Raw genomic sequence first — 108,052 nt, 5'->3', positions numbered from 1 at the left:
TTTGTCACATACACATGGTTAGCAGATGTTAATGCGAGTGTAGCGGAATGCTTGTGCTTCTAGTTCCGACAATGCAGTAATAACCAACGAGTAATCTAGCTAACAATTCCAAAACTACTACCTTATACACACAAGTGTAAAGGGATAAAGAATATGTACATAAAGATACATGAATGAGTGATGGTACAGAGCGGCATAGGCAAGATGCAGTAGATGGTATCGAGTACAGTATATACGTATACATATGAGATAAATAATGTAGGGTATGTAAACATTATATTAAGTAGCATTGTTTAAAGTGGCTAGTGATATATTTTACATCATTCCCATTATTAAAGTGGCTGGAGTTGAGTCAGTGTGTTGGCAGCAGCCACTCAATATTAGTGGTGGCTGTTTAACAGTCTGATGGCCTTGAGATAGAAGCTCTTTTTCAGTCTCTCGGTCCCAGCTTTGATGCACCTGTACTGACCTCGCCTTCTGGATGATAGCGGGGTGAACAGGCAGTGGCTCGCGGGGTTGTTGTCCTTGATGATCTTTATGGCCTTCCTGTGACATCGGGTGGTGTAGGTGTCCTGGAGGGCAGGTAGTTTGCCCCCGGTGATGCGTTGTGCAGACCTTACTACCCTCTGGAGAGCCTTACGGTTGTGGGTGGAGCAGTTGCCGTACCAGGCGGTGATACAGCCCGACAGGATGCTCTCGATTGTGCATCTGTAGAAGTTTGTGAGTGCTTTTGGTGACAAGCCTAATTTTTCTTCAGCCTCCTGAGGTTGAAGAGGCGCTGCTGCGCCTTCTTCACGATGCTGTCTGTGTGGGTGGACCAATTCAGTTTTTCTGTGATGTGTACGCCGAGGAACTTAAAACTTACTACCCTCTCCACTACTGTTCCATCGATGTGGATAGGGGGTGTTCCCTCTGCTGTTTCCTGAAGTCCACAATCATCTCCTTAGTTTTGTTGACGTTGAGTGTGAGGTTATTTTCCAGACACCACACTCCGAGGGCCCTCACCTCCTCCCTGTAGGCCGTCTCGTCGTTGTTGGTAGTCAAGCCTACCAATGTTGTGTCGTCCGCAAACTTGATGATTGAGTTGGAGGCGTGCGTGGCCACGCAGTCGTGGGTGAACAGGGAGTACAGGAGAGGGCTCAGAACGCACCCTTGTTGGGCTCCAGTGTATTGGTATTCCTCTTGTCCAGATGGGTTCGGGCAGTGTGCAGTGTGGTTGAGATTGCATCGTCTGTGGACCTATTTGGGCGGTAAGCAAATTGGAGTGGGTCTAGGGTGTCAGGTAGGGTGGAGGTGATAGGGTCCTTGACTAGTCTCTCAAAGCATTTCATGATGACGGAAGTGAGTGCTACGGGGCGGTAGTCGTTTAGCTCAGTTACCTTAGCTTTCTTGGGAACAGGAACAATGGTGGCCTTCTTGAAGCATGTGGGAACAGCAGACTGGGATAGGGATTGATTGAATATGTCCGTAAACACACCAGCCAGCTGGTCGGCGCGGCTGGGGATGCCGTCTGGGCCTGCGGCCTTGCGAGGGTTAACACGTTTAAATGTTTTACTCACCTCGGCTGCAGTGAAGGAGAGTCCGCATGTTTTGGTTGCGGGCCGTGTCAGTGGCACTGTATTGTCCTCAAAGCGGGCAAAAAAGTTATTTAGTCTGCCTGGTAGCAAGACATCCTGGTCCATGACTGGGCTGGTTTTCTTTTTGTAATCGTGATTGACTGTAGACCCTGCCACATACCTCTTTTGTCTGAGCCGTTGAATTGCGATTCTACTTTGTCTCTATACTGACGCTTAGCTTGTTTGATTGCCTTGCGGAGGGAATAGCTACACTGTATTCGGTCATTTTTCCTGTCACCTTGCCCTGATTAAAAGCAGTGGTTGGTGCTTTCAGTTTCACGCGAATGCTGCCATCAATCCACGGTTTCTGGTTTGGGAATGTTTTAATCGTTGCTATGGGAACGACATCTTCAACGCACATTCTAATGAACTCGCTCACCGAATCAGCGTATTCGTCAATGTTGTTGTTTGACGCAATACGAAACATATCCCAGTCCACGTGATGGAAGCAGTCTTGGAGCGTGGAATCAGATTGGTCGGACCAGCGTTGAACAGACCTCAGCGTGGGAGCTTCTTGTTTTAGCTTCTGCCTGTAGGCAGGGAGCAACAAAATGGAGTCGTGGTCAGCTTTTCCGAAAGGAGGGCGGGGGAGGGCCTTATATGCATCGTGGAAGTTAGAATAGCAATTATCCAAGGTTTAACCAGCCCTGGTTGCGCAATCGATATGCTGATACAATTTAGGAGTCTTGTTTTCAGATTAGCCTTGTTAAAATCCCCAGCTACAATGAATGCAGCCTCAGGATATGTGTATTCCAGTTTGCAAAGAGTCAAATAAAGTTTGTTCAGAGCCATCGATGTGTCTGCTTGGGGGGGGGAATATATACGGCTGTGATTATAATCGAAGAGAATTCCCTTGGTAGATAATGCGGTCGACATTTGATTGTGAGGAATTCTAAATCAGGTGAACAGAAGGACTTGAGTTCCTGTATGTTGTTGTGACCACACCACGTCTCGTTAACCATAAAGCATACGCCCCCGCCCCTCTTCTTACCAGAAAGATGTATGTTTCTGTCGGCGCGATGCGTGGAGAAACCAGCTGGCTGCACCGACTCCGATAGCGTCTCTCGAGTGAGCCATGTTTCCGTGAAGCAAAGAACGTTACAGTCCCTGATGTCCCTCTGGAATGCTACCCTTGCTCGGATTTCATCAACCTTGCTGTCAAGAGACTGGACATTGGCGAGAAATATGCTAGGGAGTGGTGCGCGATGTGCCCGTCTCCGGAGTCTGACCAGAAGACCGCTACGTTTCCCTCTTTTACGAAGTCGTTTTTTTGGGTCACCGGCTGGGATCCATTCCGTTGTCCTGGGTGAAAGGCAGAACGCAGGATCCGCTTCGCGATGTTATTGTGGGTGTAGTGAAATGGTTGTGTTTCTAGCTCCAACAGTGCAGTAGTATCTAACAATTCACAACAACACACACAAATCTCAAAGTAAAAATGTTTAATTAAGAAATATATAAATATTAGGATGAGCAATGTTGGAGTGGCATTGACTAGAATACAGTAGAGTACAGTATATAAATATGAAATTAGTATAACAGTATGTAAACATTATTAAAGTGACCAGTGTTCCATTATTAAAGAGACTGGATATTCCATGTCTATGTACATAGGGCAGCAACCTCTCAGCTGCAGGGTTGAGTAACCGGGTGGTAGCCGGCTGGTGACAGTGACTAAGTTTAGGGCGGGGTACTGGGTGGAGGCCAGCTAGTGATGTCTATTTAACAGTCTACTGGCCTTGAAAGATAAGCTGTTTTTCAGTCTCTCGGCCCCAGATTTGACGCACCTGTACTGACATCGCCTTCTGGATGATAGCAGGGTGAACAGGCCGGATGCTGACATCAGGTGCTGTAAGTGTCCCGGTGATACTTTGGGCAAACTGCACCAACCTCTGGAGAGCCCTACGATTGTGGGCTCTCCAGACGGTGATACAGCCCGACAGGAGTCTCTCAATGGTGTATCTGTAAAAGTTTGTGAGGGTCTTAGGGGCCAAGCCGAATGTCTGCAGCCTCCTGAGGACATAGCTTTGCAGCCTAGAGAAGGACTTGATGCACACCTCAAAGACCTCCATGGCTCTGAGTCTCAGTTACAATGGGAACCACACAAGTCCCAAAAAAAGTACAGCCTGCACACATGCACATGCATGCACTTGGACACACAGTCCTCACATTGTAGACTTCACTAAGACTTTAGGATTGTTGAACAGCGCCATCTATCGTCTTGGGTTCTGACTCACTTAATTCAATGAAACCCACGTTGTTGTATTTACACAGTATTGTAGGTTTTCCCCCCATGGTGAAATAAAATCACAGATGTTTTAAGAATTGTGATACCCATGGTTATATAGATCAATTACATATATAATACAAATGATAGAAAATATAATATTGATTATCAAATGTATTATCTATCCATTTTTATCTTTTGTTATTCTATAACCTTTTATTTCACACATTTGGCAGAATAAATCGGAAAGATTATCTGTAATGTCCAAATACTATAAGTGGAAATTCTATTTCTCTAATGGCCAAAAGAAACTGGAGAATCTCAATGCAGGTGTTATTGGCTGAGTGTTTGCTGCATGGGTATAAATAGAATGACTGTATGTGTTTGTGGGTTTTATCAGTTTGAAAAGTGTAGCTCTTCCAATTCAACAGCCTATGACACCTATTGCTTACTCCTTTCTCTCTTCTCCACAAAGTGCTTCCTGCGTATTAATACCGTGTGGTTTCCAACTGAAGATTCTTCTGTAGTCTATAGAGCAAAGCTAAGGCCCCCTCTTTGTGTTATCAGCCTCTCTCTGGGAGTGCAATTAGAGTTGAGTAAACAGACCCAGAGTTAATCAGCCTATAAGAGTCTCTTAAACAATCAGAGCCCAGCCCATAAACAGCTGCAATGGGGTTGGGGGAGAAATAATTGGCCTGCAGTATATGCTCTAGCTCTTTGTCTTTGTGACACACACACACACACACACACACATGCACACGCAAGAACAAGCACACACACACACACACACAAACAATTACCAGACTATGCTCAAAGGTATTCAATATTTAATTTTGTTCTAAAGCATGAAAAGAAATATGCAAGTATAATTGTCTATATCTCCCTCTCTCCCATACCTCTTTTCCCTCCATGATTAACCAGGCCTATCGGCCTCTATGGTCTGTCATTTCCTGTTACTTAGTTACCAGTTGCCATGATTTGCCTGGGCCGTTTGTGTTTCCATGGTAACTGTGCCCATTCTGTTGTCTCCAGTCTGCATACTGACTTTGCTGTCCCAATGGTTTGGGATGAGTTGGATGCAGAGTGAAGCATATGTAGGAACTCCTTCAGGACTGTTGGATAAGCATTCCAGGTGAAGCTGGTTGAGAGAATGCCAAGAGTGTGCAAAGCTATCATCAAGGCAAAGGGTGGCTACTTTGAAGAATCTCAGATATATAATAGATTTTTATTTGTTTAACACTTTTTTGTTTACTACATGATTCCATATGTGTTATTTCCTAGTTTTGATGTCTTCACTATTATTCTACAATGTAGAAAATAGTCAAATATAGAAAACCCCGTGAATGAGGAGGCGTGTCCAAACTTTTGACTCATACTGTATATTTTATAGAAATAAGTACATTTAAAAACATAATTAGATGAACTGAGATTGTTTGTTTGATTTCGCAACCCTGAGCTCGCCACCATTCCAGATCAGTAATCTAAATTCTGGTGGTCCAGAAGTTAGATTACTAATTTCTGGTCCATGATACCATGTCTGAATAAACAGGTAACCCAATCTCCCCCACCAAATTGATAGCAGGAGTTCTAAAGAATGACCTCCAGGTGGCAGCAGTCAACAGATCATCTCTCTGAGAGTGGAGTATCATATGGAGAAGATCAGCACAGAAAGAAGAAGGTGCAGTTACCAGTATGTTTGGGATCAGCACGCAGAGCAAGGTTAACTTGTCATTCTAACTGAGACTGATTCAGCAGCCTCTTATTCTCTCATTCAGTCTCACACTGTCTGTCTCCATCCATCTCAGCCACACTCTCTCTCCTCTCTCATTCTTGTTCTCTCTCTCTCTCTCTCTCTCTCTCTCTCTCTCTCTCTCTCTCTCTCTCTTTCTCTTTTGTTCTCTCTCTGTGTCTTTCTCTCTTTCTCTCCCCATCGCTCTCGCTCTGTCTCTCTCTCTCTCTCTCTGTCTCTATGTTTCTCTGTTTCTCTCTTTTTCTCTCTCTCTGTCTCTCTCTCTCTCCCTCACTGCCTGACACACTGTAAGCTCAGCCTGTCAGTACCAGAGTCACCCCTGGCCACCCCTGGGGTGGAGAATTGTAGTGGGGGATAGTGGCAATAATTCCAGCACTATATCGCCTCATTAGGAGTGAGAAAGTGTGACTTCCCACCAGCTGAACCTCATTTGATTGTGGAATGGGGTGCTGGATCAGGTTAAAGGTCCTCTCAGTCAGAGGTCTTGTCTTGTGTGCGCACGTGCGTGTGTGTTTGTGTCATGTATGCTCGCCCATGTCTGTGCTCAGTGATGGCGTGTCTATGTTTAATCCAAATTCCTTTCAGGTTCAAGTATACCAAACCCACACACACGTGCCTTTGGTTATGTGATTTATCAGATTGAGCAGCCTACATCAGTGTTCCTGTGACATCAAGAGTTAACAAACAAGAAAAACTGTGAAACAACTTAACATTCCTACTCCGGTGGCATCTCAAACCAGGTCCCTAGCAGATGCTGGGACTTATGCAGCCTTGAGCCGGGCCATTCAGCTGGCTGGCTAATCCACTCAACCTTTACTAATGCAGGCCAGTCCAGCCAGTGAGATATGTATCAAAATAATACCACATGAAGAAACTAAAAGAAATAGTCTCATCTGTGTGTGGCTCATCTGTGTGTGGCTGGGTCTCTCTCTCTCTCTCTCTCTCTCTCTCTCTCTCTCTCTCTCTCTCTCTCTCTCTCTCTCTCTCTCTCTCTCTCTCTCTCTCTCTCTCTCTCTCTCTCTCTCTCTCTCTCTCTCTCTCTCTCTCTCTCTCTCTCTCTCTCTCTCTCTCTCTCTCTCTCTCTCTCTCTCTCTCTCTCTCTCACACACACACACACACACATTGTTATTTGGTCAGGGACCTATTGATTGAGTTGAAGCTGTTCATTATTCAGTGTTAGGATATGGAGGCGAGAGCAGAGGGGTGGTATTATTGTCCAGAATTCCGTTGTGTGTTGGTGTGAGTCATGGAGGGAGGATGGAGAGATGAGGATGGGGCATCCCACCTCTGCTGCCCTGCTGTCATGGCAACAGGAGCAGTCACCACCAGCAGCAGTCCCAGCATGGTTCTACAGAGGCCTCACACACATATGGACACAGAGAACACACTGGAACATTATAGGACACTAGCCAGGCAAATGCCAAAACATAGAGAGCATTAAGAGCATTTTTACCTCAGATCGGAGTCTATTGAACTCCATGGATTTTCTTCTGGTCAATGTGTGTGGAATAACACATAGACAGATAGAGTTAATACTTTACATACTCGTGAATCTCTCACTGTAGGCTATGTGCAATAGTTATAATTTTTGGGTGGGACAGATGCACAATTTATATTTCCTATAGGTCTATAATTCAATCTTCTGTCCGGACCAGATCTGATATCAGTCTATTTTTGTGAGTGAAGATAAGAGACCGTTTTCTCATGACCACCAAATTAACAGTGTATATTTAAGATGTCTTATTCATATTTGAGGAAATTCCTCAAAGAATCATAGGTCTTCATTGATGCAGAGGCGCCGTCGGTGTATCGGACATTCTACGATTAGGCTGCTGCCTATAATGCGCCTTGTAATTCCTTTACAGATAACGCCTTTAAATTAACCTAAAATGCTTGGTTTTACAGGTTGCCTTTATATCCTATTGCTTCTTTGAGAATATAATTTCTACGGAACGTCCTATAGGCGGTTCGGGATGGTGCACGCGCAGGTCCCATTCAAACAGGTGGGAAGCAGGGAAACATCCCCGGTGCGCGTGACTGGTTGTGATGATAGGATAGCCTACATGGCTCAATACCGAGTAGCCTAAATGTTTGAGAATTGTCACGGTTTTCACTTGAGTCTGCATCAGCTCGGATGCCGAATATATGTCAATAGAAAACCACAGTTCAAGGTTTTCCCTCATCCTTTGTTCTTTATTGTTTAGTGAGCACTGTGTTTTTTTATCCATATCTCAGCTTCTAGTCAAGAGACCGTTTACGCACAGGTGGGAAATACCCGTACTATAGGACAGCCCCCTCCCTCAATTCCTCATCGGAATATGTGAGCAAGTGACATTTTGCCGTTGCGGTTCGGGACAGCAGGCAAAGCGTCTCTGCAAACAGGTGTGCAGCTGCTGCCCGAATCAGTTTCCTACGCCTTTAATCCAGTTTAAGGAAAGGCAGAAAGCCATCCCATTTGCGGAACCATCCTCCTCGACGCGGGACGGGCAGAGGAGGAGTAATTCTGCATTTTAGTAGCCTAGCTATTATAGCCTATTATTTGAAGGGACAAACGTGTTACAAGAGCGAACGCTATGGCAACAAAAAAATCATCATGCACTGATATAACGAAAAGGAGCCAGAGTCCCGTCGTTTTAGAGGCTGAGATGTTCCGTGAATTTCAGGACTGGTGCCTCCGGACATATGGGGACTCGGGTAAAACAAAGACCGTCACCCGGCGAAAATACAACAAAATCATGCAGACATTGTTGCAAAACGAAGAGTCGGACAGCATGTATGTCGACAATAGTCACATCAATGCTAAATTCAAATTCTGGGTGAAGTCGAAAGGGTTTCAGGTCGGGAGCAACATCCTCGGGGAGCACAAGAAAGGAGCGTCAGGGAAGCCGGTCCTATATGTCCCGGTCAAGTCAACGGTAAAGTGTGCGTGTTTGTGTGTGTATGCGTGCGGTCGCATGACACGTCCCATGCCATCAGTTAAACCTAGGCTATTTGATTTCACCACAACCACATGTACCTGTCATAGGCTATTTGATTACAACTTTTCAGTGTTTGGTTTTCCCTCCTCACCCTAACCTATTCACAGACTCTAACCTATTCCGACTCTCATCCTCTGAACAGAGCAGTCATACTCCCATCCCCATCAGCTGCCATAGCAACGCCGGTGCATAAAGAGGCAAAATCGCCAGTGTGGGGTATCTTTCTGTGCTCGTCTCGCGAATGACTTGGTTAATGTTCTGTTAACGAATCGTTATCATTATTTTTTTTATAATTAAATGTAACCTTTATTTAACTAGGCAAGTCAGTTAAGAACAAATTCTTATTTACAATGGCGGCCTACACCGGCCAAACCCGGACGACGCTGGACCAATTGTGCGCCGCCCTATGGGACTCCCAATCACGGCCGGTTGTGATACAGCCTGGATTCGAATCAGGGTGTATATAGCACTGACATGCAGTGCGTTATGCTACTAAGCAGTATTTATGAGTTAATAGCCCATTCACAAAACAATGATAAAAAGTAGGCATATGCCTAGTAGCCTATGTCTGGTCCAGACTCCTGCCGTGTAGGACAATTGAGTGAATGCGCATACATTGAGTGCCAGCAGCGTGCCCAAATGGGGGATGTGTGTGTGTGTGGGGGGTGTTTATAGATTATCCAAATATTTGATCATGTTCACCTTTACCTCGTATGATAGCATACATTCACAAAAGCCATCCTATTTTCAATGGGGATGGCTAATTGTGCACCACAAGCCTTGAACATCCGAACCTAAATGTATTGTAAACATTAGCATATTTTTTTTGTTTGAATGTCTTGAACTAATTGACAAACATTAATTTGAGGGATGAATGAGCCAATTGTAAACTGGGGATTATTAGGTGCCCATGATGGTTTGAGGGCCATATTGGGAATTTTATCCAGACACTGGGGTCTTTAATGACCTAAGAGAGTCAGGATACCCATTTAACAGCCCATCCGAAAGACAGCACCCTACACAGGGCAGTGTCCCCAATCACTGCCCTGGGGAATTGGGATTTTTTTGTCTTTTTTTTTAGACCAGAGGAAAGAGTGCCTCCTACTGGCCCTCCAACACCACTTCCAGCAGCATCTGGCCTCCCATCCAGGAACTGACCAGGGCCAACCCTGCTTAGCTTCAGAAGCAAGCCAGCCGTGATGTATTGATGTATGCAGGGTGGTATGCTGCTGGCGTACCTCCATCGTTACCTTTTGATGATGGAGCGTCACATTACCTTTTTCTTTTGTGTTTGTTATCGATGACATGATAGATTTTTGAGCAACAACATTTATTACCCACAGGAATCAGTCTTTACGTGTCATTATGTCACATTATAGTTATTAAATGTCCCTTTTTTCAACACTTTATCAATCTTACATTGCTTGTGGGCCACAGCCTTTTATTTTGACACAGATTGATGTCCAAGGAACAAACCCAGAAATGGCTAAACTGAAGTCAATCTGTAAGGGCCAAGTTTGTAAATGTACAGTAACTTGATCTAGAGGAATACAAGGTTGGAGCCTGGGCAGGGAACAATTTTTTACTCCATGCATGAGTGAGAAGAGCATACAAATTATGTTATAGAGGACTATGTGGGATTTCCAGTCCTACTAAATGAGAGTATTCCTGAATATCACATATGTAATTCTTGATGGGAAAAAGCAGTGGACTCCCCCATGTCCAGCCCCCACCTGTGCAAAACTCCACAACAAAGAGAAAAACATAAGCAAACACAAGGCAGTAATTACAGCATTAATTAAAGTGGGAAGTAGAAGGTCAAATAGTGAAATTGAGGTGCAATTAGACATGAGAAAGGTCCATGTGTATCAATGTGAGTGTGGAGGCGGTTTGTGTGTCTGTTCTCTTGTCTGTCAGCCAGTGGTATGTCATCCTGGACTGTTCCCTTACTGAGTGGTAGATAGTGTATCAGTCGATTTAACGGTCATGTGCTATCAGTCCTCAGATCTCCTTCTCTTCTTCATTCTCTCGCTCTGTCTGCTTCAGGCCTACGCCATGTGCCAACCAAATAAATACATACAAGATACAGAAAAAAGGTACGCCTAGACCTGCCCTCCCTCTCTCTCTCTCTCTCTCTGCCTCTATCTGTCTCTCTCTCTCTCTCTCTCTCTCTCTCTCTCTCTCTCTCTCTCTCTCTCACACACACACACACACACACAGACAGAGAGTACAAAACCACAATGCCCAATGCCCCCCGGGACCACTCCTGTGTGGTGGGGGTGTGTTTCCACAGCATGTGCGTTGGTGGCCTCTCTGCAGCTGCTCCTGGGGTCTGCCAAGTTTCACTGTGGGGTCTAAACGAGGGGGTGTGGGTGGGGATGGCATGGTGGTTGATGGGCAGAAAGGAACCTGTTTTCAGTTGGTGTAAACACAGAGATAGTTATACAGGATTGCCCAGGAGTGGAAGGAAGGAGACAGATACTGACTAAAGGGAATTGTGGATTTAAACAGTTTTGCAGCATGGACCTAGTGTAATCTTAATTTCAGACAGTTGATGGGATTGTATGGAATCTCTATCTCTCTTTCACACTCTCTGTCTCTGCCTATATCCCAGTCCTCTCTCTTGCTCTCCTTCTGTATGACTAATGCTGCATTCAAGTCATGTCGGAAACTGAGACATCTCCGCATTGGTTACTAATTATAGAACGATGATACCCGAGTTTCCAACTTGGGAAGTTTTAGAATCAACCAATAAGAATCTCTAGCAAATAAGTTACGTTCGCTTTAACTCGGTAGTTCCGAGTTTCCAAAATATGTAGTGTTGTGTTGGCTCTCGTGTCCTGATGTGTGTTTTGTCCTATATTTTTATTTCATTTATTTTATTTTTAATCCCAGTCCCTGTCCCCATAGGAGGCCTTTTGCCTTTTGGTAGGCCGTCATTGTAAATAAGAATTTGTTCTTAACTGACTTGCCTAGTTAAATAAAGTTTAAATAAAAAACTAAAATGTTGTGAACGCAGCAGAACAGCCCGTGCTTAGAGAATCCAGCAGGACTCAGTGTGGGGATGCAACTTTGTTTAACTCTCATTATGTCGTGATTAGAGCCCAAGCAGAGAGGAGGTGAATATAACCATAGATAGACCATGGCACGGTGAGACGCTCTGCAGTCATACACTACCGTAGACATGCACACTGTAGTGGTACATTCACACACCACTATTACTTCATTAATTCATACCAGCCTGTTATTTTTAGTTATACAGTATTATTAGCAGATATAAAATACTCTGCCACCATATATAGTATAGTCTAACACTAATCTGGTTTGCACATATAATCATTTATTCAGCAATAGGTGTGTGCCCTCCATTTCAAAGAGGAATGTTGTGTTAATTTCTCTTTTGTTGCTCAGAGTATGGCAGTGAATTTTTTTTTAATGGATGAGAGCTGTTGCTTTTTGTTGCCATGCCAACAGCAACCTGTAAATATCTCTATCCCTCATTCACAGTCTGGGTTTGGTAGGACTTTCTCACCACACACAGCACAGCCTTAGGCATGGGACTCCATATGTAAGCTACCCTTGTTGAGACTAAGGTTGTAGGAAGTGCTGTCATAAAGGACATAAAGGGTTAATTGAGGTCTTAAACGCTCTGTAATCCTGTAACCTGCTGTAAACCAGTGAATATATTATTGTAACTTAATGAAAGACAGCAGAAAGAAAAGGCTGAGCGGTGTTGGAGTAGTTGAGTATGTCCCCCCCTCTGAGGCAGACATGGAACGGAAATTAAGTACGAAATATTTGTGTTCTGCCATCAAAATGGAGCATGAACATCATCATTATTATCTGATTAATTTTTCCACTTCTCCTGAGAGCTCCCCTCTGTTAGAAGGGCACGGAGTCAAAAGAATAGTGCTCCTTTCATTCAACAACATTTGCATTAATGCTAACAGTTTTGCATGGCACAACTCCAGCATAATCTAGCCATTGTTTTATCCCTCCTGTTTAGTCTCTATGGGTTGGCACATGGGTTATTAAGTCTACACCAAATGCTGAATACTTTACCCAAAAACACCACTTCACCACACCTGGCGAGACGGGGGAGAATTGACCTTAAAGCGGCAATCGGCAGTTGAAACAATAATAAAGTGTTCTCCCCACCCCTGTTTCTGTAAAAAGCTGAGGGACGGAGCTGGAGAAATGTAACCACTCTCAAATGCATAGACTTAACTATGGGTGCAAGGATTGGCTATCCATGATATACTGTATATCAAAATTATAGCTTTAACCATGTTTTGAGGCTATATAATGTTTGTTTGCATTTGCTTTGTATCAAACCTTGGAGTGAAATAAGTTTATTTTTTGGGTTCTGATGGGGAACGACAGTTGAACTAAGCTCATGAAACATTTATAGGTTAATATCATGGGGTGGCAGGTAGCCTAGTGGTTAGAGCGTTGGACTAGTAACCGAAAGGTTGCAAGATCCCCAAGCTGACAATGTAAAAATCTGTCGTTCTGCCCCTGAACAAGGCAGTTAACCCACTGTTCCTAGGCTGTCATTGAAAATAAGAATTTGTTCTTAACTGACTAGCCTAGTTAAATAAAGGTAAAACAAATATTCTTCAAGAATAAATGGATACATTTAATTAATTCAGATGTCCAAAAATGGATGAAGCAGATTGCCCCCTTATTATAAAAAGGACAAGGCATTATAATAAAGACTGCTTTTGATGTTGATGTTTCTGCAACAAGGCCTCTCTCAAACCATATCTCCAATTTACCTACTTTTTTAGTAGTGATTGTGTGCTGTGGTTATTTTAGTGCTTCTTTGGCCATGGGGGAGTGCCTCTAGTGCCTCCTCAATCTGATCCCTATACAGTTAATTTTACACATAATAAAATATATTGAATTTGGGCCCTCAGTGTCCCCTAATAAATTATGTGCAAGGTTCCTCTGCTTTGGATGTAGATGACACACATAGACACACAATTTAACCACTTTTTTGTGTGAATGAGGCCTCTTCTAGGACCAGGGAATTCGATAGGTCTACATATTTGAAGCCAATGTGTTCCTAGCCTTTTGATAATATTTTTGTAATTAATCTCTAGTAAGCTGTGCATGGAGTGTGATATCACAGTGGGTTCATATTTGAGTGTGTGTGTTTTTGTGTAAAAATATGTATGTTACTGTGTGTGTGTGTGTGTGTGTGTGTGTGTGTGTGTGTGCCTCTGTACAAAAGGGGGTCGTTGATCGCCCTGCTTGGTTTTCCTCCTCTAAGCACCCTCTCTGTTGCCATGGAGAGACAGTTCTTTGCTCCCATAGGAGGAGAAATTAACACAATTTTTAACTGGTCTGGAGGCCTCGCCCCTGTGTGGGAGAGAGTTTGAGCTCTGCTCCAGATCGTAGCACACACACACACACACACACACACACACACACACACACACACACACACACACACACACACACACACACACACACACACACACACACACACACACACAGCCTTACGACTCAGTGTTGAATCTTACTACTACACTCTGTAGTGCTACTGTAATTTTCTTATGCAGTAGTAGGACCAATATTTAACAAACTACATCAGAGTAACATAAATAGAGAATATATAGTATTATGTAGTAATAACACAATGATAAAAGGAATGTGTTAGGCCCAGATTGCAGAACAAATGTGTAGTACATCAGAATGTTCCGTTTGGGGGTGGTGACTGGAACATCAACAGAGTCTGGAGAACAGAGTGAGCAAAGGAACAGGGAGAAAAAAAGAGAAAGGGAGGAAATAAAGGAGGGTGGCTGACAGAAAGAGGAGAGGGTGAAGGTACGTATTAAAAAGAGGGTCAAGGAGATTATGTTTTATATCTTTTTCACCCTATTAGGTTGTCCTAGTCCCTTAGCCCCTTCCTCACTGTGGTACCCCCCTTCTACCCCCTCCCCACTGAGGACACTAGGGCTTTCCTATTTATGCGTCTATTACCTCGCTGATGGGTTTACCACGATGAGATGGGACTTTAAAAGGTGACCTGTTGTCACATCTGCAATGAGATAATCTGAGTCATTGGCGCTGTTGAAACAGCCATCCTTTACCCCAACTGTCCTTCTTTATTTCTTTGGAGCGCCGTCTCTCTGCCACAGCCACCCATAATAATATTTATAGGTTAATATCATGGGGCGGCAGGTAGCCTAGTGGTTAGAGTGTTGGACTAGTAACTGAAAGGTTGCAAGATCAAATCACTGAGCTGACAAGGTAAAACTATGTCGTTCTGCCCCTGAACAAGGCAGTTAACCTATTGTTCCTAGGCCGTTGTTGAAAATAAGAATTCATTTGTTCCTGTCTGACTTGCCTAGTTAAATAAAGGTAAAAAATATGATTACAGCTATCTTTTCATGTACTGTAGCTTATTATATCTCATAATTATTCATTCGTTTACACATAAACTACCAGTCAAAAGTTTTAGAACACCTACTCATTCAAAGGATTTTCTTTATTTTTACTATTTTCTACATTGTAGAATAATATTGAAGACATCAGAACTATGAAATAACACATATGGAATCATGTAGTAACTGTCCAGGCTCAGGAGAAGACCCAGATGCAGACTGTTTCGAAGTAACAAACGTTTATTACAAAAAGAGGGCAAACGACAGGTCAAGGGCAGGCAGAGGTCAGTAAATCCAGAGCAGTGTCCAAAAGGTACAGAATGGCAGGCTCAAGGTTAGGGCAGGCAAAGGTCAGTAATCCAGGGAGGTGTGACAAGGTACAGAATGGCAGGTGGGCTCAGGGTCAGGGCAGGCAGAATGGTAAAAAAATGGGAAAACTAGAGAAAGACAGGAGCAAGGGAAGATCGCTGGTAGGCTCGACGAAACAAAACGAACTGCCAACAGACAAACAGAGGTATAAATGCACTGGGGAAAATGGGGAAGATGGGCAACACCCGGAGGGGGTGGAGACAATCACTAAGACAGGTGAAACAGATCAAGGTGTGACAGTAACCAAAAAAGTCTTAAACAAATCCAAATATAGCAAGGGCTATTTGACCAAGAAGGAGAGTGATGGCATGCTGTATCAGAAGACCTGGCCTCCACAATCCCCCGACTTCAACCAATTTGAGATGGTTTGGGATGAGTCAGACAGGAGAGTGAAGGATAAGCAGCCAACAAGTGCTCATCATATGTGGGAACTCCTTCAAGACTGTTGGAAAAGCATTCCAGGTGAAGCTGGTTGAGAAAATGCCAAGAGTGTGCAAAGCTGTCATCAAGGCAAAGGGTGGCTATTTGAAGAATCTCTAATATAAAATATGAAACACTTTTTTGGTTACTACATGATTCCATATGTGTTATTTCCAAGTGTTGATGTCTTCACTATTATTCTAAAACTTTTGACTGGTAGTGTAGCTATACTGTACCTGTAGTATTGCTGCTGGCGGTATTTGAGACAACATATAACTGTAAATCCTATGATGTATGTGCTGTGATGGCTGTAGGGATTTATAGTGTTTGCTCTCCCTACTCCATTGAGGATAAAGTGCCCTTTCCATTTTAAATGTTTGCTGTGTTTTTCTCCCTTCCTCTCTCCACTGGCCTGTCTGTGTGACCCAGCTGCCTCCAGCCCCCCCCGACTCGTCTGTGTGCAGGACTGCTCTCTCCTCTTCTCCGCTCTCTCCTCACCTCCTGTTCTCCCCTCCTCCGATTCAACCCCTCCAGTCTCCTAGCAACAGAGCTGTTTGGAGCGGGACAGGGAGAGGAGAGAGAGAGCGAGATAGGAGGGGATGGGGAGAGCAAAGTCCTATGGGATTAGAAAGATGGGGAGAAAGAGAGAGGGGAAGAATGAGAGAGAGAGAGAGTTGGGGTGTTGATAGGTTTATGTGGTGATGGTGATTAGGGCTGCTGACATGTCTTCCTCCTGTAAAACGCTGTGATGCTGATGAGAACACATAGTTACACAATCATTCAACAGCTGGTCTCCTCCAGCAACGCAACATACACCTTGTGAACTATGCTGAATAAACAGACAGAGGAGCATTTAAACACAGAAACATGAGCGTGCACATACGCACACAGACACTGACACACACACACACACACACACACACACACATGCAACCCTTCAAAGGGATCCAAAATCTTTTAGCAAAATGGATGGCTGTATTGACTCTGGGTTGATTCCTGCCAAGGGTGATGGAATCTTTGCTGTACCACAGTTCACTCAAAAACGAGGAGGCATAAGAGGCAACAACAGCTATTGGAATCTTACTTAGTGAGATATAAAGTGTTGCTGTGTTAGAGGACAATAGTAGATCTAACACTGGTAGATGTCCAAGTATGTGCAGTACAAAAGCATCCTAGGTTGGATTACTATTTTTTAGAGAATGCAAAAAAAAATTAGCTCATTCACTATTTCTGTCCTGAATAATGATGATGTCATCAGGAAAATGAGACAGGAGTGATGATGATCCGAATTGTTAGCATTATCAGTAGGCTATTACATTTAGAACATGCTGACAGGGAAGGAGAGTGGTGAGTGAGAGAGAGAGAGAGAGAGAGGAGTGGGGCCGGATTAAAACAAACCTGCTCTGGGAGCTGGTTTTAGTTGCCATGGCAACGATCATTACCTTGCACTTGGGAGAGCAGGAGGAAGGAGAAGGGGAAGAAAGAATGAACGGGACAGAGGGAGCGAGGAGGAGAAGGACACCGTTGGAGGAAGAAGAGAGAAAGAAACGTCAGATAGCAGGAACAGGATAAAAATGTTAAAGGAGAGAAAAATAGTGAGATTCCTCAGTGATGCCAGAGGAGAACTTTCTGAACTCTGGACCCTCCTCCGGGAACACTAGAACACATCCCCTGACATCTCACAGCTAGTCACAAAGCACAGCTTTTGGAACCTACATCTGTGCTGTCTACCAGGAACTCAACTAGATACATATAATATTCCATTATTTTGTTTCACTGACCTCAGCTTCTATTCAGAGCTATAAACCATGCACATAAGCCTCAGTTCACATGTTCTTTTGTTTACATATAACTCATTTCTCAAGGAAATAATACACCAGATAAACCTACACAAGGAAGTTATAAAGAATAGAGACAAATGTAACAAGGAGATACAGAAAAGTTGAGGGAGAAAAGGAGAGAGAGAAAACCCAGCGGTGACCACGTGAAAGAAAGACCATGTGGTAGGTGGGCTATTAAGCAGAGAGGCCACTGTCGTAGGGATGTGAGTTCCAACCACACCTGCCGGAGAGAGAGATTGTGGTAGTTTCTATGGTTACAGGGTCAGCTACATGGGAAGCAGGGTAGCTGGCTGTAGGAGTAGCTTTCTGCATTGGACAGGACTAGAGGTGGTGTTATTTTTAAACACTGACTGCAGGGGTGAGGTGGTGCCCATCAAATGAAGCCAAGGGACGTGTATGTATCTCTCTCTCTCCCCGCCCGCCGCCCGCCCGCCCGCCCGCCCGCCCGCCCGCCCGCCCGCCCGCCCTGCCTGCCTGCCTGCCTGCCTGCCTGCCTGCCTGCCTGCCTGCCTGCAGTGGCGCAATCTCCAAGTGTGTGTAACAGAGAAAGAGACCGACTCTGCAGGGGTGAAGAAGCTCTGCTAAGGGGAAGCTAATCTGGCAGCTAATTCCCTAAACACAAAATGAATCAGTGCCCACCGCAGTACACTAGACCCAGTGCTATCCCCAGTCTCAGCAGTGCTCTGGACAGTGAGTGGGTGATGATACCAAGAGCCAGAAGCAGCAGCCTGGATCAGTGACAACTGTCAGGAGACACTCTGTTAGGCTAGCCCCAGACACAGACAGGCACCCAGCCTGTAGAGCTGGGATCTACATAGACACAGACAGGCACCCAGCCTGTAGAGCTGGGATCTACATAGACACAGACAGGCACCCAGCCTGTAGAGCTGGGATCTACATAGACACAGACAGGCAGCCAGCCTGTAGAGCTGGGATCTACATAGACACAGACAGGCACCCAGCCTGTAGAGCTGGGATCTACATAGACACAGACAGGCAGCCAGCCTGTAGAGCTGGGATCTACATAGACACAGACAGGCAGCCAGCCTGTAGAGCTGGGATCTACATAGACACAGACAGGCAGACAGCCTGTAGTGCTGGGATCTGCATCGACACAGACAGGCAGACAGCCTGTAGAGCTGGGATCTACATAGACACAGACAGGCACCCAGCCTGTAGAGCTGGGATCTACATAGACACAGACAGGCAGCCAGCCTGTAGAGCTGGGATCTACATAGACACAGACAGGCAGCCAGCCTGTAGAGCTGGGATCTGCTTAGACACAGACAGGCACCCAGCCTGTAGAGCTGGGATCTACATAGACACAGACAGGCAGCCAGCCTGTAGAGCTGGGATCTACACAGACACAGAGAGGCAGCCAGCCTGTAGAGCTGGGATCTACATAGACACAGACAGGCAGCCAGTCTGTAGAGCTGGGATCTACATAGACACAGACAGGCAGACAGCCTGTAGAGCTGGGATCTACATAGACACAGACAGGCACCCAGCCTGTAGAGCTGGGATCTACATAGACACAGACAGGCACCCAGCCTGTAGAGCTGGGATCTACATAGACACAGACAGGCAGCCAGCCTGTAGAGCTGGGATCTACATAAACACAGACAGGCAGCCAGCCTGTAGAGCTGGGATCTACATAAACACAGACAGGCAGCCAGCCTGCAGAGCTGGGATCTACATAGACACAGACAGGCAGCCAGCCTGTAGAGCTGGGATCTACATAGAGCTGGGATCTACATAAACACAGACAGGCAGCCAGCCAGAGCAGACAGCCAGACAGCCAGCCCAGCCTGGGATCTACATAAAACACAGACAGGCAGCCAGCCTGTAGAGCTGGGATCTACATAGACACAGACAGGCACCCAGCCTGTAGAGCTGGGATCTACATAAACACAGACAGGCACCCAGCCTGTAGAGCTGGGATCTACATAGACACAGACAGGCAGCCAGCCTGTAGAGCTGGGATCTACATAGACACAGACAGGCAGCCAGCCTGTAGAGCTGGGATCTACATAGACACAGACAGGCAGCCAGCCTGTAGAGCTGGGATCTACATAAACACAGACAGGCAGCCAGCCTGTAGAGCTGGGATCTACATAGACACAGACAGTAGCACTGGACATCTCAGGAGAGCTGACCCAGTGGTGATTTTTCCTGCACCCTGTTTGAGTTGCTCCATATTCTTTTCTCCTGTGTGCTGATCCATATTACTCTGCTGAATCATACTCACTGTTCTCAATGCTTGAATAAGAAAGCCATCTTGTTAACATTCACACTACGACCCCTGCATCACCTAATAGGGGGTTAGGATATTTTCAGATTTTCATGACTATTATGTTCCAGATATATCTTTCCATATAGAACTGATACACACACGTGCATGTGTAAAGGACGTCACGCTGCTTGCTTAGTGAGTACACTCCCTCCCGAATTGGGCTCACAGTTGGTGCGAACTCGGGACCTCTGCTTTGCTAGCACACTTGACCGCCCTCCTGAAGTATCTTACCAGTCGGCGCCACACTAAAAGCTAGCTATTTGCTGTCGATAGGGGGGACATTTCAGGCTGAGGAGTGTGTTTCACACATCCCCATGTGCTCCATTCACCCCTTAAACTTACTCAGTAGCGACACCATCGTTGAGCTGAAAGCAACTGTAGATCTGGGTCACGGCACCATCTGTAACGGAAGACAAGCTGCGAGTACCATTTCGTCCCAAGTTGGACGTACCTGATGCGACATTGTGACCTCTGCCTTGCTAGCACACGTGACCACCCTCCTAAAGTCTCTTACCAGTTGGCGCCACACTAAAAGCTAGCTATTTGCTGTCGCTAGGGGGGACACACATCCCCATGTGGTATACATGCATGTGCTCACACACACCCTTACAAAAAAACACATGAAACAAATCACGTGAAAAATAAAAAATACATCTATATCATATGAGTGAGACGTGGTTCTGGGACAAGTGTGAAGTTCCCACCTTTTACTTTTTTTTCACTGGTTTCTTTTTTTACCACATCCAGCTACATCTGGTCTCCCATCCAGGAACCCTGCTTACCTTCAGAGGCAAACTAGTAGTGGGATGCAGGATACTATGTTTCTGGAATAAATTTGCCAAAACGTGCAACTGGAAAAAAGGCAGCGAAAGCAAAGGCCAGTGTAACATAACCAAAGATGGGGAAAATTGCAGGAAAGAGGGAGACGTTTTATTTAATCATGTTATCATTTTAAAAAATCACTGATTACATTTTTTAGGGCAACCATTTATATTTTATTTGTTCTCACATTTCAAAATTATTTCCTTGAAATGTTTTGTTTTTGCTATCAATATTTTGGGTTTTATGTTTTGCTTTCAATATCATTATTTTTGTTTGCAATAGTAAGAATTTTGTTCTCGACTTCAGAAGTTTGCTTGATATTAATGGCACAAAAGTAACTCACTCACTAGAAGATTGCACCATATAATAACACTATTACGGCAATCCTTAATTGAAACAATAACAAAGTGTTTTCCCCACCACAGTTTCAGTAACAATCTGAGGGATGAGACTGGAGAAATGTCCTTCTCTCAACCAGTACACTACACTATCGATGTCCATGATAACAAAATTATACTTTTAAGCATGTTTTTAGGCTATGCAGTGGTTGTTTACATCTATTTTGTTTCAAACATTGGAGTAAAACATTTTATATTTTGGGTTCTGATGGGATGTAACAGTTGAATTAAGCTCAAGAGGCATTTATACATTATATTCTTCAAGAATCAACGGGTACATATCATTCATTTATATGGATGTAGCAATTAAGGATGACCCCTTTGACAGGCAGTGACCTTCATACAGCAGAACTATGTCGCCATTTGCACATGATCCATTAACCTGCCCCCCCAAACATGTATTCTGTCGACTGTTCCGCAAAATCGTTGCCTTGGCCCACATTTGGGCTTTTTAGATGTGGTCACCCTAATTCCACCAGTGGAAACATTGCTACTGTTAACACCATCTTTTCACATGTATGGAGAATAACATTATTTCAACCAAACATGTGAATCTGTAATTCCACATGTCAAAGTGAGATTTGTTACACAGTTGGAGTTCTTACATGTAAAACGGAAAATGTGATTTTCACATGTGAGGTGAAAACATGTTATTCTCCTCACGTGAAAAAGTGGTGTTAACATGTGAACTCTAAATTTAATACATGTGAAAATGCAATTTGTAAAGACACACACACACACAGAGACACACACACACACACAGAGACACACACACACAGAGACACACACAGACACACACACACACACAGGCCTCAGCTTCCTCAGGCAGGGTACTGAATGTTTCACTCTCTGTCTTCCAGTGTGCAGATGCAGGCTCGGCCCAGGACAGCTTGTCCCTGAAGAGGGTGGCAGTGGTGGAGGACTTCTTCGACATCATCTATGCCATGCATGTGGAGATGGGTGCTGACCTTGGTAGAGCACCTAAACACGCTGGCCAGAAGAAGACCTACAAAGCTGTAAGAAGCCATCCCGCAAGTGATTTATTTTGTCCCTCCAAAGTATTTAGAAGGAAAAAAATCTATATATGTTTTGGGGGGGGGGGTTTAGTTGTTGCAAAAAACTATGAAAATCAACCAGTATTCTGCTAAGAATGAGTTTCATTTAGGAAATCTGTTCACCAAGTATTCACACAAATGAAAAAAGAGACATATGTGATTGTGTCTCAATGTAATCAAGGTATGAAATTATTGTTATTTTCAAATACAATCTGTTTGGGGCTTAGTTGTGGTCAATTTGCAGTGTACAAATTATTATAATTATGATACAGCTCCCTCCTCATCCGCACCGACAAAAATCGGCCCTTGGTTGAATCTAGTTGCCTACCCCTGCTAAAGACTGTACTAAAACATATTCTTCCAATTCTCTTAGAGACTGCCACATAAAATAGACATTTTATAGACTGGCTATTTCTTATTCATAGCATCAGTAGCTACTAAGGAAAAAAGGCATCCTCAACTGGAGGCAAAAGTAAAATCCATATATACCACATAATCAACAGCATATGCATTCCTAGATTAAATTGTTCTATGGTGTATCTGTATTCACCCAGTGCTAGTGTATTCACCCAGTGCTAGTGTATTCACCCAGTGCTAGTGTATTCACCCAGTGTATTCAGCATCTAGTTAGGTCTGAGATGCCATGTCTGTGTCTGCAGCTGGGGGGTCTTTGTCTGTGTTGTGAGATAGTTTTTTGGAAGCATGGCTGTTACACCCCCCAGGGACCAGGGCCTTTTCTCCCTCGCGCCTCTCGCCCCTGCCCCGTAGAGAGGTCCTGTCATGTCTCATAGTACGTACCCTTTTGAGAAGGCACTGAGCGCCATTGGGGCATAATATGAAGCTGTCACTGTGGCCTTCTGGGAAGTGCAGATTCCTCTGGGTGGCCTTTCCTTCTCCTCTGCCTCTGGGGGAAGGAGAGAGGGGGGTGAGCTGGGCACCCCTGCTGCCTCGCCATGGTCACATGAAGGTCGCCTTGTTTAGCAGGGAAATGCCAGGGGGGCAGAGAAGCAGAGATAAACAGGGAAGGGAGCTAGAGCGTGAGAGAGGGAAATATACAGCCAGGTCTGAAATGATTGGCACCCTTGATAAAGATGAGCAAAAAACACTGTATAATATAAATAATACAAATACTGAGCTATGTTGTATGATACAAAAAGTGGAAAATTATATTATTTTATACTAATACAATTGCTCAGAGAAAGAGACTTAGTTAAACAAGTAATAAGAACAATCACAAAAATGTGTTATGAGATTGGGAGAACACATTGGGAGGGATCTTAGACCATTCCTCCATATAGAATCTTCCCAAATCCTTGATATCCTTTGTCTGCGCTTATGGACTGCCGGCCTCTTCAATTCAAACCACAGGTTTTCAAGTCTGGACACTGAGATGGCCATTGAAAAATGTTGATTTTGTGGTCTATTAATAATTTCTTTGTGGATTTTGATGTGTCTTTGGGGTTATTGTTTTTCTGGAAGATCCACCTGTGGCGAATTTTCAGCATCCTGGCAGAAGCAACCAGGTTTTTGGCTAAAATGTCCTGGCACATCACCATATTTTACAGTAGTTACGAGGTACTTTTCTGCATATGCTTCTGTTTTTCAATGCCAAACCCACCATTGATGTGCGTGGCCAAAGAGGTCTATTTTCATGTCATCTGACCGTAGCATCGCCTGGATTTTGCTAAACGGCATTGGCACTTGGTGTGCTATGGTCAGATTACATGAAAATATAGCTCTTTGGCCACACACACCAGTATCTCATACCTACACTGTACTGTAAAATGTGGTGTTGGGTCTTTGGGGCTATTTTGTTTCCACTCGTCTCGAGGCCCTTGTTTTTTTATTACTTGTTAAACAAAACCTCTTTATCTGAGCAATTGCAATAGTATAAAATAAATCATGTTGCCAATCATTTTGAACCTGACTGTATATGAGTCACCTACACCTGAGAGAGAAAATGAGGAGGAGAAAGGCCCCAGCTCTGACCATTCGGAAAGTATTCAGACCCCTTCCCCTTTTCCACATTTTGTTACGGTTCAGCCTTATTCTAAAATGGATCAATTAAAACATTTTCCTCATCATTCTACTCGCAATACCCCATAATGACAAAGCGAAAACAGGTTTTTCGAAAAACATAAATACTTTATTTACATAAGTATTCAGACCCTTTGCTATGAGACTCGAAATTGAGCTCAGGTGCATCCTTGAGATGTTTCTACAACTTGATTGGATTCCACCTGTGGTAAATTCAATTGATTGGACATTATTTGGAAGGGCACATACCTGTCTATATAAGGTGAGTTTGAATCCCCGAGCTGACAAGGTACAAATCTGTTGTTCTGCCCCTGAACAGGCAGTTAACCCACTGTTCCTAGGCCGTCATTGAAAATAAGAATTTGTTCTTAACTGACTTGCCTGGTTAAATAAAGGTTAAAAAGAAAATCTTAAAGTTTGGAATCACCAAGACTCTTTCTAGAACTGGCCTCCCAGCCAAACTGAGCAATCGGGCGAGAAAGGCCTTGTTCAGGGAAGTGACCAAGAACCTGATGTTCACTCTGACAGAGCTCCAGAGTTCTTCTGTGGAGATGGGAGAACAATCTCTGCAGTACTCCACCAATCAGGCCTTTATGATATCGTGGCTAGACGGAATCCACTCCTCAGTAAAAGGCCCATTTGGAGTTTGGCAAAAGGCACCCAGACCATGACTCTCAACATTCTCTTGTCTGATGAAACCAGGATTGAACTCTTTGGCCTGAATGCCTTGCTTCACGTCTGGATGAAACCTGGCACCATCCCCATGGTGAAGCATGGTGGTGGCAGCATTATGCTGTCAGAATGTTTTTCATCGGCAGGGACTAGGAGACTAGTCAGGATCGGGGGAAAGATGAACGGAGTACAGAGAGATCCTTAATGAAAACCTGCTCCAGAGCACTCAGGACCTGACTGTGGTGAAGGTTCACCTTCCAACAGGACAAGGACCCTAAGCACATAGCAAAGACAACATAGGAATGTCCTTGAGTGGCCCAGCCAGAGCCCGGACTTGAACCCGATCAAACATCTTTGGAGAGACCTGAAAATATCTGTGCAGCAACGCTCCCCATCCAACATGACAGAGCTTGAGAGGATCTGCAGAGAAGAATGGAGAAACTCCCCAAATACAGGTGTGCCAAGCTTGTAGCGTCATACCCAAGAAGATTTGAGGCTGTCATCACTGCGAAAGGCGCTTCAACAAAGTACTGAGTAAAGGGTCTGAATACTTATGTAAATGTAATATTTGCAACAATAAAAAATGTATCCTGTTTTTGCTTTGTCATAATGGGGTATTGTGTGTAGATTGATGGGGAGGAGAGGGGGCAATGTAATCCATTTTAGAATAAGACTGTAACGTAACAAAATGTGGAAAAAGTCAAGGGGTCTGAATACTCCAAATGCACTGTAAATAGATGGTAGAGTCAAACGGTCAGGGCTTCGGCAGTAGACAAGAGAGAGAGAGAGGTTGTTGCAGTCCTTGAGGGAGGATTCCTTCCTCATTCCTCACCATGCCACATAACACAGCATTAACATAATCATTGATCCCAGGCTTTAATAACAGTTCATGCCTCCTTTGCTCCTGTCCTTCCTGACCTGTGCTTTGTCCTCTGACCTTTCCCCTGGCACAGATAGCGGAGACATATGCCTTCCTGCCCAGGGAGGCAGTGACACGCTTCCTAATGAGCTGTGGAGAGTGTCAGAAAAGGATGCACATCAATCCCAACACTGCAGAGTTTAAAGGTAACTAACTTCCCAGTCAGTCAACTGGTTCCTTTTTATTAATTTACTGTCTATATTTATTCAGTCATTAAATCCTTGTTTGAAAAGAAAGGCCTCTTTCAATTTGATATCTATCTGAATAGCAACAATGCCAAATACTTTTAATGCATCATTATAACAGGTATCACCTTCTTACTGCCTTTGTTTAAATTATTAATTGCAATGCTACCACAAATAATGAAATATTAAATTGACTGCTAGTACATTTATAGCTCCATATTCGTTGTGTTTCACACCCTCAACTCAATGTCCAATATGTCGTTTAAATATATCTTAGGTCTCTGTGTATGTTTCGTCAGCCAATTAAAGGTGTGGACTTTGGTTGAAAGCAGAGGCCATCAAGTGATGCAAGAAAGACCCAAGAGGTCCTAAATTATGAAAGAGATGTTCCAAAAGAAGTAGCACGGGGTCCCTCTAGTGGCCATGGTGGGGAACACAGACGGCTTCCTATTTAGTTTACAGCATAGTTGTCAAACTCATTCCACGGAGGGCCGAGTGTCTGTGGGTTTTCACTCCTTCCTTGTACTTAATTGATTAATTAAGGTCACTAATTAGTAAGGAACTCCCCTCACCTGGTTGTCAAAAACCTGCAGACACTAGGCCCTCCATGGAATGAGTTTAATGCCCCTGGTTTACAGCATTAGAACAGCAGTCCATGATTCCAGATCAAATTAAATCAAAGTTTATTGTCACGTACACAAATTTGCAGGTGTTATAGCAGGCGCTGCGAAATGCTTATGTTTATTGGCTCCAACAGTGCAGTAGATTGTATCTCAAATAGAATACAAAATAAAAAAGAGAAATCAAACAAAAAAATCAAGAAATATAGAGTCCAATTAACAATCCAGAGTAGATATATTAGAGTGAGCATATGTCAGAATCCAGAATATAAATATGTGTTGTGTATAGACAGTATACCATTTGTAAAGGAAATATTAGGATATGCTATTTTGAGAATACAGTATATACTGTACATACACAGTGAGAAAACAACAGTATATAACAGAATATGAAAAAAAGGGCCACAGTGCCTACTGGTTGTCATTATTGCCTTTTAATCAGAGACTGCTTCTACTTAAGATCAGAGAAACCAGATCAGATGAATGAACTCTCTGGTCAAAGAAAACCAATAGACAGTGAAGGGGAGTATCAGAGCCCAAAGAGCATGTGGGAGAAGTCAAAAAGCTCTAATGGCATGTCTGTTTGGTTTGAGCCATGAGAGTTTTGTTCAGTTAAAGTGGTACAAAAGAGATCATACCTGGCTTGCTTTACTTGATTGTTTGTTTTGAAAAACATCTTACTGTATCCATCTCTATGTCAGTGAAGGCTGCTGAGTGGAGGACGGCTAATAATAATGGCTGGAATGGAGCAAATGGAATGGCATCAAACCATGTGTTTGATTTATTTGATACCATTCCACTTATTCCGCTCCAGCCATTCCCACGATCCCGTAATCCCCATTAAGGTGCCACCAACCTCCTGTGCTCTATGTTATGGACAGAAAATGATCGACCAGCATCCCTGGTCCCGGACCTCATTGACTACAACATGCCCCTGACGGCCACCTACCTGAAACAGATGAAACTACAGTGCATGACTGCCAATGAGCGGGTAAGGCATAGTGTGTGTGCGCGTGTGTGTGCTTGCATGTGTGTGAATGCTGAGCTGTGTGTGTGTGAGAAAGAGAGAGGGGGAGAGAGAGAAAAAGAAGAGAGAGTGACAGTGGTGTGTGTGTGTGTGGGGGCTGATTGAGAGAAATCATCAACATGTTTCACATATCCACAACTTTCTATTGCTTTGTGAGTTGGAGAGACACTGAGAGGTTTACATCCTCTGGAACCAGAGGACCCACTCAACTCTAATCGTTTGCAAAAATAGAATCACAGATTGACTCAGTTCATCATCTTTGTCTAGAATTTCCCATTCAGCACAAGGCATAGGCCTACTAGAAATTATCAAAAAGTGTGATTTATTTTTTTAAAGATGCAGAGGTGGGAATCAACAAATTAACCAAACAAAGCATAGGAGGCAGCAGCAGATTTACCATCAGAGGCAAAGCTCCGCCTTGTTCTCCTCCAACACTGGACTTCAATGCACACCCGTGCAGTAGGATTTTTGTGAAATCACCGGAAGGATAGAAGTGTTGTTGACAAAGAGAGGAAGCATGTATTATACAACTTGCTGTTTTTATTTAGGTGAAAATCAGGACCCTATCTAGGTAAGAGCTATTCCCTGTGCTTAAAACCATGTTTAGTAATGTGTATTTTACACATTTATATTTATTTACAATATTGACAATAATTTGATCCATTGGCTAGTAGCAATATTATGCCTACTAAACATATTTTTCAGATATTGTAGTGATACAGTTCACTGTCAGTTCCATTTTGAATGAATCTCGCCTTTGCATGCCCAGATGACATTATGACCGCAGGGAATGTTAGCCTATGTCATCATGATGTCACTTTTCACAGCTTTTGTTTGGAGATTGTGCATGTTGTTTAGACATGCATAAGTGGCTAAATTCATCTCGATATCTCTCTGCCACTCTCTCAATCTCTCTCTCTACCCTCTCTTCCCCTCCTCTCCCTCTCTTTATTATGTCATGCATCACTAATAGAGCCTTCGGTAAATGCCTCAGTCCTCTACAGAACCCTCAGAGGGGTGTGTTGTGTTTCCTCAGGAGGATAGCAGTGTGTGCTTAGTGCTTATTGTACTGTACTGTATGTGTGGGGTTCTGCCAAACGCGTTCTCTTGCATTCATGATATATGCAAGGTTTTTATTCAGAGGCATTAGCAAGTGTATTCATAAATTAGCTAACCCCATCGGCAAAACCCCTGGCCTGGAAAGAGCAGATTTTGTTTTCATCATGCATATAAACCAGGGCTGCTTGTAAATTGCCTAAATTACCAGATTAAGTTAGCAAGATCAGGCGGAGTAACCACTTTACCAAAGTATTGGTCATTCATTCTACAAGAGGACCAAAAGCATGTTGATTGGTGGCAACAAGACAACACTGAGATGTTGACAGAGACAATATCAAATATGTAGGTATTGTGGAGGTTGTTTCTCTGTGTTGCGTTGCTTCTCTGTGACTAGGTACTCCAGTGTATTGCAGAATGTTACATTCAGAGTTGTTGTCCTCCCTGTTGGTAGAGGTTCAGTAGCAGGTAGCCTGGTGGGTAGGAAGGAGCGTTGGGTCAGTAACCCAAAGGTTGCTGGATTAAATCGCTGAGCCGACAAGGTAAAAATCAGTCTTTCTCTTTCTGAGCAAGGCAGTTTACCCCCAACGACAACTGCCCCCTGGGCGCTGATGAGGTGAATGCTAATTAAGGCAGCCCCCCACACCTCTCTGATTCAGAGGTGTGGAAGATACTTTTCAGTTGAATGCGTTGTTGTACAACTGACTAAGGACCCTTTCTCCCGCTATATAATTAAACAATGTTCAGCACCACCATCGTCGTAGTCTGTGTGTTTGTTTTTTATTTTCCTCAAGCTCTGGCAACTAACCCACTCTGGTCCACTCCTGTCTATGTTCTGCTATAGTGAGCATGTTTGAGGTTTCTTCTTTCCACAGTTAAAAATAGCAGTACTGCAAGACACATTATTTAACAGGGAGATTTTTTCCGTCATTCTTACCCTTTTGCTGTCAAAGTTCCACAGTGGTGTTGGCAGTGTCGGGAGAAAATGGCGTTGGCTAAACTGTGACTGTGTACAGTGCTTTCTATTGACATTTGTAATAATGCATATTATTATGTGTGTTTGACATGTGTACTGAATGCTCGCTCACATGAAAATAGTGTATGTGATTTTACTCCTGTAGTCTGCTGCTCTCTACAAGTTAGTGTGGGAGAGGTGGGAAAATGATTGTTATCGATCAATAATGACAAACTTCCTGGCATTGACAACTTAGATGGAAAGCTAATGAGGATGGTAGCTGACTCCATTACCACTCCTATCCGTCGTCTTTAATGTGAGTCTAGAGGAAAGCCTTTGTCGACAGGCCTGGAGGGAAGTCAAAGTCATTCCGCTATCCAGTGGCGTTTTTAGCTTGTATGGCTCCCTGGGTGGAACCCCCCCCGCCAACCAAAAAAAAGAGCACCATTCTGCACTAACTATTATTTTTATTCAGACATTTGGAACAACACAAATCAATAACCATAATATTTAAAACAATATAAATATTTAAAAAATATATACAAAAATAAGACTCATAAATATGAAAAAGAAGTAACAAATAGAAACACGTTTGTGTTGATTTGGCACTCGAGAATCAATACATTACCCATCCTTCAACACTCTCAATCAAGAGTCAAGACTAAACCAATTCACCTTGGTGGTGTGCGGACTGGCTTTATATTATTCTTAACGATTTCGCTCAAACCATAAAAATGATGCAACAATATGTCTGTGAATGTCACAATCGCCTGGAGTGGTGAGTGCTGTCAATTGCAGAGAGCAGAGGAACTGGGGAAACCATCTTTATTGGATTCCCAAACGAATGCCCAAAACAATAGGCGATAAATAGACAGAAAAATAGTCCGACCCAACACAGGGCACAAACGGACAGGAACACAAACACGCACACCATGACTAACAGGCTTAAATAGACATGAATCAAGAAATAAAATAAGAGACAGGTTCAACCAATAAGACCAAATGAACAGAAAAGGAAAAAGGGATCTGTGGCGGCCATCTTCTTTAGGCAGCCATCTTCTTTGGGTATTTATTGGGTTATTGTCTATGTTATGTTGCATGTTAGCACAGTGTTTATATAGCGGTCACGTTCGTCTTAATCATTTTGTTGTTTTTTGTTTAAGTGTTCTTCGTGTTCTTCATTCAATAAAGAAGAATGTATTCACACCACGCTGCGCTTTGGTCCCCTCCATACGACGATCGTGACAGAATAACCCACCAACAATGGACCAAGCAGCGTGGTAACGGACAGCAGCAGCAATCAAAGGACTTCTGCACTTGGGAGGAGATTCTGGACAGCAAAGGACCCTGGGCACAGCCAGGGGAATATCGCCGTCCCAAAGCAGAGCTGGAGGCAGCGAAAGCAGAGAGGCGTCGGTATGAGGAGGCAGCACGGCGGCGTGGCTGGAAGCCCGTGTGGCAGCCCCAAAAATGTATTGGGGGAGGGCACACGGGGAGTGTGGCGAAGTCAGGTAGGAGACCTGCACCAGCTCCCCGTGCTTACCGTGGAGAGAGAGGGCGTTGTACCGGGCAGGCACCGTGTTATGCGGTGGAGCGCATGGTGTCCCCAGTGCGTGTGCATAGCCCGGTGCAATACATTCCAGCTCCTCGTATCGGCCGGGCTAGAGTGGGCATCGAGCCAGGCACCATGAAGCCGGCTTTACGCATCTGGTCTTCAGTGCGTCTCCTCGGGCCGGCATACATGGCACCAGCCTTACGCATGGTGTCCCCGGTTCACCTGCACAGCCCAGTGCGGGCTATTCCACCTCGCCGCACTGGCCTGGCTACGGGGATCATTCAACCAGGTAAGGTTGGGCAGGCTCGGTGCTCCAGATCTCCAGTGCGCCTTCTTGGTCCGGTCTATCCGGTGCCATCTCCACGCACCAGCCCTCCGGTGGCAGCCCCCCCTGGGCTTCCTGTGCGTCGCCAGAGCCCAGTTCTCCCTGTTCCTCCTCCCCGCACTCGCCCTGAGGTGCGTGTCCTCGGCCCAGTACCACCAGTGCCGGCACCACGCACCAGGCCTACAGTGCACCTCGTCTGTCCCGAGCCGAGCCGCCAGAGTCTCCCATCTGTCCCGAGCCGCCAGAGTCTCCAGTCTGTCCCGAGCCGCCAGAGTCTCCAGTCTGTCCCAAGCCGCCAGAGTCTCCCGTCTGTCTCGAGCCGCCAGAGTCTCCCGTCTGTCCCGAGCCGCCAGTGTCGCCCGTCTGTCCCGAGCCGCCAGTGTCGCCCGTCTGTCCCGAGCCGCCAGAGTCGCCCGTCTGTCCCGAGCCGCCAGAGTCGCCCGTCTGTCCCGAGCCGCCAGAGTCGCCCGTCTGTCCCGACCACCAGAGTCGCCTGTCTGTCCCGAGCCGTGAGCCAGCCAGGAGCTGCCCGAGCCGCCAGCCAGCCAGGAGCTGCCGGAGCAGTCAGCCAGCCAGGAGCTGCCGGAGCCGTCAGCCAGCCAGGACCTGCCGGAGCCATCAGCCAGCCAGGAGCTGCAGGAGCCGTCAGCCAGCCAGGAGCTACCCTTCAGTCCTGAGCTACCCTTCAGTCCTGAGCTGCCCTTCAGTCCGGAGCTGCCCCTCAGTCCGGAGCTGCCCCTCAGTCCGGAGCTGCCCCTCAGTCCGGAGCTGCCCCTCAGTCCGGAGCTGCCCCTCAGTCCGGAGCTGCCCCTCAGTCCGGAGCTGCCCCTCAGTCCAGTGGGGCCCTTTAGTAGGGTTGCCAGTCCTAGGTTGGCTGCGAGGGTCGCCGTTCCTAGGAGGCCACAAAAGCGGACTAAGACTATGGTGGAGTGGGGTCCACGTCCAGCACCCGAGCCGCCGCCGTGAAAGATGCCCACCCGGACCCTCCCCTTTAGATTATGTTTTTGCGGCCGGAGTCCGCACCTTTGTGGGGGGGGTACTGTCACGCCCTGACCTAAGTATTCTTTGTTTTCTTTATTATTTTGGTTAGGTCAGGGTGTGACATGGGTGATCATCTAGGGTGTTTGTACTGTCTAGGGACTTTGTAGATTTATGGGGTTGTTTCCATCTAGGTGTTTATGTAGGTCTATGGTTTATCGTTGTCTCTGATTGGGAACCATATTTAGGCAGCCATCTTCTTTGGGTATTTCTTGGGTTATTGTCTATGTTATGTTGCATGTTAGCACAGTGTTTATATAGCGGTCACGGTCGTTTTAATCGTTTTGTTGTTTTTTGTTTAAGTGTTCTTCGTGTTCTTCATTCAATAAAGAAGAATGTATTCACACGACGCTGCGCTTTGGTCCCCTCCATACGACGACCGTGACAATAATAATAAGATTGTGGGAGCTGTACTGTGAGATTTCAGTGCAGCCTTTGATAATATTGACCATAATCTGTTGTTGCTTTTTTTATGTAAGCTTCTCAAACATGTAAAGTGTGTACTGCAGGACAGCTCTCTAGACCCTCTACTCTTTTCTATTTTACCAATGACTGGCCACTGGCATTAAACAAAGCATGTGTGTCCATGTATGCTGATGATTCAACCATGTACGCTGTCACGCCCTGACCTTAGTATTCTTTGTTTTCTTTATTATTTTGGTTAGGTCAGAGTGTGACAAGGGGTGGTTTGTTGTGTTTTGTCCTGTCTAGGGTTTTTGTATGTTTATGGGGTTGTTTACTAGTCTAGGTGTTTAGTATGTCTATGGTTGCCTGATTGGTTCTCAATTAGAGGCAGCTGTTTATTGTTGTCTCTGATTGGGAACCATATTTAGGCAGCAATATTCCTTGGGTAATTCGTGGGTGATTATCTATACTACGAGGAGAAGTACCGAGGGGAAAGGACTCTGCAATGGAAGCAGGTGGAGAATGCACAGGAGGAACGGCGACGTTATGAGGGTACAAGGCTAGCACGGAAGCCAGAGGCCCCTCAAGATTTTTGGGAGGGGGCACACGAGAAGATTGGCTGAGTCAGGTAGGAGACCTAAGCCAACTCCTTGTGCTTACCGTGGGGAGCGTGTAACTGGTCAGGCACCGTGTTATGCAGAGATGCGCACGTTGTCTCCAGTGCGCTATTCTAGCCCGGTGCGCTCTATTCCAGCTCCTCGCATTTGCCGGGCTAGAATGGTCATCCAGCCACGACGTATTGAGCCATTTCTGGATGTCCAATGCGTCTCCACGGTCCAGTGTATCCAGTGCCTCTTCCACGCACTCGCCCTGAGGTGCGTGTCACCAGCCCAGTACCACCAGTGCCAACACCACGCACCAGGCCTATAGTGCGCCTCGGCAGTCCAGTACGCCCTGTTCCTCCTCCCCGCACTTGCCCTGAGGTGCATGTCTCCAGCCTGGTACCACCTGTGCCGGCACCACGCACCAGGCCACCAGTGCGCCTCCAGGGTCCAGTACTCCCTAATCCTGCTCCTCGCACTTGCCCTGAGGTGCGTGTCTCCAGCTCGGTACCACCAGTGCTGGCACCACACACCAGGCCTATAGTGCTCCTCGGCAGTCCAGTACGCCCTGTTCCTCCTCCCCGCACTCGCCATGAGGTGCGTGTCCCCAGCCCGCTACCACCAGTGCCGGCACCACGCACCAGGCCTACAGTGCACCTCGCCAGTCCAGAGCGTCCGGCTACAGTACCCGGTCCAGAGCGTCCTGCGACAGTAACCAGTCCAGAGCGTCCGGCGACAGTAACCAGTCCAGAGCGTCCGGCGACAGTAACCAGTCCAGAGCGTCCGGCGACAGTAACCAGTCCAGAGCGTCCGGCGACAGTACCCAGTCCAGAGCATCCGGCGATAGTTTACAGACCGGAACCTCCTACGACGGGCCACAGACCGGAACCTCCCACGATGGGTGACAGTCCGGATCCCTCCAGTCCGTCGCCGCCAGAGTCTCCCTCCAGTCCGTCGCCGCCAGAGTCTCCCTCCAGTCCGGCGCCGCCAGAGTCTCCCGCCTGTCCGGCGCCGCCAGAGTCTCCCGCCTGTCCGGCGCCGCCAGAGTCTCCCGCCTGTCCGGCGCCGCCAGAGTCTCCCGCCTGTCCGGCGCCGCCAGAGTCTCCCGCCTGTCCGGCGCAGCCACTCACTCCAGACTCGACCATCAGTCCAGTGGCATCCTCTAGTCCGGGGTCGGTGGTGAGGGTTCCCGCTCCAGGGACATTACGTAAGTGGGCCGAGTCAGAAGTGGAGCGGGGTCCACGTCCCTCACCAGAACCGCCACCTCGGAGTAATGCCCCCCCAGACCCTCCCATATAGGCTTAGGTGTGCTGTTGAACACGTTGAAGAGACTAAATCACCTGGTGTTACCTTAGATTGTAAACTGTCATGGTCAAAACATAGAGATTCATAGAGCTGTTGCCATTGGCGTCGGCTAATTCGGATCGTAATAAATTAAATACAATCAAATCTTCAGCAGCCTATTCAATCGTCCTCAGGGACGAAATCGTAATTTGAGAAATGTCTCAATTCTCTCCTCTTTCTCTCTCTCTCTCTTCTCAGGATGAAAGTTCGGTGAGCAGTGAGGACATGGATATGGCTGAGCCCACGTGGGTCTCTGCTGAGCGTCCCCCTGTCCCTGAGCTCAGTCCCCCCAATGGAGGGATGGTACACAGCCCACAAGCCGCATTGAAAGAGGAAGACGGTACGCCTTTCCGTGTGTTTGTGCGTACTGTATGTTTGTTTGTTTACAGTATGTCCCTGTTTTCATTGGTTGAGCGTGATTTGGGATGTACAGTCGTGGCCAAACGTTTTGAGAACGACACAAAGATACATTTTCACAAAGTCTGCTGCCTCAGTTTGTATGATGTCAATTTGCATATACTCCAGAATGTTATGAAGAGTGATCAGATGAATTGCAAAGTCCCTCTTTGCCATGCAAATGAACCGAATCCCACAAAAACATTTCCACTGCATTTCAGCCCTGCCACAAAAGGACCAGCTGACATCATGTCAGTGATTCTCTTGTTAACACAGGTGTGAGTGTCATGCTGATTGAGTTCGAATAACAGACTGGAAGCTTCAAAAGGAGGGTGGTGTTTGGAATCATTGTTCTTCCTCTGTCAGCCATGGTTACCTGCAAGGAAACACGTGCCGTCATCATTGCTTTGCCCAAAAAGGGCTTCACAGGCAAGGATATTGCTGCCAGTAAGATTGCACCTAAATCAACCATTTATCAGATCTTCAAGGAGAGCGGTTCAATTGTTTTGAAGAAGGCTTCAGGGAGCCCAAGGATGTCCAGCAAGTGCCAGGACCATCTCCTAAAGTTTATTCAGCTGTGGGATCAGGGCACCATCAGTACAGAGCTTGCTCAGGAATGGCAGCAGGCAGGTGTGAGTGCATCTGCACGCACAGTGAGGCAAAGACTTTTGGAGGATGGCCTGGTGTCAACAAGGGCCGCAAAGAAGCCACTTCTCTTCAGGAAAAACATCAGGGACAGACTGATATTATGCAAAAGGTACATGGATTGGACTGCTGAGGACTGGGGTAAAATCATTTTCTCTGATGAATCCCTTTTCCGATTGTTTGGGGCATCCGGAAAAAAGCTTGTCCGGAGAAGACAAGGTGAGCGCTACCATCGGACCTGTGTCATGCCAATAGTAAAGCATCCTGAGACCATTCATGTGTGGGGTTGCTTCTCAGCCAAGGGAAGGGGTCACTTACAATTTTGCCTAAGAACACAACAAGAAGTTTCTTCCAGTTTGGTGACGAACAATGCCTTTTCCAGCATGACGATAACTAAGTGCCTCGGGGAACAAAACATCGATATTTTGTGTCCATGTCCAGGAAACTCCCCAGATCTTAATCCCATTGAGAACTTGTGGTCAGTCCTCAAGAGGTGGGTGGACAAACAAAAATCCACAAATTCAGAAAACTCCAAGCATTGATTATGCAAGAATGGGCTGCCATCAGTCAGGATGTGGCTCAGATGTTAATTGACAGCATGCCAGGGCGGATTGCAGAGGTCTTGAAAAAGAAGGGTCTCAAACCCAGGCTCTGTTGCAGCCGGCTGTGACCGGGAGGTCCATGGGGCGACGCACAATTGGCCTAGCGTTGTCCGGGTTAGGGAGGGTTTGGCCGTTAGGGATATCCTTGTCTCATCGCGCACTAGCGACTCCTGTGGCGGGCCGGGCGCAGTGCGCTCTGACCAGGTTGCTAGGTGCACAGTGTTTCCTCCGACACATTGGTGCGGCTGGCTTCCGGGTTGGATGCGCGCTGTGTTAAGAAGCAGTGCGGCTTGGTTGGGTTGTGTTTCGGAGGATGCATGGTTCTCGACCTTAGTCTCTGCCGAGCCCGTACGGGAGTTGTAGCGATGAGACAAGATTGTAACTACTAACAATTGGATACGACGAAATTGGGGAGAAAAAGGGGGATTTTGTTTTTAAATAAATAAAAAGAAGGGTCAACACTGCAAATATTGACTGCATCAACTTCATGTAATTGTCAATAAAAGCCTTTGACACTTATGAAATGCTTGTAATTATACTTCAGTATTCCATAGTAACGTCTGACAAATATCTGAAGACACTGAAGCAGCAAACCTTGTGAAAATTAATATTTATGTCATTCTTAACTTTTGGCCACGACTGTACGTTAAGCAGGTGTGGGAGAACCATGTACTGGTAGTATAGGATAGGGAGCACTTTGTGCTTCTATTAATGTACTAATCCAACCAAATCCATCATTATGTGTAGTGTTTCACTACCCCAACCCAACCTCAATCATCCCTAATGTCTGAGGGGCCTCCAGCCACCCCCACCTCTTTCCATGACTAACTCATGATGGGAAAGTGGACATCCACTAAGAAACTACAGATATTAAAAGCTCTAGACAACCAGACACTCTGGTTACCAGTTTGTATTGAATAGTGTATTCAAAGATTAAGTCACAGATTTAGCATTGGCTGGATTCTAGCTAGTCAACACAATAGGAAAAAGCCATATCAGCACAACAATGGAAATGCCTGTGAGAGGGGCCTTTTAGATTTGGATGGGGGAAAGTGTGACTTTGATGGCTGCCCTGCCTCAAGGAAAAGGTGATGGTAGAAATGCGTCGTCTTCGTGGTTTAACAGCATAACCCCACATTAGTGTTGTTTTGACAGATTATTACTGTTCACTTGTACTTTGCATGGCACCGGTGAGGGTCTGTTCCCCCCTTAGCTTCTCTGCCATTACATCCTCCCCTACCATCCCATAATGTCCTCTTCCTCCCTTCCTCTTTCCTCATCTCCATCCCTCCATCCCCCATTAGAAACACAGCCCTCTACTGTGGCAGCACCCTCTATTTATTTTGACAGTTGACCCCAATACCCTCCTCTTCCTATACAAACACTGAGAGCACAACATATAGCATGTAAATCCACCCCAGCCCTCAACACACACACACACACACAAATAGAGTGATTGCTAAGGATAGAAATAGAGTAAATGTGTGTTTATTTATTTACTCAACTATCAAAAACAACTACATTGCACATCCTCACAACACACCAGGTCATCTTACTTATATGACAGTTAGCAAAAACCTCCATTTGTAGGATTTGGCAATTCACATTTTCAAATGGGGGCCGGGAAAAGGAACATTTTATGAATGATAATATCTGGATTTATTGAATCAAATCAAATCAAATTTATTTATATAGCCCTTCGTACATCAGCTGATATCTCAAAGTGCTGTACAGAAACCCAGCCTAAAACCCCAAACAGCAAGCAATGCAGGTGTAGAAGCACGGTGGCTAGGAAAAACTCCCTAGAAAGGCCAAAACCTAGGAAGAAACCTAGAGAGGAACCAGGTTATGTGGGGTGGCCAGCCCTCTTCTGGCTGTGCCGGGTGGAGATTATAACAGAACATGGCCAAGATGTTCAAATGTTCATAAATGACCAGCATGGTCGAATAATAATAAGGCAGAACAGTTGAAACTGGAGCAGCAGCACAGTCAGGTGGAAGTTGAAACTGGAGCAGCAGCATGGCCAGGTGGACTGGGGACAGCAAGGAGTCATCATGTCAGGTAGTCCTGGGGCATGGTCCTAGGGCTCAGGTCAGTTGAAACTGGAACAGCAGCATGGCCAGGTGGACTGGGGACAGCAAGGAGTCATCATGTCAGGTAGTCCTGGGGCATGGTCCTAGGGCTCAGGTCCTCCGAGAGAGAGAAGGAGAGAATTAGAGAACGCACACTTAGATTCACACAGGACACCGAATAGGACAGGAGAAGTACTCCAGATATAACAAACTGACCCTAGCCCCCTGACACATAAACTACTGCAGCATAAATACTGGAGGCTGAGACAGGAGGGGTCAGGAGAGACTAATTGAGACTAATTAATTTATTATATCATGCCTCAATTTCTCTCTCGCTCACTCTCTCTCTCTCTCTTTCAGATGACGACTCTGAGAGTGCCAACGGACTGCCATCCCTGGCCCCCCTGGAGGCGATGGTTGTGGGCAGTGTCCCTTCAGATGGTGTGGCTCCATACAGGGAGGTGACTGAGAATGGGGTGAGTGCTCCCCTGGACTTTAGCACCACCACCTCCTCCTCTTCCTCCTCAGAGGACCAGCAACCAGTCAATCTGACTGACAGACTGCTACCTGTGGGGAGCCCTGTTGGGACGCCCTACTCAGCTGACGCTATGAAGAAGTCCCCTGGGAAACCAGACTACGGCAACAGGGTAAGGACAGAAAATCCATTTGAATATGGTGTTGTGGTGATAGCCACACCAGATGTTTTATTACAACTTGAATGCTGTTTTGTGTCCTTATCTGTGGCAATAGTAACAGTGTTTGTTTCTTTGTGGGTGTTTACAGTCTCCTCAGCACAGCCCCGGAAGCTATGACTCGTTGAAGACAGAACTGAGCATGAGTGCTGAGGACCTGACCTCTGGGCGTGCTCAGATCATCGATGATGATGATGACGATCATGACGACCACGATGACAGTGACAAGATCACTGATGCTGAGGGAATGGACCCAGAGAGGCTGAAAGCATTTAATGTAAGAGTATCATCGCAGCTGTCACAACTAAATATATACTTCAAGAAATTGAAGAAATTGGCCTTTATGCAACACAATTTGTCTTCATGCAACCCAAATATCTACAAAGAAGTTAAGTTCGCACTTTTTCAAAATAATATAAATGTCAGAGGGAAAATGTAAAATGGCACTCCTCAACCTTAAGACAATTGTCATGTTATTGTGCATTTTGAATGTTTTTTTGCATTCACTATATCTTCTCTCCTCTCATCTCTCCACCCTCTTTATTTAATCCCTCTCCTTTTCTTTGCACCCTCTTTCATGCTCTACCTCCATGTTTACTCCCCCACTTCTGCTGTTGCTCTTTTTGTCTGTTTACACATACCCCTCCTGCTTCACCCTACTCTACACCCCCTCCTCCTCTCTACACCTCCCATCATCTCGTCTCCCTTCTAAACCTATCTTCCCCCTCTCCTCCCTTATACACCCAATCCTCCTCGCTCTCCTCCCTTCCCCCCTCTATCTCTACCCTCTCAGATGTTTGTTCGTCTGTTTGTGGATGAGAACCTGGACCGCATGGTGCCCATCTCCAAGCAGCCCAAGGAGAAGATCCAGGCCATCATCGAGTCATGCAGCCGACAGTTCCCTGAGTTCCAGGAGCGCTCCCGCAAGCGCATCCGCACCTACCTCAAGTCCTGCCGCCGTATGAAGAAGGTTGGTTTTGAGGTAGGCACTGTTCCCCTCAGTATCCTCCCCATAGTCCCTAGCCCCCCTCCCCCTATTTAGTAGATGGTAGTCTTATGATCTTACGAAGGGGGGTTGATTGTAGAGTGGACTTTATTAGTTGCCATTTATGACAATGACTTCAAGTGAAATCCCAAGTTCAAGAACATTGGAAAACAGCAGCACACGAACATGCCCAGACCATAATTTCTAGCTCAGAAGCCCGAAAAGGACAGCACGTCATGGCTGTGATTTGTAACAGACTTCAAACATTGGCCTATTCTACAAACAGAGCTGATGCTCCAGCCTGGTGTGTTCTCATACAGACGATCAGAGACACGCTGGTCCATTCTTTCCAAATGCCTTACTGTTCAAACTGGGAACTATAAGTGTGGAAGATGTGCTCAATGCAGTGGCGATTTTAGCATGTAAATCTTGGTGGGGCAAACAAAATTAAAAAAATTGGGGATGCATGCCTCCAAAGCCACTACACAACACTGAAACAATAGATTAATTGCACTATAACGGTGACAAACTCTGCCCACAAACTGTTAGGGCCTACATAAAGCTGTCCTAACAGTAGAGTCCCAACAGCAGTCCCAACACCTTACTTACCACTGTTACATCTGGCTATCTTGTCTGGCAGTGAAACAGTTCATTCAGCCTAATTTACTACCTTTTAAAAAAACAGCTGATATGGCTGACTTGCTTAAACAAATGTGGTTCCTACTGACAATTGAGATATACAAACTATGGCATAAGGGGACGAAAAGCGGATAAGAGGCAATCCGTAATTTCGATTAAGACATTAATGAGCGAGTTAGGACGGACATAGTCAATACAACTATTTGTTCAACACTTTTGTAATGTACAGCTACAGAATTCAGAACATGGCCATTCTTTTCTTACAGTGTTCTCCCTGTACACCAAGTCAGAACCATAGGATAAATAAAAGGGGGCATATAAGCAGACAATGAAAGCTCTAACAATATTCAATGATTACATTTCTCTAAAACAGGTTATAGGTTAGCTAGTTTTTTTCCCAAGTTCCCAGTTGTCTTGAACTCACTGAAGTCAGATTTCCCAGTTACAAGTTAACAGTTGTTTTGGGTGTGGCAGAAATCATGCTGGATTGACAGCATGGCCAATGTTGAATGTTTATCATTTTAATCTTGGAAAGAGACCCTTAGACTCAGAATTAGAACCACATACCCACTCCACTGAATAGCAGTTTGTATGCAGCTTTATTAACTTAATGATTTAGATTTTTTTTTTTACATTGTTTGCAAAGTGATATGTGACACGTATTAATGCCAAAATAACATGCAAAGCAGGCAAACCCCCCCCCCCCAACATATATATATTATTGTTTTTTGGGGGGTTGGGTTTGCCTGTTTTGCATGTTATTTTGGCATTAATACGTGTATACATATTTTCAGTTTGTTTTAGTTTTTTGTAGCTAAAAATGTGGTGCACAAAACAAAATGATGCGTCGCCAATGGTTCAATGTAACAACACTGCAACCTGTAAATACTTCCCACACCCTCCCACATGCTCTTGATTCTCTGATTTTAGAAACATTTTGGAGTGCTGCAGTTTCCCAGCGTTCTTGAACTTGGAATTTCATTTGAAGGGGGTTGATTGTTTGTAGAGACTGGCATGGCCAGGATTTGTAGAAAGCTATCATTTTGTATCTGCCAATGTAAAATTTCAGAATCAAGTTTCATGAACATGCATAAATATTCACTCATTCACACATGAATATTATACTGCACACCCTTAACACTATTGTCTGTGCTGTCAGACACGGCCCACACCCCCACACCTCACCTCTGTCATGGCTGAGAACATTCTCGCTGCTGCTTGTGAAAGTGAGACACGCAACGCTGCCAAGAGGATGCGACTAGATGTCTATCAAGGCCCTGTGAGTGTACATGTATTTATGTGTTCACAGAATGTTTGTATTGTATTTGTTAATTCATGTTATTTTGGAGTGTGTTTGTTTATACATGACAGTAAATGAAGTCCATGTTCTTCTGTCGGTAACATCATTACCAGTATGTACATACAGTAGATTCAAATACTGTATATCTTGCTAAAAATGTACATGTTCTTATTACTATGTTATTTTTCCTATTACAGTGTAATAACTATTGTAGCTACTCCTGTAGGAGGAACCTGCTACTGCTGATAAGAACGGCTCCAGGGACCCGGCCTCAGTTGCCCCCTCAGGCTTCTCCCTGGCTGCCTCAGCCTACTCCCAGTCCCAGGACCCAGTATACACCAACGGCACCAACAGGGGCCTCAACTACAGCTTCCGCAGTTACGGAGCAATGAGCAACAACCTGCCGACCACCTGTGCCACCACCACACAGACCAATGGTAATTAGCTTCTACCCAAGTCCTAGACTGAGATTCAGTTAGAATGTGTTTTTGTACTGTATGTACCTGTATCTATATTAGTGTGATTATTGATTGCCTATATTGTATATAAATAATTGGTAACACTATTTGGATAGTCCATCTGTAGATGCTCAACAGGGTATCTACAGACTATCAGTAATTTTTTAACGAACTATCTACTAGCCCCAACCTTAACCCTTACCCTAGCCCTAACTCTAACTCTAACCTTAACCCTTGCCCTAATGTTTTTCTAAACCTTACCCTAACCCTAACCTTAGGAAGCAGTTGCATAGCAACAGCTAGTTTGTTGACAGTATGACCATCTGTAGAGCATCTACAGATGGACTAATCTAATAAATTGTGACCCAGTAATCTTGTGCTTTCTTTACTGTATGGGGTTATCACACTTAAAGTACATTATCATTTCTCTCTTCAGGTCCCACTGATCTCAGTATGAAGTCTGTGGCTCCCACATCCTCTTCCTCCAGTTCTAACAGTCACAGTGGTCAGGGTGGAGGTGGGGGAGGTGCCTCGGCTCAGCTCAGCCCCCCTGAGGTCACAGCGGTGAGGCAGCTCATCGCCGGGTACCGAGAGTCTGCCGCTTTCCTGCTCCGATCTGCAGACGAGCTGGAGAACCTGATCCTGCAGCAGAACTGAACCATAAACAGGCCAGACCGGACAAACTATGCCTTGCCATGACCCGTCTCCCCAGGCTGTCTGTCTGTACTATCACCCTCAGTCAAACACATTCAGACAGACAGACACTTAATTAAGAGTTTAACCGAGTAAAGTGTCAAAGTAAAGACTAGGAGTAAAACTGCATTGCACAATTGGGCCATACAGATAGTAGATACTGTATATGGTCACAGGAACGCAAAGAATTTACACAAATATAAAATCCATACATTCAAACTAATCTTAGTGCCCAGTTAGCTTTTTACATTCCCATAACAAACCTACTCCTCACCCACTTCATTCATACCCCAGAAACACTGCAAAGTCACCTCCTTCCATGGATTTTCTTTCTAAACTGAGGAGGTATTTGTCAAACATGAATTGTTGCTTCATATTTGGCATTATGACACTGCTCTGTTAACCTCAACAGTAGTTTTTAAAGTTTGAAGGTTTAGGTATGCAAAGTGTGATCATAGAAAAGGGGGATGTTAAACCTGGAGGGTAAAGTACTGTAATGTGTCTAAACCTACAGGCTTTGGATTGTAGGCAAAAGGTTAATGCTTCTGGGAAAAGTGTGTAACAGGGTGCAATATGGAAGATAATCAGTAAATGCAAGCCAATTTCCACTTAATCAGTCTTTTTGTGGGACTTTGTGCAAAGGGAGGTCTTCTTAGTGTACCTCTACCTCCTCCTCGTGCTTTTAGTCTCAGCATGATGAGCTAACCTGTAAAACATTCCCCAGAGATAGCAGATTTACCACAAACATCCCATAATATTTTGTAAGGCTCCGCTGGGAGCAGTAATGTAATTTGCCCATCAGGAATGCTGTGTAAAAAGAAAGTATGTCTCATGGCAGCACTGTAGCTTCATTGTTGTCTGTTCTGAAAGATGCTCTTCTTTATCTGGAACCTCATAACTGAGGCCTTTCATTGACTGGCACCAATCAGACAGATGTGAATAGGACAGAACCTGATATACAATGATAGTAGACTTGAGGTCAATGAACCTTTGTTCAGTAATTTGAGTTTATTTCAGAGACTAACAGTTTGGGTTGGTTTAAGTCAGTCAGATATGAACAGCATATGGTTGTGTCATAAACTTTGTCTCGTGAACGTCACATGGTCGTCTCATGGAAATGTATGGTGAATGCATTGTGCTCCTTGTAACGGCTGTTGGTCTGCTATAGAGAAAGATTTCCCTCAAAATCCCACCATATTCTCTCCACCTCAACTCCTTTTTCTTACCGGTCTTTGCATTTCTCATTAGCATTTTAAACACACGGTTTAAAAAAGAAGCAAAAGACAATCTTGATCATGTGTGATGGCATCACAGTTTACTCAACAGTTCCTTGCTATGGTGTGTGTACTGTATGTGAGAGCAGCACAGAGTACTGTAGCCGTAACATCCTCTCTATCAACATACTTTGACAGGCCAGTCATTTGAGCACTTTGTCCTAAGTGGTCGTTTTATTGTTGGTAAACGTTGGCATTATTTCAGTTTTTTGTGTAAGTGAAGTGGAGTTGCCCTTTCAAAGCTCTTTAGTAAAAAAAAAATGCTCTGTACACTTAAATTATTTTAAGTAGTCAACCTGGTCAGCACCTTAAACAGTGCATTAGGAAAGTATTTGGACACTTTGACTTTTCCACATTTTGTTACGTTACAGCTGTTACGGCTTTCTTCCGTCGAAGGAGAGGCGGACCAAAATGCAGCGTGGTTATTTCGATACATCTTTAATGAAGATGATACACGAACAATACAAAACAATAAACGTGAAAACCTAAACAGCCTTATCTGGTGCAAACTAACACAGAGACAGGAACAATCACCCACCAAACACTCAAAGAATATGGCTGCCTAAATATGGTTCCCAATCAGAGACAACGATAAACACCTGCCTCTGATTGAGAACCACTCCAGACAGCCATAGACTATACTAGACAACCCCACTAACCACAATCCCATGACCTACAAAAAAAAACAAAGACAAAACACACCACATAAATAACCCATGTCACACCCTGGCCTGACTAAAATAATAAAGAAAACACAAAATACTAAGACCAGGGCGTAACAACAGCCTTATTCTAAAATTGATTACATCGTTTTTTCCCCTCATCAATCTACACTCAATACCGCATAATAGCAAAGTAAAAAATGTGTAATTTATTACATATTAAAAACTGAAATATACATTTACATAAGTATTCAGACCCTTTACTCTACTTTGTACTTTGTTGAAGTACCTTTGGCAGCGATTACAGCCTCAAGTCTTCTTGGGTATGACGCTACAAGCTTGGCACACCTGTATTTGGGGAGTTCCTCCCATTCTTTTCTGCAGAGCCTCTCAAGCTCTGTCAGGTTGGATGGGTAGCGTCGCTGTACAGTTTTTTTCAGGTCTCTCCAGAGATGTTCAATCGGGTTCAAGTCCGGGCTCTGGCTAGGCCACTCAAGGACATTCAGAGACTTGTCTCGAAGCCACTCCTGTGTTGTCTTGGCTGTGTGCTGAAGGTCGTTGTTCTGTTGGAAGGTGAAACGTCGCCCCAGTCTGAGGTCCTGAGCGTTCTAGAGCAGGTTTTCATCAAGGATCTCTGTGTATTTTTCTTAGTTTTTCTCTGTTTATCCTTCCTTCGATCCTGACTAGTCTCCCAGTCCCTGCCGCTAAAAACATCCCCACAGCATGATGCTGCCACCACCATGCTTCACCGGAGGGATTGTGCCAGGTTTCATCCAGATGTGATGCTTGGAATACAGGCCAAAGAGTTAACTCTAGGTTTCATCAGACCAGAGAATCTTGTTTCTAATGGTCAGAGTCCTTTAGGTGCCTTTTGGCAAACTCCAAGTGGGCTGTCATGTGCCTTTTATTGATGAGTGGTTACCATAAAGGCTTGATTGGTGGAGTGTTGCAGAGATGGCTATCCTTCTGGAAGGTTCTCCCATCTCCACAGATGAACTCTGGAGCTCTGTCAGAGTGATCGAGTTCTTGGTCACCTACCTGACCAAGGCCTTTCTCCTCCGATTCCTCAGTTTGGCTGGGCGGCCAGCTTTAGGAAGAGTCTTGATGGTTTCAAACTTCTTCCATTTAAGAATGATGGAGGCCACTATGTTCTTGGGGACCTTCAATGCTGTAGAGATTTTTTGGTAGATCTGTGCCTCCACACATGCACTGTCAACTGTGGGACCTTATATAGACAGGTGTGTGCCTTTCCAAATCATGTCCAATCAATTGAATTTACCACAGGTGGACTCCAATCAATCTCAAGGATGATCAATGGAAACAGGATGCACCTGAGCTCAATTTCTAGTCTCATAGCAAAGGGCCTGAATACTTATGTAAATAAGGTGTTTCTGTTTTTTTTTTTATGTGCTAAAATGTCAAAATACCTGTTTTCGCTTTGTCATTATTTAGTATTATGTATAGACTGACGAGGAACATGTTTTATTTAATCCATTTTAGAATAAGGCTGTAACGTAGCAAAATGTGGAGAAAGGGTCTGAATACTTTCTGAATGTACTGTAGATTTGTCAGATAATTCATATAAGAGATGACTGTATTTCAGTGTAATTTATAATAAATGATGTCAGCAGCACATATCTACTACATTGCTGTGACGATGATCATTCCAAGAACAGGACAGTCTAAAATGACATGCACAAAATAATCTGTAATTTATTTATTGTCACCATCCATGACATAATTTGACTTCTTTATTATATTTCAAATGTATAATCTATTGCAAGTTTGGAAGCACTTTACAGCTCAGGATAAAATAACATGGTATATATTTGTAACCGGACATTGTTACAGAACAATCATACTTGATTCACATGTTCAATTTACACATTTAAGATACACATGCCTGACAATGGGTTGATCATGGTGGTCTATGATGAGAGCTGATATGAGTGTGTGTTTTACTTTTTAGTTTGGACGTCTGTATTGATTTAAATGTAGATGATTTTTGTCCACTAAACTGATCATCTTATGGATAACATATTGTGGTAATCATTATTAAAATGCACAATATTGGGTTTTAAAGTACATGGCAAGGCTCATGCAAGAATCAGCCAATCTCACAGTCTTAGCGAAATCACTTCAATCTGAATTTTTACTAGCAAGCACAAGAAAAGTGCTGTTTTAAAAGAGAATTATATTTTGCACGCATCAGACTTCAGAAATTTTATTTTAGCTAGACTAGTCAGGCTTTAGAAACTGTTATTTTGAGCTCAGGTGTGTGTACACATTTGAATGCAGGTAAAAAAAATATTTGTATAGACTCATTTGGATGAATCAACTTGATAGCACCTTTTTTTCAAAGAGTGTAGGTATAGCTATCTAGAACATACTGTACGAGAATCCTTTGAATAATAATTTGTGGTTCCAGGATAGAACCCTATTGGGTTCTATGTAGAACCTTTTCCCCAGAGGGTTCTACATGGAACCCCAAAAAGTTCTACCTGGAACAAAAAACCTGGAATCAAAAAGGTTTCTCCTATGGGGACAGCCAAAGAACCATTTTGGAACCCTTTTTTCAAAGAGTGTACCCACTGGGGCACACACTGGCTGAATCAATGTTGTTTCCATGTCATTTCAAGGAAATTACATTGAACCGACGTGGAATAGATGTTGAATTGACGTCTGTGCCCAGTGGGTTGGGTTCTGTCCTGATACACTCAAATGTCTTCCATGTCTCCTTCACCTTGCCCCTATTTTACTTTTGGCCAGCCATAAGTTCCAACAGCCACCAGTAAACTGCCATCATCACTTAAATTGACATTTTAGTCATTTAGCAGACGCTCTTATCCAGAACGACTTACAATTAGTGCATTCATCTTAAGATGGCTAGGTTAGACAACAACATATCACAATGCAGACACACATTATGTTATTGATGCCGGGTTGATCTAAATTCACGTTTCTAACTAACGCATCACTTTTCTTTGTGTGTCCAGAAAAGAGTCTCTTCTTAAATGTGTCTTAAGACTACGAGCTACATTTTCATGTGTGTGCTGCAGTTACTGTGACTGACCAATGAAACACAACCATTTGTAGACATATTTCGTTCCAGTGGATTTCTCGTTGCATTGGCAGGACAATTTAATGTATAGATGTTTTATAAAAATGTAGCGTAAAAGCCCTAGTAACTTGTGGATTGCTGATGTGGTCAGATATAGGTATAGCTGTACAAAAGGTTGTAAAAGAAACATTTTAAACCTAAATAATTTTTCTGTGGTGTACAGCACGGTTCCAGAAAATGTATGTGGTTTCAAGTTCAACCCTTGCCTGTTTTAACAGTTGGTGGTGCTCTGTAAAACTTCTATTGTTCTTGATATTATTTTATTTGTTACTTCTCCTGCATTGGCCAGAGACTGTAGTTCTGTGCAGGGGGTTGTAATGTACTGTATACCAATGTGAAGCTTTGTATTTTTTCTTTCTGTTTTTTTGGACTCAGTGAAAGTGTGATGTTTACATGTACAGATTTTTCCAAATACTTTACATTTTTGTCCATGATATTTTCTCACCTACCCTTCCTGTTTATATTTGCTCAGACATTTATTTAGTGCATTATATCAAATGCAGACAGATGTGACTGCTTTGAAAGGTGGTCAGATGACATTCACATGGTCGAAGTGAGGCTAGACTAAGACAACCAGGTTGGGGTTGGTAGCATCAGGCTGATAGCATCAGGCTGATAGCATCAGACTCTTTAGGGATTGAGGAGTGAGAGTGAGCGTCATGCCAGTTCAAAGTGCACCATGAATAGCCTACCTCTGTCTGAGATGTATCAGTAGCATAATGATACACATATTCCTATTGAACGATTGCAGATAACCCAGCCACCTTTTCCCTTCTGAATGGCCGTGTTTTAACAAGCTCCTGGCGGGTGGAGTCAAATGGATTCATTAGCATGTAACTCAATCACTGAGCAACATAATATAATGGTAGGAGGATCACAGTAGTTAAAACGCAATGGTAGCCAGTCATTCTATGATGGTTCTATTGTGATCACATTCCCTGGTTGTTATAAGGTACACTTTGACCTCTCGTAACAGCTCCTCAATGATGTGATGTAAAAGCCATTCCCCTCTCCTGGTCCTCAAGGGGGAACACAAGAACCTCAGGAAACGCTGAATCTCTGAGTTTATTTTTGTTCCATTATGATATTTAATGATGAAAGTAAAGTCTCTCTACCTGTTACCATAACATTTATATGAAACGTTTATCATTGTTTTGTACATTTATCATTGTGATTTAAAAGTGGAGCTTTTTCCAGTACATGTGACTGAATATTTAGATTTTTTTTGAAAAGTGTTTATAGGTATAAATATTAATTAATATATGTGAAGCGACTAAAAAGACAAAAGAAAACATTCATCTGTCTGTTTCATGCAAAGCCGCCCAGGCGGGATATTCTCTGCCTCTTACATATCCACTAATGATGAGGGACTTGTTCTTGTTTTGAAATAGCGCTTTTTCAGTGTAACGTCAACGCTACGGTAAAACATGTTGGTTACCAACAGCAGGATTGCAAGCTTCTCTTCAGAGATGTCAGTAACTGAATAAAACCGAAACTTGGCTACTTTGATTAATTTATTGGATTGGGAATGTAGTGCAGACAATGTTTGAGAGAGATGGAGAGATGGATATGGAGAGATAAAGTTGGAAAGATGGAGTAACCTTGTGGATAGATGTGCTCTGTTGCCATGGTGAGGCCTTCGTTCTCTTTATATAGATACTGTATATAATAACCACAGAATGACCAGGTTAGGATGCAGCTGTACATAATAATTTTCAATGTCACTATCTGAGCTGCTGCACCTGCTGAATGTGCCTATATCCACTGACTCCAACACAGTTATAAAGATTTGTCCATACTCATACTCACATTTACCTTTGCCTTGCCAATCACTTTTTTTAAATGAGTTGAAGTACATAACTATTCACTGTCTCCTACCAAGGCCTCAAATACGTTTAAAATGTGTATATTTAATCTGTCATGTAGAGATAATTATGCAGCATTTCCAGTCCATCCGGCTCTGGAAGCCAGTAGAATGATGAGGTCATAACATGCAAAACATCAAACAACACCTGAGAACGAGGGAACAGAGTAAATGTCTCTCTGCTTCGGGGAATGTCTTCTAACCGTGTACCACTATGCAAAGAACCGTAGTGACAGCCTAAGTCCACAGGAGTTCAGCAACGGGTCAGAAAGCAGCAGCAGGGAGACTGAAAGTCCAGTCCATTTAAACTTCAGCAAACCAATAACAGCCACGAGGGCGCAGCATAGAACAATGGCCAACTGACAGTAACAGCACTGACTGCAGATTTGTGGGATTTTTTATGAGCTTCACAGATGCTTTAAGTGTGCCCATACATACAGCATCTGCTAATAGCCTGTGTGTTTGAGTGAATTACCTCAGTCCAATCTCTTTGCAATTGACTAAGTTAGTGTGTGTAAAGTTATTATCAGGTGTATCCATTCCAAAGAACTGAGAGTATTCTGCATCATGTGAAGAAATAATGTCAATACTATTTCCCCAAAAATGCAATCCTTCATTGAAATTAGAAAATTACTTCATTTCACAGGCCTCTTCAGTTCAAATGGGGTCCTGAGCAATGGCCTAATTAAAGAAGTATTTACATTTAATGGCGACTGAGTAGAGGTTTTGAACGAATAGGTTACATGTTTCTGGCTGCCTACGGTTACATGTCTGGCTAGGATGAAAATGCAAAAGCTATTTCACAATCAGGGCACAGAAATTGACCAAGCATCCAGTTGGAGGGAGAACTTAGTCCTGTCTTGACCTGGCGAGAAGGTACCAGAAGTATGGGCTGGATTTCCCTCTACCATGTTTCACATGCAGCAATGTATCAGACCTCTGATGCTGATTGGGGTTGCGTTATAACTGAATCATAATAACTTGCTTATTCTTAGAAACATATTATTATAGCGCTATAACACTAACTTACTATTTGTATTACACAACTTATTCTCCAGAGTTCAGAAACATGTGGATGTGACCTAAGTGGTACTTCACTGCCAGGAGTCCTCTGTTGTTGTTGCGTAAAGACGTAACTGAGCTTATCAATCAACAATCACTTCAGGAATCTCTGTGTTTATGTTGAAATTTCACATTGGGACACGTGTAAATACTCAATACATGATCCCAGTGTGTACACATTCTCCCTGCGTTCAGAGATTGGTGGCCCTAGCCACAAACCAACTGAGACAGTGATACAAAAAATGTGTTCTTTCCCACTCATAATACTTATAGGTTACGGATTTACTCTTTTTAAAGGGTTAAATGGAAGAACATCCTGACCTTGGCCTTGGCTTTAGCCTTAAACCTAACCCTAACTCTAACCCTAGCTTCGTGTCCACATCCCAGTTCAACCTAACACTAATCTCAACCCTAACTCTAACCCTAGCTTCATGTCAACATCCCAGTTAAACCTAACACTAATCTCAACCCTAACTCTAACCCTAGCTTCATGTCTACATCCCAGTTCAACCTTAACCCTCAACCTTAAACCTAACCCTAACAAATCATATTATCATGTATTTGTTACATACACAGTTTAGCAGATGTTATAGCGGGTGTAGCAAAATGCTTATGTTACTAGCTTCTATATATGCAGTAAAATGTCAAACAAGTACACAAATAATTAATTTAAAAAATACAAAAAACACCCAACCAGAGTAATATTAATGCTGTGTCCCACTCCTAATAGACCATGTTACTGTGACATTGTTTGATGTGGAGAACCCCATCATCCCACATCCCCTCCATTCCTCCACCTCCCAACTCTACTGTGAAAGTTTGGAGGCTGCACTCTAGCTCAGTAGATCTAGTGGGTCACAGCTCAGACTCGGCCAGGCAGCTATAGGTTTGCCCCAGATTCCCCTTATATCACTGAGCCCATGATGAGGGACTGTCTATCCGGGACTACCGTGCCTGCTGCCACACAAGGCCCAACCTGATACCACATATAACAATTACATCTGAACCCACTCACCTCTTACCCACTTTACGTAATGTCTGTTTCTCTGTCTGTTTGTCTTTACCTCTCGCCCTTTCATACGGTAGTGAAAGTGATATTTGTGTCTCTCTCTCAATCCCCCCCCTCTCTTTCTCACCTACTGTGCTCCCTTAAACTTTGAGCAGGGTAACCTACAATATCCTCTGTCCTCTGAGGTAAAATAAGAAGTGCCAGTCACAGCGTATGCTCGGACCATGCGTGTGCTGGATGCGAGATTCCCATGTCTGTAGGTGTGACAGATTTAGAGACTGGAATATAATTAGAAAGGCTAAATCCGGAATAGCAACAGGGAGCGCAGGGGGGGTGCGTTGAGTGTATTTGTTGAAGGTTATGGTGTTTGTTGAGGCAATGGTATTTAGGTGCTTAGTCTTTAAATCACACATTGACACAGGTCAGGTGCTCTGAACAATCTTTGTCAGTCACATGTTTAGTTATGTTCCAGGTTATTGTTTTGTTTGAACCCATTTTAAACTGTTAATAAGGATTGCTCCTACCGTTTTTCTGGCCAGTAATGTTCATTTCCTGTGTTCCAGTGGCTGAGTAAGATAAGTTCAAGATTATTTTCTTAAAGCTCTCCCGGTTGTACAATGGCTTCTCAAACTGTAACGGATTTCTTCCGTCGAAGGAGAGGAGGACCACAATGCAGCGTGGTTGGAGTTCATGTTTTTTAATAAGAGAAACTAAACATGAACACAAATTACAAAACAACAAACATGGCACAAACCCAAAACAGTCCTATCTGGTGCAGAGAACACAAAGACAGGAAACAACCACCCACAAACCCCAACACAAAACAAGCTACCTAAATATGGTTCCCAATCAGAGACAATGACTAACACCTGCCTCTGATTGAGAACCATATCAGGCCATACATAGAAACGGACAAACTAGACACACAACAAAGAATGCCCACCCAGCTCACGTCCTGACCAACACTAAAACAAGGAAAACACAAAAGAACTATGGTCAGAACGTGACACAAACCTTATTTTCTTCTGTTTAGTTTCACTGTCAGTCTGCAAGACAAAACAACTACTGTTTTTTGGAGATTGTATATGTTTTTACACCTTTTTGGTGTTTGGTTAATCTGGTTCAAGACAAGTGCACTATCAACTTCGATGTCACAACATGAAACATGTATGTACAGTTGAAGTCCGAAGTTTACATACACTTAGGTTGGAGTCGTTAAAACTCGTTTTTCAACCACTCCACAAATTTCTTGTTAACAAACTATAGTTTTGGCAAGTCGGTTAGGACATCTACTTTGTGCATGACACAAGTCATTTTTCCAACAATTGGTTACAGAGTGGATGTATTTCAAGGCCTACCTTCAAACTCAGTGTCTCTTTGCTTGACAACATGGGAAAATCAAAAGAAATCAGCCAAGACCTCAGAAAAAAATGTGTAGACCTTCATGAGTCTGGTTCATCCTTGGGAGCAATTTCCAAACACCTGAAGGTATCACGTTCATCTGTACAAACAATAGTACGCAAGTATAATCACCATGGGACCACGCAGCCATCATACTGCTCAGGAAGGAGACGCATTTTGTCTCCTAGAGATGAACGTACTTTGGTGCGAAAGTGCAAATCAATCCCAGAACAACAGCAAAGGACCTTGTGAAGATGCTGGAGGAAACAGGTACAAATGTATCTATATCCACAGTAAAACGAGTCCTATATCGACATAACCTGAAAGGCCGCTCAGCAAGGAAGAAGCCACTGCTCCATAACCACCATAAAAACTACGTTTTGCAACTGCACATGGGGACAAAGATCATACTTTTTGGTGAAATGTCCTCTGGTCTCATGAAACAAAAATAGAACTGTTTGGCCATAATGACCATTGTGATGTTTGGAGGAGAAAAGGGGAGGCTTGCAAGCCGAAGAACACCATCCCAACCGTGAAGCATGGGGGTGGTAGAATTATGTTGTGGGGGTGCTTTGCTGCAGGAGGGACTTGTACACTTCACAAAATAGATGGCATCGTGAGGGGAAAAGATTATGTGGATATATTGAAACAACATCTCAAGACATCAGTCAGGAAGTTCAAGCTTGGTTGCAAATGGGTCTTCCAAACTGACCCCAAGCATACTTCAAAAGTTGTGGCAAAATGTCTTAAGGACAACAAAGTCCAGGTATTGGAGTGGCCGTCACAAAACCCTGACCTCAATCCTATAAAGAATTTGTGGGCAGAACTGAGAAAGTGTGTGCGAGCAAGGAGGCCTACAAACCTGACTCAGTTACACCAGCTCTGTCAGGAGGAATGGGCCAAAATTCACCCAACTTATTGTGGGAAGCTTGTGGAAGCCTACCCGAAACATTTGATCCAAGTTAAACTATGTAAAGGCAATGCTACCAAATACTAATTGAATGTATGTAAACTTCTGACCCACTGGGAATGTGATGAAAGAAATAAAAGCTGAAATAAATCATTCTCTCTACTATTATTCTGACATTTCACATTCTTAAAATAAAGTGGTGATCCTAACTGACCTAAGACAGGGAATGTTTACTAGGATTAAATGTCATTAACTGTAAAAATAAATATAAAAAAATTAAATAAAGAGTTTAAATGTATTTGGCTAAGGTGTATGTAAACTTCTGACTTCAACTATATGTAGCCTGTATGTAAGAGCCATGTCTAGAGGTCTCTTTTGCTAAATAGATTTTTATCTCAATGAGAATAACTTGTATAACTATACAGTAGGTTCAATTAAATGGTTAACTACAGTAACTGGAGTAAACATTGTTGATGACTTCAGTCAGTGTAAAACTAGTGAACTCTTCCCATTAACTCCATGCTTTAATGAACAATCCTGAAAGTGTATTTTATTGGATCCTTGTTGATTTAACTAGGTGTTGACTCCACCATGCCAATATGTTGAGATCATAGAAAGACCGTATCAAAAATATATTTGACATTCACTTTTATCCCCAAGAGATTGTGCGAAACAATATGAATGACTGGAGTAATGCAGAATGTTCCACAGGTGGTTGATCTATATTTCAGAACAGAAGTAATGTATTATATAAGCCATCGTCTTTATAAATTAGCTGTTGCTAATCACATTGCAGCCTAACCGGGTTAATTCCATTCAGCAAGTACATCAACACTGGCTGGCAGCATGTTGTAATACAGATTCTACACATCAGTAATGACATGACCAAACCTGACAATGGAGATCTCAGGATTGTTATCGGGTTACATATTGTGGATGCCAGAACTGCTCCTTCTAAAGTCTGTCTATCCCCTTTCATCAGAGCCATGGACACCTCACATGTTCAATATAGTGGCTATTAGTTATAGGAATATTCACTCTTGTTATAGAAAGTAAGTTATTATAAACTACACTTTCTCACTAACTAGGCTAATCAGGTGAAATAACTAGAGAGCAATTTCTGCCCTAATCTTTTCTGTGTGTAAACTTTATATAGACTAAAATATTAACAAAAACATATATTTAGGGACTTATTAAATACAATTCAAGAAAAATGTATTAAATACTTTGATTTATTTAACAGCAAAAAGCATGATATCAGACAGACATTTGGGGAAAAAAACTTTGGCTTTTTTAGTGTTTAATTATAAAAAGATAGAATATATTATTTATAAACAAAGAGGGAGGAAAAGCAGCCTCCATCACTAAAAGGTAAAAAAAAAAGTAGTCTCCGCTGCCTCCATCTCCATGGGGTGGTGAGGAGTGGGATGTTGGGTGTTGAGGAGAAGGAGTTAGGAGGGTGGTGGGCTCCCATGTTCCATCTTCCCAGAGTCGCTGCTTTCACTGAGCTGCCTCTTCAACACCATCTCCCTGGCAATACAAGTCACCTGACCGTTGTTCACCGTGTATGTTCCACTCCTGCAACAAGAGGGAAATATTGTTTAGACAGAGGTACATGGCTACAATTAGTAACAACTGGTTACTCAAAATTAGACATACAAAGAAAGGAGAAATCAAGCACAACATTTAAACCATGCATGGATTTGATCCATTTATGTGACTCTTAGGTTAGTGAACTCACTTCTGTTCAGATCCAACCATACTGCCAGGCTGGTTCTGTTTGTTTGCAAAGAAGAAAGAAGACCACCAGTGACCAGAGTCCTGTCTCTGCAGACCTAAGAAAAATAATACAAAAGGAAGATTAGGAACCTGGTCAGATCAAGTTGCACAGAGAGATAGAGGATATGTTCCTAAATAAAGGCATTTGTCAGAGAGAGTGAGTTGAAATGCACCCCTTTCCTTACATACTGCACTACATTTGACCAGAGCCCCAAGGGCCCTGGTCGAAAGTAGTGCACTATGTAGAGAATATGGTGCCATTTCAGAGGCACCGTTGCAGTTATCTGATCATCTCTACCTGGGGGGTGTGGAATGACTTCGCCAGCATACTCAGAACTGCCACAAGAGCTGTTGCTAGAGGTGGATCCTATGCGCCTTCTGTAGTAATCATGGGTGGCGATGAGAGAGCCTGTAGATGGAATTGCTGCCATTTTCTTCGACCTTTCCTTCAAAAACGCTCAAAGATGGATGATGGGAAACCTTAGGGAGAGAGAGGAAAGGAGAGAGAGAAGAATGGATTATTACGAGTGTGGAAACAAGAACCTTGCAAGCAGAGGCAAGTGATACTGGGATGAGCCAAATAATATTGTCTATGAATGCTGCATGCTAGATCTCACTGAATGTGCCATAACACAACATCCTGAACAAAGACAAAAAGTTGTGCAAAAGCCTTGGTGCAAATTGACAACCTATTTCATGATTACTAGCATCATCCATTAACAGAAGCCTATCATTAGCCTATTATAGGCAGGTCTCAATGTTGGCTTAGAGAGGTGATAGAGGTCAACAGTTGAGAGTCTGATTTCAACACCATGTTCTGAAAATAACTGGACAGTGCGGGGCCCGGGTTTGCTGGTATAATGTCCCAACTTCCGGGAACCTAGCCAGGTAACAGAGTGCTGTGCACCAGCTAGGTGCATGGCAGGCCTCAACACTGGGGCTAACCGCTACAGGACCTCTAAGGTACTGACTAAGCCACTCGAAAAACAGAATATAGCAGTAAGCAGGACTATACAGGAATCAAAAACCTTTTTCTAAGAGAAAGGTTGCCAACAGTTCAACTGTGGTAAACACTCACACTGACATCTCAAACACTGCAGTGGAATGAAACATGCCAAAAATGTGATTTTACTCCCCAACCAAACTACATTACTATGAGCAAAAGTAAATAGTTTACTGAGAAGCAACCTCATGATTACATGTTCGATGCTAAGTCAGTTCTATCATGTCCAAACCGGTCCAAACAGGACAGAAGCTCTTATCCAGATGGCTGGGGATTGCCAGCCTAATTCTCATCTGTGCTACATAGGCAGTTGCAAAAAAAACATCTCAAGGATAAACCAATTCCCTTCGCACAGTGGAAAAAGAAAGTTTAAATAAATGTTTACTGCTGTGGGGCACATTAGATGTGTGAATGTGCATCCGCATTACATATTATATTCATACTGTTTTACTGTATTCTAGTCAAGGCTCAATCTTTATAACTACTGCTGTACACACCTTTAATATTCATATACTGTCCAAACTGTATATACTGTCCAAACTGTATATACTGTCCATACTGTATATACATATATATTGCGGACTCTGACATTGCTCATTCTGATATTTTTTGTATGTGTGTATATTGTTAGGTATTAGTGTACTGTTGAAGATAGAAGCATAAGCGTGTCGCTGTACCTGTGATTACATCCACAATGTATATGTACAGACCAATAAAATTAGATTTGATTTATGCCAACAGGATCTGTGCTATCCCAGGTTCCTTGGGATGTCCCTACCCTATTGAAGTTTAAATGTAAAATGGTTAAGGTAAGGGTTAAGATTAGGTTATGGTTAAGGTTAGGGTTAGGGTTTAGAGTAGGTAGGTCCCAAGGATCCTAGGGAGCAAAGACAATGCCAGCAGGGGACCAATACAATATAACCTCACATGCAGCACAATAAATGACAGTGACACTGGCAGGTGCATAATAAACAGACCATCCAGATAAAATATAGATGCAAAGAGACTAAAACATCAGCAGTCAAAATCCACATACCACATACTTATTACATTATTAAAGACAATGTGAAATGTGCATTTGTAATGATTAGTGCCAGGACAATAAATACAATATTATTTAGTACCATAGCTCTTTCTTTAATAGGTCAATATATAGGATTGGAAACACATTGTCCATTATTAGACAATATAGGTTATACAATTGACATTGAAGATGGCATAGTCAGAGGCCCATATTGTTTGCCTTAATCTAAAAGCAATCAAATCAATCTTACCTTTTTGTTTGGTGATGCTGCAAAACAACAAAGAATTGAGGATGAGGGTCGGTTGGCAAAGATCAGTGAATTACACTAAAGGACTCTTATTGCCCATTTGTGGGTATATTCTCTGAAAGGACCCTTAAAGGTCTTTATGGTGTCGTCAGTGTAGGAATAGGCAGGCTACTGAAGAGCGAAAGGCAGGTAGCTTTATACAGTGCAGGATATGACGCCTACTGGACGAGCTGCTCATGGGCGTGGACAGGGCCCTTTTATACAGCGTTTGCACCAGGCAAGGCAAAGCACTCAATGAAATCGCAATCATTGGTTGCAATGCCCTTGCCACGTTAATTCTGTGGAAACAATAAAAAACACGAAGAACTGAGCATAAGTCAGCGAACTTTAACCCAGTGAATGTTCTGATTCACTGTTTTCATTTGTTTTTCTAGCTATGGCGTGGAATTTCGCATTTAGGAATTAATCATAACTCTAGCAGAGCATATGCCATGATGTCATTATCAACATTTTTATTTTCAGTATTTGTAAGATGTTTGAAATCAGACTAGTGTAACAATTGTCCCTATAAACGGTATAATATCTTGTTCAAGCTTAAAAACTGTGTTTGTTTCTCTCAAATTTCCCTGGTGGTCTAGTGGTTAGGATTTCCGCGCTCTCACCGCCGCGGCCCGGGTTCGATTCCCGGTCAGGGAATAATTTTTGACAAAAATGACTGTTACTGTGAAACAGCAATAATCACGTTTATGTATCTCGCTAGGCTAACCGTTATGTTATCCAAAATCATTACACATGAGACCAGACCACATATAATACGTTTTAATTAAAAATTCTCAAAGTACAAAAATACTTCACTGTACATTTGGGATTGTTATGTTCTTAGAATGCAGTAGCAGGATATAAGCCAACAGTAATAGGAAAACAGTAATATTTTCCTTCAATCAACAGGACAATATAAATAGCTGGATATTGGAAATACTATTTAAACATTTTAAATGAATGAATGGTTGGAACCAACACTGACAAAGCTATACAAAATGCATTACTCCTATCTCACAACTGAAGCTACATTCTATAAAATTGTAGAAAAACATTTGCACCTTGATGACATTCAATTCACAGTATGACATTTTAAATCTCTCCCACCCCACTCCAACAACAACAAAAAGTTAAATATCTCTGCATAGCCCACACAGAATCCATAGAAACTGTATTTGGTAATTTATTCATTCATCAACATCCTACAAAATGTTTAATGTCTGATGGGGTAGTGTGGACAATGACATCAGGTGAAAGTGATTAAAGGAGTATAGATGGAAGAGGGAAAATTAGGTGGATTATGTTAGAAGGAACCACTGTTCTGAGATGGGCTTCTGCCAAACCCAGAGACATTTCCGTCATTCCCTCGACTCCCGGACACCTTGTTCTGTGTGAGAGACAGGAAACAGTAGAGAGATGAGGAATTGAATATCAAAGATACAGTATTTTCTGATCTTTGTGCTTGTTTGTGATTGTGAGAGAACACAGACACTAACCTTCATACTTCCCACCATGTCTTCAAAGGACTTGAATGTATTGGAATGTCTAAGGCAGAAAGATAAATGATCTCTAAAACAATTTAAATCACTTTGAGGTAGAGAACCATTTCAGGTTAAACGATTCACTGAAAGATAAATCAAACTAAATGTAACTTTTTTTACTTGCAGCATTAATGTAATTATAATCTCGTTCACCAGAGTCTTCCTCCCCAAGCGCTGTTCGCAATTAGCCTGGGGATGAGGTTAATATAATTCAAATGTCATTCACCGCCTATGGAGGTACTGCAGGAAGTAGTAGTAGGGAAGAATATCAGGGATGTCAGAGAGTGAAACAGGCGGGCCCAGTGTCTTACCTCATACTCATAGCAGGCACACTGATGGAGTGGCTCAAGGAGGGGCTGGTGTTTCAGAGAGCAGAAAGAGAGACAAAGAGAGATGAGTAAGAGCAGTACAGCATGTAGTAGGGCAGGCCTACAGCAGTACAACGTGTAGTAGGGCAGGTCTACAGCAGTACAACGTGTAGTAGGGTAGACCTACAGCAGTACAGTATGTAGTAGGGCAGGCCTACAGCAGTACAGTATGTAGTAGGGCAGGTCTACACCAGTACAGCATGTAGTAGGGCAGGTCTACAGCAGTACAGTATGTAGTAGGGCAGGCCTACAGCAGTACAGAATGTAGTGGGGCAGACCTACAGCAGTACAGCATGTAGTAGGGCAGGCCTACAGCAGTACAACGTATAGTAGGGTAGGCCTACAGCAGTACAGCATGTAGTAGGGCAGGTCTACAATACTACAGCATGTGAGCAAGAACAATAGATAATATCAGTAGCAGCTTAATTAGGTGAAGGGTCAGCAACATTAACATGCATCTATCAGCAGTTCACTCAGGTCTAAACAAATGCAACACTTCACCCAGTAGTTAGTTATAGTTAACTAGTTAGTTAGTTTATGTAGATCACTCAGGTCTACGGTAATATAGTATTGCAGGGCCGAGGAGCCTGGACCCCGAGGCTAAAGCTAATGCCACAGTCTGAGAATACATCACATTGAAATCAAGATGTTTTATCATCACAAAGCTTCAGAGGTGAGACAATCTGGTGCAGTAGGCTGGAGGCCAAGGCACTCCTACTATCCTTACCGAGGTGGGCTTGGCAAAGGCAGTGCTCTATCCGGTAAGTGTGCAGCGTCACAGGAAAGAGATGGGAATGGAGAGATGGGTCAGATACAGTAAAAGAGGCCACATGGAGGTGTAAATTGGCAGTCCAGTGTATGTGTGTGTGTGTGCGTGTGTGTGTGTGTGTGTCTCTGTGGGTTTGTGTATGCTTGCCATTAATGGAAAGCAAAAATGCATCACATCGGTAGCTACCCTTTACACAGGCTCCATTTAAAGGCTTTGTAGGAACAGTACAGTAGATAAACAGATATTGTTGCCAACTAAAACAGGCTGATCTGATTGGATTAAGGCTGTTGTTTTCTCACTGGCATTCATAAACAAGTCCGCATGAAGAAACCTTTGTCCTCAACAAATGTGTCCTGTGAAGATGAACTGCATGAAAATAGCTGAATATACAGTATTTAGCTGGATTAAAAAGATGGATGGATAAGTTAACAGATTAAGAAAAGAGATGACAAATATGAAAGGTGGCCTCAATAGTGGACAGATTAATTTTAGAGGTGGTAAAGGAAGATGGAAAGAATGGGAGGATGTATGGGAGGATAATAAAAGAGTAAAGGGAAGGCTGAGGGTACCTCATTTCTCCCAGTCTCCTTGTGATGGCCACACCCATTGTGGACATGGCAGCAGTGCTGATCTGTCCTGCATGAGAAATAGTGTCATGGGTCATCTTATACCTAGAGACACAGAGAGGGAGAGAGTGTTGACTATATGAAGTGCCAGGAGTTTTTTTATTGTTGAAAAGGGCAATTCACAATCTCTATGTCACTGAGGTACTGTGTTCAATTACCCAAATAGTGGTATTCTATTAATATTTGTATATCGACCACATCCTCACGTTCCACTTTTGTGTCTCCTCCCATTCCTTAAAGTAGATTTAGAATTTGAACAACAAAAAGGAACATCTCTGAGACAACGTCACAGTAACGAGCTCTGTGCAGCAACAGCAGCAGCAGGACAAATGGAGTGAGCATGGATGGACATTTACGTTTGAGTTATTTAGCAGACGCTCTTATCCAGAGTGACTTACAGTAGTGAGTGCATACATTTTTCGTACATCATCTTCATCCCTGTCCTAGTGCATATAGCCAGATACTCCCACCCCCTCTGTTTTCACCAACTGAAGTGCTTCCTCCCTGGCCAGGCCAGCCATAGCCTGTTGTGTTAATGCTACTGCCAGTGTTAAGACAGGCTATTAGACAGGCTATTAACAGGCATCTGATCCTAGTTGACCTCAAAATCCCATCAGCTGTCCCCACATATTACTTGTTAGTTGACATGTGAGAACAACAACACTTTTGGAAAACCCCATCTTGGAGAACACTAAGTACCAAACATGAGTGTGCCTTTCAGGAGTCCCCAGCAACTATGACACCAGGCTAAAACAGGGTGCTGACGTTGCATGCTTTTCCACAACATTCTGCCAGAAATAATAATAGCTACAATAGCTTCTTTGGCAGGCATGGTTGTTGTTTGACCTTTGCCCAACTTTTACTCACATTAGGTCAGAGTCAAAACCTCCCTGGTTCATTTGGCTCTTCATTAGTTTGAAATCTATTCACAGTTTTGGTATGCCTTCAATTCTGATACTATTCTGATGCTATATCTGATGTATTATTGTGAAGCTCTTTCTAATACCTCAGGTTATTTTAAGACATTTTTCTGGTGATGGTGTATAGGTGGTTGAAGCAGCGTGATATCATGATGGCATCTCACACGAAGTACTTACATGTTGGAGGTCTGGACTTCATGCCAGCCTTTGGACATGTTGTGTTTAATCTCACTGAAGGGGCCCATACCCAGCTGCCTCTTGATGTCCACCGCATATTTCTCTTTGGCCAAGAGCACCTGCCGCAATGTCTGCATCTCATCCTCTGTCTAAGCAGAACAAAATGACAGAAAAGTTTACCTTCAAGGAACCAGAGGTAGTAATAATAATTGGATTGGAAATTATTCTATGACTTGTCTTTTTCCATTCATTTGGGTACGATGTTAAATTAAATCTTTACAAAGTATTAACCTAAGAGACACATTGATCAAACATGAGTATGACAATGTTTGACAACATGAAGAATGGGACAAAATGGCAACGCTGGACAGACACAGAGGGAATAGTACCTTTGCTAGCTCCATCTTTAAATCATCCTCATCCTCCTCTGATAGACCGTTAGTCAGACCATTTCTTGATATTCCAATGGAAATGTTCCTTGGTGAAACATTCTCCCCACTGCAACCTTTTAAAGGAGTATAGATGTTACTGTCTGAAATGCAAACCATAGATGCTTGGGCATACATTTTCGATCAGCTGTTGACATTAATTACAGTAGCTACTGGCCATTCAAACATACAGTTCATCTTTATGAAGTAAATAATACATGTATGTAGTCTAGTCATGAACGCCACGTTAGAAGGACAGGTTGAAAATGTCCTGAACAAATGTGTAGCTACATCATGTAGGCCAGCCACTGTGTTGACCCAGTACGTTGTACTCATTTTCGCCCAGTGCGCTGTCCATGGTAATGAATTATATGGCTACCTGTAGATCTAACAATAACATTGCGTGTGGCCAATCACGGATAGCAGTAGAGGCTAGGTAGTCTAATATAACGTATTGTATCTACCCGCGTGATTCTGAGTAGGATGTCAGTTGGTAATTAAACAATTGAACAATCTAGACTTAGTAAATTAAATGCAACCGACTTACCTTGCCTATTCATGATCAGCAGACTTATGAAAAACTCAGTTTCACCTGGTACGTATTTTCCGTGTTCAAGCTAACGTTGCTCTTGCTAAATGGAGTCCAATCCCTACTCGTCGATACTAGATCTCTCAAATGCTTCTCTATGCTCAAATTCAGCCTCACGCAATGGTTTACATGCCTAAGCCATTTACAGAAAAGCGAAGAAAACACTATAATGTAGTCTTATTGGAAATGTAATGTTGTTTATTCAAGAGGAAAAAGCAACCTGTAATTATGAGAATGAGAGTTACTCTTCCGCACGTGTGTGATAATGGGGAATGAGCTCCGGTTAGGTAAACAAATAATAGGTATTTGTATACAGAAGATGCGCCACATTGATAATCGATGCTATTTTACAGAATAAGCTACTTTCCCAATTAATGTCGTAAGAACGTTGCTGCTAATGCGGGAAACTCAATTTGGGCACCTGTGCAGATTGCTGGATCTTTGGGAAAATATCCATCAGGTGGTAAAATGAGCGAGGGCGCGAAACAGAGGATTCCACAGCACGGGCTCTGTCTCCATCTACTGGCAATATTAATGCACCAAGCCGCCTTTCATATTCTAGTGTTGGCTTATTTGAAGGTCCTGGTAGGCCTACGAGAATCATATATTTGTAGCATACTGTAGAAGCATGAGAATTTAAATGATAAAGAAAACAACAGTAAATGTTCAGGAACATTTATTTAACAACAGCAGATCAATGACCCACTTTGTTTTCTTTCACACACACATTACCATGCTACAACATAAAGGTCCAGATTTATACGTAATATTTAAGTGTATGTACAACAGACCTTAACCATTAAACCATGCGTTGCAAAATTTAATGGCCACATCAAAATAAAACATACCATTTATAACTATAGCCGTTCATCATCAGAACATGACAAAATAAGTTAACTTAAATAAAGTTCATAAAATTACTATATCATTATACTATATACTATGTCATCTGTATCGATACATTTTTATGGAACCATTTCCTGATCATTGGTCCAGTAGTTTTTTGAACTCACATTGCATTCAACTCATTTAACAATTAGCATTTTCCAACATCGCAATGAAGAAGCGATAACAGGTAGGTATATCTATGGGGCGGTTTCTGAGGAGGGCACAGCAAACACTGTAAAAGGACCACACATGTCAAACAACCATACCATCAAAAGCAGAGGGCAGATGAGAGGAGCTCAGACATCCATTGTAAACCATTGAAACATAATTGGCATTAATGAAACAAACAAATGAAGATAATGGCAGGTTATGCATTAGTTACACTTTACATTTATTTAGTTGTATATATTTATATTAAAAACATAAATCTATTCTGGTTATAGGATAAGAGCTGCCTGTGGTAGTGCTAGCCCACTGATGAAATTACTTATGACCTAAGAAAGTACCAATATCGACACTCAAAATTCAATGATGGTAAAAAGAAATTAACAAAGCATTGGACAATTACAACACTTCTGAATTCCCTTCAACAGAATTATAAAAAACAAGATAATATTCTTCAAATGCTCCCAACTTTTCCCTACACCCATACAGTAGTCTTTTTGATCACATCTAAACATAAATTAACAGTGCTTGGAATGAAAATATGTCCCCCTCTAATTGGATCAGGTCATGGTCCTTGGGTTAGACAGTGTGGGGTAACACTCGGAACCACAAGAAAATTAAGCACAGGTAAAACATAAAATAACTGGATATTGAGAACCACCACTCAAATGTGCAGAGAAGTGTTGATCAGAGATGTCTGGGTCACATCCCAACAATCCAACGGGGCTGTGGGTGGCACAGTGGCAAGTAAAACTAAACCAAATATACATGACTACATATGTTAACAAACCTATGTATGATATTTATCTTCTGGTGTTAGTCAGTTCTTCGATGCAGGGAAGTCAGGGGCAAGATTACAAGCATTCAATTCAGATTTTAGGGGCAGGACAAAGCAATGCTTCCTTCACACAAGAACAGACCAAACCAAGCCAATTAAATTCAAGACCCACTAAATGTTAAGAAAGCAATGTCACCATCAGTATTTCATGATATTGCTGTCATAAAATGCAGCTTGTGTGCCCTGCCCTCCCTTTCCACCCTTCTACATGCACAGATCTCAGCACAATATAACCACAATGCAATGGAAAGGGCACAAACACAGGTAAACAGGAGTCCAAATCTATGGGTTTAAGTGCCTAAAGAAAAGGAGCTATGTGTTTATAACTGGCATCAGCTGATGGCAATTTTAAACTGAGAATTGTCTAGCTCCATTTTGAATGTTTAATGATGATGTCATGCAGCAAAGACAATGAACAGAAACACCTCACTATCCACAACCTCCCTGAACCGAACCTCTCTTATCAGTGAGCAAAAACATAAAGTAAACTGTGCCCCAAATGAATCACACTCACATGTGCACCAACAGTATGAATTTTTAAAAAATGAAGACAATTATTTATTTATCTCAAAACAGTGCATGCTACACAATGACATGAAATATAGATAGGGGACTGTGGGGTTGGAGGTTTGTGAGGTCAAAGGCCAAAGTATATGAAAGAACAAACGGAAGGGAAGCAAATGTTTTCTTTCTCTTTCTTCCTACATTGAGGTGGGAGTGGACCACTCTGGAGCGGGTGGAAAGGGGAGGTGTATCTTAAAGAGTTCTGTAGGTGGACCACGCTCACTCCTCCATCTCCTCTCCAGGACTTGGCTCTCTTTGTGAAGTTTAAACAGATTGCCCTTCTCGTTCATCCTTTTAAGGTGGAGCAGGGTAGCAGGCAGGGCCACAGGCCAGGACAGGGGTGGGGTTTAGTTGAAGCCCATGTCGGTCTGATAGGTAGAATGGTGACCATCTGATGTCAACTGGGTGGTCTCTGTCGCTGATGGCTGCACCAAGATTGCTTCACCACCAGCCTCTGTCAGAGAGAGAGAGAGAGAGCGACACACACACACACACACACAGTAAGATATACATGGTCAGTAATGATGGCACTCCATAGTAAATTACCATGCAATTGAAACAAGTCAATGGTCAGTGATGAAGTGATTTGTATTCATGCAGAAACATGTTTCTTACACAATAAGCAGTCGATCTCACCTCTCTCATCAGACTGCATCTGGGCCTCCAGGTCCTCAGGGGACACATAGAAGTCAGGCTCCTGGCCCTCTGGAGGCCGCGGTTTACACTTCCCACAGCAGCAGTTACAGCAGCAACACAGGCAACAACAGAAGTAGCAGCCAGTGGCCAGGCCACAGAACACAAACAAGGCCTGCAGAGAGAAAACAAGGCAGTGTGTGTGAGAGAGAGAGGTGTAAGAGTGATCAAGAGAGTGTGGCAAGAAGATAAAACAATAACAATCAAGGAAAACAGTGTTAGAGAGGCTTTGTTTTGTTTTTACAGGGTTTGTGTTATAAAATATGCCATTTAATCTTTAATAAAAAGTAAATTCTACATGTCAACCCCCCCCACCTCCCTATGGTACCTCGCAGTCTCACCTTAGCCCACCAGCTGGACAGGACAAAGTAGGTGTTCACGTTCTCCTCGCCAAACTGCTCAGCCACGTACAGTCCCAGGGAGCCGTACTTGTCATAGATGTTCCGCTTGGTGGGGTCGTTCAGAATGGCATGGGCATTGTTGATCTCCTTAAACTTGTCAGAAGCTTCCGGGTTATCTGGGTTCTTATCAGGGTGGAATTTCAATGCAAGTTTTCTAAGAACACATAAGAGTGAGAATCAGATAGTACCAATTAACAAAACATAAGACTATATTTATATGTGGCACAACTCTAGAAAATAATGTGGCTATATTTTTATTGATGAGTATTAGTATAACTGCTACAGTAAGTGGCTGCGCCTCTCTGACTGACCTGTAGGATTTCTTGATATCGTCGGGAGTGGCTAACTTGTCAATGCCAAGCACAATGTAGAGTGATTCACCAGAGGTGGAGAGTGAGCGCTGCCTCGCCTGTTCTTGTGCTGCCATGATGCCTCGCGTCCTTCACAATCTGAACACAGAGAAAAGGAAGGATTGCACATGTTTATTTACCAATGAGTCATCATTACACTATTTTTCAGCCTATAGCACCTTGTGTGTTGACTGAAGCAGTGTATTTTTCATTCTCACAAATATGTGGTTCTGCCCCAAAATCACTAAATACTCCCACACTCCAGGAATCTATTGCACACCTTATATCCCTACCGCCACTCCAAAATGGTGTACTCTCAGCAGGGTTCCTACCCTGTAAGAGGAAAGAGTAGAGTAAATCATCTCGCTGTGAACCTAGATGCCCTCTTCCTTTCGACAACAGATCAGACAACCTAGTCACATATTCTTACTGTATATCTATTGGGTTTCTACTTAGAATAGGCCTACAAATGCCAGGATCCTGTAGCTATTACTAAATCAATAACAAATTAATTTACATGAGATATGAGTGTTGTCATTCTCAGTCACTCAGTGTCTAATTGAGAACTGAGGTCTCACACATATCACTGATATTAATTGCAATGTGTACCCTTCGGAGGTCTCTTTTCAAAGTAGCTACTCTGTCAACTCTCCTACTGTCAATTGTTTGGATTGTTGATAGGAAATCTGTAAGAAGTTAACGACAAATCACAAACATCAAGATGCTACAGCTTCAGACTGCACAAGGGCATACAGCATTCAGAGAACCCCAAGGGCCTACAGCATTCAGAAAACGTCAAGGACCTTCTGCAGTGACGGTAAGGCCAAAATGCTTAATTTTAGGCATTTTCCATCATAGGCCTGTCCCTGAATAAAAAAAGACGTAAACTCAAATAATGTACTTAATTGGATCCTACAGCTCAAGTAATTAGTGTAAATGGTGAGCCATTATGTGATGTGGTCCTGGGGAGGTGAATCGTTATTGACTTCCAAGGAAGCAGCTGACCATAGATAGGCTAGATTTATTGAGATGGCGCACTAGCCGTAAAATACCCTTTCTTCAACCTCCAGACAAACTATTACAATTTTTAGGCCATGACACAAATGACTGACCAAACAAATTGTCACAAAAGACGACAAATGTAAAACCCGTAAGCTCTGAGGCTGTTAAAATCCGTACACTATAACGCTGTTCAAATAAATGGAATACATGATCATCATTCATGGAATGTCCGTTTGCTATAAGGACAACTAGAATATTATGATATATATTCAGGATTATTTTTTGAATCTGTAGCCTAAATGCGATGCTTGGAGCGATTAATCTATGTAGCTGCATCAGCACTGCGCAGCATCCATGTTGGTTTGTTGCTGGCCTTCTCTAAATGCAAGACAGGACTCGCTCAAATCAGCAGTAATTTTCAAGGGCAAGGGAGAATAGGTTTAAAAAATAAACAATCCACATCAATGCTTACCTCTTGAAGTCGGCTTTGATGCGCTGTATAGGGAAATGATCCAAAGAGATATAATAACGGTGTCTGATTATGGTTTCATCCCAGAGAACCGCGCGTACTCACCAAACCCAACCATGGACAGCTGCAGCAGTATACTGGCCCCGCCCCCGAACACCTTCCAATCGACCTGCGCGCCGCACGATCATTGATTGGGATGTCCCTCAGCCTTATTACTGCATTATAAACTAATGTTTACTAAAAATAAATAAACATAGCTACAACGTGATGAAGTAATTTGCATTTGAAGGACTTTTGAAGAGATGTAATACAGTAAAGTAGGCCTAGGTGATTCTCAACCAGATACCCCCTCAGAGAAAACCCAAGTATGCCTACCCTTGCAAAAAAAAAAAAAAAAAAGTGCAGCAACTGTAGTCGACTGTGGTATTTTGGATGCAGTAATTGCAGAATAACGGCAGATATACTGCACTCTAACTGCAGTTATATACATCTGACTGCAATCATTTTTCGTCAGTGTACGCTAAGAAGTAATACCTGTCTTTGCTTTACTTTTTCACATTGCGTTAATTCCACAGAACGTATTTTCGAGTTAAGCAAAGGTATATACAATGAGGTGAAACGTTTAGAACCTTGCAGCCCAATTCTACCAGACATAAAATATCTGTTCCACAAAATACATTTCTATCTGAAAGTTTTTGCAACGTTGAACCCTTCTGAATAGATCCCATCACTGCTACTATTCCTTGGTAACCATGACATCATTCCACTGGCCAATCGTAGTTTTGTTTCCCCAAATCACGTTCGGTTGTCGTGATTCACGCGAGAGAGCTTGAAGCAACTACACATCCGTAGCCGATTGTTACAGGTATATTTAATTGAACAATAAAGCTGACTACTATATTTGATAGCGATAATATATATTATTATGTATCGTATTGTACTCTTCACTCATGTTACAATTACATGTTGGTGGGTGATGCACCAACAAGCTAACGTTAGCTAGCCATCTAGCTAGTATCAACACAACAAATAACGATAGTTAGCGAGCTAATTTCAGACTAAATGGTTTGGTGTGTGAGACCAGAATATTCGCTCTGTTCCTCGCATAGATGGTAGATATGAAATCATTGTTAATAGCCAGCTAACCTTTCGAAATTAAAGGATTTAGTTAGCTACATAACTAACGTTGTTTTGTTCTTCAAACACCACTCGACCACACCGAGGTAAAGTTGGTTTTATATTCACACATTCGAACATTCATCCTAAACCATTTACACATGTACAAATCAATAACCAATTCACCGTTTGTCACAGAAACATCAAACTAGGTATGATTTATTCTATAAATGTATAGCATACTTTTGCAACCTTTTTTTGTCGTTGGAAAAATTCTAGTTTTGATTTGATAGAAATACATAAAATCTATCAAATGTAATTTAAAGAAGTATAAATCAATAAGTAATTCACCATTTGTCACAGAATCGTCAAACTAGGTATGATTTTTTTCTATGAATGTCTAGTATACCTTTACAACCTTTGATTTGAATAAACATTCCAGTTCTGATTTGACAGAACTACATTAACATCTATAAAATGCCATTTAAAGCTATATAAATCAATAACGTGTTCACTGATTATGACAGAATCATCAAGCAAAGTATGATATTTTCTATAAATGTCTAGCATACTTTTACAACCTTTGTTTTGAGGAGGAATTACAGTTTTCATTTGATATAAATACATTTATACAATTATATTTAAAACTGTTTAACTCTAACTAATTCACCATTTGTCACAGAAACATCAAACTGTGTATGATTTATTCTATAAATGTTTAGCATACTTTTTAAAAACGTTGTTTTGAGTAAATATTCCAGTTTTGATTTGATAGAGGGCATGTAGTTCGTCTAGAGGGCGTGTGGTCAAAGTTCTAACGAGTCTGTTATACCCTATTAGAAATTCTGCATCTTCAGTCATATTAAATTAGATTACAGGAAAAAACTACAGGATGAAGGGGTCAGGCCTTACTAACAAAGAAGACAGGTGAATGGATCAAGAGAACCAAGATGATCAACATGGACGTTCCACAATGGAGATAAGGAAAACTAAGAGTGAACCATAATATATACTAACGTTCAAAAGTTTGGGGTCACTCAACTGGCAGCTTCATTAAATAGTACCCGCAAAACACCAGTCTCAACAGTGAAGAGGTGACTCTGGGATGCTAGGCAGAGTTGCAAAGAAAAAGCCATCTCTCTCTGTCCAGTGTCTGTGTTCTTTTACCCATCTTAATCTTTTCTTTTTATTGGCTATTGAGATATGGCTTTTTTCTTTGCAACTCTGCCTAGAAGGCCAGCATCCCGGAGTCACCGCTTCACTGTTGTCGTTGAGACTGGTGTTTTGCGGGTACTAATTAATGAAGCTGCCAGTTGAGGACTTGTGAGGCGTCTGTTTCTCAAACTAGACAGTCAAATGTACTTGTTCTCCTGTTCAGTCGTGCACCTGGGCCTCCCGCTCCTCTTTCTATTCGGGGTAGAGCCAGTTTGCGCTTTTCTGTGAAGGGAGAAGTACAGAGCGTTGCACGAGATCTTCAGTTTCTTGGCAATTTCACGCAAGGAATAGCCTTCATTTCTCAGAACAAGAATAGACTGACGAGTTTCAGAAGAAAGTACTTTGTTTCTGGACATTTTGAGCCTGTAATCGAACCCACAAATTTTGATGCTCCAGACTCTCAACTAGTCTAAAGAACGCCAGTTTTATTGCTTCTTTAATCAGAACAACAGTTTTCAGCTGTGCTAACATAATTACAAAAGGGTTTTCTAATGATCAATTAGCCTTTTAAAATTAGCTAACACAATGTGCCATTGGAACACAGGAGTGATGGTTGCTGATAATGGTCCATAAAAAATCTGCTGTTTCCAGCTACAATAGTCATTTTCAGCATTACCAATGTCTACACTGTATTTCTGATCAATTTGATGTTATTTTAATGGACAACAAATGTTCTTTTCCATGTTTCCATGTTGATCCTCTTGGTTGTCTTGGCCCTCTTGATCCTGTCTTCTTTGTTAGCCAGACCTGACCCCTTCAATCTGTAGTTTTTTCCTGTAATTTAATTTAATATGACTGAAAATGCCAAATTTTATGTCAGGCCCCTTCTAATAGGGCATAACAGACTCGTTAGAACTTTGACCACACGCCCTCTAGACAGACTACATGCCCTCTATCAAATCAAAACTTAAATTTTTCCCTAAAACAAAAGTTGTAAAGTATACATTTGTAGAATAAATCATACATAGTTTCATGTTTTTGTGACAAACTGTGAATTAGTTATTGATTTATACAGTTTAAAATGGAATATGATAGATTTTATGTATTTCTATTAAGTCAAAACTAGAATTTCTACTCAAAACAAAGGTTGTAAATGTATGCTAGACATTTCTAGAATAAATCATATCTAGTTTGATGATTCTGTGACATGGTTAATTAGTTATTGATTTTTACATCTGTAAATGGCTTTTAGCAAATGTCTGATGAATGTGTGAATATAAAACCAAATTTACCTCCGCCTCGACCACAGTCACTCTCGACATGTCGGTGCAATTACTACTTGCTAGCTAACGTATTTTTTTATTTAAACTTTGCAGGATCCCAATGTCAATTATGAATTACGCGGAAAAGTCAGAAGATATTACTAAAGATGAATGGATGGACAAACTGAACAATGTACACATACAGAGGGCGGACATGAACCGGCTCATTATGAATTACCTTGTGACAGGTATTCCACGATTCACACTTTTGTGTCAGTTGCTGCTAAAACAACCTCCAATCTGAGCCGCTCTCTATCCCAGTTAACCTTTCTGAATCTTCAGCTTGTCTCTACTTACAGAAGCAGAATCACACATTTTTCCTTGATCTATCCAGTTGATTTTTCTTGTGATTTTGATGGTCTCACTCTTGTCTGTGTTTGTGCAGAGGGGTTTAAAGAGGCAGCCGAGAAGTTTCGGATGGAGTCTGGGATCGAGCCCAGTGTGGACCTGGACTCTCTAGATGAGAGGATAAAGATTAGAGAGCTGATCCTGAAGGGACAGATACAGGAGGCCATCGCACTCATCAACAGCTTACACCCAGAGCTGCTTGACACCAAGCGCTACCTGTACTTTCACCTGCAGGTAAGGATGCCCTCAGGGGACTGATTTAGGATCAGAGCTTGTCCAAGACAACAACATCTATTGTGGATGTCCGTTGCCCACACCAAAACACTTGATAAAACGTATATTTCATTCCTTTGCCAGCGGCATACCACCCTGCATCCAACTGCTGGCTTGCTTCTGAAGCTAAGCAGGGTTGGTCCTGGTCAGTCCTTGGTTGGGAGACCAGATGCTGCTGGAAGTGGTGTTGGAGGGCCAGTAGGAGGCACTCTTTCCTCTGGTCTAAAAAAATATCCCAATGCCCTAGGGCAGTGATTGGGGACATTACCCTGTGTATGGTGCCGTCTTTCATATGGGACGTTAAACAGGTGTCCTGACTCTCTGTGGTCATTAAAGATTCCATGGCACTTATTGTAAGAGTATGGTGTCCTGGCTATATTCCCAATCTGACCCTCATACCACCAATCTGACCCATCATCCCCAGCTTCCAATTGGCTCAATCATACCCCCTCCTCTCCCCTGTAACTATTCCCCAGGTCATTGCTGTAAATGACAATCTGTTCTCAGTCAACATAAAAAGTCCCTCTCCATTTCTTCTCTCCTTCCCCTTTTCCTCTTTGTAGCAACAGCACTTGATTGAGTTAATCAGGCTGCAGGAGACAGAGTCTGCATTGGAGTTTGCCCAGACACAGCTGGCAGAGCAGGGGGAGGAGAGCCGTGAGTGCCTGACAGAGATGGAGAGGACGCTGGCTCTTCTTGCCTTCGACAACCCAGAAGAGTCGCCCTTTGGAGACCTGCTTAACATGATGCAGCGACAGAAGGTGTGTCTATGTGTGTGGCCTATCATCTGTATAATTGTTTATTAGGCTATTATAAACTGGGTGGTTCGAGCCCTGAATTCTGATTGTCCGACAGCTGTGGTATATGAGACCATATACCACTGGTATGACAAAACATTTCTAATTACGTTGGTAACGAGTTTATAATAGCAATAAGGCACCTCAGGGGTTTGTGGTATATGACCAATATACCACGGCTAAGGGCTGTATCCGGGCACTCCGCGTTGTGTCGTGCACGTTGCGTCAAGCTAGTGTAGTGTAAAGAGGCTATAATTAAGCAATAAGGGGCATGGTATATGACCAATATACCACGGCTAAGGGCTGTATCCGGGCACTCAGCGTTGCGTCATGCTTAAGAACAGCCCACAGCCATGGTATATTGGCCATATACCACGCCCCTTCGTGCCTTATTACTTAATTATAGCCTCTTTACACTACACTAACTTTACAACGCATACTGGATCCATGACACATACAGTGCCCTCCGTAATTATTAAGAGAATGAAGCATTTTTTCTTCTTTTGGCTCAAATGACTATGAGATTAAAGTGCAGACTATCAGCTTTATTTTGAGTGTATTTTCACCCATATCGGGTGAACCGTTTAGAAATGACAGCACTTGTTGTACATAGTTCCCCCATTTTAGGGGAGGAAAAGTATTGGGAAAAATTCACTTATGTGTATTAAAGTAGTAAAAAAAAGTTAGGTATTTGGTCCCATATTCATAGCACGCAATGACTACATCAAGCTTGTGACTGAAATTTGGTGGATCCATTTGCTGTTTGTTTTGTGCCCAATAGTAATGAATGGTAAATAATAATGTATTGTGTATTTTGAAGTGTTTCGAAACATTCTATTCTTATTTACAATAAAGGTGACTCCAAAATGCACAATTCATTATTTACCATTAATTTCTATTGGGCACAAAATAATATGAAACACAACCAAAACAAAATTGCAAATGCATCCAACAAATTTGTGGAGTCACAAGCTTGATGTAGTCATTGTGTGCTATGAATATGGGACCAAATACTAAACTGTTTACTTCTTTAATACACATATAAGTGAATTTGTCCCAATACTTTTCCTCCCCTAAAATGGGGGGGGGACTATGGACAACAAGTGCTGTAATTTCTAAACGGTTCACCCAATATAGATGAAAATATGCTCAAATTAAAGCTGACAGACTGCACTTCATAGTCATTGTTTGATTTTTAATCCAACCTTTTGAAGTATTGAGCCTAAAGAAGAAGGAACAAAAAGAAAACGCTGTCCCGATAATTACAGAGGGCACTGTATTTTTATATGGTAAAGAGACCGATCTAGCTTCAAATCGCTCTTTCCCAAGCCACCTCCATAGGTGGTGTGGGACATGTGTGCACCAAATACCCCCTCTGAGTGGTATAGTGTAAAGACAATGGCTCTCTGATGCCACATGCCCATGTAAGAATGACCTTAATTATCTTAATTCCAGGAGACAGCGTTTTTGTTGTTAGCCAAATTGAAAATGAAATGCTTTTAAAATGTCCACACATTTGTGAATCATTGCATTAATCAAGTGTGCAACATTGTGTGCAATATGGTTTAGATCCTTATTTTGTTTGTCTATATACTATGGTATTTACAGTATGCTAATAGCTGCAAACACACATGAAGCAGGAATGTGGCTTTGGCCACACCACATCCAATATTAATGTAAAGATACTGTAAACAGATAAGTTGCAAATCTGATGTTGAAGAGTCAGCTCTTACTACACATATTTTACTAATGTAAAGAAAGAGCCTTAATGTGCATGAGTAAAAGGGTCTCTTTTTGGGGGTGTTCTATGTGTGACTGTATTCCTGTAATTTAAACACCTTTCTTTCCTTTCTCAATGCTCTTCAGGTGTGGAGTGAGGTGAACCAGGCTGTGCTGGACTATGAGAACAGGGAGTCAACACCCAAACTGGCCAAGCTACTCAAGCTGCTGTTATGGGCTCAGAACGAGCTGGACCAGAAGAAAGTAAAATACCCCAAAATGACAGACCTCAGCAAAGGCACTATTGAGGATCCCAAGTGAAATGAACGAGCAGTGACATGGACTACCACACTTCCTTTCTCCTATTTATAAGCAGTCAACGACTATATGATAACGTAATAATAACATATATTATATACCAATATAAATACTTTTTTCATGTTGCATATATGAGAGGACTTAATTGATTGTGCAAACAGTATATGGCTGTATTTTAAAAAGTGACAACTGCTATGATGATATAAACATTCAACAGAGTACCCACATTTATAGACATTTTGAAAGACAAATGTAAATTTCTGGTTTATATTTGATTACCTGAAAAATAAGTATTATTCACTTTTACTTGAGTATCATGGTGAGTTCTGAGTATCATTTTGTTTTATTTGTTTTTAAGCCACTGGGTTGCCACGTTGAGTTTGGGAGTTATGATTTTATACATATAAGGTAGAGTTTAAGACTAAATTAGGCTCATGTGTAAAGGAAAGAGAGGAATAGGCTATACGCCACTTTTTCTAGATAAAGTGTTTGGATTAAGTGGAAACTGTTGTTACCCAGCCTTTTATCTACTGTACTTTGATAGGTTATAACCGGTCTTCTGGTATTAACCTGTCTACTGTTGAATGAAATGATTGCTTACATGGAAATACGGGTTTCTTTTAAATGGTTGGCTGAGTTTACATTCCCTTCTGTCTTTGAAAGACACATGGAACTCTGCCTTGTTTTGTTGAGGATTAAAAAGTTGTAGATGGTGGAAACCTTGACCTTTCACAGTAGAAGGGCTGTACTTATTTCTCTCCTAGGGGAGTAGAGAGAAGTTCGGTACACATGACCAGTTTGCTCTTAAGAGTTAGTTACCAGTTAGAATTTTTACATTTACTGCCCAGATGCATGTAGTGTAATGTTGTTGAATTGGTTAAGGTCATTACAGAAGCACTCATGCCTTGTTTATGTTATGTGGGAGTTGAAATATTTGTTTATTTTGTACCTGCTGCTAAAAGTCCAGTCTTCATTTCATACAACTTTTTATTGTACTGTAAGACAATGTGATCATAGAGACTACATACAGATAACTCCCCTCTTATTATTGGACGTTTTTTGAGGAAATATTTGCAGATATGGAAATAAACAATTATTTTGAGTGACAGTTTTATTGAAATACGGCCTTATACAGTAGGTAATGTATGAAAATCCATTAAGAGCATTGTTTACTGCATTATGTAGCCTTGCTGCTCAGGTTAATTTATTTATTGTGAATGTGCAATTTCGGCATGGAAGTGATGAATAGTAGGTCACCAGTTGAAGCATTTGCTCACTACTGCAGCGGTCGTGGAATCTGAGGGCGCGTTCTAAATTGTAAACCCTCGCGATCACACATTGTTGATTGGCTGCCGCTATTTACAAACTAGACGAGCTGGAACGCGTTCTGTGTTGCACTGATTGCAAGAAACCAGTCATTCAGCCAGCCAAGCTGTCAGAGAGATATGCATGTTTCATGTTGCCCACTAGTTTTACCTGTCCAGCTTGTTTGCCAAGGCTGTGTCCATATTTTCTTTAATCAAAGCGCACGTTTCCCGACGAAATCTACGTGTAGAGCGGTGGACGGTGAATTTGAAAATACACCAGACATTGAATGGCATTGTGGCAAATATTTGGTGAAACTAAACATAACTTGGAAGTTCCCGAGAAAAATATTCCTAACAAAGTATTCGCACACAATGTTTCGGAGGGAGAGGAACCACAGCGGCAGACTGCGATATGGCCCAGGTAAGGAGTTGGATTATGCTTTCGGTGCTTTGCCTATGGCAGAAGTTGAAAACGTTAGATTTGAAAACCTCTTCACGGTGGTGAAAATAGACATGTCAAGCAATGTTTTTTTTATAATACATAAAAGTCTCAAAGTATTTGGTATTGAAATATACAGTCGTGGCCAAAAGTTTTGAGAATGACAAATATTAATTTTCACAAAGGTTGCCGCTTCAGTGTCTCGATATTTTTGTCAGATGTTACTATGGAATACTGAAGTATATTTACAAGCATTTCATAAGTGTCAAAGGCTTTTATTGACAATTACATCAAGTTGATGCAAAGAGGCAATATTTGGGGTGGCAGGGTAGCCTAGTGGTTAGAGTGTTGGACTAGCAACCGAAAGATTGCGAGTTCAAATTCCCGAGCTGACAAGGCACAAATCTGTCGTTCTGCCCCTGAACATGCAGTCAACCCACTGTTCCTAGGCCATCATTGAAAATAAGAATTTGTTCTTAACTGACTTGCCTAGTAAAAAGGTAAAATAATTACATTTGCAGTGTTAACCATTCTTTTCCAAGACCTCTGTAATCTGCCCTGGTATGCTGTCAATTAACTTCTGGGCCACTGATGGCAGCCCATTCTTGCATAATCAATGCTTGGAGTTTGTCAGAATTTGTGTTTTTTTTTTTTGTCCACCTGCCTCTTGAGGATTGACCACAAATTCTCAATGGGATTAAAGTCTGGGGAGTTTCCTGGCCTTGGACCCAAAATATCAATGTTTTGTTCCCGAGCCACTTAGTTATCACTTTTGCCTTATGGCAAGGTGCTCCATCATGCTGGAAAGGCATTGTTCGTCACCAAACTGTCCCTGGATGGTTGGAAGAAGTTGCTCTCGGAGGATGTGTTTGTACCATTCTTTATTCATGGCTGTGTTCTTAGGAAAAATTGTGAGTGAGCCCACTCCCTTGGCTGAGAAGCAACCCCACACATTAATGGTCTCAGGATGCTTTACTGTTGGCATGACACAGGACTGATGGTAGTGCTCACCTTGTCTTCTCCGGAAAGGGGATTCATCAGAGAAAATTACTTTACAGTTTATAAATACACTGCTCAAAACACTAAAATAACACATCCTAGATCTGAATGAATGAAATATTCTTATTAAATACTTTTTTCTTTACATAGTTGAATTTGCTGACAACAAAATCACACAAAAATTATCAATGGAAATCAAATTTATCAACCCATGGAGGTCTGGATTTGGAGTCACACTCAAAATTAAAGTGGAAAACCACACTACAGGCTGATCCAACTTTGATGTAATGTCCTTAAAACAAGTCAAAATGAGGCTCAGTAGTGTGTGTGGCCTCCACGTGCCTATATGACCTCCCTACAACGCCTGGGCATGCTCCTGATAAGGGGGCGGATGGTCTCCTGAGGGATCTCCTCCCAGACCTGGACTAAAGCATCCTCCAACTCCTGGACAGTCTGTGGTGCAACGTGGCGTTGGTAGATGGAGCGAGACATGATGTCCCAGATGTGCTCAATTGGATTCAGATCTGGGGAACGGGTGGGCCAGTCCATAGGCATCAATGCCTTCCTCTTGCAGGAACTGCTAACACACTCTAGCCACATGAGGTCTAGCATTGTCTTGCATTAGGAGGAACCCAGGGCCAACCGCACCAGCATATGGTCTCACAAGGGGTCTGAGGATCTCATCTCTGTACCTAATGGCAATCAGGCTACCTCTGGCGAGCACATGGAGGGCTGTGCGGCCCCCCAAAGAAATGCCACCCTACACCATGACTGACCCACCGCCTAACCGGTCATGCTGGAGGATGTTGCAGGCAGCAGGACGTTTTCCACGGCGTCTCCAGACTGTCACGTCTGTCACGTGCTCAGTGTGAACCTGCTTTCATCTGTGAAGAGCACAGGGTGCCAGTGGCGAATTTGCCAATCTTGGTGTTCTCTGGCAAGTGCCAAACGTCCTGCACGGTGTTGGACTGTAAGCACAACACCCACCTGTGGACGTCGGGCCCTCATACCACCCTCATGGAGTCTGTTTCTGACCGTTTGAGCAGACAAATGCACATTTGTGGCCTGCTGGAGGTCATTTTGCAGGGCTCTGGCAGTGCTCCTCCTGCTCCTCCTTGCACAAAGGCGGAGGTAGCGTTCCTGCTGCTGGGTTGTTGCCCTCCTACGGCCTCCTCCACGTCTCCTGATGTTCTGGCCTGTCTCCTGGTAGCGCCTCCATGTTCTGGACACTACGCTGACAAACACAGCAAACCTTCTTGCCACAGCTCGCATTGATGTGCCATCCTGGATGAGCTGCACTACCTGAGCCACTTGTGTGGGTTGTAGACTCCGTCTCATGCTACCACTAGAGGGAAAGCACTGCCAGCATTCAAAAGTGACCAAAACATCAGCCAGGAAGCATAGGAACTGAGAAGTGGTCTGTGGTCACCACCTGCAGAACCAGTCCTTTATTGGGGGTGTCTTGCTAATTGCCTATAATTTCCACCTGTTGTCTATTCCATTTGCACAACAGCATGTAAAATGTATTGTCAATCAGTGTTGCTTCCTAAGTGGACAGTTTGATTTCACAGAAGTGTGATTGACTTGGAGTTACATTGTGTTGTTTAGGTGTTCCCTTTATTTTTTTTGAGCAGTATATATATAAATAATTTTGAATTGGTTATATTAAGCAAACCAGATGGCACCATTTTCTTGTTATTTTAATTTACGGATAGCCAGGGGCACACTCCAACACTCAGGCATAATTTACAAAGGGAAGCATGTCTGTTTAGTGAGTCCATTTAGTGAGTATTTTTACTTAAGTGTCTACAGTGGTGTAAAGTAATTATCTTGGATTCAATATGTGTTTTGGTAGCCTGGTCCCAGATCTGTTTGTGTGATCATGTCAACTCCCTGTCATTCCAGTGACAAGGAGCTGACAGGATAACACAAATATATCTGGGACCAGGCTAGAGTTTCTGTGTGTTCACAACATTCACAATGGTTGTTAGAAGCTCCAATGTGAAAGTAGATTTAGATCTTGGTCACACTTTCAATTAATTTGCCCATATTTGTAGTGTTTTACTGCTCTATGTAACTTAACAGAAGTATCTCATATTAAACTAGATCCCTGTTTGTCTTTAAATTAGACATCACACAAAATATTATAAAAAATATTTTAGCTTGCTCTGTCTGCTGAAACTTTTATCCAATGCTGGTGGCTTCATTAAGGCACTGCACTTGATGTAGTCAGAAAAACTGGTTTGCTGTCTTCTCTACTGATACATAGTGCTGAGTTATTTGTGCTTTTTGAGGTTGGTTCAGATTCAATAATTTTTTTAAACACCCTGAAACTACTCCCTACGGCTATGCTCTATGTCACCTCACTGTCTGCATTATTCTTGAGTAGAATAAATAAACTCAGACCAAGACAAGTAAATGACCAAAGGATTATTGTAATTGTAGTTAATTACCAAATGTGCAGAATATTGGTCTGTTGGAAACTACAACTCCCTACTATATAGCACAGTTCAGGCTGGATCTTTATCTCTAGAGAAACTATGCGATGTGCGCATTGAGTTCACAAAATATATTTTTTTAAGCGAAATGGAATTCAAATCATTGAACTGATGTCAGTCAGTTGTTGTTTAAAAGTTGTTTAAAAAACTAAAAGTTGTTTAAAAAACGAAAAATAACTGAAATTTTGGTTAATCGCTCAGCACTACTGATACATGATGTTCTGTAGGGGATGAAATGATAATAGACCAATTATCTGGTTTTTACATATAGTGTAATGTAGATTATCAGTATTATCATAAATCATTACCTCTCCCTCTCTTTCTTGCTATTTGCCCCCAGACCATTGGCTCAAAAGTGGACGGTGACGCTCTTCTTGGGCACGTGTCTCCTTTACTGTGCCAGGATGGCCATGCCAATCTGTGCTGTCAACATGGCCACCACATTTGGCTGGAGCAAGACGCAGTCGGGTGTGGTAATGGGGGGCTTCTTCTGGGGTTACTGCTTCACTCAGGTGCTGGGAGGTCATGTCAGCGACAGGTGGGTCAAACTCTGGTGGTCTGAATGAGAGAAACAATGGCTACCTATTGGGATTGGGATTTGTATTATTTGAGCTTGAGTGATTGCCTGTTATATAATGTCCATGTTAGAAGCTGGAAATCACCTTTCTTGTGTGCTGTGAAGACTGCTCTGTCTCTGCTCATGATTGTTTGTTTTGCCAGAATTGGTGGTGAACGGGTCCTACTTCTTGCCACTACATCCTGGGCTTCCATTACAGCATGCACCCCTCTGTTGGCACAACTGGGCATCAGTTCCCTCACCTCCATGACGGTGGCCAGATTCCTTATGGGGCTATTACAAGGTGAGAGGGTGGAAACAGAGAAAGTCTCTACCCTCTGTCTCCTCTTTTGGAATGGTTTGGTAACTTTGATAACAGCTGCTTTCTCTCAGGTGTCCACTACCCCTCTTTGGCCAGTCTTTGTTCCCAACGAGTAGATGAAGGGGAAAGAGGCTTTCTGATGAGTACCATGGGCAGTGGCTCTTATATGGGGTAAGTTATACATGTAATAACTGAACACAGGTCTCTAATTATACCAACATCCATCTCTGATTTATAATTTAATCATAAATAGCTTTATCTGAAATATGTTCTAAATGCTTCTTCCTCATTGTGCTTCTATGCTTGTGAGTCAGAACACTGATGGTGGGAGGACTGGGGTCCTTGATGTTGGAACGCTATGGCTGGGAGAGTGTGTTCTATGGCGCTGGTCTGCTCTCGGGACTCTGGTCATTGACTGTGTGGAGATTTCTACTGAGAGGTACTCTAGGGTAGCAATATAATAATCTATAGAACTGGTGCTTTGTGCATGAATATATTTTGTTTTAAAGAATCAAAAAATGTGCATTGGATGTGTTGTATGTAATAGTTGTTTCATTGAATTAAGTGGTTGTTCTACGTTCTAGATTTCATATGAGGTGGGCTTCTATAATATATTTCTAGTTTGAAAGTATCTACAAAATGTAATGCATGTATTATACATGTTAGTTGTTTCACTGAATGACGTGGTTGTTATGTACGATTCAAGAGGTTGGCTGCTATAATCATACTGCTTTATATGGTAATGTGTGTTTCGGTTGCAGGTCAAATGAACACAATCCAAGTGCTGTCAAGCCATGGATCCAGTTCGGGTCTGTCAAAGAAACGCTGGCTAAAAATGTTCAAACAGCCCTCTGTGTGGTACAGCTTAAATTTTTGCATATATTGATTGTGGATGTAATACAGTATGGCACGTGGATTTTATGCAAATGTTTTGCAACTTCTTCTATTTACCTTGATGTTGCCTGCTTGCCTGGCTCTACTGCTATTTTTAGTCTCTTGTTCTCCCTCTTTCACATCTCTTCAGTGCCATGGTCTTTGCTCACCTATGCTTCAGCAGTACTTGTTACTCATTGATGTCATGGCTACCAACCTTTTTCAAAGATACATATCCGCACGCCAAGGTATTAAACCTTTATCTCTTCAGCCACTTTCTTTACCTTATCCAAAAAGCATGTCTTACCTATACTGGCCTTCTTCACCCAAAATAATAAATAGTCTAACCATTGCAATTTAGTGTAATCTGTATTGTAACTCATACTTCTAATATATGTTATTCCAGGGATGGGTGTGTAACGTAATTCCATGGTTGGTTGCAATCGCATCTGCGCTCTTTGGAGGCATAATTTCGGATCACCTCATTCAGCAGGGTACAAGAATGACAGATTAGAGTACAACATTTGTTTGTTTTGCTGCTTCCTTAGTAAGTTATTGAAGCCATTTCATAGTAACAGACTGTTTTTTGTTCTAGGATTTCGAACATCATCTGTTAGGAAGATGATGCAGGTAAGCTTACCTGGTTTAGAATCGCTAACTTATATTCTTGTGTAACTGAACCCAATATTCAGTGGTTTGTGGACAGAGAGAACGTACAGGTATACATAAGAGATTTGTTCAGACAGGTTAGAGCTCCCCATTTTCATGCCAGACAAGGCAATCAGACATATCCTTGGGGCTCAGGCAATTATTTCCCCTGACTAACATACAGTGAGGTCTGAAATTATTGACACCCTTGAAAAAGATTAGCAATAATGACTGTATAAAATGGATAATGAAAAAACTGTTATAAAATTATTATAATAATTTAAACATTTGCTCAGAGAAAGATAATACTTTTTTCTCAAAAAGGTAGGGGTCAAAATTATTGACACCCTTAAAGATTCTTATAAATAAAGTAGTCAAAGTTTAGTCTTTGGTCCCATATTCCTAGCACGCAATGAATGGCTACATCAAGCTTGTGACTCTACAAACTTGTTGGGTGCATTTGCAGTTAGTTTCGGTTGTTTCAGATTATTTTGTACCCAATAGAATGTAATTGTAAAAATGTATTGTGTAATTTTAGAGTCACTTTTATTGAAAATAAGAATAAAATGTTTCTAAACACTTCTACATTAATGTGGATGATACCATGATTATGGATAATCCTGAATGAATCGTGAATAATGATGATTGAGAAATACAGAGGGTCAAAGATCATACCCCCAAGACATTATCAATAACAGGGGAGGTTAGCATGTCTTATCTGTGACTCTCTGTAACTTTCTCACGATTCATTCAGGATTATCCGTAATCATGCTATCATCCACTATAATGACATACAACATAATGACATACAACAATAATGACATGAAATAATTTGAAACACGATCAAAACGAACTGCAAATGCATCCAACAAGTAGAGTAGAGTCACAAGCTTGATGTAGTCATTGCGGGCTAGGAATATGCTACCAAATACTGAACTTTTAACTACTTTATAAGAATAGTTAAGGATGTCAATCATCTTGATCCCTATGTTTTTGAGATAAATTATATAATTTCCCTTTTTTTTCATACAAAATAGCTCAGTATTTGAATTATTTATTTTATACAGTCATTATTGCTCATCTTTGTCAAGGGTCTCAATAATTTCTTATCTGACATAACAGGATTAGTTACAGTTCAGTGGCTTGCGAAAGTTTTCACCCCCATTGGCATTTTTCCTATTTTGTTGCCTTACAACCTGGAATTGACATGGACTTTTGGGGGTTTGTGTCATTTGATTTACACAGCATGCATACCACTTTGAAGATGCAAATAGTTTTTTCTTGTGAAACAAAGAAGAAATAAGATTAAAAAACTGAAACCATGAGCATGCATAACTATTCACCCCCCCAAAGTCAATACTTTATAGAGCCATCAAATCAAATCAAATTTTATGTCACATACACATGGTTAGCAGATGTTAGTGCGAGTGTAGCGAAATGCTTGTGCTTCTAGTTCCGACAATGCAGTAATAACTAACAAGTAATCTAGCTAACAATTCCAAAACTACTACCTTATACACACAAGTGTAAGGGGATAAAGAATATGTACATAAGATATATGAATGAGTGATGGTACAGAGCGGCATAGGCAAGATACAGTAGATGGTATTGAGTGCAGTATATACATATGAGATGAGTATGTAAACAAAGTGGCATAGTTAAAGTGGCTAGTGATACATAAGTGGCTGTTTAACATGCTGATGGCCTTGAGATAGAAGCTGTTTTTCAGTCTTTCGGTCCCAGCTTTGATGCACCTGTACTGACCTCGCCTTCTGGATGATAGCGGGGTGAACAGGCAGTGGCTCGGGTGGTTGTTGTCCTTGATGATCTTTATGGCCTTCCTGTGACATCGGGTGATGTAGGTGTCCTGGAGGGCAGGTAGTTTGCCCCCAGTGATGCGTTGTGCAGACCGCACTACCCTCTGGAGAGCCTTACGGTTGTGGGCAGAGCAGTTGCCGTACCAGGCGGTGATACAGCCCGACAGGATGCTCTCGATTGTGCATCTGTAGAAGTTTGTGAGTGCTTTTGGTGACAAGCCGAATTTCTTCAGCCTCCTGAGGTTGAAGAGGCGCTGCTGCGCCTTCTTCACGATGCTGTCTGTGTGGGTGGACCAATTCAGTTTGTCTGTGATGTGTACGCCGAGGAACTTAAAACTTACTACCAAAACTCATGGACCATGCAAGGAGGGCATTATTCAGAGAGGCAACAAAGAGACCAAAGATAACCCTGAAGGAGCTGCGAAGCTCCACAGAGGAGATTGGAGTATCTGTCCATAGGACCCCTTTAAGCAGTACACTCCACAGAACTGGGCTTTACCTAAGAGTGGCCAGAACAAAAGCCATTGCTTTTTCCTTTTGCAGCAATTACAGCTGCAAGTCTCTTTGGGGTATGTCTCTATAAGCTTGGCACATCTAGCCACTGGGATTTTTGCCAATTCTTCATGGCAAAACTGTTCCAGCTTCTTCAAGTTGGATGGGTTCTGCTGGTGGACAGCAATATTTAAGTCATACCACAGATTCACAATTGGATTAAGGTCTGGGCTTTGACTAGGCCAATCCAAGACATTGAAATGTTTCCCCTTAAACCACTCGAGTGTTGCTTTAGCAGTATTCTCAGGGTCATTGTCCTGCTGGAAGGTGAACCTCCATCCCAGTCTCAAATCTCTGGAAGACCAAAACAGGTTTCCCTCAAGAATGTCACTGTATTTATCAGCATCCATCATTTCTTCAATTCTGACCAGTTTCCCAGTCCCTGCCTATGAAAAATATCCCTATGGGGAAGGTTTTCTCAGGGTGATGAGAGGTGTTGGGTTTGCACCAAACATAGCGTTTTCCTTGATTGCCAAAAAGCTAAATTTTAGTCTCATCTGACCAGAGAACCTTCTTCCATATGTATGGGGAGTCTCCCAAATGCCCTTTGGCGAACACCAAACGTGTTTGCTTATTTTCTTCTTTAAGCAATGGCTTTTGTTCTGGCCACTCTTAGGTAAAGCCCAGTTCTGTGTACTGCTTAAAGGAGTCCTATGGACAGATACTCCAATCTCCTCTGTGGAGCTTCGCAGCTCCTTCAGGGTTATCTTTGGTCTCTTTGTTGCCTCTCTGAATAATGCCCTCCTTGCATGGTCCATGAGTTTTGGTGGGTGGCCCTCTCTTGGCAGGTTTGTTGTGGTGCCAAAATATTTCAATTTTTATAATGGATTTAATGGTGCTCCGTGGGATGTTCAAAGTTTTGGATATTTTTTATCACCCAACCCTGATCTGTACTTCTTCCCCACTTTGTCCCTGACCTGTTTGGAGAGCTCCTTGGTCTTCATGGTGCTGCTTGCTTGATGGTCCCCTTGCTTAGTGGTGTTGCAGACTCTGGGGCCTTTCAGAACAGGTGTATATTTACTGAGATCATGTGACATATCATGTGACACTTAGATTGCACACAGGTGGACTTCATTTAACTAATTATGTGACTTCTGAAGGTAATTGATTGCAACAGATCTTATTTAAGGGCTTCATAGCAAAGGGGGTGAATATATACAGTTGAAGTCGGAAGTTTACATACACTTAAGTTGGAGTCATTAAAACTAGTTTTTCAACCACTCCACAAATTTATTTTTAACAAACTATGGTCTTGGAAGCCGGTTAGGACATCTACTTTGTGCATGACACAAGTCATTTTCCCAACAATTGTTTACAGACAGATTATTTCACTTATAATTCACTGTATCACAATTCCAGTGGGTCAGAAGCTTACATACACTAAGTTGACTGTGCCTTTAAACAGCTTGGAAAATTCCAGAAAAATATGTCATGCTTTCTGATAAGCTAATTGACATCATTTGAGTCAATTGGAAGTGTACATGTGGATGTATTTCAAGGCCTACCTTCAAACGCAGTGCCTCTTTGCTTGACATCATGGGAAAATCAAAATAAATCAGCCAAGACCTCAGAAAGAAAATGTGTAGACCTCCACAAGATTAGTTCATCCTTGGGAGCAATTTCCAAACTCCTGAAGGTACCACGTTCATCTGTACAAATAATAGCATGCAAGTATAAACACCATGGGACCACGCAGCCGTCATAATGCTCAGGAAAGAGACGCGTTCTGTCTCCTAGAGATTAATGTACTTTGGTGCACCAAGTGCAAATCAATCCCAGGACTAAAGCAAAGGACCTTGTGAAGATGCTGGAGGAAATAGGTACAAAAGTATCTATATCCACAGACAAAGATCATACTTTTTTGAGAAATGTCCTCTAGTCTGATGAAACAAAAATAGAACTGTTTGGCCGTAATGACCATTGTTATGTTTGGAGGAAAAAAGGGGAGGCTTGCAAGCCGAAGAACACCATCCCAACCGTGAAGCATAGGGGTGGCAGCATCATGTTGTGGGGGTGCTTTGCTGCAGGAGGGAGTGGTGCACTTCACAAAATAGTTGGCATCATGAGGCATAAGGACCACAAAGTCAAGGTATTGGAGTGGCCATCACAAAGCCCTGACCTCAATCCCATAGAAAATTTGTGGGCAGAACTGAAAACGTGTGTGCGAGCAAGGGGGCCTACAAACCTAACTCCGTTACACCAGCTCTTTCAGGAGGAATGGGACAAAATTCACTCAACTTATTGTGGGAAGCTTGTGGTAGGCTACCCGAAACGTTTGACCCAAGTTAATCAATTTAAAGGCAATGCTACCAAATACTAATTGAGTGTATGTCAACTTCTGACCCAGTGGGAATGTGATGAAAGAAATAAAAGCTGAAATAAATCATTCTCTCTACTATTGTTCTGACATTTCACTTTCTTAAAATAAAGTGGTGATCTAACTGACCTAAAACAGGGAATTTTTTACTATGATTAAATGTCAGGAATTGTGAAAATCTGAGTTTAAATGTACTTAGCTAAGGTGTATGTAATCTTCCGACTTCAACTGTATGCACACACCACTTTTCTGGGGGGTGTTTTGTAGAATTTTTGAAACAATACATTTTTTTCAATTCACCAATTTGAACTATTTTGTGTATGTCCATTTCATAAAATTAAAATAAAAATCCATTTAAATTACAGGTTGTAATGCAACAAAATAGGAAAATGCCAAGGGGGGTGGATACCTTTGCATGGCACTCTATCTCTTGAAATGGGGAATTTAAGTTAAAGTGGCACTCCAGTCTATTTTTCACCTCTTTATCACCTGATTTACTTTACAAAAGGTATTGACATAGCACAAGTGGGGGGTGTGCTTTTCCTCTTTAGTTCTCTATTGTTCCTCAAGAAAGGGTGAGGCTGATGACATCACAGATTCCCATCAAAATGACTCCTTAAATGCCCTACTCCCTTGAAGTTTGCACTTGTGTCTAAAAAAACACAATTTTGTTCAAAACATATTTTTTTTACCCTTCAATGTGTGTACTTTACTGTCTTTATACTTTGGTTATCGCTTTTCAAAAGTATGTTTTCAAAAGTGTTCATAAATCGCTAGAGGACATCTTTAAATAAGTCGATCGGTGTGTTTCTCTCTCTCCTCATACAGTTCATGTCCATGGGTGTGTCCAGTGTGTTCCTCCTGCTACTCTGCAGGCCACTCTCATTCCCTTCCGCTGTGATCTTTGTCTCTGCTGCTATGGGCCTGGCCACCTTCAACAGCAGGTGTGTTTCTGTGTGTGTGTGTTTATGTAACATTATTCAATCCACATAATAGAAGTATACCCATATTACTGGATGAGAAGGGTAACTTCTCATCCAGTAATAGAGTTATTAGTATACTAACCCGTTGCCATTGTCCCCATGTGCTAGTGGTGTGTCTGTGAATGTACAGGACCTAGCCCCATCGTGCGCTGGAGCCTTGTTTGGTCAGTTTTTTAAAAACAATTTTAAAATTGAACCTTTATTTAACTAGGCAAGTCAGTTAAGAACTAATTCTTATTTACAATGACGGCCTACACCTGCCAAACCCGGACATCGCTGGACCAATTGTGCCCAGCGTCGTCTGGGTTTGGCCGTTGTAGGCCGTCATTGTAAATAAGAATGTATCTTAACTGGACACTGTCAGTATCTTTGGGTATCATTGTCTTCCTATTCCATTTGTTCCATTTTGATTGACAAACAAATATTTTGTTCCCAAAAATGAATATATTTTTTTCTCCACAGGATTTATGAATATGTGTGGAGCTTTCACAGGTAGGTATTAAATATCAATCCCCCATGTATACTGTACATCAGAATGATATAATGCTCACGGTTAAGTGTATTAAAGGCCTATGTACTGTATTTGACTGTGTAAATGAGACCAGTTTGTGTATCCCACAGGCCTGGTGCTGGTCTATGTTTCTGGATACCTGATTGAGGTCACAGCTTCCTGGGGTTACGTGTTCTCACTCTTCACAATGGTGAATACCATGGGCCTCGGAGTATTCCTCATGTTTGGAGAAGCCAACCGTGTGGACTTGTGGAATTTGTCTGAAGTCACTCGTGTATGACCCACACAAAGACACTGCCAATAACTTAGTGTGTATATCTGTGTAGGCTATAATGTCAGTCTAACAAAATGGTTTGTGTAGAGGATTGCAGGCCTTACTACAATATGCCTATGAAAAAATGACTTGTTTGACATGTTTTAAATTATGCCTTCGTGCACCAGGTCTGAGAATAAGATGCTTTAAAATATTTATAATTCAATGTTGCTTCACTTGCTAGAACTTTGAAAACATTATCTATTGTCCCTGAAATTGAAAAGTGAAACAAGACAACAGTAAACATGTCATCCCCCATGAATGATGCAGCCTCCACCATTGGGCCAATTGAGATATCTTGTGTGACTAACACATTTTAGTTGACCACAGATGAGCTTTTATATATCTAACAATGGAAATAAATGTCTTTAAAAATGGAGGGCAGTTAGCCTGGGTACCAGTCCAGGTCTTGACATTCAGGTAAATTTGCCAGTGGCACACTGGGCCAGTACCAAGTGAAAACTACTGGCCTGAATTTTTAAATTACTGACCCAGGCCAAGATATCAGGAAAGCACGCAGAATTTAAATCTGGGTGATTTCACGTTTCATTTGCAGTTTGGGCAAATACCTTATATTATAGCCAACCATAAAATCACATATTTATTTACACTGATTGTTTGGAAAACAAAAATAAAACCATGCCCCCCTCTCAATGATGACATATAGCCTATATTAAACTGTTTAAAATGTAATATTCCCCTCCAAAAATTAGCCTAGTAACATATTGATGAAAAGCAATATCTTTAGATGGTCTATATGATCAAGCAGGTGTGCTATTTTAGCAATAAGCATGATCACCTGTCTGACCCATTATCCTGGCTATATGGCTGAAGCATGAGGTTGCTTCTCTACATGGTTTACCCCAAAAGGCTAATCATTAGCTATGTCACAGACTAAATATGACCTTGTTGCTTGTATAATATCTTTAAAAAAAACTCCCACTGGCATTCATAAAATCATGTAATTGTTATGTTTATAAATAGTGTAATTGTGTGAATTGTACAGTAAATAGAGGCCTACGTAAAACACATGCGAATGGCTGACACGCTTCACGCAGTAACTTTTTTAAATTGTCATGATAAACACTAAAGATTGTAAAACGCTGCCAATTGGAGTTGAGAAATAAATATAGCCCTATAACACCGTAACGCTGGGATCCCGCTCTTTTCAATAATTTCCATTAAAACGGTTGTATTTTCCAGAGATTGCATTTAAGATTGTTGCGCAGAGACTGGGTTTATTAGAACAGATTTATTTCTGCGCAGCAATCAGCAGTGTCCATAGTTCTGCGCTCTTGCCACCTGACAGTTGATATTCAACGAATAAATAAACCACTCATGAACAGCTTCGGGAATTAATCTGATTTTTAAACAATTATATAGGCCTAGACTACAGCATAGCATTATTACAATATTGATTTTTGTATTTAACCAACAAGTGATTTGTGTAAATAGGCTAATGTTCATGTATTGACAAGCAAGCAGCTCCATAGTGTAGGCCTACATGGTCCGTGGACCTTACATAAACCTTTATTTGCTAATAATGACATCGCTATGTCTGATATGAAAAAATATTGAAAGGTGGAGGACTTTTGAATGGTGTGCGGAAGTTCAACAATGAATTGATGGGCTTCCCGCCTCCACTTGGGCGGGTGTATCCAGGAAGTTGAGGAAGGGCGTCACTCGAGATGGACATGGAAGGCTTTGACATTATTGACACCGCTTGGAAGCAGGTTGATAACAAGTGTGAAGCGTCAGTTGTTGGGAAGATTGTGAATGTATGAATACAAGTAGCTTAAATAGCCTATATATTTTTTGAAAATGTAGTCTACTGTCCCAAGCGGGCCATATGAAAGCTTGATTAACTGGCCAGGTCAGCCGGTAGCCCTGAATGTCGAGCTTTGCAGTCTCTAGCTAATCCACTCCTTATATAGCCTATACTCCATGTCATGTGCCAAATAAAAAACGCCACCTGCTGGAGAAGACAGATTTTGTTCCGATTTATCCCTCTCGCTTAGCCTATTCCTCTCTGGTGTGACTCACAAATATCAGTTAATAACTATAGCTCCCGCCTTGGGCCAATTAGTGTAATTTTGTAAATACCAGATTTCAATGGCAAAACGCATAATTCACCCACCTTTCGTAAACATCGGGCCAGTGCTGTCCGAGATATCTCGTGTGACTAACAGATGGAGAGACAGAAGGACGATGGAGACCGATCCACAATCCCTCCCCGATTTAACCTTGGGGGACAATAAACAAAGCTAGTAGAAAGCAACTTCACGAGCATCAGTGCAGTTTCAGCACCATAGCCAGTGGAGAGCGACTACCGTAGCTTTGATGGGACTGATCATGTCAACATCATACTTTCAAATTCTTAGCTAGCAAGCTAGACAAGCAGTCATCATCATGAATAAAGTCGACAATGTACTGGCAAATCCTTTCAATCCTTGTCATATGAAGAGAAAGTATAGCTAAAACATAGCTATTGGACATAAACAATACACAACAAGTTGGAAATCGCAAATGTAGTATGATCTAAAATAAGGACGCGTGACAACGAGATTCTAGCTCCAGCCTGTTTATTAACCTAACCCTCGCATGTCCTACATAGGTACCGATACCCCCAAGGGACATCCTACTACATCTTCCCCTCTCCCTTGAACAAGAACTCAACATGCATAACCACTGAAGCATAACTGAAATGTAATTTGGAAACCAGTATTATTCTTTAACATGCTACTTCCCATCCTGAAACAGTATGAAAGCATTAAATCACACAGTATGAACATTAACTTAGGTACAGTCTCTTTTTGCTGGGTATGGTCCCCAACAGTATGTTTTCTCTTCACGTAACATAGTCTTTCAGCCACTCTAGTGGCTTCACATCCCTTTTTGGGCGTGCTTGTGGCTCTGTGAGCATTCTCTCTCCTTCACCCTCTTTTTTTGCATTTTCTGTGGCCTCCGTCTGTGTGGCTGGTAGATCTGGAAGAGCTCTGGGGTGTGTTTTGTTCCTTCGTACCTCTTCTGAGCCTGTGTCCACCACATGGAGTGTGGGGCATCCGCTTTCCTCAGCACTATTGCTGGTGTCTTTGAGTTTGTAATCCACACACGTTGACCTTCGGTCAGCTCTGGCCTCTCCTTAGCACGGTGTCTCCGATTAAAGTCTCCAGTTTGCATTTGTTTCACCCGTTTGTCCCTCTCAGTGAAGGCCTTCCTGTTAGGCCATCGGGGTTTAAGCTGAGCCGGCGAGATAGGCAATGGGGAACGCAGCCTCCTACCCATCAGGAGCTCGGCAGGCGACAGCCCATGATGCAGTGGTGTAACTCTGTAAGCTAACAGAGCCCTGTATGGATCCTTGTTCTTTTTCAGCAGTCCCTTGACTGTTTTCACAGCTCTCTCTGCCTCACCATTACTCTGTGCATGGTAGGGGCTACTGGTCACATGTATGAAGTCATATTCTGCGGCAAAAGCAGAAAAGGAGCTCGCAGAGTACTGGGGAGCGTTATCTGTAACCAGGACCTCAGCGATCCCTTGCCTGGAATTTTTTAAACTTTAATCCATTGATAACACCAGCTGATGTGGTTATGGGTGTCTTTGCTATTTCACTGTATCTTGAGTAGTAATCTACCACTAGCAGATAAGTGTCATTTTTCCAATAGAACATATCCGCCCCTACCTTTTGCCATGGCCGTTTTGGCAGCTCCGTTGCCATCATTGGCTCCGGATGACAAGGTTGACATTTTGTACAGACCTCACACTGGGCCACTAGCTTGGCAATCTGGGTACTCAGACCAAGCCACCACACTGACTGTTGAGCCCTCAGTCTGCATTTGGTTATCCCCATGTGTCCATAATGCACTCTGTCTAGCATTTCTGGTTGTAGAGTCTCTGGGATAACTATCCGTTGTCCTTTCATGAGAAGATCTCCATTACAGTGGAAGTCACTTTGGTGTACCCAATAGGGCTTCAGCAGTTGAGGCAGTTCCTCCTGCCTGGGCCATCCCTTTTTGCACTGCTGCACTATCTGTTGGCAGATGTGGTCTCGTTGTTGCTCCTCTGCAATCTGCTACAGTTTGGTCTGAGATGCAGGTAGACTGTCCCTTATTGCATTAATGGACACCTGTACCTCACCCTCTAGACATTGCTCCTCCTCTGATAATGGACGTTTAATTGGGGCCCTGGAGAGTGCATCTGCTGTGATCAGTGCCTTCCCTGGCACATACACCATCTTGTAGGTGAACCTCAGTAATCTGAGGCGGAAGGCAAGTCATCCAGTGCCTTTGTCCCTAACAGAGCCAACAGTATTTTGTGGTCAGTCTCTGCTGTAAACTGCAGGCCAATAAGGTATTGGCTGAGCCTTTCACATGCCCATGTGATAGCCAACGCCTCCTTCTCCACTTGAGCATATCTTTGCTCTGTGTCGGATAAGCTTCAGGAGATGTATGCTATTGGACGCCACTCCATGTTGTCCTGCATCTGTGTGAGGACCGCCCCTAGCCCAAAGGATGATGCATTTGCTGATACTTTTGTCTCGGCGTAGGGACGGTACTGGGCCAGCACTCTCTGTGAGGCCATATCTCCTTTGATTTTGTCAAACGCTACCTGTTGCATGTGACCCTATCACCAGTCATTCTCTTTGGCTAGTAAGTCTTTCAGAGGTTTGGTTGTATCTGAGAACTATGGGAGGAACTTACCCACATATGTGGCCATGCCTAAGAAGGTCCTGACTTCAGCCACATTGTGGGGTCTGGGCATATCTGTGATGGCTCTAATCCAGCTGCACTGATTTTGTGTCCCAAGAACAAGACCTCTGATTGTGCAAAAGTGCATTTTTCATTGAGTGTCGGGCCAGTCTCCTGAAGTCGGGTCAGAACTGCTGTGATCCTTACGTCATGTTCTGCTCTGTCCCTTCCGCACACGAGCACATCGTCCGCGTGGACTATGACGTCTTTGGAAATGCTCAGGACCAGAAGCGATTCCAAATGGCAAAACATTAAAACAGTAACGTCCAAACGGTGTTATAAACGTTGTGAGTGCCCTACTCTCTGATGACAGCGGTATCTGCCAGAAACCTGAGCAGGCATCCAGCTTTGTGAAGACTTGTGAGGCATCCAACTGAGCCAGTGACTGCTCCACTGATGGTAAGATGTGTCTCTCTCTGCAGAGTGCCTCATTCAATTTAGTCATGTCCACACAGATCCTTATTTCCCCATTGGCTTTTGGGACCACCACCATCCCTGCACACCAGTCTGTGGGACTCTCTATTTTAGACACCGCCCCAATTTCTTCCATCCTCCCCAACTCTTCCTTTACTCTGGCCAATAAAGGGATAGGCACCCGGCGGGGGGTGGTAAGGGCATAGGGGACAGCATCCTCTTTCAGGCAGATTTTGTAGTCACCTTGTATCCTTCCTAGAAATTCCTGGGAATTTCTTTTTGAAAACATCACCTGGGTCCTCCAGTTCGCTCACTCTCTCAATGAGTTGCAATGCTTCAATTGCTGACAGCCCCAGCAACGGTCTGGCTAGAGAGTCAATGACGAAGACAGGCTGGATGGCACTTTTGTCTTTACTCTCCAGTTTAATCACCAACTGCCCTACCACTGGTAAAATCTTATTACTGGGCCCGTACACTTTTTTGTTTGTGGAGAGCAAAGGGCCATCTCTGCTATAGCTATACAGCCTAGTTGGGATAGCTGTCACTGCTGCCCAAGTGTCTAGTTTAAATGACACAACCTCCCCATTGAGTTTAATGTCTGAATGCCAGCCAGCATTGTTTTGCTTTACTTCTTCCATAAAGATGCTGTCCTGCTGTACCTCCTCTGAGACCTCATGCATTTGCTTTAATCGACAGACAGCTGAAAAGTGTCCTCTCCAAGACTGCTTCCATCACGTGGACTGGGAGATGTTTCGTATTGCGTCAGACAACAACATTGACGAATACGCTGATACGGTGTGCGAGTTCATTAGAACGTGCGTTGAAGATGTCGTTCCCATAGCAACGATTAAAACATTCCCTAACCAGAAACCGTGGATTGATGGCAGCATTCGTGTGAAACTGAAGGCACGAACCACTGCTTTTAATCAGGGCAAGGTGTCTGGTAACATGACTGAATACAAACAGTGCAGCTATTCCCTCCGCAAGGCTATCAAACAAGCTAAGCGCCAGTACAGAGACAAAGTAGAATCCCAATTCAACGGCTCAGACACAAGAGGCATGTGGCAGGGTCTACAGTCAATCACGGACTACAGGAAGAAACCCAGCCCAGTCACGGACCAGGATGTCTTGCTCCCAGGCAGACTAAATAACTTTTTGCCCGCTTTGAGGACAATACAGTGCCACTGACACGGCCTGCAACGGAAACATGCGGTCTCTCCTTCACTGCAGCCGAAGTGAGTAAGACATTTAAACGTGTTAACCCTCGCAAGGCTGCAGGCCCAGACGGCATCCCCAGCCGCGCCCTCAGAGCATGCGCAGACCAGCTGGCCGGTGTGTTTACGGACATATTCAATCAATCCCTATACCAGTCTGCTGTTCCCACATGCTTCAAGAGGGCCACCATTGTTCCTGTTCCCAAGAAAGCTAAGGTAACTGAGCTAAACGACTACCGCCCGTAGCACTCACATCCGTCATCATGAAGTGCTTTGAGAGACTAGTCAAGGACCATATCACCTCCACCCTACCTGACACCCTTGACCCACTCCAATTTGCTTACCGCCCAAATAGGTCCACAGACGATGCAATCTCAACCACACTGCACACTGCCCTAACCCATCTGGACAAGAGGAATACCTATGTGAGAATGCTGTTCATCGACTACAGCTCGGCATTCAACACCATAGTACCCTCCAAGCTCGTCATCAAGCTCGAGACCCTGGGTCTCGACCCCGCCCTGTGCAACTGGGTACTGGACTTCCTGACGGGCCGCCCCCAGGTGGTGAGGGTAGGCAACAACATCTCCTCCCCGCTGATCCTCAACACTGGGGCCCCACAAGGGTGCGTTCTGAGCCCTCTCCTGTACTCCCTGTTCACCCACGACTGCGTGGCCATGCACGCCTCCAACTCAATCATCAAGTTTGCGGATGACACAACAGTGGTAGGCTTGATTACCAACAACGACGAGACGGCCTACAGGGAGGAGGTGAGGGCCCTCGGAGTGTGGTGTCAGGAAAATAACCTCACACTCAACGTCAACAAAACTAAGGAGATGATTGTGGACTTCAGGAAACAGCAGAGGGAACACCCCCATCCACATCGATGGAACAGTAGTGGAGAGGGTAGCAAGTTTTAAGTTCCTCGGCATACACATCACAGACAAACTGAATTGGTCCACTCACACAGACAGCATCGTGAGGAAGGCGCAGCAGCGCCTCTTCAACCTCAGGAGGCTGAAGAAATTCGGCTTGTCACCAAAAGCACTCACAAACTTCTACAGATGCACAATCGAGAGCATCCTGGCGGGCTGTATCACCGCCTGGTATGGCAACTGCACCGCCCTCAACCGTAAGGCTCTCCAGAGGGTAGTGAGGTCTGCACAACGCATCACCGGGGGTAAACTACCTGCCCTCCAGGACACCTACACCACCCGATGCTACAGGAAGGCCATAAAGATCATCAAGGACATCAACCACCCGAGCCACTGCCTGTTCACCCCGCTGTCATCCAGAAGGCGAGGTCAGTACAGGTGCATCAAAGCTGGGACCGAGACTGAAAAACAGCTTCTATCTCAAGGCCATCAGACTGTTAAACAGCCACCACTAACATTGAGTGGCTACTGCCAACACACTGTCAATGACACTGACTCTACTCCAGCCACTTTAATCATGGGAATTGATGGGAATGATGTAAATATATCACTAGCCACTTTAAACAATGCTACCTTATATAATGTTACTTACCCTACATTGTTCATCTCATATGCATACGTTGATACTGTACTCTATATCATCGACTGCATCCTTATGTAATACATGTATCACTAGCCACTTTAACTATGCCACTTGGTTTACATACTTAACTCATATGTATATACTGTACTCGATATCATCTACTGTATCTTGCCTATGCTGCTCTGTACCATCACTCATTCATATATCCTTATGTACATATTCTTTATCCCCTTACACTGTGTATAAGACAGTAGTTTTTTTGGAATTGTTAGTTAGATTACTTGTTCGTTATTACTGCATTGTCGGAACTAGAAGCACAAGCATTTCGCTACACTCGCATTAACATCTGCTAACCATGTGTATGTGACAAATAAAATTTGATTTGATTTCCTGTGACATTTCCTGCATTCCCGCATCCTTTGCTGGGCAATCTTTCCATCTGTGGAAAGGGGATTTCCCACATTTGCGACAAACACTTTAACTAGCTACTGGTGCTGTCTGTGATTGTTTTCTCCATGTCTGTCTCTGTTCTACTCCGTTAGCTCTGTATGAAAATGCATGTATTTCCCCACTCTCTTCCTTCTGCAAGGAGCTGCTGTCGCGCAGTATCGTCTGCTGTCTTTTTACTGTCTCACTCTGCCTAACTTGGTTTACAGCTTTGGACAAGGTAAGCTAGGAATCCAACTGTAACTTTTCAGAAAGTAATATATTTCTTATTCCAACTACAATCCGATCTCGGATCAGCTCTTCCCTGAGCGCGCCAAACTGACAATGTTCTGCTAGTTTGTGAACAGCTGTGATAAAACTGCCGGTGGTTTCACCCTGCTCCTGTTTGCGCATATTAAACCTAGCTCTCTCAAAAATAATGTTGTGTCTCCCTACAAAATGCGTTTCAAAACAGTCTGTAACGCCACTGTAGTTAAGTTTCCCTTCCTCGGTCAACGTTGAAGCATTTAATATATCCTTAGCTTCATCACCCATAGAGTAGATCAGTGTATTAACTTGGAATGCCTCATTTTTCACGTTTAAGCCTGATGCTACACTGTACCTTTCAAAGCGCCAATTCGGCCAGTTTTGAATGTCCATACAAACAAAATTATCCGGGGGACTAATGCGAAATCCGTCATTACTAGCCACTGGCCTGTCCGTGTTAGCGCCAGAGCACGTTGAACTTGGAGTCGCAAATCCTGCAATCCCGCCAGCTTCTTCCTCTTGCAACATGTTGCTTAGCAGTAATTTAGTCCTTGCTCGTTAGCTAGCAAAATAATGATATGCGCTGTTTTATCTCCAACACTGTGCCCTCCCTGCTTTGAAACAGCCTGAATGTATGATTTATTTGGTACGTCCTTCACGTTTTATGTGAGTTTTAAAACCACTTTTGACACCATGTAGTATGATCTAAAATAAAGACGCACGACAACGAGGTTCTAGCTCCAGCCTGTTTATTAACCTAACCCTCGCATGTCCTACATAGGTACATATACCCCCAAGGGACATCATACTACAGCAAATTCAACAATAAGTGGTTTGGAAGGAATCAGTTGCTATCTGCAAGCGTTTCAAAGCAATCATGAGCCAGCTATTCAGTGGAGTCGGTGTGTGGTCCAAGTCTGTGTTTAGGGATCTATTTTCCAAGTTTAAAAGGATAAACATTCACATGCAACACCATGGGCCAGAAAAGGTTGAATACATTGGCCATGGTGTCAGTCCAGCATAAATTCTGCCGAGTTCAAAACAACTGGAAACTCGGAATTGGGAAATCTCAGACTTCAGTGAGTTCAAGACAACTGGGACCTATAAAAAAAACGAGCTCCAACTGGGAAAATACGTTTTGAACTGTCATCCAATTTGGAATTAGTTTTTTTCCGAGGACCCAGTTGTCGTGAAAGCACTATAAATCCAGAGAATGCCAGACTTTGATGACACAGTTTGATGACAAAATTTGCCACAAGAAGGACCGCAGCACCACCTTCCTGTTCAAGTGAGCACAGCACAACAAGGTCAGTCCAAAAATGTATTGTATGCTGCTGTATAAATTATGTAATATGTCAGGAAGATATGTATACTGTAGCTAAGAAAGTAATACTAAGGCTACTAACAGATTACTACACAACATACACTATGTGCCTCACGCTAATAATTTGGCTCCTTTCACCCTCATATAGCCTATAGCCTGTTTAAGAGAAATGTAATCATCTAATTTCGTAAGAGATTTCATTGTCTGCTTATATGCCCCCTTTATTTATCAACAATATCCAAGGTGGCATAGCAGTTCAGACGTCTTTTGTCCTCGTCTTGTCGTGTCCTGTATATATATATATATATATATATATATATATATATATATATATATATATATATATATATATATATATATATATATATATATTTACAACATTTTTATATACATTTTATTTTTATTTTCCATCAACTCATCTTCAAAACACTCTCCTGCAACCCGCCTCATCAATTTATATTTATAAAAAAGTATTATTTACCTCAAATCTGTAATCCTCCAAGAAGCTAGCCAGAAACTCCAAGAAGCTAGCCTGAAACTAGCCAGAAGCTAATCCAGAAGCTAATCAGAAGCTAGTTCAGAAGCTAGTTAGCTTCTTTACTGGCAAATCGTTAGTATTCAGCTAACCACGGTTTGTGGTCATCAGCTATCCTTTAGCTCGAAAATCTATCGCCAGTTCTGTACGGCGCGGCTCGGAACGGAACATACCGGACCAATTTTTCTCTCCATGTCCCAGGATTTCGACTGCTCTCTGGACATTCATACCCGGATCTCACAGCTAGCTAGCTGCTATCCGTGTGACTATCGGCCTTCGTCGATTCCGGAGCAAACATCAATTATTCCGGAGCTAGCCAGCTCCGTCAATCACTCCTGGGCTGCGGTCACCTATCCGGACCCGTTTTACTGCCTACGTGGAGCCCCACCGGGCCTTCACAACTGGACTGCCGACGTTATCTACCCGAAGGAGATCCGGCTGGCTCCTCCGTCGCGACGTTACCTGAACGCCCATCTGCGGCCTGCTAACCGTTAGCTGTCTTACCGGCTGCTATCTGAATAGACAATCGGACAATTTATTTATTTTTATTATTATTATGTTTTCTTCTTGGGCCTCTATAACTATATCTATTGTTTTTATTTTTGTTGTTGTTGTGTGATTTGGATTAATCCCCTCTACCACACGGAACCCCACTAATCTACTGACGGAACGCAAGAGGTGGCTAACAACAGACCTCCATCCTATGCTAGCTTGCTACCGATGGCCTGGCTAGCTGTCTAAATCGCCGTGACCCCCAACCAACCTCTCCACTCACTGGACCCTTTTGATCACTCGACTAAGCATGCCTCTTCTTAATGTCAATATGTCTTGTTCATTGCTGTTCTGGTTAGTGTTTATTGGCTTATTTCACTGTAGAGCCTCTAGTCCTGCTCACTATACCTTATCCAACCTATTAGTTCCACCACCCACACATGCAATGACATCTCCTGGTTTCAATGATGTTTCTAGAGACAATATCTCTCTCTTCATCACTCAATACCTAGGTTTACCTCCACTGTATTCACATACTACCATACCTTTGTCTGTACATTATACCTTGATGCTATTTTACCGCCCCCAGAAACCTCCTTTTACTCTATGTTCCAGACGTTCTAGACGACCAATTCTCATAGCTTTTAGCCGTACCCTTATTCTACTCCTCCTATGTTCCTCTGGCGATGTAGAGGTGAATCCAGGCCCTGCAGTGCCTAGCTCCACTCCTATTCCCCAGGCGCTCTCTTTTGACGACTTCTGTAACCGTAATAGCCTTGGTTTCATGCATGTTAACATTAGAAGCCTCCTCCCTAAGTTTGTTCTATTCACTGCTTTCGCACACTCTGCCAACCCGGATGTTCTAGCTGTGTCTGAATCCTGGCTTAGGAAGACCACCAAAAATTCAGAAATTTTAATTCCAAACTACAACATTTTCAGACAAGATAGAACTGCCAAAGGGGGCGGTGTTGCAATCTACTGCAAAGATAGCTTGCAGAGTTCTGTCCTACTATCCAGGTCTGTACCCAAACAATTTGAAATTCTACTTTTAAAAATCCACCTCTCTAAAAACAAGTCTCTCACCGTTGCCGCCTGCTATAGACCACCCTCTGCCCCCAGCTGTGCTCTGGACACCATATGTGAACTGATTGCCCCCCATCTATCTTCAGAGTTTGTGCTGCTAGGCGACCTAAACTGGAACATGCTTAACACCCCAGCCATCCTACAATCTAAACTTGATGCCCTCAATCTCACACAAATTATCAATGAACCTACCAGGTACCTCCCCAAAGCCTTAAACACGGGCACCCTCATAGATATCATCCTAACCAACTTCCCCTCTAAATACACCTCTGCTGTCTTCAACCAAGATCTCAGCGATCACTGCCTCATTGCCTGCATCTGTAATGGGTCAGCCGTCAAACGACCTCCACTCATCACTGTAAAACGCTCCCTGAAACACTTCTGCGAGCAGGCCTTTCTAATCGACCTGGCCGGGGTATCCTGGAAGGATATTGATCTCATCCCGTCAGTAGAGGATGCCTGGATATTTTTTTTAAATGCCTTCCTAACCATCTTAAATAAACATGCCCCATTCAAGAAATTTAGAACCAGGAACAGATATAGCCCTTGGTTCTCCCCAGACCTGACTGCCCTTAACCAACACAAAAACATCCTATGGCGTTCTGCATTAGCATCGAACAGCCCCCGTGATATGCAGCTGTTCAGGGAAGCTAGAAACCATTATACACAGGCAGTTAGAAAAGCCAAGGCTAGCTTTTTCAAGCAGAAATTTGCTTCCTGCAACACTAACTCAAAAAAGTTCTGGGACACTGTAAAGTCCATGGAGAATAAGAACACCTCCTCCCAGCTGCCCACTGCACTGAAGATAGGAAACACTGTCACCACTGATAAATCCACCATAATTGAGAATTTCAATAAGCATTTTTCTACGGCTGGCCATGCTTTCCACTTGGCTACTCCTACCCCGGTCAACAGCACTGCACCCCCAACAGCAACTCGCCCAAGCCTTCCACATTTCTCCTTCTCCCAAATCCATTCAGCTGATGTTCTGAAAGAGCTGCAAAATCTGGACCCCTACAAATCAGCCGGGCTAGACAATCTGGACCCTTTCTTTCTAAAATGATCTGCCGAAATTGTTGCCACCCCTATTACTAGCCTGTTCAACCTCTCTTTTGTGTCATCTGAGATTCCCAAAGATTGGAAAGCAGCTGCGGTCATCCCCCTCTTCAAAGGGGGGGACACTCTTGACCCAAACTGCTACAGACCTATATCTATCCTACCGTGCCTTTCTAAGGTCTTCGAAAGCCAAGTCAACAAACAGATTACCGACCATTTCGAATCTCACCATACCTTCTCTGCTATGCAATCTGGTTTCAGAGCTGGTCATGGGTGCACCTCAGCCACGCTCAAGGTCCTAAACGATATCTTAACCACCATCGATAAGAAACATTACTGTGCAGCCGTATTCATTGATCTGGCCAAGGCTTTCGACTCTGTCAATCACCACATCCTCATCGGCAGACTCGACAGCCTTGGTTTCTCAAATGATTGCCTCGCCTGGTTCACCAACTACTTCTCTGATAGAGTTCAGTGTGTCAAATCGGAGGGTCTGCTGTCCGGACCTCTGGCAGTCTCTATGGGGGTGCCACAGGGTTCAATTCTTGGACCGACTCTCTTCTCTGTATACATCAATGAGGTCGCTCTTGCTGCTGGTGAGTCTCTGATCCACCTCTATGCAGACGACACCATTCTGTATACTTCCGGCCCTTCTTTGGACACTGTGTTAACAACCCTCCAGGCAAGCTTCAATGCCATACAACTCTCCTTCCGTGGCCTCCAATTGCTCTTAAATACAAGTAAAACTAAATGCATGCTCTTCAACCGATCGCTACCTGCACCTACCCGGCTCTCCAACATCACTACTCTGGACGGCTCTGACTTAGAATACGTGGACAACTACAAATACTTAGGTGTCTGGTTAGACTGTAAACTCTCCTTCCAGACCCATATCAAACATCTCCAATCCAAAGTTAAATCTAGAATTGGCTTCCTATTTCGCAACAAAGCATCCTTCACTCATGCTGCCAAACATACCCTTGTAAAACTGACCATCCTACCAATCCTCGACTTTGGCGATGTCATTTACAAAATAGCCTCCAATACCCTACTCAACAAATTGGATGCAGTCTATCACAGTGCAATCCGTTTTGTCACCAAAGCCCCATATACTACCCACCATTGCGACCTGTACGCTCTCGTTGGCTGGCCCTCGCTTCATACTCGTCGCCAAACCCACTGGCTCCATGTCATCTACAAGACCCTGCTAGGTAAAGTCCCCCTTATCTCAGCTCGCTGGTCACCATAGCATCTCCCACCTGTAGCACACGCTCCAGCAGTTATATCTCTCTAGTCACCCCCAAAACCAATTCTTTCTTTGGCCGCCTCTCCTTCCAGTTCTCTGCTGCCAATGACTGGAACGAACTACAAAAATCTCTGAAACTGGAAACACTTATCTCCCTCACTAGCTTTAAGCACCAACTGTCAGAGCAGCTCACAGATTACTGCACCTGTACATAGCCCACCTATAATTTAGCCCAAACAACTACCTCTTTCCCAACTGTATTTAATTTTTATTTATTTATTTATTTTGCTCCTTTGCACCCCATTATTTTTATTTCTACTTTGCACATTCTTCCATTGCAAAACTACCATTCCAGTGTTTTACTTGCTATATTGTATTTACTTTGCCACCATGGCCTTTTTTGCCTTTACCTCCCTTCTCACCTCATTTGCTCACATTGTATATAGACTTGTTTATACTGTATTATTGACTGTATGTTTGTTTTACTCCATGTGTAACTCTGTGTCGTTGTATCTGTCGAACTGCTTTGCTTTATCTTGGCCAGGTCGCAATTGTAAATGAGAACTTGTTCTCAACTTGCCTACCTGGTTAAATAAAGGTAAAATAATAAAAATAAAAATGTATCATACGATTTTGACTTGGTGTACAGGTATAATACTGTAAGAACGGTCCATGTTCTGAATTCTGTCGCTGTACATTTCAAAAGTGCTAAACAAATAGTTATATTGACTATGTCCGACTGAGCTCGATCATTGTCTTAATCGAAATTACGGATTGTCTCTTATCCCATAGTTTGTACATCTCAAATGTCACTAGAAGCCACATTTGTGTAAGCAAGTCAGCCATATCAGATATGTTTTTTAAAAAGGCAGTAAATGAAGCTGAATTAACTGTTTTGCTGCCAGACCAGACTCCACTGATAGCCAGGTGTAGCAGTGGTAAGGATTCACTCCATGGAGCTGAAAAGTAAGCTCTCCTGTTGGGACAACTTTATGTAGGCCGTAACAGTAGTGGGCACTGATTGTCACCGTTATAATGCAATTACTGTATTGTTTAGTTGTGTTGTGTAGTGGCTTTGTTGGCATGCATCTACAATATTCCCCCCCCCCCACTAAAAATAACATGCTAAAATCGCAACTGCAAATCAGATATGATGTATTATGGAAACACTGGAAGTGAACAAACAGTACCTTGGTTAAAATTTCTTTCTGCAGATTACTTTACTGCAGAAATATCCAAGGTGTGTCCTATTCTCAAATATGAATAGGCCATCATGATTAGGCAATTCTCATTTGCTGTGATGAAGCTGAATGATGTCTGTGTGCTGTGTGTGCTGCTGCTGTGCAGTGTGAAATATTGTGCAGGTTTAGTGGGGCGGCTGATTTATTGTGCAATAATGCCCCATTCTGCAAAATGTCAACTGCTCATTTCAAAAAGATTTCGGTCGGTTTATGGTGGGGGGAGTTTGACCCTGTCCTGTCCATGACGTCAAGCTTCCTCGATCTAATCCTCGAGCACTGCATTCAATAAACGCACGTCTTGGATGGGAAGAAGATAAGCAAATCCTGCTAGATTGGTTCAGAGATGGTGAAAACAAAACAAGTGGGCAACTGTTTCTGAAAATCAAGGTTACGATGTATTTCAACCGGTGTCCTTTCTCGCTTTATGCGTTATTACGGCTGGAGCGGTGCTGATGATGCGGACGCCTGATGCCTGGACCATTGTTTTAGGCCTAGCCTGTTAAATGTAGGCTATTCTGTAGCCAGATACGGACAACATTTCGTAGGCTTTCGAATTGATGCTTCTGGAATGATAATGGCACCCTGTTGAAACTGGACCAATGTGTATGGACACTGATTGGTGTTTTTTTCTGACACTGTGGATCCATATGAGATAGGATTCTAGGCTATACCTACAGCAAATACATTTAAACAGCGTGCGCCAAATGCTCTATCGACGTAGTTGTGTAGATATGCCTTTGTGATCCGATTCAACTTTACATTCATGAAGAAAAGGTAATGAGGTAATGGTGATCTGGAAACGGTCTTGCTCGTGTTTATTGGCCTTATTCCAAGGAATCAATTCATCTGTAATCTAGGTACATTTATAGGGAAAATTTGGATTACCGCTTTTCGTGTTCACGGCAGACCTTGATTTAATAACAATACAATTAAGGCACGCGGTGAATGCCAAGAGAGGAATCACCTTAACGTCGATCCAAATCATTAAAGTAATTGTATTTTTAGGCAATAACAAATATCAACGTAGTTATTAGTCTACAGTGGTGAGAAACATAGCCTACTGCAACTATGAGCTCGTGGGATGAAACACTGGACAAATAAGTAAAGGTAAGGTAAAATCAAGACAGATTTGACCTCCCTATTTTAAGTAAACAGATAGCTTTGGTTTTATGTGTTGTGAATTATCTACAGTTCTGTTTGTTAAATAATAAAGCCGTTTTGGGGTTTGGACTATGCCATTCGTTTCAGCAGAGAAATGTTTTTGACCCTGGTGTGATACAGTTGAAGTTGGAAGTTTACATATACTTAGGTTGGAGTCATTAAAAATCGTTTTTCAACCACCCCACAAATTTCTTGTTAACAAACTATAGTTTTGGCAAGTCGATTAGGACATTTACTTTGTGCATGACACAAGTAATTTTTCCAACAATTGTTTACAGATAATTTCACTTATAATTCACTGTATCACAATTCCAGTGGGTTAGAAGTTTACATGTACTAAGTTGACTGTGCCTTTAACAGCTAGTTAAATTCCAGAAAATGTCATGGCTTTAGAAGCTTTTGATAGGCTAATTTACACAATTTGAGTCAATTGGAGGTGTACCTGTGGATGTATTTCAAGGCCTACCTTCAAACTCAGTGCCTCTGCATGACATCATGTGAAAAGCAAAAGAAATCAACCTTTTATTTAATTTCACCTTTATTTAACCAGGTAGGCTATTTGAGAACAAGTTCTCATTTACAAC

The 108,052-nt window shown here is 42.9% G+C and overlaps 6 protein-coding genes across 11 annotated transcripts; 3 read left to right on the top strand and 3 right to left on the bottom strand.

Annotated features, from left to right (window-relative positions):
* Positions 1 to 8,144: 8,144 nt before the first annotated feature.
* LOC112215216 (nucleolar protein 4-like) lies at positions 8,145 to 45,020 on the top strand. Its single transcript, XM_042299927.1, has 12 exons — positions 8,145 to 8,505; positions 21,964 to 22,119; positions 25,821 to 25,932; positions 27,473 to 27,582; positions 35,097 to 35,238; positions 38,974 to 39,260; positions 39,397 to 39,582; positions 40,099 to 40,287; positions 40,351 to 40,353; positions 42,089 to 42,208; positions 42,456 to 42,666; positions 43,124 to 45,020. The coding sequence occupies exons 1-12, from the start codon at positions 8,164 to 8,166 to the stop codon at positions 43,342 to 43,344; spliced, it is 2,079 nt and encodes a 692-aa protein (XP_042155861.1). The 5' UTR covers positions 8,145 to 8,163; the 3' UTR covers positions 43,345 to 45,020.
* Positions 45,021 to 55,897: 10,877 nt separating this feature from the next.
* Positions 55,898 to 58,922, bottom strand: ppdpfa (pancreatic progenitor cell differentiation and proliferation factor a). Its single transcript, XM_024376055.1, has 4 exons — positions 58,740 to 58,922; positions 56,761 to 56,942; positions 56,425 to 56,518; positions 55,898 to 56,261 (listed from the first exon to the last, which is right to left on the bottom strand). The coding sequence occupies exons 2-4, from the start codon at positions 56,891 to 56,893 to the stop codon at positions 56,135 to 56,137; spliced, it is 354 nt and encodes a 117-aa protein (XP_024231823.1). The 5' UTR covers positions 56,894 to 56,942; positions 58,740 to 58,922; the 3' UTR covers positions 55,898 to 56,134.
* A 617-nt stretch (positions 58,923 to 59,539) lies between these two features.
* On the bottom strand, positions 59,540 to 64,623 carry LOC112216210 (tumor protein D53 homolog). 3 transcript variants are annotated; one of them, XM_024376041.2, is made up of 8 exons: positions 64,152 to 64,618; positions 63,566 to 63,681; positions 63,177 to 63,325; positions 62,023 to 62,124; positions 61,412 to 61,438; positions 60,628 to 60,672; positions 60,272 to 60,320; positions 59,540 to 60,162 (listed from the first exon to the last, which is right to left on the bottom strand). In XM_024376041.2, exons 1-8 carry the CDS (start codon positions 64,162 to 64,164, stop codon positions 60,079 to 60,081), a joined length of 585 nt encoding a protein of 194 aa, XP_024231809.1. In that variant the 5' UTR covers positions 64,165 to 64,618; the 3' UTR covers positions 59,540 to 60,078. The 3 variants fall into 3 exon arrangements, with proteins under 3 accessions (XP_024231809.1, XP_024231811.1, XP_024231810.1); XM_024376043.2 differs by lacking the exon at positions 62,023 to 62,124 and having other exon boundaries at positions 64,152 to 64,623; XM_024376042.2 differs by lacking the exons at positions 59,540 to 60,162; positions 60,272 to 60,320 and adding an exon at positions 60,336 to 60,505 and having other exon boundaries at positions 64,152 to 64,622.
* A 229-nt stretch (positions 64,624 to 64,852) lies between these two features.
* LOC112216209 (dnaJ homolog subfamily C member 5) lies at positions 64,853 to 69,723 on the bottom strand. 3 transcript variants are annotated; one of them, XM_024376040.2, is made up of 6 exons: positions 69,567 to 69,723; positions 68,373 to 68,425; positions 68,054 to 68,191; positions 67,683 to 67,896; positions 67,264 to 67,456; positions 64,853 to 67,102 (listed from the first exon to the last, which is right to left on the bottom strand). In XM_024376040.2, coding segments are annotated over exons 3-6 (525 nt in total). In that variant the 5' UTR covers positions 68,170 to 68,191; positions 68,373 to 68,425; positions 69,567 to 69,723; the 3' UTR covers positions 64,853 to 67,100. The 3 variants fall into 3 exon arrangements, with proteins under 3 accessions (XP_024231808.1, XP_024231806.1, XP_024231807.1); XM_024376038.2 differs by having other exon boundaries at positions 67,285 to 67,456; positions 69,567 to 69,721; XM_024376039.2 differs by lacking the exon at positions 68,373 to 68,425 and having other exon boundaries at positions 67,285 to 67,456; positions 69,567 to 69,721.
* Positions 69,724 to 70,325: 602 nt separating this feature from the next.
* On the top strand, positions 70,326 to 77,719 carry LOC112216208 (glucose-induced degradation protein 8-B homolog). 2 transcript variants are annotated; one of them, XM_024376035.2, is made up of 5 exons: positions 70,326 to 70,428; positions 73,211 to 73,344; positions 73,542 to 73,738; positions 74,341 to 74,538; positions 76,441 to 77,719. In XM_024376035.2, exons 2-5 carry the CDS (start codon positions 73,218 to 73,220, stop codon positions 76,612 to 76,614), a joined length of 696 nt encoding a protein of 231 aa, XP_024231803.1. In that variant the 5' UTR covers positions 70,326 to 70,428; positions 73,211 to 73,217; the 3' UTR covers positions 76,615 to 77,719. The 2 variants fall into 2 exon arrangements, with proteins under 2 accessions (XP_024231803.1, XP_024231804.1); XM_024376036.2 differs by lacking the exon at positions 70,326 to 70,428 and adding an exon at positions 70,470 to 70,786.
* Positions 77,720 to 78,003: 284 nt separating this feature from the next.
* On the top strand, positions 78,004 to 91,895 carry LOC112216203 (solute carrier family 17 member 9-like). Its single transcript, XM_024376028.2, has 13 exons — positions 78,004 to 78,339; positions 82,195 to 82,392; positions 82,575 to 82,714; positions 82,804 to 82,903; positions 83,047 to 83,171; positions 83,494 to 83,590; positions 83,757 to 83,853; positions 84,012 to 84,099; positions 84,201 to 84,235; positions 89,768 to 89,883; positions 90,031 to 90,086; positions 90,385 to 90,414; positions 90,544 to 91,895. The coding sequence occupies exons 1-13, from the start codon at positions 78,206 to 78,208 to the stop codon at positions 90,711 to 90,713; spliced, it is 1,386 nt and encodes a 461-aa protein (XP_024231796.1). The 5' UTR covers positions 78,004 to 78,205; the 3' UTR covers positions 90,714 to 91,895.
* The last annotated feature ends 16,157 nt before the right edge of the window (positions 91,896 to 108,052 follow it).

The sequence above is a fragment of the Oncorhynchus tshawytscha genome, linkage group LG16, assembly GCF_018296145.1.
Source record: "Oncorhynchus tshawytscha isolate Ot180627B linkage group LG16, Otsh_v2.0, whole genome shotgun sequence".
NCBI lineage: Eukaryota > Metazoa > Chordata > Actinopteri > Salmoniformes > Salmonidae > Oncorhynchus > Oncorhynchus tshawytscha.
This window is presented reverse-complemented; position numbering and strand designations above follow the sequence as displayed.

Excerpts from the sequence above, each read along its gene's own strand:
- ppdpfa (XM_024376055.1), bottom strand. The coding sequence starts at position 56,893 with ATGGCAGCAATTCCATCTACAGGCTCTCTCATCGCCACCCATGATTAC. Across the intron at positions 56,519-56,760 it reads AGTCATTCCACACCCCCCAG|GTCTGCAGAGACAGGACTCT; the intron begins GTAGAGATGATC and ends TATTTTTCTTAG. Across the intron at positions 56,262-56,424 it reads ATGGTTGGATCTGAACAGAA|GAGTGGAACATACACGGTGA; the intron begins GTGAGTTCACTA and ends CTCTTGTTGCAG.
- LOC112216208 (XM_024376035.2), top strand. The coding sequence starts at position 73,218 with ATGTCAATTATGAATTACGCGGAAAAGTCAGAAGATATTACTAAAGAT. Across the intron at positions 73,739-74,340 it reads ACCTGTACTTTCACCTGCAG|CAACAGCACTTGATTGAGTT; the intron begins GTAAGGATGCCC and ends TCCTCTTTGTAG. Across the intron at positions 74,539-76,440 it reads ACATGATGCAGCGACAGAAG|GTGTGGAGTGAGGTGAACCA; the intron begins GTGTGTCTATGT and ends AATGCTCTTCAG.
- LOC112216210 (XM_024376041.2), bottom strand. Across the intron at positions 62,125-63,176 it reads GAAGTCCAGACCTCCAACAT|GTATAAGATGACCCATGACA; the intron begins GTAAGTACTTCG and ends CTGTGTCTCTAG. Across the intron at positions 60,321-60,627 it reads GTGCCTGCTATGAGTATGAG|ACATTCCAATACATTCAAGT; the intron begins GTAAGACACTGG and ends TTTCTGCCTTAG.
- LOC112216209 (XM_024376038.2), bottom strand. The coding sequence starts at position 68,169 with ATGGCAGCACAAGAACAGGCGAGGCAGCGCTCACTCTCCACCTCTGGT. Across the intron at positions 67,457-67,682 it reads TGTCCAGCTGGTGGGCTAAG|GCCTTGTTTGTGTTCTGTGG; the intron begins GTGAGACTGCGA and ends TTCTCTCTGCAG. Across the intron at positions 67,103-67,284 it reads GATGCAGTCTGATGAGAGAG|AGGCTGGTGGTGAAGCAATC; the intron begins GTGAGATCGACT and ends TCTCTCTGACAG.
- LOC112216203 (XM_024376028.2), top strand. The coding sequence starts at position 78,206 with ATGGCATTGTGGCAAATATTTGGTGAAACTAAACATAACTTGGAAGTT. Across the intron at positions 78,340-82,194 it reads CAGACTGCGATATGGCCCAG|ACCATTGGCTCAAAAGTGGA; the intron begins GTAAGGAGTTGG and ends ATTTGCCCCCAG. Across the intron at positions 89,884-90,030 it reads CTGGCCACCTTCAACAGCAG|TGGTGTGTCTGTGAATGTAC; the intron begins GTGTGTTTCTGT and ends CCCATGTGCTAG.
- LOC112215216 (XM_042299927.1), top strand. The coding sequence starts at position 8,164 with ATGGCAACAAAAAAATCATCATGCACTGATATAACGAAAAGGAGCCAG. Across the intron at positions 25,933-27,472 it reads CAACACTGCAGAGTTTAAAG|AAAATGATCGACCAGCATCC; the intron begins GTAACTAACTTC and ends TGTTATGGACAG. Across the intron at positions 39,261-39,396 it reads AACCAGACTACGGCAACAGG|TCTCCTCAGCACAGCCCCGG; the intron begins GTAAGGACAGAA and ends GGGTGTTTACAG.